We start from the raw sequence: 144,179 nt of genomic DNA on the forward strand, positions 1-144,179 counted from the left end.
GAAAGCCTTTCAGATAGACCACCAGCATGCACGATCCTAAAAAGCCAAACCACAATTTACGTCCAATGTAATAAGGGTCTTCTTCACCAGTGAGTGAGTGAACCATAGGAATAAGTAAGGTAAACAATATTTGCAAATATGACTCAGAAATTACTTGGTCTTCTAGAAATTTTGAATTTCACTCCTCTATATTTACTCAGTTGAAGAGGCATGGAAGGCAGGCCTCTTTTCCTACATAGCACCAGGGTGAGGGAGACTCTCTTTTGCTGGGCAGAGAGGTGGGAAAAGGAGAAAAGGTGGAGAGTTCTTGCTGACTGGCTGCGGCTCAGCTGGAGCATGGAGAGGGACAAGAGAGGGTGGTCACCAGGAAGAACCATCCCATTAATCTGCCTAGATCACATTATGTGCAGCTCCCTGTTGCACGTAAACTGATGATCTCAAAATGTCAGCATTGCTCATTAGCTCACGCCAAACTGATTTTTCCAACTGGGTCAGCTCTGATTTGAGTCTTATCCTGGTAGTATGGGTCTCTGCACCACGCACCCTGAACTTCCATTCTTGGTGAACGGAGGACGCACTGCCTATCTGCCCTTACACTCTTACATGTCAAATATCAACATTTTAAAAAAATACACAAGACAGGCTTTTTCAGAAGGACTGATCTGCAAAGTAGCTGGAAGCCAGTTTAGGAGCCAGTGGTGCTATTCTCCACGGTAGATTAAAACCCTTCTTGCTATGGCTGTTATGGCCATTGCCAGGATTGCTGCTGAAAAGCTCCTATGGCTTGTCAAAGAAAATAACTAACTTTAGCTCATTTAAATACACAGGTCTGAAAACTAAGGCAGTTCAGAGTTGTTTAACATGCAATTCACTAATCACTGTCACAGAAGTGGCAAACTCTGAAAGAGGCCTGAGGGAGGAAAGCCTCACCCATTTCACTTGACTCTCATACCCCAAGTCCCACTTCCAAAGCAATTTAGGCACCTGGGGTGTCCATGTGACTTGAGTCCAGAGCTCCTTATTCATTCCTGAAAACTGTACTCACCTCCTGTATTATCCCCTGCCCTGAAGCCAAAAGGTGCTCACAAAAGGTGATCGGTTCTCAGCACTTTCACTGGTAAGTGCAAGAAGGCATCTGCAGACCAAAGAAAGAAGTAAGTTAAGAGGAATAATAATGGATTTATAATTAACATTTATTTTTTTACTGAATATGTTTCCCCCCCTTCCTTCCAATTGATTTAAACTGAAGGCAAGAAATGGATAATAAAGTTGATCTCGGATATCTAGTAACAAAGGGTCATTCCCTGACATTGTCCAAAAGGGTCCTTCAAGTGAAGTTAAGTACATCTCTTAGCATAAGAGTTTCACTAGCATTCAGAGACCCCCATTCTATGGATATCAAAATGATAGGAAAGTATCTTTAAAAATCTGGCCCCTGAGCCTCAGTTTCTTAGCTGTAAAATTACCGTTACTGTAGTTTCTTAACTCATGGGGACTTTGTAATGAGTAATAGTTTAACATTTGGAATTGTACATATTATACATTGATGAGGGCTTGTGTACTTATCTAGAGACATTGGGTGTCTAAGTAGGTGATAGTAACCAGGCACAAATTTATGCTGCCTAATACTCTGAGCTGGCTAAAAGTCACACAAGCTGCCCTGAACCTGAGCAAGTAATCTTTGGTTAAAGCAAGGGCAGGTTGGCCTGTTTTCATCCCATAGGCTAGGGACATCCCAGTGTCTAGGGACACTCCTGACACAGGTTTCAATGCAAGTACAGTTTCAAACGTACCCTGGAGAGCAGTGGATTACAATGAAGTTACCAAACAGCCCAGCAAGCTCCTGAAGTCCTGAATCCCCACAAGTCCTTCAGAGGCTTGTGGGATTTGTGAAACTAACAAACTTGTTTGCCTTTGAACATCTCAGGCAGGCAGGCAAACATGACACCACTATCAGAAATGCTGAATCAAATCAAAACGCTACCGAAAACTTCATAAAAGTCAGTGAGGAAATCCTTCTTCTTCTGCTTGTTATTGACAGCTGCAAGATAACTTTTATTTATAGAGCCCTGGGGACTTATTCAATAGGATGTAGTGACACTGATGAGGAGGATTATTTATTGTTTACAGTTGCTTAAAGATGTAAGGCACTGCATAAATACTCTGGAAATTATCATTCCATGAAAAAGCTCTTGATCATGCATCAAAATCCTTCCTGCATCAAAGTTATTCTGGACTTACTCTTCGCATCACAAGCTACATTTGCAATGCTCAGAAGGTCTGACTGTATCCATTATTTCACAGTAGCTGATATGCAGTCAGTGTAAGAACATCATAGTTTCTACCTGGTATTCATATAGTACCAATAATCTGCAAGGCATATTGATAATGATCTTCACACATCTAGAAGACAAAAACGCGAAGGAAGCCACAGGCTTATTTGACAGAATTTCAGAAAAATTTTCAAAAATTGCATTAATGGACCATGTGACTTGCATTCAGAAGTGATAAAATGGAACGGTAAGGACTGCATGAGCAACAATAACCTGGTCATTTTGAGTAAGCACTTTAAAATACAGCATGTAATTACTGGGCTGTGTATGAGCTCAGAAATTTCTTAAGTAATAAAAGACACAGTTGTGTCCATAATCTCAGAAACAAATGTAGAAGAAACTTTATGTACCCTAGAAGCAGGTCAGACAGCACAGAATAGAGTGCAAAACCTCTGGTGATCATCATCAGCTCTTTTGCTCTTCCATTACTGCCACTGGCACACCAAGTAAATGTATTGATTACGGGATAGTTTCCACCACTTCCTGTTCCCAGTGAGTAGCTCCTCACTTTACACTAAGATCAGCAACAATATTGATTTAGTGATCAGTTAGACATACAAATTAGTCATATGGCCTATAACAAGAGCAATTCACACCAGTAATTGTTCACACTGGAAGTACCTGCTGTTTGCCCCACAAGCCCCTTTGGCTTGTGTTCTGTGCATTACGCGTCTCTGAAAATTTGGTTTTTTCCATTTTTTATGTCTCCTGAATTTTAATTTTTATATATTTTAAGCCTGTTATATCAAATACAGCTGAAATAATTCTCCATCATGCTCCATCTCTAAGCTCCAGGTCCCAACGTCTAACCTTTCCCAGAGGAAATCTGTAGTCTAAGCTAGCTTGCAGTGAATCAATAACTTCTAATCAATAGAGCAGGAAAGACATCTCTAGAGATTGATTTTGAACATGTACCACAGGGTAAAAGAAATCTTTCTCAGGAGGCACCCATCCTACTGTGTCAACTACAGAGCCGGCCACTCAGACCAGGCACCTGACTTCTGGTGACTAACATCAGGGACACTGAGTGCCACCATCATGGGGCTCAACTGAACAAAGCTACAGCAGAGCTGTACTTAGCCCATAACCTATTAACAGGACACTGTTTGGGAAACTAAAAGTTTGGGAAGCTGAAATGCTGTCTTTCTGAAGCCAGTAATCTAATTTATTTTTTTTTAATGGAGAAGGGGAGGGAGAGAAATAATATCTTTATCCTGTGGGAGAAAAGGGAACAGAACAAAAGGCCTTTCTGGTTTTTACTGCAGTTGCAGAAAGCAATCTTCAGTGATATAACTCCTCAAAAAGATTTTGTATGCCCAAAAAGATTTTCCGTGAAACTCTTCTGGGCAAATTCATCTGGGGTGTATTAAGACAAATCCAGTTATACTGATCTATTACGTCTGTCTGAGCACTTAGTTTTCTTCAATTTAATAACAATGTAAGGGAGTAGGAAAATGTTTAAGCAATGAAACATGACATACTATATGATGCCGTACTGTTGATTAATGTGTATCCCGGGTGGATGGGGAGTAAGACAAGTGCCTATACCATATGTGGCAAGTGCATTAATCAGTATTAACATATATTAACGGGTACAGAGAGAGGGTACTGAAGAAGAGCTGGTTTTGGAGCCCAGTCCTGCTGCAATGGCAATGGGGGACTGAATCCTGTTGACACGAGCAGCCAGTCTGACCTCTGAGGCTGTGACCTTAGAAAAGTACGTGCATTTGATGAACTCCATGCCACAGGATGTTGCAGACGCTAAAAGCTTACATGGATTCAAGGAGAGACAGGGCAAGTTCACAGATCAGAAATACTTTCAGACTATAAATTCAAAGCAAACATCTCCAGTTCAGGAAGCCTCTGAGCTGCAAATGATTGGAAGCAGGGAGAGTATCCAGGGAAGTATCATGTATCGTGCACCCTGGTTTTATACTCTTTCCTAGACATCTCCTTTTAACGGCCATCAGGGACAGGACAGAGAACTAGAGAGCCATGTGGTATGACCCCATTCAGTGCTCTTATAGTCTGTGTTTTTATGTCCTAACTTTACAACATACGACTAGTCCCCATTAATTCTATGCAAGTTGTTCAACACTCGGAGTGGAACACTATATGCAGCTATATGCATACCTCCACTGATAAACTGAACAGCATCAAGACTTAATTTTAGGTAGCTGGCTTACTGCAAACACCAGCAGGGATTTGGCACAATCAGAGTGGGTTCACCAACCACCCGCTCCCGTTGACACAGCAGCTCTCATTTCAAAGCTCTGGCGAGGCACGGTGCCTTGAGAGCTACTGTCTGCCTGAAGGTGAGAAACCAGCCAAGAGACATAACTCAGTGCAGTACGAAGCACTTCAGGAACCCCACAGCACCATTGCTGCAGATGCAGGAGTGGAGTGGGATCCCCCCTTCATACGAGGCAGCAGCTCTCGCTCTCTGCTGAGTTCAGAAACATCCCTGTTTTCTACTCTGCAGGGCAGAGACCTCATAAAGCAACTGCCACGTTAGGGAAACCAAAGAAACAATAACACATTGCCTATTGGAGCATATTAACATGCCCCACAGCAGTCTCATTATGACTGTTAAACATTTACCCAAGATACCAAAATAAATGTCTTTTTTATTCATGGCCTCCTCTCCAGCCCCTCTGTTACTTTCCAGCCCCTCTTACCAGCACAGGAACCAGAGTGGTTCAACAGTCCAACAGCCAAACAATGCTGTCAACTGCCTACTTTCAAATTAAATTAAGCTTCTCTAATGCTTCTAATTTAATGTATTAATTCACACAACAAAAGCAAAGCTTTTGGTTTGGCTTTTCTCTGATTCATGTGGTCCTGTGCTTCAAAATCCTTTTTGAGAGGCTGAGGTGGCTTTTAAAGTATACTTTCAATGGATAAATAAATAAACGGATTTGAATACTGATCATTTTCTGGCACCATGATTTTTTTTTTCTTTTGAATGTAAAGAAATGGCTGTTTTAAAGGTGACTGGCTAAAGGTGAAGAACTCTAAAAACTGGACATGTCAGTAAAACTTCTCGGCTATGTCTCATCCTTTGTCTCCATTTTAGGCAACATGAGGGAGCATCTGTAACTTACATCACGCTATTAGGATCTGGCCCTGTGCAGATCAATAAAGACCACATGACTTTACTCCACACTCCAGTCCAAAGCCTTAGCTACTCACTAGACAGCCTGTAATTTCAGCAAGGAAGGAGAGTGCCTGCAGGTGTTGAATTAATGCACCATGAAAGCAGAACTCTGCTGTGTTGTGATGGAGCTAAAATCAGGCTTCTCTGGTATTGTTGACAGTATTCAGCTCCCAGTGTATTTCTGACTTTGGATACATAGGCTACCTAGTAATTTTGTCACATCTTGAAAATAGAGCAGGGGAAAAAAACCCATTTAGACTCTTACAGCCATAGGTCATATTCACCATTCGCTAACAGACTGTCATGTTGTGAGTAGAGCCTGCTTCTTCAGTCCCACAAGACAGAAAGTTTCTTTTGCATTACTAAAACTATCAGAAAGGAACTCAATAATAAAATAAAGTCACTGATTTCTAAGAAAAAAAATCTAAATTGTGATATTAACCAAAGATATCATCAATAAAAGTCAAACTTTGGAAAAAAAAGTATTTTGAAAGAAAAAGTTTTTAACTATAAAAGTTTATATTTTAAAATCAGAGCTGAAACAATGTACTAAGTAATTTCAATGCCACTGATCCCATTGACTTTGAATGAGAAAAGTGACATAGGCAGTGAAGAAAAGCCATCACCCAGGCATCTGCTTTTTAAGCAGACACCTGTTCAGCTATGTCTCTGTGGGTCACATCTAGTTGCTGTTCCATATGTGTGACATTTCTGAGGCCAGCTTGTGGCTTTATCTCCCAATATCTCAGTAAAGCTGTGAAAATTTAGATTTCTGACTAAGGCCATACTGAAGCCTGTCTCTGCCTCTAACCTGTACCACTGAGTCACCCCGCAGGGAGGAACAGGTAAGCCCTTAGTATTGAGGTGGCGGTGAAGACGTCTGCTCGATATTTTGAGTACAGCTGCTCTGTTCCCTGGAGCAAGTTTGCAAGTCCTGATCAGAGCTATCATCAAGGTGAGGTGATGTAGGCAGCTGCCCCAGGCTGCAAGCTGCCAGGATGGAAATCAGCCATTGCTGTCACTACAGCTGGAAATATGCAGGGCAGCAGCTACTTCTGGGTGAGAGAATGAGGGGTCTCATTCAAGAAGTAACTATCATTCCTCCCCTTCCTCTCAGCAATGGCAAGTCAGGCTCCCCAAGGCTCCCCAAGGCTCTCCCTCTATTTTCTCTGCTGTGGTTTTACCCCTCTTCTTGCTTAGAAATCTTAGATGCAAAGAGACAGACTCTCCCCAAGTAACTGCTAGAGACTTTTGGTGTCCCAGTGAGTGATATAGCTTAAGCTACCTATGACCTTCTGCAAGGCTAAGCCAGGCCAAATGTTCTAGTTAACAAATCTACTCATCGTGTCATTCCCCTACTATGCGCTTAAGTCTGGTTCACAGACTTGTACAGTCACAACAGTGTTGGTTGGAAGGGACGTCTAAGAGGTCACCTTGTCCAACACCCCACTTGAAGCAGGGCCACCACGAGCACTGGATCAGCTCTGCCTAGCCATGTCTTTAAAATACCCAACATTAGAAATGAGACAGTCTTTCTAAGTAACCTGCTTCAGTGCTGCACTTACAGCAAAAACTTCTTCCTGATGACCAACCTGAATGCAGTCTCTGGCTGTTGCTCCTTGTTGTATGATCTGCCACCGCTGTGAAGCGCTGCAGTTGTGTCTTCTTTGTGACTGGCCTTCAAGTTGTTCTAGGTACAACCTCAACTGCATGGACTGGGGAAGAGTAACTGCCCTCAGTCCATGGGCCATCCCCCTCCTAACGTACCCAGCATGCATGTGCCTCCCTTGCGATGAGGGTGCACTGTCAGCTCCTATTCAGTTTGGCATCCACCTGGTCCTTTTCAGCAGTTACCACTCAGGCAGGCAGTTCCCAGGATTATTGGTGTGTGAGTTTATTTTAGGCAGAGGACCAGAGGAAGGGTGAAAAAACCAAAGCACTGCACATCCACAGGAGCTCAAAAATAACGTGTGCAGTTCCCACTATCCCCTTCTGTACTCAGTGTGAGTGCTAGCATCTGCCCCATGTTATTATTAAATTCAGCTGTTGGAACGGCTAGTACAAGAGGATCCACAGATGCTTTTAAAATCAGTCTTAAAATCATTACTTTCTCTAACATAATTAGGACAATTCCTATTGGCTTGGTCAATATTTATGCATGTTGCATACATGGGTGACAGCATACATATGGGGCAGGGGAAGGAGTCCCAAGTACATGTCACCTACTATGTCCACACAAGCAAGCAGTGTAGCCCAAAAAAGGTGGATTTGTGGAGTGAAATAGTTAATGCTGAGGACTCACTATACACTTTATAAGAATTTCAGGGCATTTTAATTCTGACTAGCTCCAGTCTGTTCCTATTGACTTGACCAGCCACAAACAGAGTGAATTAGGCGGAAGCTGGGACCATACCTTTCAGTTTACTGTCATGTACTCCAAAACCTCTCTGCAATGTGGACCAAAGTATCGTAAACTGGAAAGACTAAGATTTGTGCTTCAGAAGTACTCTCCTGATTTGAACTAAAATGCTACTGCAGAGGTACCTGTAGAGTTACTTCTCCGCGCACTTCCTGATTCTACTTCTTGTCTCTCAATAACATATAAGGTGCCTTACTCTGAGACCCTGAGAACCAACATAATCCTGTGATTACAAGTAGATTTCAAGTATTCAGTACCATTTTTCTTTATTTCATACCTACAGTTCAAGAGTCGTTATTGTTTCCTTCTATGCCTCACGTCTCTCACTGCCTCTTTTTTTATGGCATGTGCTAGTGCAAGCCTACATCCTTCCTGAAGCATTTGAAGGTTGCTTAGTTTATTTACATCCAGTAGCACATTAATACTTTCCACCATGGCACATTAATACTTCCCACTATGCAAAATGAGCTCTTAGCTATTCCTTGGACATTAATTTAGTTGAATATGATAGTCAGGACTCTCTGACATTGTTAAAGTTAATGATCTGATACTTTACAAGACAAGAGGCATTTCAAATCCAATTGATCGTATTAATAGTTTTATTGAGCAACATTAACAGAAGTATGTTGTTCCACAATGTCCTCAAGCAAAGCCTTTATTGGCACATTAATGGTGACAGAATGGACAAATCCAAAGTAAGAGACACTTTTTATTTCTGTAACATACAATTGCAGATAGCCTAAAATTCTAGATTAGAAACTGATAACCATATGGCTTTGCTTGAAAGCCCTATCTTCTGTTGAAACATATGGATAACTGCTGCACAAAAATCACCCCACTTTATTGACAAATTCTCTGTGATTCCTGCTGCCTGTTCCAGGGAAGAGGAATACCTGGTGGAAAGGGGATGAATGAATTTGCTCCTGAGGTATGAAAGTATATGGGAGTCCATCTGATGTTAGGAAGAAGGGAACGTACACAACATCTTGAAAACTAAGATTTTTTCTAAGCAGTAAGATATTACAGCATTTCAGGTCCATGTGAGGGATGCTAAAGAGAACCTGATAAGGAAGGCAAGAGGGAAGAGATATGGGAAGAGCGGGTATATTATACCCGAGTTAGGCAAAATAGGCCAGTTTCACAGGTGTGATTTAAAGCTGCTGAGAAACCATTCACACTGCACTTACTATCCCAGTCTAATGGACCTAAAAGGACTTATTCAAGCCAAAGGTTTTCTCAGCCAGAGAAATGCTATGCTGTTCCTCACACAGATGATCAAACAAGCAGTTTTTCACATAGATCACAGGCTCAATTCAACAAACTTTTCTTTTCAAAATGTCCATGCCATGTAGGTCAAGATGAATGCCAAGTATCATTAAAATATTGCAGAACTTTCCATTTTTAAAACTTTCTCCATGCCAGATTGCCAGCTGATCTTTCCAACGGAGATATACAGACACCCTCTCTCAGGCAGCGTATCTATATAAACAACTATGATCAATCAACTACATACCTTGGGGCAGGAGTGATAGGATTATCTGACACAGTTTAAGGTGCTTTGATGAAAAGAGTGCATCTTCTGCTACATTGCTTTGAGCATCCAAAGAACTGAAAGCTGGAGAAATCACAGTTCAACAAAATCTTCCATCTCCGCCCTTCCTTCCCTTATTTGCCTAACATCGCACATCCAGAAAAGAACACTATGTTACCTTAAATGACACGGGTCATATATGATGTAATACAATACAATAATGAGTTGGGCCTGCAAAGTGCTGTGTTCAGACCACCACTGAGAGAGACCTACCTTGGATGCTCTGGCTGTTTCTCTCTACTGATGGCATTAGGCGGTAAATAACCTGAATTGCACATTGCCCCCTCAATGTTAGACACCACAGTAGCCGCAAGGCTTACATTAGGCATATATACTAAGCAGTCTGATTACCAAGCCAAACGGATATTTTGGATAAGCTTGTAGCAGTGGTCAAAACTGTGGCTTGCAAGGGCTTGCAGGTTTCAGCCTGTCTTCTTTTATAGTGTTTTCAACTAAAAGTGCAAGGCAGCCTGTGAGAATTTGCGAGCGTGCCCATAATCCATTGAAGCAAAAGGCTTGGGAGCCATTGCCTTAGAAGAGTGAGATCCTACCAAATCGTCTAAGCAGCCTTTAGTCACATAGAGTTATGGCACCCTGCTAGGTCAACAAATAGAAAAGGCAATAAAAAACATCCCAACTAATAGGGTAAAGAAGTCTACATGGCAAATCCTTCTGCTATTTCTTCTACGCTTTGCTGCTTTCTCCCCAGGTACAAATCATTTTCTGTGCCTACAATTTTCAAGAGAAAGCCTTTGAAACTGTGTATGATGCAACAAAGTTTGACAACAATCCAGCAAGGTCTGCAGCTGAAAAAGGAAACAGCAGCAATCAGGGGAGAACTGCAGACAATTGTTCCACAGCCGCCGCTGCCGAATTGTAAGCCTGCGCTCGTGAACTAAAAAATCTATCTCAGATAATTGACATTTATTTGATTGAAACAGCAGGGTGCCCTCCATCAGAATGGGAGGAGACCATATGGAATAACAGTATGAGTGGAGATAATGTTTGTCTGCTGAGTGTGTCAATGTGTTTAGAGATTATTCATAGGGCTCGAGGGATTCCAGTATGGTAATGTTTCAGCTAAATTAGAATCAGATTAATTGCTCTAATCTAATGGAAAGACAATGTTTATCAAATTATTGCTCCTTCACCACATGATATTGCAGTGTCATTACTCTTTGAGTTTAAAAAAAAAAAATCAAAAGGCTCTCTTGTATCACATCTGCTCAAAAGCTCCGTAACAGTGCTGATTTCTGCACAGGAGAGTTAATGCAGTTTATAACTTTATGAAGGAACTAATGAATTAGGGTGAAAGCTTTGTAGAAGATAAATCCTCCATATTGTAGGTAGGCCTTAAACTATATTAATTTGTGGTGGGTTGACCCTGGCTGGACACCAGGTGCCCACCAAAGCCACTCTGTTATTCCCCTTCCTCAGCTGCACAGGGGAGAGAAAATATAACGAAAGGCTCATGGGTCAAGGTAAGAACAGGGAGATCCCTCACCATTGCTGTCACGGGCAAAACAGACTCGACTTGGGAAAATTAGTTTAATTTATTACAAATCAAAATCAGAGTAGGATAATGAGAAATAAAACCAAATCTTAAAAAACACCTTCCCCCCACCCCTCCCTTCTTCCCGGGCTCAACTTCACTCCCAATTTTCTCTACCTCTTCCCCCCGAGCGGCACAGGGGGACAGGGAATGGGGGTTGCAGTCAGTTCATCATGTGTTGTTTCTGCCACTCCTTCCTCCTCACACTCTTCCCCTGCTCCAGCGTGGGGTCCCTCCCATAGGCAATAGTCCTCCATGAACTTCTCCAGCATGCGTCCTTTCCATGGGGTGCAGTCCTTCAGGAACAGACTGCTCCAGCGTGGGTCCCCCACGGGGTTACAAGTCCTGCCTGTAAACCTGCTCCAGTATGGGCTCCTCTCCCCACGGGTCTACAGGTCCTGCCAGGAGCCTGCTCCAGTGTGGGCTTCCCACGGGGTCACAGCCTCCTTCAGGCATCCACCTGCTCCAGTGTGGGGTCCTCCACGGGCTGCAGGTGGATATCTGCTGCACCATGGACCTCCACGGGCTGCAGGGCACAGCCTGCCTCACCATGGTCTTCACCAGGGGCTGCAGGGGAATCTCTGCTCCGGCGCCTGGAGCACCTCCTCCCCCTCCTTCTTCACTGACCTTGGTGTCTGCAGAGTTGTTTCTCTCACATATTCTCACTCCTCTCTTCTCTGGCTGCTGTTGCGCAGTTGTTTTTCCCCTTCTTAAATATGTTATCCCAGAGGTGCTACCACCATCGCTGAGTGGCTCGGCCTTGGCCAGTGGTGGATCCATCTTGGAGCCGGCTGGCATTGGCTCTATCAGACATAGGGGAAGCTTCTAGTGGCTTCTCACAGAAGCCAACCCTGTAGTCCCCCCTGCTACCAAAACCTTGCCACACAAACCCAATACATAATTAAAATGACTTTGCCTGGTTTTGGGCTTGGGATTTTTTTGGAGTGAGCACTTTTATTTTTGCTCAAATTTTGATACTTCTTTGCTTGTTTTAAATTTTATTTCAGTGGAATGAGGGGTATTTTTCATAGTAAGTAGCACTAAAACTGAACAATATAGTAACAAATTAATGTTTACCTCGTTTGCTCTCACCTTCTTTAATTTTCTTTTCATCTGAAAATTGCGATGAAATGACCAAAAGCTGAATGCGCAGATAAGATGCCTAACACCCTTCAGATATACTTTACATTATTTAATGCTTAGGGTCATTTTAGATCACCTGTCAGATGCCGATGCTGAGGAGACACAGAGCTATTTGGCTCCTTTAAAATGCAGTGGAAATGTGCAGTTCTGGTAGCACTGCACTTGCAAGTGTTGAGTACCTTTGTCACGAAGGATGAGGAAAAGGCTGAGGTACTTAATGCCTTCTTCACCTCAGTCTTTAACAGCCACACCAGGTATCCTCAGGGTATCCGTCCCCCTGAGCTGGATGACAGGGATGGAGGGCAAAATAGGCTCCCCATGATCCAGGAGGAAGCAGTTAACGACCTGCTATGCCACCTGGACACTCATAAGTCTATGGGGCCTGATGGCATCCACCCAAGGGTGCTGAGGGAGCTGGCAGAGGAGCTTGCCAAGCCGCTCTCCATCATTTATCAACAGTCCTGGTCAACGGGGGAGGTCCCGGATGACTGGAGGCTTGCCAACGTGACGCCCATCTACAAGAAGGGTCGGAAGGAGGATCCGGGGAACTACAGGCCTGTCAGCCTGACCTCGGTGCCGGGGAAGGTTATGGAGAGGCTCATCTTGAGGGCGCTCACGGGACACGTGCAGGATAACCAAGGGATCAGGCCAAGCCAGCACGGGTTCATGAAAGGCAGGTCCTGCTTGACCAACCTGATCTCCTTCTATGACCAGGTGACCCGCCTAGTGGATGAGGGAAAGGCTGTGGATGTTGTCTACCTGGACTTCAGCAAAGCCTTTGACACTGTTCCCCACAGTATTCTCCTAGAGAAGCTGGCGGCCCGTGGTTTAGACAGGTACACTCTTCGCTGGGTGAAAAACTGGCTGGATGGCCGAGCCCAGAGAGTTGTAGTGAATGGGGTGAAATCCAGCTGGCGGCCCGTCACAAGCGGAGTCCCCCAGGGCTCAGTTTTGGGACCGGTCTTGTTTAATATCTTTATCGATGATCTGGATGAGGGGATAGAGTGCTCCCTCAGCAAGTTTGCAGATGACACCAAGTTGGGAGGGAGTGTTGATCTGCTTGAGGGTAGGAAGGCTCTGCAGAGGGATCTGGACAGGCTGGATCGATGGGCTGAGGCCAACCGGATGAAGTTCAATAAGGCCAAGTGCCGGGTTCTACACTTTGGCCACAACAACGCCAGGCAACGCTACAGGCTTGGGGACGAGTGGCTGGTAAGCTCCCCCGCAGAAAAGGACCTGGGGGTGTTGATCGACAGCCGGCTGAATATGAGCCAGCAGTGTGCCCAGGTGGCCAAGAAGGCCAACGGCATCCTGGCTTGTATCAGAAATGGTGTGGCCAGCAGGAGCAGGGAGGTGATCATGCCTCTGTACTCGGCGCTGGTGAGGCCGCACCTCGAATCCTGTGTTCAGTTTTGGGCCCCTCACTACAAGAAGGACATTGAGGTGCTGGAGCTTGTCCAGAGAAGGGCGACGAAGCTGGTGAGGGGTCTGGAGCACAAGTCTTATGAGGAGCGGCTGAGGGAACTGGGCTTGTTCAGCCTGGAGAAGAGGCGGCTGAGGGGAGACCTTATCGCTCTCTACAACTACCTGAAGGGGGGTTGCAGAGAGGTGGGTGTTGGTCTCTTCTCCCAAGTGACTAGTGATAGGACTAGAGGAAATGGCCTCAAGTTGCGCCAGGGGAGGTTCAGGCTAGATATTAGGAAAAAGTTCTTTACCGAGAGAGTAGTGAAACATTGGAATAGGCTGCCCAGGGAGGTGGTAGAGTCACCCTCCCTGGAGGTATTCAAGGAGCGTGTGGATGTGGCATTGTGGGATGTAGCTTGATGGACATGGTGCCGTGTGGTGTTGGGTGGGTTGGTTTTTGGTGTGTTGTGCCTTGTTGTTGTTGTGTGGTGGTTGGCTTGTGTGGGTTGTTTTGTTTGTGGGGTTTTTTTTTGGTTTTTTGTTGGTTTTTTTGTGGGTGGTTTTTTTTTTTTTTTTTTTCCCCCCCCAGGTTGGACTTGATGATCTTATAGGTCTTTTCCAACCGTAGTGACTCTGTGATTCTGTGACCTCAGAGAGTCAGATGCTCCTTTAATCATTCAGTGGCTTGAATGGTGCAAGAATGGGCTCCAAAGATGTCTTTTAAAAGCTGATTCAGAGGGTTTTACCCTTGGTATTTTAGAATATTTTCAGTGTATGCTATACATGCTAAAGCACAACATTAAAATATTAGCCCTTTTAAAACAGTATCTAGTAAGCACAATCCTCAAAAGGGGTAGAAGCATGACCTCTTCTCAAAGGTGCTAATAAACCAACCAGGAATACCCCTCCAATCTGATTTTCCACTGTGTTACACTGATGTGATGCTACTGAAAAGCCCTGGAGTTCACAGGACTTGGCTATCAAACTGGAACGATAGAAGACAGTCAGGCACTTTGTCTCTGCTTAATTTATAATGGTGACACTGTGTTTGCGAGGCATTCAGGCTGCATGCTTAAGAGAGCACTGACCAAATATTTTCTAGGCTTCTATAGTAACCAATAGTTGCTCCTGCCTTAAAAGGGTCATATATCCTCTCAAGACATATTTCACTGAAATTCTATTTAAGAAAAGTGAATACCTTTGTTAGTGGAGTGTCCCTAACACATATTAAACCACATAGTTTACAAAAGTGGGCCAAACGCGAATGCAAGAGTGATTCAATGCTGAGCAAAAAGCAGTGCTTACACACTCTGTCCCCAGTAGCTTTCTCTCCCAGGTACAACCCGTCACAAAGATGCCAAGTTTTTAAGGCACAGACCTGTGGTGGCACAGTATTTGTTGAGTATTTTTAGATTCACAGTTTCCATAGCCCATTCCCTCATGCATTTCCCTCAGACACATACAATGAGGTTTTCTGGCACTTCTGGAGAGACAAACCCTCCCTCAAGCTTTTTTATTTGTGAGACATTGAAAGTTCATGGCAACTCTCCCACCCAAGGCTTTGAGTTTTAATCCTTACTTTATAAAAGATAGATCAAAGTTAAAGTGGCATACACATTTCAAGTTGGGCTGCATAAACCAGATGTGATCTGAAGCTGTGATGACCAAGCCCTAGCCGCTTGCTCTTTTCCGAGCTTTATTGCAAAGCTGTTGTTAAACTCTTTTTGGCTACCCAGCTTTTTATATATCTGTTTGAAATTAACAGGAACACCTGCCCTCTTTCCTGGAGTTTTCCACTACTTTTGAAGTGAGTAAGGCTCCAGAAAGAGCCATGGTCTATGGCAGAGAGACACTTGCTCTGTCATCACTCAATGCTTGGATCTAACTTCATACCTTTTGTCCTGAGAACTTCAGCAATAGCTTCCCCGTTGTTTTCCCTGCTGCAGGAGCTGTGAACCGCCAGCCCAGCCACTCCCTGCTGGGCTCCCAAGGTCTATACAGCACAAAGATCCACATTCATGTCGTGCCAGGGACACGAAGACACTTCTCACAGATATGTATATATATATAACTTAAGGATGATGCCACTTTCTGAGGAATACTGTGTTCCAGTGAATAACTTGCATCATGAAAACACTGTTCAGGAAAAATATTCTGGTTTAGTACAAATCTATAAGCTTTGAAATACAGATGGCCAATCTAAATGCTTAATTTAAATAAATGACTTATTCATGATCTTTAAACTATCCACTACTATTATTTGGAAATGATTTAAAGTAGCTGTAGTCTCACACAGGAGAAATGGTAACATGCTGTCGGGGAACCTTTGTTGGTAAAATATAGAGCTTTATCTGTTTTGAAGTAAAAAGTTGCGCACATAGGACACTCCATGAGGCAATGAATTAGAAGATTTGCAAACTAGCAGCAGGGGACAGTGTTTCTGAAGGGAAGTCCTTTACTAGAATCTGCAGGGTACTTCAAAATTGCTATTATTACTATCTATTAAAAATCATAGTGCTAAAAATGCATAGAATGCTCTACAAAAAGATTAATGTTATGGTTTATTCCTTGCTCCAAAGAATTTAAAACACAGTTCTGCCTCCAGAGGCATTGTTGCCATGCTCATGTAAGCCTGAAGGACCCAAGAAAGTCGACAAAAGTTGCAGCATATGATAAAGGGCACAGCTGGGCACTGACTTCATATAGGCAAAGCAAGCAAAGAAATGCAAGAAAAGCAAGATATTCAGGCCTGAGAATTTTGACTCTGACTCCTCTTACAGTCTGGTTTAATTGCACTGCGTGAAATCCCATTCTCATTGGGAGTCAATGGAAGTTTTATCATCTGTTTAAATGCAAATTCAATTGACTTCAAGGAATTTTCCCCAGTTTAGTTGTAAATGATACTTCCAATCATCGTAATTTGGGCCTGTACACATGTAGCACTGCAAAATATATCATCTCAGCTGTTCTTCAGGTTATTTAAGAAGGCAGTATAGCTCTAAATACCACTTTCATTACTTTTGTAAATGTGTGGCATACACATGTATATATGTATCTGTGTGTATACACATATTTGAAAGAAAGTAGGTGACTAAATTTTGGAGAATAAAACTGTTTGCTTTTTTAATTTTGGCAGTACAGTTTTCTGGCACCCAATCATTGTCCAAACTTCTATGCACTAAGAAATGAAACAAAAGGTCTTATATGTCTTTGATTTATATACCCAAGTAATGGGATAAGAGGAAGATTGCCAGATAATTTATTTTGATTACAGTTTTGTTCCAAGTTCTCATTCACGCATGTATACAAAATTCATAAAGATATGTGGTGTCTACAGAAAATCGGAGGCAGCTTTATACCCAGGAACGGCTGCAGTGAGAGGAGAATAAGGAGTGTCATCCTACTTATTTTACTGTAGTATTTCTTCATTATTTTGGAGCTGTACCATCAGAGCAGAAGCCTGTGCTGGCATGACTTGGTAAATATCTTACTGCTTCATTACTCAATCATGACATCTGCAGTGCCATCACAAATTGTTGCATCAATAGGTATGTACATATTTAGTTACATTTTTAATTACATAGAACCTTTCCAATCTCTAATGGAAATATGCAATGCACTAAGGACACAGGCTATATACATGATATACAGGCAGAAGAGTGGTGTTGCAGCACAATGGCAGCTTTCCACTGTTCAATAACTCAATTTTTATCTAATTATCACAAATTATAACATAATTTCTGAGCCAACAACATTGTTGTAACTGATTTTCTGCTTGAGCTGTACAAACACTAAAAACCACCTGAAACTGGCAAGCTCATGTGTGTAATTGAAAAAAAAACAGTTTGTGGTAAACAAAATGCGTCAAGGTTTTTCACCTGGAGCAAATTATTACAGCTGTTAATAAAACCTATTTAAACAGCTTTCATAATACATGAGAAATTGTTCAAATAGCTCTGGATGCGGCTCTTCAGCTTTGTCTCTGAGGAGTAGCCTAGTGGTTGCAGTAGAAATAAAGTGACCACAAAATTCAGTATTGCAGGACTGGTGGCTCCTGTAAAGGGATAAACATATTGCTGTTTTTCACAGTCAGAGGCTTTGAAAGACACACATGTACTTTGCATCCGTGTCTCAAAAAAAAAAAAAAAAAAAAGGAAAAAAAGAGCCTACAACACTTCTTCAATTGATTTGCCCTTTGTCACTGTCACAGATATGTTTTCCCTATTTTGACAGGTAGCTGTAATTCTATTAGCAGCCCATCGACTTCCCTGTGAAATCGATCTGTTGGGCTAGCTGGGTCTTCTTAAACTAGCTGATTTATTGCTTCTGCCTGCTAAAAAAAAAAGAAAAAGAAGAAGAAAAAGAAGGTATTCTGCCTCCACAGCAAAGAAAGTACCTAAAAAATGTCTGAAAATGAGTAATTTTTAGCCTGGCTGCTGGTCATCTCAGTGGCAGATGAGCTGTGACCTTTCACCGGCAGTTTTGCTGAGATGCCTGCTGATGCTGGCATGTATAAACGATTGTCAGTTTCCCTTATTAATTTACCTGTCTGTCTCATGTATAAACTAGAACGTCTCATTCACCCTAAATGTCCTTAGCATCAATCTATCGTGTTTATCTAATTTTGTGATTTCGCACGGGGCTGCCCAACCGCCTGAAACTGGAGAACTGCTTGAAACACATTAAATGCCTATTGGCTCATACAGACAGAAAATGGGGACACACAGGTGAATTTACAGTTGTTGGCATTCTAGTTTAGGTCAGAGAAACAGGTTATCATCATGCTCTTCTTATTCATTGGCATCTGAAGAACTTAAATGATTCACCAGGGTCTAAAATGATGTCTTGGAATTTTAAATGATGTACTGGTATCTGTCTTAGTTGCATTAATTCTTTCTTCTTTCCTCTCAGTCAGAAAAATAAATTACTTTTCTACTGGCCAAAAAGCAAGTGTATGTTGTTGCAAGTTGTTTTGTGGAGCCTTTCTATTATCTGTAAATATGAATTTTTGGCTGTGGATACAAAGAGATAAAGAATATTTTTGTATACTTCATTATCTTAACCAAAAGTCAGTTCCTAGCTGCTTTTTCTATAGGCTGAGGAAAGTAGAGATTTAAAGAGGGATAACTACTGTTTGCAAAACTGAGTACCTCTCCTTTTTATATAATGGTGGGGTCATTCATTTTTTCATTAAGCATATGCAATTGCTAACCAATCCCAATCTTTTCTTATCATGTACTAGAAAGGGTTACAAGAGATTACATTATAGAATCATTTAGGTTGGAAAAGACCTTTAAGATCATCAAGTCCAACCATAAACCTAACACTTAACCATGTCCCTAAGCACCTCATCTACACGTCTTTTAAATACCTCCAGGGATGGTGACTCAACCACCTCCCTGGGCAGCCTGTTCCAATGTCAGACAACCCCTTCAGTGAAGAAATTTTTCCTAATATCCAATCTAAACCTCCTCTGGTGCAACTGGAAGCCATTTCCTCTTGTCCTGTTGCTAGTCACTTGGGAGAAGATACCAGCATCTGCCTCTCTACAACCTCCTTTCAGGTAATTGTAGAGAGCAATAAGGTCTCCCCTCAGCCTCCTCTTCTCCAGACTGAACAACCCCAGTTCCTTCAGCCGCTCCTCATAAGACTTGTGCTCCAGACCCCTCACCAGCTTCGTTGCCCTTCTCTGGACACGCTCCAACACCTCAATGTCCTTCTTGTAGTGAGGGGCCCAAAACTGAACACAGCATTCGAGGTGCGGCCTCACCAGCACCGAGTACAGGGGCACGATCACCTCCCTGCTCCTGCTGGCCACACTCTTTCTGATACAGGCCAGGATGCCATTGGCCTTCTTGGCCACCTGGGCACACTGCTGGCTCATCTTCAGCTGGCCGTTGACCAACACCCCCAGGTCCTTTTCTGCAGGGCAGCTTTCCAGCCACTCGTCCCCAAGCCTGTAGCATTGCATGGGGTTGTTGTGACCCAAGTGCAGGACCCGGCACTTGGCCTTGTTGAATTGCATACAATTGGCCTGGGCCCATCGATCCAGCCTGTCCAGATCCCTCTGCAGAGCCTTCCTACCCTTGAGCAGATCAACACTCCCGCCCAACTTGGCGTCATCTGCAAACTTGCTGAGGGTACACTTGATCCCCTCATCCAGATCATTAATAAAGACATTAAACAAGACCGGTCCCAATACTGAGCCCTCAGGAACACCACTTTTGACCGGCTGCCAACTGGATTTAACTCCATTTACCACAACCCTTTGTGCCCATGCCATCCAGCCAGTTTTTTACCCAGCGAAGACTACACTTGTCCAAGCCATTGGACGTGGGTCATCATGTATTGTAGGTGGTCATCAAGAAGGAAGCTGACCTACCCAAAATGTTGCAGTAGTGAATTATTTTCCTTCCAGTCTCCTTTCCTTCCAACTCAGTTTGAGATCTATTATGAATCTTAAAAAGCACCTTAATGCTGAATCAAAAGGTCCAAGAGCGAAAAGGAAAACAACCAAAGGAAAATAACAGCAGTTGTATGACTTTAAAAAAGGAGGAAGACGCAGAGAAGAAAGTACACGAGCCTTCACTGTAGAAAAAGGAAGAAAATTCAATAATATCCTCTTAAAAATAGAGTTAAATAGTACTGCTGGCGGTGGATATTAAGGTTGATACACTATGCTTAGCGAAGAGAAAAAACACCAAAACAAAGCGAGACTAAGACTAGCAGGGAAAGGAAGAATTATCTCGCAATACCTGCAACAGAAGAAGCATCCAGAAGATCTGGGGCTCTAGTTAGCCCTTTCAAATATGAAAGCCTAAAGAATAACATGTCAGATCACAGCTCAAGCCAACAGCTATTAGGAAGAGATGAATAGTGGCAAGAGTTAGAACAAACTGGCAGAAATTTCTCAGGTTAGATTCCAAAAAAATACCTCAGACCGGAGTGTTACAGGTACATGTAAATAAAAGAAACATTATCAGTGAAAAAGGCACAGCCTGAAAAAAGGCAGTAGGCAAAAAGAAGGGGTGATTTCAGTGCAGCTTTCAGACAGGACCACACCACCAACCTCCGTTTTACAGACAGAGGTCCCTGCTGGCAAGGCATCCTCAAAGACCTTGAACCAGATGGTAAAACAACCCCCTGTGCAGAGATGACAATGCGATCCAGACCAGATGACGTCCCACTTTTCTGGTGTATCCACTTCCAAAACAGTTTTTTTTCATCTTCTCACTTGATTTTTTTGTTGTTAGATGTAACAGCAGTTTTCTTACACAACATGATGACTGGCAGAGAACAGCCAGTGGGATGTTCTGGATAAAACTGAATTGGGTTACTCATTACTACAGAAGGAGCTGTCCTTTTGAGAATCTAAGAAATCCAACATTACTTGCAGAAGAATCTTTTTGTCATTCTGATAAATGACAACCATACATGGGACTCTCCACGGAAAATAAGGACTTGCCAGCCCTGGCAGTTGCCCAGCTACAGCATTTGACACTGACTTCAGCTGAGTATAAATATAGAATAGTGCATAATGGACATTGGCCTCTAACAGCACAGAGACCTTGAGCTGAATTCAGTTATAGAAAAAACAGGTTCTAGGGGAGATTGTGTTGCTGCTGGCCTGTCACACAAAACTGTTGTCCCTTCCCTCTCTTTTCCCAAAGAATGGGACCATAAAGTAAGCCTTGGTATTTGTTGTTCTAGAGGTGTGTGTAAGGATGTGAGACTGGAGAAATGTAGTGAAGAAAACATGAATGTCAAGATAGCAGCAGGGCTTGTCAGTCCTTGTCAGACATCTACTCAGCGATGGACATCCCCACCTTAAATCACACAAAATTAGTGAAGCAGTCCCCTTAAAGAAAGTGCCCAAGTTCTCTGGGTAGTGGAGATATGTCCTCTTAAGGGATTTTAGACTTAATTTAAAAGTCCTAGAGAAAAAAACTTGTTAGGACTGGTAAGGAAACAATGCAGAAAGTGATTAATGGGGAGCTATAATCACAGTGTGCTTGATTTGTTTTGCAACACAGAACAAATCCTCAAGTTAGGACTGCGGTGAAGCTCATCCAGCTTTTGAAGGGAATACAGCCTGTTTGTCTTCATTGAACTGAATCCTCAACATGCAACAGCTAATTAAAGACTCCAAAAGTCTGTAAATACTTTGACAAATATTGATATATCAGTCTGAGATCCTCACTTGGCTAGTTGGCTAAGTCTTGCCTCATTTACTTCAGTGGTGCTGAGAATGACTGTGGTGATTTCATCATCTTCAGCTTGTAATAAAACAGCTAGCCCAAGCAAAAAGATGTATAAAGAGGATCTTTCTGATCTAGAAACCGAAGAAATTATTTCTGAGAAAAGAAGGAAAATGGAATATCTCACTGTACGTGTCTACAGTTGTAAGATATCTGGGAAGAATATTTCCCAAAGTTTTTTTCATTAAAATGAACAATGAAACAAATGATCAAATTCAGAGCTGACCTACAGCAGAGAAAAATTATGAAGATTTTGACTCTGCTGGAGTCAAACTATTTACACCACTTAGGCCAACCTGGCCTAAAATACTTAAAACACGGTCAGTTGGATGCTTAGGGTCTGATTCCTCATACTATCATGGAAGATTTACATGCTGAGGAATATTTTTTCTATCCATTTTCCTAATTCACAGTGCCACTGGCAGCAAAGATCTAGATACCAATCATTTTTCAAATGACAACTAAAGTCTAACCATGGTATCAGGTTTTATTATTTTCCTATCCACCTGATGTTAAACCTACCCAAACATTACAAACATAATACAAGCTAGGAAGCAAAGGTACATAATTAAGATGCATACAAAATACCCCGTGCAGCAAGTACATATTTTCTTTTTAATTATATTATTACCTGGGTTTATGTTACTAAATGGCTACGCAATTTCATATATAATTGATTTTCCAAGAAAAATATTACCAAAGTGATTCTGTAGTTCAAAACAGCATGAACTTAATAATATACAAATAATTTTTATCTCACAACCTATAATGCTGCATGGGATTTACTATGCTGAAAAAAATATTCCTTCATATTAACAGTAATTTTGAATGTAACATAAAAACTCAGTGACTTTTTTTCTATTTATTTGTTAAGAAGAATACTAACAGTGCCTCCTGTGAGGATATATTTTGTAGGTGCTTTTGCAGATTATGAAAATAGTTGTGAGGAAATATTTGGATAAAGGAAGACAAAGCTCCAGGTAGCAATAGGTTTCATACTGAGTTGATAAATGCAATTAGGGATCAGAAGGATGAACAATTACTTCAGGGGAGTTTTGATACCAGAATGTAATATCAGATGATTAGAAAAGTGGAAAAATATCATCTTTTTCCTATTGCAGAAGCACCCAGCAGCCTCAGCACAAGTGAGAAAACCATTGTGCTAGGGCAATGGATATTGCATGCCCTGAAGTGTTCACAGGCTCAGTAATCAAATATGAGAAAGGAATACTTGCCTGATCTTGAGAAACTATAAAGCTACATTACCCCAGCACACTGCGAGGAGTACTGTGAAGAGTTAAAACAAAGGAGATCTGAGGAAGATTATTCTTGGTCCAGACGGTTTGAGATGGGTGGAAAACATTCCCTCCCGCAGGAGAAGAGCGGGGCAAAGCAGAACCCATGCTACAGTTCTGATGAAGAGGTAAAAGCATTTCACAGCCACTTTTAATGAAGGAACTATGAATTTACCAATGTTAATATCTTGCCAAAGCAATTACAGCAATATCACAGGGTTTGTGTTACTAATTGCCAAAATTTCTTGTGTAATTGATTCTCAGAGAACAATATTGCCAGCAGCGTTCCACCGCTGCTGTCAGATGCTGAGCACCTCAACACGCTACTGACTGCACTGAGCTCCTGCCACCTACAGAGGATGCGCAGCCTCCCCCAGACTGCGAGGCACAGAATGGGTCTTTGCAGTCCTTCAGAGGTGAAGCTTTTGTTGAAGAAAAATTAAACTGAACTTGGTAACTTAACCTCTGATTTGGTCTCTTAGAACTTGGAGGAAAAAGCAATGGGATAATAAAACATGTGCTGATTAGCTGAGCAATTCTAACTCAGTTATTGTTTCCATTATGTGGCTAATAGCCTCTTCTGAACAGGCTTGATTTTTGTATCTGTTTGCATTAGAGTCAATTTGTGGTATGAGATTGGTATTATTTATTGAATGCTACACCCAGCTGCAAAGTTAAAAGTATGACAAGCTTCTATGAATTTAATTACACTACTGTGAGACACAGGCTTGTATAGATGCTATAAATTAAGTTTAGCAAATACGACTGGTGTGGTGAATGCTCAAATGGAAGTTACCAGCTCCGTGAAGTTGCTTTAGTCATTTCAAAAGCTTTATGGACTGTTGTTTTGACCTGAGTTGACCAGACTTTCGGGACTTGCTTATTTTGTGCAGGTAAACGTTCAAAATCAAGTCAACTTCACTTAAACATGTAAGGCTAACCTGAGCTTGAATATGTTCAAACTTGGAGGCAAGTTAGGATTCAGTATCACCAAGCAATGTGACTGCACTGGTAATACTTTAATACATTACTAAAAATACTTAGTATTCTGAAAGGCAGAATAAATTTGATAGCAGTAAACATTAGCACTTTTTTCTATTTTGTCTAAACCCTTCTGCTCTAAGTGCTACAGACAGTTTCTCTTTTTTCTTGTTCCAATATGTAATTGACAGCTCTGCCCAATGTCCTTTTCTACCTTTTGATTTTTCCCCTGGCTGCTAATAGCATACACCATTTTATACAGCTTCAGTCTATTAACCAAGTGCCTGACCTTGTGGGATGCTGAACACCTGCTGGAATACACTCAGAGCCTGTAATTCTCATTGATTTCATTAGGAGGAGAGAGAACTTGCTCTCTCCCGGGTCATTTAGGCTGACGAACAAAACCTCACCAGTAAAGACAAAGCTCTTGGTGGACCCTTGCAGTTCCAGAAAGTCAGACCAACATCAGAGGTAGCTGCTTCCACAGCACCCAGCCTGGGACTGATGCCAGACAATATTAATTGTCAAGAAGTAAAAATTAGGAGCACAGCTACTCTTCATTTCTTACACAGACAGTGGAGGGAAACGTTAAGACGTACCCCACTGGGTCTCACCAGTAATCCCTCCAGCCCAGTATCATGCCTCTGACTTGCACAAGAGAGACACTACTAAGGGAGAGCCCACAAGTTAGGCTGCTTTCTACAGCCTCTTCTTCTTGTACCCCCAGCATCCACAGCTGTTTCTGTAGGCATGTCGGAAGGTACATTCCCACCTCTGATATCATCCTTTAGATCCAACAGCACAGGGTTTGGTGAATAGCAGCAGTTCTGCCTTTACCTTATCTAGGTCCTTGGTGACTTTGGAAACCTCAGTCACAGCCCTCCTCAGCCTTCTCCTCACCAGCTGAAGGGTCCCACATCTGTTAACCCCACCTCGTCAGGCAGCTGCCCCACCCTCTTAATTATCCTACTTGCCCTTCTGCATCTCCTCTAGCTCTCCTATGTCCTTCTTGACATAGGGCCAGAACTGTTCACAGTGGTCAAAAATGAGGCACACCAAAAGTGTAACAGCAAAATGGTGCCTTCTGCCTTGTTCTGAGTGATGGAGGATCTGAGCCGTAGAGCTTTGTGTTTATATACCAGCGACCATGGGAGCTGTCACACCTAGAGCAGCCGTGCGCATCCAAGCCGGTCACCCAAACTTCCTTTTAGGGAGAGGCCCCCTTCAAACATGAGTCATCTGATTTTTTTTTTATTTATTTTAAGATGAAATGAACTACATTTTCTAGGCGTGTGCTCCTTCCCGCTGCCTATAAAGGTAGACTACACAGCTAAGACAGGGATAGACACCTGGGCTGCAGCAGTGTACAGCTGACCAGAAGAATCTCTCCCAGCACATCTCTGATTTCCAAATCCGCTCCCTGCCTCCTTGCATTGGGATCTGGGGACAAGCGATCTAAGGTGGGGAGTCCTGAAGCATCATGCAGTGAATTAAAACCTGGTTTGTCCCAGGAAGAGGTTAGAGAAGAAAGGGAGATGTTCTCAGCATAGGTTCATCCAGGCTGCAGGTTTTCTGGGCAGGTGTGGCTTGGGCTAGACTTGGTTAAAAGGGAGTTTCTTTTGCAAAAAAAGGAGCATTTGAAGCATTAAGTTTGCACAGTGATGTGAATGACAATATAAACTAGTGATAAAGGAATATTGAAATATGCTCTAGTGAAGACTGGGGACTAGGAAAGAACAATGAAAGGGTGGTAGACAGATAAATACCACTTTCTTTTGCTATCCCCTTTCCTGGAGAGTATGTTTTTCATTTCAGGAATATGACTAGTTTATACTGAAGTGTGGGAAGTGACAGCTAGAGAGAAGAAACTATTGAGTGCTAACTGCAATCCTACCAATTATTTTGTGCCCCAGTCACTACTGCAAGAGTGACTCATTCTGCTTTAGTTTACGTGCATAAATTTGGCACTACTCAAGAAAACCATTTTCAGGGCTCAATTCAAAAATCCATCCTTGTTTTGAGTATCCTCAAAGCTTGCACAGTGAATTAACCTCCAAAAGACATTTCATGTGTGAATTGTTAGGCCTCTTGCTTTGGTTTTAGTGAACTTTCCTGTGAGGGAGCACGTTATAATCAACTTTGAAACACAGAGTTAGTCACAACATCTAACTATGGAGACACAACCATCTCTCCATAACACTTACTTACTGGCTTATTTATTTGCAATTCTCAGGGTAGTAAACTAATAATAAGCTCCCACTAAGTCACTGCAAGTGATAACATCCTTTCACTGACATCATTAAAACATATAATCATGAACTATGAAAGTTTAAAAACCTGGAAACCACAAAGATCAAAAGTGAAAGCTACAAAGTATATATTAGAAATAACAACAGATGGCCCCAGAAGGAAAACAAATGAACTCATTCCTAGAGCTCTGCTGCCATTCGTAAGCCATTTACACTGGGAGTTTGTAGTTTATGACTTAACTGGGCCCTTCTAGAGAAATAAAATCTCGTATTCACTATGCAGCCACCATTTGTATCAAATTCTTTATATAATTTTTATCAAATTCTAAATGTAACAAGTATTTGCAAATTTATTTTTTTAATTTTAAGATGTATTTACCAGCAACCAGCTCTCATGGTTTTTGTTAGGTACAAATCTGCAGAACAGCGTTCATCTCATAATATGATAACACATGTACCGATATTCAATCACAAATGCAGTGCTGACACTTCTCATAGGCCCCTTTGCTGTACAGTGCTCCTGCTTATCAGGTCTAGCCAAGCCTGCTGCATCCTTCCCAGGAGACGTGAAATAAGCAATGAAGAATGGAGAACAGTATGCCTTATGCCAACTGCTATCCCTTATGCTCTTTTCTCTTCCCATTTGTAACTGAGTAAGTAAAACCAAAGGTCAACATAAGCAGTACAGCTGTCCACACACGCTGTTTACTTTGCTGTTCCTTTGGGTTTATATGTTTTTTGCCCTAACACTAGACAGGGTTAGTTTGGAATGTTACATGACTTGAGAGTTGAGATATAAAGAACTGTATGAAAATGTGTATTACTATAAAAGCCACTAGTATTCCCAATGTATGTTTCCCATTTCTCTTCTATTCCTTATATTCTCTTTCAGACTATTTAGCTAGAGCTGTGGACCTCCTCGACTCTTCCACCTTCTCACCAGAAGGATTCCAGTCTACAAGGGAACGGGAACCAGCAGCACAAATAATCATCAATGGAAAACTCAGACCTGAAATATTTAGACTGCTGAAGCATGTTAGCTTGGTCCTACCAGTCCTGGGCCTTTGTTAAGAAGCATGTTTCCTAACTTCCACTCCTGACACTATCAGTGTACACAAAGTGTTTAATACCTTGCAGGCGCATGCAGTGCCTTCCGGGAACAGTGTGGCGGTAGCATTTAGAAAGCCTTCTAAAAAGTCATTCTAACTGGAGCGTCACACACTTTGTGGCTCCTTAGACCAAGCCCACGGTACACATGGGAGGCTCCTTGCCACCTCCTTTCCCTACTTCTATCAGGAGGTCCTGTATGCCCTCCTCCCAACCACCTTTATTCAAATGCATTTCTGAAAATTCCTGCCATGCCACCATCACTGTTTTTTCCTGTCTTTTTGACTGCTGAATAAATATTTCAGGGAGTTAGCTCTTCAAACTGTTTTGGGAGGATAAGCAAAGCTGACATGGACAGTATAATTATTGTGGAAAAAGTGAGTGATTGCTATCAATCTGTCCTTTGGTCTATAAACAATTAGAGAAGTGAGTGAAACTGCTGAATCTACTAATCATATGCCATGTATTCATATTTTCTCTTCTCTTGTTTTCTTTTCTTTTCTCCAGTTGTTACCTGAAATCAATAGCGTTTGAGAATATTCCCTGAAATGCCCTGAGCTGCTATGCAGAAGTTTGTTGTTATAGAGAAAGGAAATGCCAAGCTCAGTAAAGAAGCTTATTTTGTTCAGACAAGAAACAAAGTGCACTTCTTCCTCCCCTAAACAAAGCTTTTTTAAGAGCAGGATGGAGGATGCTTAAATCAATAACGATTAAGGAGAACAAAGCTGCTAAAAGAATACATCTTTGGAGAAAGAAATTATCAGGCTTGATGTAAAAATTACTGGATGAAATTGTATTTATGCAGGAGGGGTCCAGATTAGATGATCTTAATGGGCCTTTTTGGCATTGCAGTCTGAGAAACTGAAACGCGAGAACAAATAAAATAAATATTGCTCATCCCTGTCACAGCTTTTACAGATCACTTCCCCAGTGACACAAAACTTCACTCATTCACCTTCTGCATTGAATTTATTTTTGTTCTCCATACAGTTTATTAGACAAAGATTTTCATATTGTCAAAATCATGGTTTTGATGACTTAAATTCCAAGTCTTTCTCTTCTTTCCAAAGGGGAATATAGAAGAGGGTAAACACAATAGCCATACCAGCTGACAGCATTGTCAAAGAGGACATAGGGGCAGGAAGGGTAAGTAATGCTCCTGGGGTGGGGGATGCTCAATAGCCATTAGAGTAACCATTAGAGCCTGGAAGCTGCCTCACAGGAAAATAAGAGCCACATTTGACTAAGAGCATCCAAGGAATAGGAGGCAATAACCTGATCCTATGGACACCCATGGGAGTTTTGTCATTCCCTGAGATGAGCTTTATACAATCAAATGCTGAATAACTACTTTATTGCCACAAGAAAAGTGTTATAAATATGGAACTGGATCCTGCTTAGGTCAAATCTAAAGGATATTTAGTCAAGGAAATATACAGTCTCAAACAGCTGCTAATCTCACTCTCCATCCACTAATGACTAGATCTTGGGGAAAATCCCATTTCTCTGCAAAAGATGGAGGGATCATCCCTTGCTATCCCTCCATGGTCAGGTAACACTCCCCTTCCTGCTTGGCTGGTGTGGTCTAGAGCTGCTCCAAGAAAAGCAGCTGTGACACCCTACAGCTTGTCCTGTAGAAGAAGGTCACATATAAATGGCCGGCGTGGTGGCCGTACACCATTCATTCCTTCCCCTGTCCCCACCCTAGTGGGTTACTGTGCACTTGCCCCAAGGGCTAAGCAAATACTTGCACACCTGCCCCAGAAAGGCCATTTCTCTTCCTGCAGACAGTCCTCGGAGGCTGCACAAACACTCCGTGCTGCTACTGGAACAGTTCAGGGGATTTATGTTTTCCAGGAAACGCACTCTGCGCTGTGCTTTTGCATAGCTGACCAAGTATCAGAGAACTTATATAAACGTACACAGCTATCGGGTTTGGCTTCTCTAGGTGCCTCTACATCTTAGGGTTAAGAGCAGTATGACCTATGCCTTGCATTTCTTCTTAAATTCCATAAAGGATATCTAAATACGTGTAATCCCTCTGTAACGTGATGACACAGGAGATACTACTGTGCTCAGGGTGTAAGAATATATTGCTTCTCTTCACTGGTAATATGTCAAAGCCTTTAGAATTAGAAATACCCCCACTTTTTTTTTTTCCATTTTTCCTTCTTATTTTAAGCAACGGATTACTTGCAAGTCAAAAATCATGTATTAGCCATTTGGAAAGGAGGAGTGCACAGTTCTGGACCATAGCATTTTCATGCCATAAATTGCATTCCACAGCAAAATGAAGCTGAGATTTCCTCACAAATAAGAGCACTGTGATATGAATGCATTCATCACAGATGGGGGCTGGTTCAAGATCTTGCAAGCGTAATTTTTAGTGTAAAATCGACTATTGGAATTTCATTAAGCTTAAAATTAACACAATTTATTTCCAAACAGTATTAATCATAATTACTAGAGTTCAGCTTCTGATTACTCTCAGAGTATACATTCATCACACATTTGCATCCTAAATAGAAACTTATCATACTCACCACAGTTTGTTGCCAATTGACAAAGATATTACTGAAACAAAATAAAAATTAAGTTGCAACTCAAGGTGATAAAAACAATATTATACCCAATATTTCACCCATGGTTGAAAAACCTGACTGATTACATAAAGGTACCTTATCAGAGTAGAAAGTAGAGGCAGCAGGAGACAAACAGTACCTAATCCCTCTGTGGAGTAACTTCAATAAACTTCACTGTAGTTCTACCACGGCCAAGATTAGCTCTCCAACTCTGAATTAAAGTATGAACCATGCTCTGACAACACAATTGTAATTTTTTTCATTATTTTAATCCTTGATGAGAGAAAGAAATTGTGCAGACTCCAGGACCAGAAAAATCATTGTTACATTTATGATTCTCCAGTTATGGCTTATGGGGACTGCTTCTCAGCCACCTCTTCACTCCCATGAAGGTTTTGTAACAAGGCTTTTGAATAAAACAAGTGTTTTCAACAGCACCAGCAACGTAATGACATATGTTTGCAAAGGAAGTATTTTCATTTTGCTTTGATTCATGTCTCAATTTATGGAGAAACAGCCTTCTATTTGTTCAGATTGCTTAATCCTCACTTATGTTCTTGGTTTAAGTGTATACAAAGAAAAAACCCTCCTAAGATCGGTCTTTTCTATTTCCACTCCTCCTTCTAGTATTGTTTGAAAGAGGACATACTTTAAAAGGAAAAAAGTGTTAAATGCAGAAGAAAAGCAAATCCTCTGGTACGTTCTGCTCAGCCCGAACTACTCTCATAGGGGTCCAGGCTGAGCAAAAATGTCGTCTTTGCATCTCTATATAGTCTGAGACAGTGTACCCTGAACCCAGCCGCAAGTTATCATATGCCAGCTGACCACTTGGTCAGGCCAGCATGAAGGGTTTCAAGGTTCATTTGCTTTACAGTTGATGTGCACTGCTTTGGAAAAGCAGAAAAATCAGCAGTTCACAATTTTTCCCAGGAAATGTTGCTGACCCTCTCACTGATTTTATAGACTATTGTGCGTGAAGCTTCCATACCCAAGCTTAGGTTAGATAAAAACAGGAATCAAAATGTAGAAATGGCCAAAATGACATAATTGATCCATAAATCACAAGGCTAGATGATATGGTATGGTATGGTATGGTATGGTATGGTATGGTATGGTATGGTATGGTATGGTATGGTATGGTATGGTATGATATTACATGATATGATACGATATTACATGATATGATATGATATGATATGATATGATATGATATGATATGATCAGTTAGCCTGACCTTTCCTTTCCCCACAGAACTTTAACAACTGACTCCTGCATCCAGTCTATAATGTCTCAGTGAGCTATAGCCCATCTTTGAGAAAAATACCCACTATTGATTCGAAGACATCAGGCAATTGAAAAGCCATCATATTCCAAGTTAAATTGTTTTGTGGATTAATCACCATCACCCTCAATACTAAAAACACACATCTTATTTGTCCATCTTATTTTCTGACTATTGGATCCCATTATGGCTTTTCCACTGCATTAAAGACTCATCTCCACAAATATCTTCCTTATGTAAGGGTAAATCATAATCAGTTCACCTCTTAATCTCCTCTTGGAGAATCAAAATACATCAAGCTTCTTACATCTCTAAATTTGTGTTATATTTATAGACCTGAAACTGTCTGTTCTAAATCTTGGTGAAAGATTTTGACAAGGGCAGTAACATTTCCCTGGTTTTCAGTATCCTTCTTGAAGATATTCTGGCCTGATTTATTATTATTCCAGTAAATATCTCCCCAGCATTGAACAATGTGGAACACCAGTCTCCTGTTCGTACTTGATATTCTTTCTTTACACACCTAAACATCACGTTTGTCCTCTGTCCTTAGCACTTCCCAGTGAGTTCCTCGTTCAGTGGCTAAGCATATCATGAACCCTAGCTTTTTTCAGTCACAATGCATTTTAGGATACAACACTTGATTTTTCTGACCATAATTGGCCCACTTTTGCTAACTTTACTCATAGAAAGCTGTGCAAAGCTACATGACTTGTTCTGAATAAGTCAATGAAACTCTGCTATCTAGAGGCACAACTCAAAAAGCCAGGTCCCAACCAGCATCAATGAACAGAGTTCCCCTTGCCAATCCATAGCGTGACACCAGCTGACACCAATGCAAGATTTGGCCTCATGCATTCAGCATAAGCACCGCAAGGTATTTTACAGCTATTCATACAGCCATTTCTCCCTCAATCCTTCACATCCTTTTCTACCAGATAGCACAGCAAGAGGGCAAGAGTTCAACTGAGTTTCCCCCAAACACATCTGGAAAGCAGGTAGATGACCTGCTTGTCACCATCTATGAGACCTGACCTGCCAACTTGAAGGCTCAGCCAAGTGCTAGGTAAGCAGGATACTGCACAGAGCTGATGCCCTTTAACAGTGTAAAACTTACATGCTCCTACTTAACGCTTCATCCCATCATAGCAGAAAAAAACACTAAGAAAAAATCAGCTAACTTATGGCATACTTATCTTTGTCTTTATGCAGCCCAGTGCAACACCACAGGCTTTTCTTTCTTTATCCTGATGGTTACTTTAAGCTCTGACAAAAACACATTTTTGTAACATGCCCTTTTCTAACCTGATAAGCTTTTCAGCTCTGGAAATCCTTCTGGTTAATAAGGGTCATCAGCAGGGACTAAGGAGGGACAAAGAGGGATTTTAATGTGAAATCAGAGACACCAGTGAGAAGCAAGACACTTGAGAAGTCTGTCAATATTCGTGCCATAGAAAATAACAGATCTACCTTTAAAAATTATAGCCCTATTAAAGCATGGAGATATTGCACTAAAGGTGTTAAAATAACCAATTAAACATGCAGTTTTACTCCTGCAAAAATACAGAGCATTTCTGTGGAAAAAAAATACCACTGACAAGAATTCACCATGACCACTAGAAATCAAAATAAATAAATAGCTTTAATTGGAAAAGCGATACTTCAGATCACAGTGCACAGTTTTGTGGGCAAAGCGAATCTGTTAGCCAGTCTTTTAATAAGCCCACATTGTACTGGATTCAATTTAGCTTTTCTGTGAACATGGACACAACCTGTTAATAATTTAACACACCTCTGGTAAAGCAGGAATGCTGTAAATAAAATGTAAACAAATAAAACAAAAGCAGTGCTCTGTTTTTGCAGCTAGATGGCAAATTAATGGAAAAGATTGCTATCACAACACAAAGTCTGAAAATGCTAGACACACAGAAGTAACAAGATCCAAAACTTAAGATTCCAGAAGAGGTATTAGCTTTATCATATTGCATAACACATATGACATGTTTTTCTTCTGGAATGGTTTTTATGTTAAGTGTGTGCTCTCAGTCCTGCTCAGCAACACTGCTGTGGGAATTTCACTTTATGAAATTCTTCACTGCATTTCACTACAATTCATTCTCTACATTTATTTTTTTCTATAGACAAAAGCAATGCATATGTGATGTATGTTCTGAACACATGATCAAGGAACATGAATGCATGATCAAACCAGAGCTTTCATACAAGCAACTGTAGGTATTGCGTGTTAGTGGGGGAAAAAAGTTAATGTATTTATTTAAATGAAGAACTAGCAATAACTCATAATTGCATCGGGATGGAAAAGCACTTTGCATTAGTTAATCTACTTCAGCGTGTTAGAGGCTTTATTTGCTGATTATTCCAAGCTTTGCCCTGAGCGAAGGTGATGGAGGCCACAGAGCATCAGCCCACCCAGGCGTGAACAGCCAGCTGCCGGAGTCACTCACTGCTCTCCTAAATTTCGCTGCCTGAGCGGGCTCCTAAGGCTAACCCAGGCCACAATGCTGGCAATCTGCTCTGAATAAATTTGCTACGTTAGCAAGAGCAGCGTAGCCATGTTAGGCTAACACCAGCTAGAGAGGGGTAAGCGACGTACGCAGTTTGCTAGTCTGGAAGACTCCTCTTCCCACACGTCAGCTCAGGCTGGCTGGGCTGCCGACAGCTTTGTGCACCTTCCCTTCCAAAGGCTCCTGGGGGCTGTCCCTATGGGCAGCAGCTCAGGTTCACCGGGACATCCGACCTTCTCTCTCCCGACGGCCCAGAGGGACCCAGCCCTGCCTGAGCCAGCCCTGCAAGCCCAGCCACTGGGTGACCCCTTTCCCTGGGGTGGGAGAGACTCCCTGGGCTCCTTCTGTACGCAGCGCGGGCATTCAGCGCGCAGCCACCCCAGGTGCCTCCTTCACCTGAAGTTCCCCCCAAATTATTTCCTTTGCTCTTCCATCCCACTCTTCTCTGGCTAGAAGCAGCTTACAGACCCAGGGAGATCTCAGCTGCCAGCACATTTCTGGCTGCATTTGTCACGCTCCTGCAGCACTGCGGGTTTGCAGACCCCTTTTGAACAGCCCTGGAGGCCAGTGCTGCTCCGGCTCTGAGGAAAGCCATCTGAGGAGCACAGGGATCCTCTACGGGATAATTCCCCTATTTGTCAAGCTCTCGTTACCTTCCTTCCATAAATCTTTCCAGTTTCCTTTCCACACCGATGTGGCTCCCTGCCTCAGCCGTTAAACTTCCACGGAAGGTAAAACTTCAAGTTTACTTATATTCTGCCACTTGGAGGAAAGCAAAGATTTGATTACTAAATAGAGCCCCATAATCCATAACCATGTAACTGTGTGTTACGCCAGTGACTTCTGTTAACAACTGAACTCAGGCAGAGGCGCCGGGCTGACACAGAGACAGGGGCTGCTGCTGCTGGGAAAATGGGGGAAAAAAAGACAGCGAGGAGGCGGGAGAAGGGAGGAGAGAGGAGTGGTGCTGAGAAGTATGTGAGACCTGGAAAAGCAGTAATGGAGAGCTGCTGGAAAAGCGAGGGGTGAAGACAGATGGGTGAGGAAGGCTTTGTGGCGGTGCTGTGATGGGAATCCTGGCAGAACCTGCCAGAGTAGGTGGCTAATGTCAAGCCACCCAGAGAGACACAGCAGGGAAATACAAGGACTGGAGCATTGGTTTGGCATGTTGTTCCCCTCAAAAACTCTCACCTACACTAGGAGGGAATCCGGGAAGACGAAAAAAGTCACTCAAGTGTGTCATGTCCTTTTTGTGTGATGCACATCTCTAGCACATGTGGAAGAGTTTTAGACAACCAGCTGTGCAGAGGCACATGGTAGGAGAAAGGCAGATAAATCCTTTGCTGAGGAACTAGAGCAGAGGCAGAAAGAAGCTCCAGAGCTGCTGCCTCCTGACCCGTCTAGTCCTGGAGCACCCACGCAGGGCTGCGATGGGTTCATTTATACCAGGATGGAGGTGCTGTGGGAAGATGGAGGGGCCAGATGTGAAGACCTAGCAGCAAAGGCAGGATTTGAATGCAGTGTTGCGAGCCCTGCCAGACATTTGGGCTTAGCTTTGTTACAGGGTTGAAGATTTTGTGTTCCCTGTATGGTGATAAGCTCACACAAGCAGCAATGAAGGCGCTGGAATATGTCTGCTCTTCTTATTTCCTTTATACTATATGTCCGTTCCCATTAGACATGAGAGGATCCCATTTCCAGCTTAGAATGCATGAGTGAGAACAAGGACAGAAAGATAAGAGAATTGTGCAAAGCCTCATCCCTCTGTTTTTTATTACCCTTGTCATCTATCAAGAGACTGACCGCTTCTCTTGCTTTTGCCTTTTTTTTTTTCCCTCCAGCATATTTGTAAATGTTATTTATTTGTTGTCACTAGCTCCTTTGGGCTGTCTACTTTAATTTTATATCACAAATTGTGACCAGCAGCATTTTGTTGCTGCTGCTTTCTTTATTAATTTGTATCTTACTACTCCAGCAATAATAAACAGTCTTCAGCCCTCCCATAATTTGTGCTCCATTTTGGATCAAAATCTCACAGGAATATTTACAGTATTCCAACCCCAGCAGGGTTGGGAAGGAACTGTGGACATTGCTATGGCATACCCAGACTTTTGATTCACATCCTGGTCCCTTTTACGTGGAGGAAAAAATTATGCAAGAATATCATTATCAGCACTTCCACATTTCTCTTCCCATTACTAAGCATCACCATCAGCCCACTACTAAAAGATACTTAAATTTTGCTAGCCTTTAGTGTTTCCATGGTTCAGTATGTTATATACACCTAAAAATAATGCTTCACCCTTAAAGCACTTCAGACCCAAAATTTTTTCTGAGTCTTGAGCAGTTCAGAAACTCTTTCTTGAGCCAATTTTACATACAGAATTTCTGCCATCAGAATTACTATTCTACTCATGTGAATAGCCTCGCCAAGTTTCTCTAGAGTCAACATGTCAGCATTTTATGTGCCACTGAATTGGCTATTTTTTTATCTGTGAATACTGTAATGGAATTAGAGGCTTGACTCTTTCCCTGTCTATTTAATAGTCCTTTTCTGACAGTCATTATTCTCAATTCTCTTAACTTGGACCATCACACTATCTCCAACAAGACTGCAAACCTGAATGTGATGGTCTGATTATTAAAAATTATTGAAATCATCTTCTCTTTCCACACTTGATCTTCTTTAAATACCCATGTCTCACCACATATAAAATTTGTAAGAACAATTGTTAGTCTAGTCTTCGTGCAATAATGGTTATAAAAGCAACAAAAAGCATTTTTTCTGTCATGACAAACTTGTTTGTGTGTGCAGAGTAGGTATTTAACTATATTATGGGACATTTAATCATGTTTCTTACTAGGGATGATGCAGAAGTTATATCCTATGAAAGGAAGTTCTCCAGACACATTTGGCTACGGGGATCCTCAGAAGGCACATGGTTTTGCAGCAGTTCTGTGTTTCTATTATTTTTCACTAGCATGAATTGAAACTACTGCCTCTACAGTACAATATATTACATTAAAATGTAAAACAGATATAGCTGAGGGGAACAAGAGGAAGAAAGGCAGGCCAGAAATCTGTGATATTAACTAAATGAATTAACTTGTTTTCAAGTGTGTTTAATTCCTGTAGGCTTGAGTTACCATGTTTTAAAGCACCACTCATTTTCTTAAAGATATTAGTTGGGGTGCAGGAGCTGTGAGATAAAAATAAGGTTGGATAAATCTGTGTCTGCAGCTCAGATCAACATCCATTAAGCAAGAAGCTGCCTGTCAATGTGTCTGCTTTGTATGTCATCGCTGTTGATCCCCAAGTGCAAGGATTCATGGCATTATCACAGCTTCCTTCGCTAGACCTAAATGCTGGCTTCAACACTATTTGGTTTTTTATTATTATATAGTAGGAAAATTGAGTGACTCACACTGCCTACACACACTGGCTCATGCATTTGTACACAGCGGTCAGAGCCAAGGGTTGTCTAAATGATACATAGAATGATGCTTTGAAAATTCAGGTTCAAATAAGATCCCCCTCTCATTTCTAAATTACTGTTCTTCCTACTCACAAATGCATATGAAGCATCCACACTAAGAAATAAGCTTTTTTGCTATACCAGGGCTGATTGTTTGAGTGAGGACTTTTTTTCCTCATCAAACCATCAATTTAAAGAGAAATATATCCCTCCCTGTAGGATTTGTTACTCTACAAATATATAGTGAAAACATCATAAAAAGGCTATTAATGACTATTGTTTAATTCTTAGGGGGTTTAGAGTAATTTCTGTAAAACGCTATTACATTTTTATTGAACTTGTTCAGGTTTTTTAATAGATTTCAAGGCTAGAAGGGACTACTGAATCATTTAATCTGACCTCCTGTATTGCTCATAAAATAACATCCAGTTAGTCCTGTCTTGAGCCCATTGCATTTGTTTGACTAACACACATCTTTCAGTTTCAGCTCATTCTAAGGGATCCCTAGGTAGAATTGCCTTTCAAAAAATATGGATGGAAGTCACATTTGAATCAGAAAGAAAGGAGTCCTGGCTCTCCTCTCCCAAAGAGAAAAAAAGAGTAAAGTAGTGAAAAACAGGGGAATATTGATTACCAAGATTCTTCTTAATAATAATAAATAGAGCTAGAAAGAGTCATTTGTTGTTCCCCAAGCCTAAACAGCCTGTCCCCTGGCCTGAACTGATTTTAGTGGCCTAATTAAGTCGCTAATTTTGAAACTTCCAGGTCTCAACACCTCTTGTGTGTTTCAGGTATCTACTTTGGTATAAAACAAATTGCATCCCAGAAGTGCCTAGGTTTCTTTATTAATTAATGAAGGAAGGCGATTAGCTCAGCTACAGACAGCTGTGTTTGGGCAGATGAGTCTCATTCACAATGACTTGATATTTAGCTGTCAAAAGCAACAAAAATTAGAAGACCATTATGTAGCATTTCTCTGCTTCACATAAAGCTCATGGGATCTTCAATATAGCGAGTATCAGATCCTGGGGTAAGCTGCAAACGTAACCTGTTAAAGCGTCTGACAGGTATTGCTGTCCTACCTAGAAGAGAAAGTCATCATGAGGAATAGGCTAAAATAGTTGCTTATTTCAGGGTTAGAATCACCTAACAAGTACTAATGAGAAAAAATGCTTGTCCATCAACAGACTTCTTAAAAACAGAGTCCTGCAAGAAACAATTCTCTCTCAAGGCCTTGTCAGCATCCACGTGCAGCCATGAAATGGTGGGGTCAGATAATACGGACTAAAAATGCCAACAATCCAGCGACGACATGCAGCACTGTGTAGCCTTCATTGTCCCCCACCTCTTCTCAAATCACAGCTGCACATGAGTGATGGCTGACCCCACTGACTGTATCCCCAGACTGGTAATGAGCCACACATCACCATAAAGTATAAAAGATGCCATAAGTGGCCACACCTTTGCTATTGTTAAGGAAAGAGCAGGGGAGAAGGAGAGGGTGAATATACTGGCATCACCACACGAGCCAAAAGTAGCTCGTATTTGAAAAATGGCTGGACAACCGGGAACTTGAGAAACACAGAGGTTATGCTGGAGGCTGTGCAGCACACTCCAAAGTTTGTCATCACTGTGCAATATCCTTTCTTTGACGCTACATGCCCATAGTATTTAATTTAGGTTTAGATTTCTCATTCACACCAGGTTCCCAAGGAGCCATATCCATCGATAATACTTTCTTTTATCTCTGATTGGTTAAAAGACTCCGTCCTAAGCAAGTCCATCTTAGCTATATATGCCAACATTAACTCCCATCTGGATTGTAACAGTGCATTTTATTTGAACATGAAGGAATCAGACCTTCAGAGACACCTACTAGCCGATTACAGTGAACAAATCATATTACTTTCTCCACTGACTCTGCAAAATATTGAATTAAGCTCAGGATTGCAGTGTTTATATTCAAAGTACTCCCTGGACCTCGGAAAGTTCTGTCACAATGAAGCCTTAGAGCGTAAGAAGAAAAGTTATTTGCCTGAGAAAGAACTGCCTTGTGATCTAGTCTGTGGCTCCCCAGTCCCACAGAGCATCCCACCACCTCCTCTGAGGTGTATTTTATGCCTACGTAAAAATTTAAAGATTCCACAAAAACTAAAGCTCATGAGCATTCACTCCTCTTCCCCAGGGGTGAACTGGGAGAACACACCCCAAGTGACAAATATTACTCGTGGCAGTAAATACTTTATGATTTTGATGGCAGTAAAACTGCTACTACAGTGGACACATTCTAGACGTTGCCATCTCTGATAAAAATTATCATGTTCAGATGGATTAATAATCATGGAAATTACAACAATTCTGTCTTTGCTACATATTATTCAGCTATTCTTTTCCTGATTTTTATTGCAGTTCTAGCTAAGGGATGGACCAGAGAAAGTATATGCAAAATAATCCCTTCTTCCCATAACGAAATAAAAAGTTAATATATACTGTGACTAACTTGCTTCTACCAGAAGTCATAATTCTTTAGGCAGACACACGAAGGGCAGATTTTGCCCAGTTTACCTCTGCTCAGGAAGGACTCACTTCTCCCCTTTCTTCACCAGACCACTCCTGAGGTTTGTTACTAACTGAAGGTTGTATCTGTAATAATATTATTTTTCTACAAGGTAGTTCCCACCAGGAATAACAGATTAAATAGTGTTGCAGCTTAGACAATTGTTCACGCACACCACATGGATTCTTTCCTCCCAGCTTCAATGATTCTGCCTGAGTGTTTACAGAACCTGTTTCACAAAAGTACTTACTTGCTTAGCAAGCCTTTTGCATATAGGAAACTGAGCAGAGAAAAAAGAAAGAGAGAGAGAAACAATAATTTGCCCCACACAGAAGGATGAATAAAGACGTAAAAATTTTACTGTCTGTACGGCACTGGTACTAGTTGTGAATAGTAACTTTTGGGAGATGGCAGGGATTTGCAGGATCCTCTCCCTCAAAACAGATTCTATGCTCTCCTCTTGTATTTTGACCACCTGTAGGAGAGTGTTAGCTCTGAAGGCTGGATTCCACATTGGTGAGAGACGAGGGTCAAGGCAGAGCTCTCTGAGCGACTCTCCAATGGGGAGGACTGTGAGAGGGGGGACCCGACACCCCTCAGAGCGCAGCAGCCATTAACAGCGCTTCGCAAGGAGCCATGGCAGGGGAAGAGCAAGCACTGCTCCTGAAACTAAATACATCAATGTCAGTGTCGTCCTTGCTAGCTCAGACGCATAGCTTTCAGCTGGCATATTTATTATTAATTATTATTAAATTTATTTATTTAAGTGTGCTTTGCATAGATAGACACATTGTCAGTCACCAAGGACTTAATATCTAAATTAGTTAGGACAAACAAACACAAGATGAAACAACGAAGAGCGAAGAGCGTGTGAGGGGATTACTAATGAAGTGAGAAAGAGCGAAGTAATTGTTTCAAGTGGTGGGTTATTTAAGTGAGCCTTTAAAGAAGAACCCATGGATTTTAAAACTAGCCAACATGATCATTAGGATAGACTTGGCCAGCCATTTTATACAATGCAAAAAGCAGGCTGTAATGTCAAAATGGACATTCACTGAAATATTTCAACCTAGGTCTTGAACCCACCTCACAGGTGGCATTGAATTCCAAGTCTTACCGGCTATTTCCCTGATTTTTTTGCTTCCTGATGAATGGAAAAAAAACATGAAGAGAATGAGGACAAAGAGGTTTCCCTGATACAGGAGAAGAAGGGATGCAGATAATGAAGCCAGCAAGGAGAAGGGAAAAGGCAAGGGAACAAAAAGAGCAAGAAGGGGATGGCCCAGATGGGCCATTCAGAGGGAATAGGAGTACGCGTACTCAGGTGAGAAACATGCAGGTTGTGCCTAGGGTATATAGCCTTACAAGATATTAGTGAGCTTACTATCAAAAGGGCTGGAGGTAGAAAGCCAGTTGCAGAATTAATAATATATGTTTAGAGTAGCTAAAAAGGATAATAACTGTATCAGCAAAGCACCACTAGATAAAGAGAGGAGGAATGAGTAGGGCATGAAGGCCAAATGAGATCTAAAATGTCTTTGGCTCTTTAATAAAGAAAGGCTTTTATCTGAGGTCTTTTTCATTTCTTTTGTCCAGATAGAACAGACCAGCAATTTATATCATTTATTAGATAAACCAGAATCCATTCTTCAGTTGGTGACTAGAATATATGTTTGAATTTTTCCAAGAAAATGATAAAGCAGTAGAAGAGGGAAGTACACAGACTTCCAAGCTTTGAGGGTCAGGTACTTCACCCTAGAGCATCATCTAGACGTACCTGGCAAAAACAACTGACAAAGAAATTACAGGAGAATAAGAGACTTTGCAAAGGTCATTTTCTTGGATCTATTACTTCTTAAGTGCATTCTGAAAAGATTTCTTATAATCCTGATCCTGCAGTCCCCTTTGGTGGCCACCTCAAATTGGCCGACCCTTAATTTTCTTTCCTTAATACCAAAGCTGTGCTTTAGTAGAGGTTCCCTAAAGCCCAAAATGGCTCATAAAACACTGGGGTTTCTGGTTGCTTTACGTCAGAGTCTGCAGATGTTTCAGAGTGCATGTGAGCTAAGTCTGGCCTGTGAAGGGGTGAGTCCAGCTTAACAGTTTTCTTAGGCTTCAGAGAAGCAGCATGTAGGAACAGAAACCAAAGCTGGAAGCCACAGGGCAAATATGTTCAGTGTCTGCTACTCTTTGTGTAATACTCCTCTGCTTTCAGAAGTACGATTCTTCAAATTGTCTTGTGTGGCTTCAATTCAATCTCTTAAGTGCATTTTTATAACAAAGAAATACTGTTACCGGGATCCAGTGTCACGGGAAACAAGATTCCCAGTTTATAGGGCATATGCACACCTCCTTTTCCTGCCTGTAGCTACGTAGCTCACTTTTCCCCCTGCAAAGATGACTTGTGGCACTGACAGCAAATTCTGACATGGAAAAATGATGTCGGAGAAGCACTTAATCTCTTTTCACCTGTTTTTTATGAACTCTAAGTCCTGGAAACAAGAATCATACCCCTGTTACTAAATACCACTACCAGCGATCCTATCTATGTACTACTGGCAAACCACTTCAGTGTGATTCCTTCAAGCGTATTTCTGCCATCCTGCAGTCTCAAGAGTTTATTCTTCTTTGTTAGCTCTCATTCAAACACATTTGAGACACTGCTCCCAGGTCCAGAACACCTTCTCAGGGCACTGGATAGATTTTTCTCTCATGTAGAATTAATATTCTTAATTATCTCCATGAACAAAAAATGGAAATCTAAAAGAACCCACAGAAGTGTTATTTTAAGCATGCACATTTGCAGGAAAGTACCAGAGTTCAGGGGACTTTTTCATAATGGGGTAAAATAGCAGGAAGAAAGAAGCCTTTATCAACAATAATAGATGGAGATTGTCCAAAAGCAGAGCCAAAAGCTGAAGTGCTGTTAGGTCATTTTCCAGGTAGGGTGAACAGGCATTTAATAGACCATAGCTTTATGCTTTTAGAAGATATAATCATAGAGTAACTCTCTGCTGGGGATCTGAAGCCCAAAGAAAGGGTTCCCATTTGTAGAGCTACAGAATGTCTGAGTAGAAGTGTCTTGTGCAGCTCTTCCTATCCCTCTCTCATGTTACCTCCAGCATAATAATATGACCATAATATTGACAACAGACCCCAGTGACCTGTTTTGCAAACGTTACTTGCCAAGGGACCAGTGGCCCTTCAGCTCTTCTTTTAGCCTCTATCTGCTGTTCCCATGCCTCCCAGTTCCTCACCTCAGTGTTGGGAAGTCACATATTCCTAAAAAGAGAAGTATCTTCTGTCCCGTTTTCACCTCAGCAGGACCAGCTCTATCCTCTGACCTAGAGGCCATGAAGGGTTGGCTGTGGACCTTGGCAAACAAGGTCTGTTAGGCTGCCTATGGACTCAAGGCATTCACTCTGCCTCAATAAAGGATTGTACGGTGCCACATGGATGTACCGCCTTAATTCGGGACCTGCCTGTGGTCTCTATCACTTGCCTGAAGCATGTTGTAGTCCCTGGCCCGCCATGAAGCACAAGAATCTGGAGTGGGATGCTAGTTGAAAGGAAGGTTTGAAAGAGAATAGCCACACTCAGCTCCCAAACGTATTTCTTCCACTCATGAAGAATATACAGAAACCCTATAGAAAACTAAATAACTTACTTATTTTTGAAAAAGTTATCAGGTATCACTAAACAAGGCATAGAACACTGTTTTCTAATATCGTATCTTTTTAAATAACAGTCAAATGTGAGCCTCCAAATGCATTAAAAAGCTTCATTTTATATAACTGGACCCCATTCTGATGTCGTCCCCCCGCTTTTAACCATAAATTGTGCATGACGCTTCATACCTTGTACGACCAGCATCTGTAGAGTAACTGCTTTTTCAAGGTACCTATCTATGGTGTATCCATGTATATTAGGTGAACGGAAACAGACCACACAGAAAAATAATGGCTGCAAATGCTAGATCATAAAAATAGGAGTTCACATTTCTAAAACTGAGCAGCCCCAAACCTGCCTGCGTGCATGCTTAGCGTGGATCACAAGCATGACTCAGTGGGTCCTACTGGCTACGCTGATACTGGTGAATAAAGTGGACCAGGGCCTGTCCTCTGGTCTTGAGACCAATAATTACTGCACGGCACATATCAATATAGCTTAACTCTCTTCCCCGTAAAGCACAGGCTACGGTCAAACCCCAATAATCTCTGTCTAGGGCAGTAATTGCTGTCCTGGGCCAAAGCCCTGCCAAGGACTATGCCAACCATTTAACAGCATGCAGACCCGCAGACTAGTACTCAGGCCTCTACCCTAGCCTTATTCCATTTTCTAAAATAAGCTATAAACTATGGTAGTGTAGTAGTATAGACACGACCACAAAAATTATGCAAGTTCTCAAATGCGATGGGGGGGTGTGCAAACACATGGAGCTGTTCACGACAGATCTTACAGACCTCCGCCAGCAACTGGAAGAACCCCACGTACTGCCGCAGAGGTTGATTTAAGCAATTAATTATGTTTTGTTTCTGTGCTTGATAGTGGTTAGGTCTCTTTTCAGCAGGAAAACTGCATTCTCCTGAATATTTAATATTTTCAATTTATTTTCATTTCTGTAATTAATTGTAGGTGCCTCTTTACTTACATGTAACTGGAGGGGAAAAAAGATAGGAATTTCTGAATAAACTTACAAGAGCTACTGGTTTAGTTTGAAAAACAAAGGAGTCTGAAATAGACTGATTAGATTTTTAAAATGCAATAAAAGGTAAAAAAGTCCAAACAGCATTAATGGAGTTTTTCTGACAATCTCAATTTGCAATAAAATCTATTTTTAATGAGACAAAAAGTTAGGAAAAGAAAGCACACCAAAAAAGTCTTAAGACCATTCCTCTAAGAAATTTGATTCTAACACTGAAACTGTCTTCTTCGCAGACAAAAATCCATCTTTAAAACATCTGCAGAAGGGTTACAGAAATAAATCAACTATAGCCAAAAGAAGAGCTCTATAGTCAGTACCACAGTACCACCTTGTGGGGAAATAAAAATGACCTCAGCATTGACTTCCACTGCACAGTTTCAGGAAATACCCATCATATAAACATAAAATTCTAACTAAGACAAATGAAACAGACTCAGGCACCAGGAACGTATACGACGCATGATTTCTCCCAGTGTCAAATTACTTTCTTTGAAGAATCCATGTTCCAGTCAAAATCTTTCAGAAGTCTAATGTAAAAACTTCCTGGAAGAAAAATGTCTCCTTTTACATTTTTTTTTACATTCCTTTCTTGACTCCCATTTGCTGCAAATTTATTTCTCTAGCTACACTGAATCAAGAGAACAATTGCAGCAGGCATGTCAAATTCCACCCCCACAAAATGCTTCATAAAGTAAAGGCTATGACATAAACAAACTAATGTCAGGATCTTTGAGATTACTTTTTTTATTGCCTTTCTGTAACTGATGTAGAAATTAGAGACAGTAATATTCCTGAGTACATTTGAAGAAATAAGGTTATCAAATCGTCAGATGCCCAAAGGGAACTATCACCTGTTCTTCTCCATTTCTTTCACTATGTGAAAGAAATTTGTATGATTAAGTAATTGCTGGCTGTCAGAAGAAACAGTTGCCCAGTTGTCGTATTTTAAGAGCTCTCTTAAATGTAATTTTCACACTTTCAAATACAACTTCTTAGAGGCATCTCTGAATTTAATGCCCCTAATAAAGCAGAGCAACTAGTTCTTTCTTTCCTCAGTGGTTTGATTGTTGGCCAAACCAACAAGCAGGCTTCCCTCCAAATTTTACCAGTGGGCAACTGGATTGATTGCCTAATTTCTGGTAACTTAAAGTGAGGTGAGAGGAATCCCACTGTCGGGATCTGACACCAGCCCAGCTAGAGCCAGTGTCAGTCTCCCAGTAGAATATAGCTGCAGGTGGATCAGCCCCCAAAATCTAGACATCTAAATTCGCAGCCTAGCTCTGTGTGAAGCAGAAACCTGAATACAATTTTGTTTTGTTTCTTGTGGTTTTGATCCTGCACTGTTTCCATTAACGGGATGTTTTCCAAATCATGAATGCAACCAGGTTTAAACTTTGTCTTTATATTTGAAAAAAGTAAAACCAAACCAAACAAAAATCCCCCAAAAGAATACTTTGCTCTCCCAACTCCCTCCCCTGACAAAGTTATATTAAAGACTATTATAGATATGCTTCCTGGCCCTTCAGTTCATGACCTACATTACATTTGCCAACCCTGTGCGGAGGTCTCAGAAATCTTTGGGGGGCTCTAAAGTCACTAGATGGCTATGGGTAGGAAGATGAATCAAGCCCCAGGTGTCTAAGTGAAGTTTGTCATATAGGCTCCATCTACAGTCAGTAGAGAAAGAGACATCTCCAAACAGTAATTCATCACGTCCTAACATATATGTCTACGACAGAGGGGAAGAAATACCCTCTGAAGATGCCTCTCTCTTCTTACTGACCAAAGAATGCACTTGGAAGCCAGATGTCTAACTTTCAGGTGATCACATTCTGCTGAGATGAATCCGAAACCTAATGGACAACAGATTACAGACTTTCTCCCTATTTTTGCATCCTGATAATACACTCCAGGTTGCATGGTGTACATACGATTCGGATAATGTGATCTGAACTATAATGTATACATTGTACCACAAGCCTCAGAGGAAGGATACTAAACAGTCAGCTCAGGTCCCATCATTAGTGGTGGCAGTGAGTGTGACCTTAATCAGCAGCAGTAGCAGCAACTGCAGTCTGAGTGCCAGGTAGTGCTCATATGCAGGAGCAATGCCTCTGCACCCACCTGCTCTTTTAGGATCCCATACTCTACGGACCCACTCTCCCTGCTATCTTCCCAACGCAGGCAGCACCTCTCTTCTCCAAACAGGCATTTCAGTTGGCAGAAAGACTTCAAAACCAATGCCTGCTGTGTGCCTCCCTCTCCCCATGCTCTCCACCTCCACAAACCAACACCTCAAAGTCATGGCCTCCCCCGAATCCCCCTGGTTCAATCCCCACATCCCCAGTCTCCATCAGGGTGGATCTGTCACACATCTCAGGAGTAGATATCGTTCTACAAAATGCAGAGCTATGGCTGCTGCCATCACCCAGCACACTTACCTTGGAGTGCCTGCTGTGCCACTAGCCATATATGCCCCACAGTCTGGGAGGTCGAGAGACTTTCTCAGAGAAAAAATATGCAAGTCTCAAAGTTACTGCTTCAGGCTGGCTGTGAATCTAGACATCAGCTATGTTTGTATTTAATTTTTTTACAAAAGTTCATATTCCTTCCTCTTCACAAGTAGGGACCAACTGAGACAGGTTTACATTCCCAAGATGGCATAGGCCTCCATGTCTCATCAAAGTAAATGAATTAGATATAAGGAAGAAATTTTTTACAATGAGGGTGGTGGAACACTGGAACAAGTTGCCCAGAGAGGTTGTAAATGCCCCATTCCTGGAAACATTTAAGGTCAGGTTGGATGGGGCTTTGAGCAACCTGATCTAGTTGAAGATGTCCCTGTTCATTGCAGGGAAGTTGGATTAGATGACTTTTAAAGGCCCCTTCCAACCCAAACCATTCTATGATGATTCTATGACGATTCTATGAATTAGATAATGAAATGCCTTTGACAATTTGATCTACCTGACCCTAGAAGGAAGTGATGTGGGCAGCGGTATTTCTTTGCATTTCAGTGCAGATTCAAACTAGATGCAAGAGGAAAACAGCTGCGGAGTGCCATGTAGCCACAGCAGTGGTGAAGGGGCTTTGCAGCTGCGCCTCCACTCCTCCATCACACGACAGGAGGCAGTACAAGCTTCTCAACTTAAAAAATTAGCCACTGATCTGAAACATTTGCATGCTGTGTTATTTTTAGCTTTTCAATTGCTCATCTTTAACATTCTGGTTTAGGACTTCTGCAAGAAAATCAAACCAAATTCTGTGCTGGACTGACCAACAGGAGATGGAAGAGAAGCAAGTATCACTGTTATGAGCCCTTCTTATCTAATAGTTCAGTTGCTGTGCAAGAAACCACCATTCAAATCCTTCCTCTGCCTGAAGGGATTCAAACATTCATCAAACATTCATCTCCCAAATATGTCATTAAATACCATTTTCAGGGCATTATGAATTGAGCATTCTTAGAATCATAGAATCATTTAGGTTGGAAAAGACCTTTAAGATTGTCGAGTCCAGCCGTAAACCTAACACTGCCAAGTTCACCACTAAACCATGTCCCTAAGCACCACATCTACATGTCTTTTAAATACCTCCAGGGATGGTGACTCAGCCACTTCCCTGGGCAGCCTGTTCCAATGCTTGATAACCCTTTCTGTAAAGAAATGTTTCCTAATACCCAATCTAAACCTCCCCTGGCCAACTTGAGGCCATTTCCTCTTGTTCTATTGCTTGTTACTTGGGAGAAGAGACTGACACCCACCTCTCTACAACCTCCTTTCAGGTAGTTGTAGAGAGTGATAAGGTCTCCCCTCAGCCTCCTTTTCTTCAGGGGAAACAACCCCAGCTCCCTCAGCCGCTCCTCATAAGATTTGTGCTCCAGACCCCTCAACAGCTTCATCCGCCTTCTCTGGACACGCTCCAGCACCTCAATGTCCTTCTTGTAGTGAGGGGCCCAAAACTGAACACAGTTCTTCATCCTCTCTTGTTCCACTTTCTATAAAATACTTAAAAATCAATTGAATCAAGGAGTAACAATGCGTTCTTTGGACTCCTTCCCTTGTTCCAACAAACAGCAGATCACACGGGGTCAAAAAGCACCAAGGGGAGTGACTGAGAGCATCTCTCACGTAAAACATTCAGTGTCTTTGGGGATGGATTCTCCATTAGAAGGCGGCATCTATAGGTTAAAATTATCTCAAATTGTAAAGAAATTGAGCCTTGTTGCAGGGAGTAAATTTATGAACTAGTAGGTATAAAAGAGAATAATGAATTTACATTCAGAAGCTTGACCTATGCTGAGAAGAAATTCTCTCAAGTGTCATTAACATCTAATCTACCTGTCTGATACCAAGAGATAGATATATTTATGCTCACTGAAGAATTATATGCTTAGGTACTAGAACTTGTTGAGGTTATGCCAAAAATTAGGCCTTAGCAAGTTAATTGGCTCAGCACTTCTATTACATTGATCTGGCTGTTGAAGTCAACAGCTACAGCAATGGCCTGAAGAACCACTGCCTTTATGAAACACTCAGTTACTGACAGTGGTCAAGTACCACCTGACTGGAAGTTTCTAGGGGGGGACAGGAAAACATCGGGTGATTTGTCACTTCCAGTTTTACTATGACTTTTGCTCCTATCTGATACAATTTAATTGGGAGCATCGTGTGTCTTGTGCCCCCAGTAAATCAGAAGTCAATGCCCATATTTCATTACCAAACAAGTGATACAATGCTATAAACCACTTACTTCCTTCTTCTGTGATTGTATTTGCTTTATTCTTCTACTAGTGAGAATGTGTTATCTTGATTACAGATGATTTTGACTGACCGTTTTTTAAGATACCTTCTAGAAAGATATACCATCCTAATGACGTAAGGCAAAGCACATAGTACCTCTTTAAAAAGAGCCAGATCTTTGTGATTTTTATTGTACATTGCAAAACACTGACTTCCAGCATATTGGTTAGATAACATAGGATTCAGATATCAATTAGAAATATGACTATTTGGTGGTGTCTTTGAGTCTTCCACATGTATACATAGGCTGTTAGCCACACGTCCACAAGCGACCAGAAGGCAGAGCGACGCACAAGGCACTCCTGCACACGGAACCAGGCTGGAGCTGCAGGTCTGTATTTGGCATTCACGCTGTTGGCTATTGCGAATGGCACAAGAATCAGGCTGCCTTCTGTGAAGATGTTTCCAGCCTGCTAGCGTATTTCCTAGAAACACAGAACAGCTCAGGTTGGAACGGCTGTCGAAAGATCATCTGGTCCAACCTTGTGTGGGAAAGGGATGCTAGATGAGATTATCTAGCACCCTGTCCTGTCACATCTTGAAAAACTCCAGTGATGGGGACTCCACCACGCCCCTGGCGAGGTTGTTCCACTCACTGATTGTTCTCACTGTAAAAAATTTCTTTCTTGTATCAAGATGAAACCTCTCCCAGTGCTACTTGTACCCATTGCCCCTTGTCTTCTCCATGTGGCTCTTTATGAAGAGAGAGCCTCTGAACTCTTTGTAGCCACCGTTTAAGTACTAGAATACTGTGATGAAGTCCTCTCCTGAGCCTTCTCCTCTCCAGGGAAAAAAGACCTAACTCCTTCAGACTTTCCTCATAGTGTACGTTCTCCATTTGACTTACAGCTCTACATGTTCCTTGTTTCTGTCAGTTCTGGCTGGTATGAAACCAGAAACTAAGCATACAGAGCATCTATTCCTCTTTCTCATTTAAATAGCAGACTAGATCTTCTAGAATGGAAAGATTTTGAAGACAAGTTCCTCATCTACAGAAGCCTCAGTGTACATGCGCTCAGGCTACATTAGTCTTTACCCTCATTATGTGATGAACATCATGAATAGTCTCCCCTCCTACTTCCAGTCCACTGCTCCAGTGCTTTGTGGTACTCAGTCTGCTTGTGTGTCTTGCATAAAACATACAAGGCTGTCATCTCCCTTTTCTAATATTGCTTAAAAAACATACCTGCAAGAATCCCCTCCTCTTACTCCGATTCATGAGTGTGAAGCTTTAAAAGATGAAAAACAGATTGATATTCCTTCTCTTAGAAAAATAAAAATCCCTCCTCCCTCCAAACTTCACCTCGTACTTCAGAACAAGGCCTTACTCATGTGCTTCTAGCAATATAATTTTTACTTCATCTTAAGAACATAGCAGTTCATTTCAATGCATACTCAGCTAAAGAAAGACCATGATAAGAATTCATTATATTATTTACACTTTTAATAGCACTTGTTTGGCCAACATATGATTGGAAGAGACCTCCTTAGGCAATGAATACAGTACTCTGCTCTCACAAATAGTTATGACAAATAAATTATTTCACTGATCAGGTGCCACCCAGTGAAGCGACTTTTGCCCTGATGGCAAGAAGCCTTTTTCAGATTTCCAATCTGTATGCATTAGCAGAATTCTTGTGCCAAAAGAAGTTTCCTTTTGCTTGAACATCACTTTTCCATCAGTACTGTTTACCTCCCCAATCTTTACCTTTCCAACCTCTTTAAAATAAGGCAACATATATCCTCTCTGTCTTTGTTTTGCAGGATTAAACATGCCAAGTTGTTTTATTTTCCCTTCTGTGGTAAGCCCTCTCTTATCTTGACCATCTTTGTAGCTTTTCTCTGCAACTAGTTAGGTCTCAATTCATTTTTCTTGGAAAGCAGATAACCAACACTGTAGAGTCTTTCAGATGAGGTCTGCATAACCTTGTATAGCTTTATTGGATATATCATACAGGATATATAAGCTTGCACTTTTTTCTAGACGCATTATCTACAAGACTCATAGTCCTCCTAAAACTAGTTAAAACATCCAAGTTGTATTCTTCTTCATCTCTTCCCAATAAGTCTGTTATAAGATAACAGGTTGTTATGTGTTCTCAAATTAATTCATGAACTTGCACTCTAATATTTTAAATATTAGCCACTTTATTTGTCTTGTCCTTGGAGTCGTCTAATTTTTCCCATTTGATATTCTCATCCTCCTCTCCATTAACTATGCTGTCTGTGCTGTCACCAGAATCACTGTCACTCTCCAAATTCTCTTATCAACATCATTAAAGAAATTATTAAGATTCCATTTTGAGAGCAACCTTTTAAAAAAAAAAAATATATTAGTAACTTCATTCCAGTACTTCCCTTTTGATAGTCCCCATTGTCTTCTGACTACTCCCCTACTCTCCTTACCCACTTTCAGTTCTTTTAATGATTCTTATCATGTCCAGCTTAATTAATAATTTCCCACAAGGCAATATATCAAATACAATCAAGACAGAATAGTTCTATCCATTCCCTTTGTCTAAAAATATCACAGAATTTATCAAAAATTATCTTTTGTTAATCTGAGATAATCTACCTTTGATTAAAAAGATGTGATATTTCATTTCATTTACCTCCATGCTCTTTATTAACCTCTCCTTCACATTTTATTTCAAAGCCTACTGAAAGCAGACTAACACACGCTTAGATGCCTGGATCACTTTTTGCACCTTTCTAAAATACCTTTGCTACTTTATAGTTACCTGGTAACATGCCTGCCTTTCTCTAACACGTCTTCTATCAGAAATTTCATGGACCATGTCTGTCAGACCTCTCAGTTGAAGATCGGCCAGTCTATTGCCATCTGTCTCTCCTTCTTCTCTGTGTGCTAAATTTTTTAGCATCTTTTTCCCACTAGCCACTTAGTCAGCCAACCCCAGCTGCTGATAGCTGCAACAGGGGAAAACTCATTAGTTTGTTTTCAGGACTGCATCTACATCATCTCTCACCTTTACTGTGCCCTTACTGCACAGTGGCTGCATTACACCTCTTTCCTAGCTCTCTTGGTGGTTTAGGCTGCTGAAAAACTTTGAGACATCTAACAGATTAGGAGGCAAAATAAGGTTCAGAAACAATTGTGACCATTTGAGTTCCTGTAACTTTCATACAGGAGAACTTCTTTTTCCTTTTACCAAAGCGAATGCAGTTCCTTGCATACAGTTGTGTCTGGTATTTAGCAAAGAAGTTCATGCATTTATTTTGCAAGGCTTTTTTTTTTTTTAATATATGCATTTTATTACAAATGATAAGGCACACCACAATTGAAGGAATTCATAGTGTTTTAGAAGACTTTACATAGAAGTCTTCCCAGGAAGGGGAAGAAGTAATAAGGAAACATGAAGCGAGCTGGGGCTGCTATCTCTGTGTATTTGGCAGAAGACACCCGTGTGCTGCTTTGCAAGAGTTCGCAAACCACTAATGCAAGACAGAATTGGTGAAATCATTGAGATTCATACTGAAATCTGACACACAAGATGCTGTAACCTGCTCTTGGGAAATCTTAACACAAGAGCTGAAGGAGCTACATGAGAAGAGTAGATTAGGCAACAACTCTGCCATGCTGAGCAACAGGAATCACAGAATCATCATGGTGATTTGTCCTTATGAGATATTTTCACTGTACCTGCACTGGAACAAGAAGTGGGCTTCTCCAGGGTCCCTCCCGGTGGGGACCTGAATTCGTATGTCACATGTGTTTCACGGTGTGCTCCATACTACTGATTACCAGGGACCTGCTCTGGCCTCACACTTGCAAGTCAAAGCACAAGACAGTTCATCCACCACTTCTTGTCTCTCAGTCATCCAGGCTAACTCCTCTCCTTTTAACTCCTGCAGGTTTCCTATGAACAGCGTACACCCAGACACTTTCCAACACGCAGGCGAGGCAAGGCTGATGACTCGCAACCAGTTCTACAGCTGGTGTCAAGGTCTTTAATCACACAGGGTCCCCACGAACTGAAATGACATAACTTCTTACTTACAAAACAATATTTAACAAGAAAAAGATAGAGTCAGTCTTGTCAGAAACCTGAACTACTCCTGTGCTTAAAGCTAGAAGGGAACCTTTCTTTTTGTAGGTATGCCACTTGTTGAGACCATCCAACACCTTCCACCACTGCTTTCTAGTATCATTCTTCCATTGCTTAAAATGAGGTATTTTAACTAACTGAAAAAAAATTTGCATATACTGAAAATGTGACACAAGTTGAAATCTTTTGAAAGAAGGAATCACTTAGCTTTTTTCTAAATTAAGTTAGAGAAAAATAATGCTGGTTTGCTCTTCTTAAAAAACTCCTACAAATGTTACACGGAGTAATTATAAAGGAGCTGGACAGAGGACAGCCAGGATAATATACCTGCGCCTTTGTCTGTACTCATGAAAATGTGACCACATTCTAAGCTGTAAGATTCTGTATATGTTGGATAAATTTTAGCTAAGATACGCAGGTGTTAGGGCTAAGTCTCAGGTCTGTTAAGCTGGCCATGTAGACTTATTTTATGTTTTGCATAAGACCTACTGCCTCATATTCTGAAAAAATACAGCTCTGAAACCCACTCTATGACAGGAGCTACAAACAGCTCCACAGCAGTTATCTCAGGTTTGAGCATTTGTGCGCACTCTGACCACGGTATCCTGAGACTTCCAACAATCTTTAAGTGCAGTGTAACCTCCTTCCGATGTTGAGACAGGCAATTGAGACCCAGGATGTGGGCTTCCCAGGTTCTAGTTCCTTCTTCTAAGTTCCTTCTTCTAAACAGAAGAGCAGCTGAGATAAACACAGCCTGTGGCGGATGCAGCTTTTCTCTTCCTTCAAATGTGTTTGTTGAATAAATATTTTAAATATTCTATTTTGGGGGTGTACAAGTTATACCCAGTCCCCAACACAGCTAATTAAGACTGTGTCAGTCAGAAAACAAAAAGCAGTAACATCAAAATTACCACATCCTTAAAACCCCACCTGATCCTCACAACAGTGACATTTTGATAATGATGATGACTCTGCCTTCACAAAGAGAGAGCTCATTATTTTTGATACATATTTCTACATCAATTTCTGAAAGAAAATGAACCTTACAAGCAACTATAATTGGAATGCTCTCCTCTGCGCTCTTAATTCTCATCAACAAAAAAAAAAATAAAGGTAACAGAAAAATCTCACCACTAAAATATAAAAGACTGCAACTGTCACTTGCCTGATATATATCCTCAAGAGAGGTCTGCAAAACATAACAAAATGCCAAATATTCAGTTACTTTTACTAGAGATCACCGACTGCCACCTAAAGTACCACCACCCATCTGGCCATCTTTCCAAAAAGCACTGATGTAGTAGTTCACCTTCCCCAATGCATAACATAAGTTTCAAAAAAAAAATAAGAAAAGTTTTAAGTTCAGAATTCTGCCTGACACCACGGTCAAGATTGCAACTAAGTATCAAGATCAGCAGTGATAGATTTTCACAGATCCTTTTTTTTTCATTCATTCCTGTGCCTTGGCTTCAGTTGACTATGAAGCCAACATATAAATGTTGGCTGCCTTGAATCCCAGTCTTAAAAACATTTAGATAACCAAAGCAATTCATCCAGCACTATGAATCTGAGAGGAGTCTGGTTTTGATCTGATCTGCAGTTTCTCAAGACCTTAGAAATCCATATACTTCATCTTCCAAAAACCAATATATTGCATACTGAGCAGCTGAGACAGTAGCAGCTGCTTATACAAAAGTGATACACTTTCCTTTAAGAAGTTGTCAGGTCCAGGTACAAACCTGGTACTTTGTGACTCCATGTCACAGTATGATCAAGATGTGCACTAACTGTGGCTTTCATGAAAACAAAACTCAAACACACCTCTGAATATAAGCAGGTGCTAGATCCAAATCATCCAGAGACTACATATCTGGAGAGCACCAGGGTCAATATGAACATCCAAACCTATATACAACCTCTGAGAAACTAGAGGCTCTGAATAATCCTATTGCTGGATGAAGCAGGTATTAGCCACATTTTGTGGTACCTGGAACCTTCCCATGTCTAACAGAAGCCTCTTTAGATCCTTCTAGACCAAATCCTATCAGAAAATCAAAAAGCAACAGGAACACAACACATTCAAGATATGAGTCTGCTCCCCACGCACACACAGATTGCTTGCATGAGTGATCGCACCAACCCAACCTGTTCTGGAGACTAGTTTCGTCTTGCATGCAACACAGTCTACTGATAAACACCATGACTGCTTGTCTGGGATTTCTGGACTGCTATGCATCTGAAAATCCTGGACAAATTACTAAAGCTGACAGAAAAAGGCAAGAAGGGAGCAAACAACCCAAAATGACAGTCTGTCCTTGATCTTCTCTCTCCTAGCTAATTGCTTAAGCGGCTTTCCCATGCTAGCTCTGTAAACCAGCTCTGCCTCCCATTTACAAGACTTCACTGTCAGGTACAGACATCCACTAGCATTTTAGTGGAGGAAGATCTAGGAAAGCTTACTAGATCTACTAAAATTACATACTATTAATAGCATTGCACAATAACATAACTTTTTATATATAGCCCTGAGGCTAAACATATCAAAACGAAGCACAGCTGTTTCAGTGAAACACAGCAGCTACATCCACTCCTCCCAGCACTGATTTCAAACCATGGATCAGCCTGAAGCCTCAGCCTGAGTGATTTACCACCAAAACACTAATGCGTTGCTCCGGCCAACAGCCAAAGCCGTCGCTAGCTGTTGGAAGAGCAGGCTGAGAGTCTCATTAGCTGGGGACTGGGGAGGGAGCGATTAAGGTTCACGTTCATTCCTGAGTCCTATTCCCTTATTGCTACATGTTTGCATCTTTCGCTTAATTACCCCCTGCGCCCCAGCTACACTCCTACACACGCTCCCCCTGAGAAAGAGCCGCTCAAGAGCACAGGCCACCCAACTCCGCGCTGTGCTTCTGCCTCCAAAGAAAACGCGTCCCCAGCCGCATGCTCCCCACACGTACACCTCTTCCCCGCGGGAAATACATACATATATGTACACATATATATTAGAAAACGACACATTCAGCACTGGAGGCGTGCTGCCGCACACTCGCACGGAGCTAAGGCGCGGCGAGCGGCTGCCTCGGCCCAGCGGGGCCCCCCGGCCCCGCCAGCCTCCTGCAGAGCAGAGGCACCGTGTGGCCGCGGGGAGCGGGCGGGGCCCCGGCGTGCGCCGTGCCTGGCAACTGCCTGCAGCCCCGGAAGGCCCGCCTGCCTCTGCCCCTCCAGCCCCGGCGGAGACCCGCCGCCGAGACGGCGCGCCCTTCCTGCCTCAGGGGCAGCCGGCGCTGCCCGCCGCTGCCGCGCTGCCCCAGCAACCCCCGACCACCGGCACCCAGCGCGCCCGCGCCGCCGCTAGCGGAGGCGGCAGGAAGAGGAAGCGAGCCCGGAGCCGCGGCTGCTCCCCCTGGCGGAGGCGGGCGGCGGGGGCGGGGTTGCCGCCGCCGCTGCCGCCGCCGCCAGGCCGTGGCCCCGCCGCGGCCGCCTGAGGAGCAGCCGCTGCCGGCGCGTTTCCCCTTCCCGCCCCTTCCCTCGGCGCTCCCTCCCCCGCCTCCCCGGCTCGGGCAGCAGGAAGCGGCTCTGATGTCAGCGGCGGCGGCCGCGGCGCGGCTCTAAGCGGCTCCCCCACCCCCGCCGCAGCCCCCTCGCCCCGCTGCTGCTGCCACCGGGGCTGGCGGAGGCGGCCAGCTTCGGCCCCGGGGGCGCCCCCTCCTCTCCGCCGGGGACGCGCGGCCGAGGCGGCTCCCAGGCTCCGCAGAGGCCGCGGCCTAGGGCAGCCGGCGCGGCGCTCCGCGGGGGTGCGGGAGGGCGCGGGATGCCGAGCGGCGCCGCCGCCGGCGGGGCCTCCGCCCGCCGCCACTGAGGCCCGCGGCCGCCGCGGATGCGGCCTCGCTCCGCGCGGCGGCCCAGGCGGCGCCTCGGCCAGGCCCTCCCCGACCGGTGCCCGCGCGGAGGGCAGGAGCCGCCGCCGCGCCCCGCGTAGCCCCCTCCCAGGCCCTGGGCTGCCCGGCGCCGACCCCTCCGCACCCGGCCTGCCCTGGCCTCCGCTCCCCCAGGTGAAAGAGGAGGGATGTCCGCTGCCGCCTCCGCTGAAATGATTGAAACCCCCCCGGTCCTCAACTTCGAAGAAATCGACTACAAAGAGATCGAGGTTGAAGAGGTGAGTGAGGGCCCCGCCGCCGGGCGGCCCCCCCCCCCCCCCCGGACTCCCGCTGCTCCCCGGGCGCGGCCTGCTGGCGGGCTGGAGGGGCCAGCCCGGCCCCCGCCGTGGCGCCTGCCCCGGCGCAGCAGCCCCCGAGGGCCCCTGGGGTTGCCCCCCGCCCCTCCCCGGCGCCGTCCCCCCGCTGGCGCAAAAGACCGCGGAGGCTCCCTGGGTGCGCGGGGCTGCCGGGACACCCACCCCCCCAGCGCGGTTTCCTTCTCCTCTGGATGCTGCAGAGGTTGGCACCAGAGAACAAAGGCGGTATGGCTGGGAGCGGAGGTGCCAGTTCACTTATACCAACCCTGGTGCTGTACAGTGGGGCTTTATTGAAGCGGGATGGATTTATTCAGAACTTTAAAGTTTCACCGCCCATTTTGCCACCCACTTTAGTATGGGTGGCAAACAGTTGTCAAACGGTGTCACAAGAGGGAACTGTTAATTCTGATGTTTCTTTCGGATCTCTGTTTCTGTATGTCCCTGCTTTCTCCTGCCACCTAGCTGAACCATTGTATGTATAATCATCATACCGGCGTTAATTATTTGCTGAATTTACAGCTCTGTTAGCTGTAAGGATGTACAGATCTTTTTTTATCATTTTTTCTTAACATAGGCTAGTGATGTTGCACTCATGGATCTGTAACATTTCATTTTTGACCTGTGCATGTTACCCAGGAAGTGACATTCAGTTATCGTATAACATAGTTGGAAGCAAGTATTTCTTCTTCTGTAGAAAGTTTTATAGTAAAATTATTGCCTTAAATTCTTTGAGGCTGGAATGGGATGGATGAAGTACAGAATTTCATATGTACCTTTCGTCTGTCTGGATTTCCTGTGAAGGGCTCAGTAGTATGTGTATGCCATAATGTTGTTTAACTGTCAGAATCACACAAAAATATTGCTGCTGTTGGATTTTTTTCTTCCTTCCCTGCTAATGTCTCTACAGGAACGAAGTTGCTTCATGCAGATGCATACTGAATTTGATGAGGCCAGCTTGGACCTAAGAGACACCCAAGACTGCTGAAACAGTCTTTGTGCTTTTATTTATAGTTTAACATCTTCCAGTAATAATTACCCTCTTTTTCTTAAAAAGTTTATGTGGAAGTGAATTTAGTTTTGTGTAGTAGCTTTTACAGATACGACAACCAGCATCTCACATTTTTAAAGTGGTTTAGTAGATACTCGTTTGTTCATAATTACTATGCTGGGCTCGCGTGGCCTGGAAGAGTCCGCAGAACATAAGATCTGCATTATTTTCATAGAACACCAGGGCACTTTCTGCTGTATTCAAGTAGTGTGGTGGTAACTTTGGCTTTCACCATAGCAGCCACTGGAAATTCTCAGAAGATAGTATCTTCAAAAAGATTGCCTTTTCCCCTTTCTATGAATATGGCAATCATGAAGATTTTTGACTCTGTAAGTCTAATCATTCCTCTTCCCTTTATGCATTTAACTGTTCTGAAGTGAGAAAATGTTACGGTGTTTGGGAACTAAAAGTATTTTTGCATTTGATAATATGCTGACTTTTTTGCAACGCTTACTAATGGACAGGGATCAAATCACATGCTTTGGGAGAAATGTCTTTTCTCACCCAAAGAAGAATGTAAAGTTGATAGGCATTTATCCATCATAAAAAGTTGTTCTGTGATGGCTCGTAGAAGTGAGTAGCCCATCTAATATGTTACACATAACACTTTGAACGAATAAAACATGATACAAATCTTTAATCCTCACGACACCCTTGGGAAGGCTGTTAGCAAAGATTATATTGCTATTTTACATGTAGGAAATGTGGAGCTATGTAGTGTGTAATTGGTGTAACTAGAATTTATCATTCTAAGGTTTAGTGTTCGGAGCTTGTCTGTGTCCTGTATACCTGCCTAGCACCCACTGAGACAAGACTGTATGCACAAAAATGTATGTAGAGACTATGCCTAAGCGGTAATTTGTGCTTTATTTAATGTGATTGTTGCATTATCCTCAAAGTAGCATCTCTGTTGGAGGTGAAAAAACTCATGTGATATAAGCAGGGGAGCTCTGATAAAGTGTTCTCTCCATTAGAAAATCTGATGACAGCTGGTGTAGCATTTTGAGTTACGCTCAGTGTACCTGTCCTACCAGAAATTCTTATAGGCAGTGGGGATACCATAGTGCTGAACAGTCTAAACATCATCGCACAGAGGAAGAAATAAGATCTACTTTACAATAAAACAGGTGAATTAGAGACCATATGTAGACCTTGCTTTTCTCTACTGTGGATGTTGACCTCTTACTCATGATGCAGTTTCAGCGCAAATAGTCAACTTTGCAGTGATGGCAAAACATCATTGTTATTGAGGATTTTATGCGCTCTCACTTCAGGCTTGGAAGTTTTCAAGGATTTTTAAATGGCTGTGAGGACTCAGAATGGTCAGATTTTAATATGCTTGGCAAACTTCAGATTTTTCAAAATGGAGTGTCAAGAGATCTACACTGGGAATTCAAATGAATGCTTGTATAATCATAGCTTTGCTGTTGTATTATCAAGGCTGTCTTGTCAGCAGATAGCAGTCCCACTCTGCCACTAGTTTATTAATAGATTTTGAAGTTCTGGAATACTTGCAGGCCCTGAGTCCTTGCTAATAAATGTGAGATCTATAAGTGCACTTTCATTTAGGTTTGCCTGAACTCTACTGGATAATATCAAGAATATACCATATTTTGTTTTAGCTACCATGCACATGACTGACTATACTGTAGTGTTACTTCCCACCAGTCAAACATGTCTCCAACTTCAAGCCGCCTTTTCATGATTTAAAGTGCTTAGATTGAAGTAAAATATGGAGATAATTATTATGAATGAGTTGGAGGCAAATCAAAATTGATGTGACACAGTGGGAGCATCTTCAAATCTAGAAGGGGAAAAACAACGTAAAACTTAGGTTCAACAGAAAAGTTCCCTACTTCTACCATGCAAATTTTTGGCTGTGAGAATGTCCTCTCCTAAGTTTTCAGGTATTAGATACACAAATCATTAGAAACTGAAAAAATAAAACTACAGAATTTGTCTGAAAACTTAATATAACTGAAATCAAGTTAACAATAAAAAGCCTAATAGCCCTATTTTAAAATCTCATATTTAAATCTAGCCTAAATACTGCTGTCTCTTGTTCCCAGAGGAGTTTTCACATCTAAGCAATGAACAGACTTTGGTTTTGAATTGTTCTGGCAACCTGCTCCCTGCCACTCTTGCCTGAAGATCCCACAGCCCTTCCTCCATCATGTAACTCGATAACAGTCCTATACATGACCAAAATGCAGACGTCTTCATCACATGATGTGTGTATGCCTTGGATCACACAGCCAAAAGATGCATGTCTGGTCATGTATGCTGTGGCCCTGCCCAGTCACTGTCTGATGTAGCTGGGTGGAAAACCATTGCCATATTTGCGTGGTTGCAAGTTACTTTTGAACAGTCTGAAAATGTCAATTATTTGAAAACTGTTGTTTAATGCTCTGCTGGTATACAGTAAAATACACTGAAGTTTATTTTCAGTAATCTATTTGGGCAACAACAGTTAATTCTAAGGGCATTTAGGGTAATGTTTTCTTTAAGAGGAACAGATAAGCTTTCTATATATTTATTTTAGAAAATCTACTTAATGTGCCAGCAATTACGGAGATGCAATTTATGTCATGTTCACCTACCTTAGACATTTTTGAAACAGTTGGATAATTTCATTAACTGTCTGAGTAGTGTGCTGTGAACTGCATGTGTTCCTTGCAATTATGGAGCAGAGCAGTTCAGAGACAAGAGAATGAGGAATACAGTGAGACAACTGGGTTTTGCTCCCCTTTATAGTAGTTAACTTTTAAAAAGTTAATGAGATGCGGTGGCTGATTATGTCCATTACACTAGAAGGTAAAGCGGATTTGTGTAAGCTGCTGCTGAACATGGAGTTGTTACTACCTCCATTGTTTTTATGTCCTGGGGGATTGTGTCCAGTTGTAGAATACCAATCTGCAAAATTGGAAGACATTTGGACAAGAACCACAGGTGTGATTTCAGATCTGAACAATATTCTTGGATATCTGACATGAGTACGAAATGCTTGGTTCTCAAGAGCCAAGGGTGGTAGTGAGGAATCTGTTTCAAGTCAGTCGCATCTACAATTTCTCAGCCTTTTTCAGAAAGTAAGCCTTCAAGGTGCAAAGTTGAGCATCCAGAAGCAAAGGCAAAGAATTAGTACATGGTGAAAACGTACACCAGAATTTTCTGTGATTTTACTCAAAATACATTTCTGATTTAATTCAAATCATTATTTAAATTTTGTTTAGTTATACCAGTGGAAGATTTTCTTCATTCATCTACATAAGAAAATAGCTCAAGTGTCAGCTGGAGTGTGAATTTATAGCAGAAGTTACACAACACCAATTTCCTGTGGATGAAATTTAGTGTGCAGTAAGTGTTAGAAGATGGCTAATAAGCTAGTTAAACCTGTTAATGTAAGATTTTACACTTATTTCTACACATGCAGATTTATTCAATAAATCAGTTTGCATCCTGTAAAATAAACTTATATTTTACTCTTACAAAGAATTTGTGGGAAAGAAACCTCACAGGCTCTTCTGTTCCAGTGATGAAACAAGATGCATATTTATGAGATAATAACGAAGTTCCATGTCTAATGCAGCAGCTGAGGTCACAATGGAGTGACAGTGTAACTGCTATCAGAAACTGGGGGGGAAGGCCTTTCCCTAAGAAAAAAGCTGAAACAACAGAACAATCTTCATGTGTCCCTTATTTATTCCACCCAGTGGATTCTAGCAGTATTTTACTGCCTCCAGAATGATTATTTGGTTTTCAAAGACCAGTAATTTTAGACTGTGCCAGCCCAGCAAGCCCAGCTTATATTGGAGTCCTTCACTGTGAGTGCCTCATTACCCAGCATTTGGTGTCTAAAACTAGAATCTCCTGTCTGGGCTGCTGTAACAGGACAAATTGATTCATACTAGAACATCAGACAAGTTTTTTGTTAATGTTTTTAAATTGCTGGTAATTAAAATGACTTCAGTTCTTGAGACAGATGTGTAAAAGGCTATCGGTATGTAAAAAGCTGGAATGAAAGTACAACCCCATAAACTGTTATCTTTGCTTGAGATGCATGCATTTCTTAGAATGACTGAGCTATCGAAATGCAAAGAGGGTTGGTTGTGTGTTTAGAGCAAAGGAAGAATTTCTGGAAACACCCATAATTTTAGGAACATATACGATGGTACTTTGATTCTCCATAAACATGTTCTGAGGAAGTTGAAAAGAGAATGATTTCTTAAAACAGAACTAAATTCAGATAGCCAACTCACTAAATAATAACTGTACAGTGTTGTGCAGCTCTACCAGATGATGCCCTAAACATGGACCAACTGTATTAGTTAGTGGGAAGCAGAAGTTATGTATAGTTATTAAGACTATGTTGGGTTTTTTATAATTTATTTTTTTCATTAAGAAATATTTTTTTCCTACAGTGCTTTGCATAACTTTAAAGTTGAAACTCAGAAACTAAATCTAAACTAAATTACTTAGTTCAGTTAAAATTAGTGGGATTGCTTATGGGGCTTTTTTTGGGGGGCAGGGGGAAGCGGTTTTGGGGTTTGGTTTTTTTTCATTTCTGTATGAATCCCTTAAAGGGAAAGCAACATTTAGAATTGGATTGAGCAGTAGTACAAATAAACTTAACCAGTCAAAGAACATAGCTGTAAGAATTGGCAGATCTGAACTCGTTCCTAAAAGTGCTGCCAGGGTATTGGCCACAGTCATTTGTGGCATGGGGCCGATTTGCTTCAACCTGCTTAATAAAGCATAGCACACACAGAGGAACTAAGGTTGGAATTTGAGGCTGGTTGAACAAATAATAGAAAATGCAGGCATATATTTTTAGGGGCTTTAAACTGTTGCTCATGGCTTCTTTTGGCACCTCTTTTTGTTTTATCTATATGCTTTCTATGTGTCGTACGGGGAGATGCATGAAAAACTGAAAATATTAGTATGCTTTATTGGTACTGCTGGAACTCTGGTAGATAGAATAAAAGCAACTAAATTTAAAAATGTGTTTGTGTGTTTACATTTTTTTACCACCACCACCCCCCCATCTTGCATTGTGTCTGAAGCTTGAGAGATGTAAAAGTTCAGTTTGCATAAACCTTTCATTTTTAAATATACCGGATTCTAAGGGACATAGGTATTAAAGATAATTTAGAGACTGCTGTCTTATTGGAAGCACGGGTTTTGTTGGTTTTGTGTTGTGTTTTTTTAACTGCTTGTCTTGCTTCCCAAAATTGTAAACAAACATGTCATGTAGATACTGCAAATTATGAAGACAATTCTCCAAAGAATACTACATCTGCTAACCAGGGAGCTATTACATTTTATTGCTGTCTTATATATCCAGCAAGGTTTTTTTATAAAGAAGAACCCTAGGTATCCAGCAGGCAGAGCTTACTAACATGGAAACTTCATGGATAGAGATGAAAACTTTGTATCTTTCTGTTTTTTGAGTGAATAGAAAACTTGTGCAGTTGACACAAAGTTGAAATTAATTCTTCCAAAGTTTTGACATTTGAGAGGGGAATAGGGTGCATCTGAATAAGTAGAGATGCATTTTTCTTTTTCTAGTGAGGGGAGGGGGGAATTATTGGTCACATCCCTTAGGACAAAATACATCCTTGAGGGCTTAATGTATCTGCAATGTCTATTTCCTGCATGATTTCTGGTTTACATACTTACAAGTCAGTATCATGTATCTTTGTTTATGTACAGCATTTGATACTATTTGTACACAGAGGCAGAGATAATGTTGGTTCCAGGGATCTTGTATGGTTCATATTCGTTAAATAAGACTCCAAATACATTATCTGGAAAACATGCAAACGGCACTCTCTTTCGCCGTGTCACTTTGTCACACAGTAAAACATAACTTTTTACTGGTATGAATTTTATAGGGAGAGGAATAAATTTGCATGTACTTTTCAATCTTTAAAACTCTTTAACCATTTCTGCCAGTTTAAAATGTGTCTGTGTCATGTACTCACTGACTGGTTCTTGACAAACTTAATTCTATTCTGTGGAAAAGTAGAAGCCCTGGTGTTCCATTTCTAAACGTGTCATCTGCCCTATATTTTCCTTTTTTCTCCTAGAAGATATTTAGAGGGATAAAGTCTTTTACCAAAAGAATGTGTTTATTTTTAGATCATTTTCCAAACATACACAGTGGTACAGATCAACTTCTGTTTATTGATTTGTTGTGTCAATAATTCCATTAACTGTGCTTCATATAATTCAGAATATGCACTACTGCCCAAACATATGGTGTGGCATCAACAGCAGGGGACAAGAAGGAATGAGCGTGAAGAAACTAAAGTTCAGGCAGCGCCTCCCTCCTGTGCTATTAAGTTACTTAGTTCCAGCACACGGTGTTGAAGGAAACTACGTAGTGTTTAAACTGTTCTGACATATTCTAAGACTTACTCCTTTAAAGAATAAGTTCAGCGAAAACTTAAAGGAAGAAAACGAAATGTAAGTGGAATCCACCACAAGGTCCTTGCTGTCAATTGTAAAGGATGTTTTTACAATGAGTAAGATAACTTTCTCTAGATTAAGTAGGAAGGACATACTGGGCTTTCATATATAGTAAACATCAAGTTTGTATCAGATCCGTCATTGCTTCTGACAGTTGCTCCTTTCGTATGCTATCCAGGAGGCTGAGCTGCTTTAATGGAGGATCGGCTCTTCTCTGTTTTCCCTGTATCCTAGGTAAATATTCAGTGCATTCGTGTCCTCTTCTCAAGTTCAACCCTCTGCCTAAGCAGGCACCAAGTCACTGATAAATTGTTATGAAACCTTGACTGCACAGTCATTTATCAAATTCTTTTCACCAACCATAAAATGTATATATCTGATGGTCTCTCACAGCTTTCTATTACGTAATTAAGATTTAGATTGCCTGGTAAGCTCTTCCTGTTGGTGTCTGACACTGATATTTTTTTTTTATTTTTTTTTTTCCCAGTCATCAGCAGGACTTCGTAAAGTGCATCTGATTCTTGGAATTTATTCTACTTTTCAACTAGAGCCCAAGTATTGTGACATTCATGGCACACAGTAAAACATCACATTGAGTGGTACACTTGTTTATCTTAGATTCTTCATTGAATAGAAATGTTGTTTAAAAATACAGCAAAATTGAAAACTAATGGTTTCTCTAGTATGTGAACTGGAAATACATGTACCAATTCTTGGTATTAAACTTGCAGATACTCATGGATTTATTTTCAGGGGAACAGTATGCAATTGTATTGGCTTATGGGCTGAATTTGACCACGTGGAATCAAACAAAAGAACATACTTAGGCTTTCTTTTTTTTTGTTATACATGTAAATTTATTTTTATATACATGTGAAAATAAATATATTTAATATATAAAAATATATGTGGTGTATATTATATAGTCATAATATTTAAAATTATATCCGTAATAGATATAATACATTTGTACATATGGACATATACAAGTATTTTCAGCAAGGAAAGATATGACTAGCCAAAAAAAGTAAGCCTGATCCATCATAAACTGTTGTAAATGATTCAGGCTAAGTGAAAAAAAAAAAAAAAAAAAAAAAAAGACAAATTGCTTCATTAAATTTTATCAGATGTATCTGTGACCACACTTTTAGCTGGTGTATATGCATTGTTTTCAAATAGCAGGTTTTTTCCATGTCACTGAATTAAATGTAACAGAGCTGTAGTCAAAAACAGTGAATGAATGTGAGAAAAGGAGCCTTCTGAAAGGAGTCTCACTCAGCCTTGTGCCATAAGGCCAGTTGTATCCAGCTAGGAGAAATCATTATGCATACACCTCCTTTTCCCTAAGTGGAGGGAAGAGTTCTTCCCAATTACTTGACCAGTTTGGATTCTTCCATATCGTAGGGGAGCAGCAGACCTTGAATTGCTGCTGCCAGTGCAGTTTGTCCTGCCTGAGTTGTTCTGTGGCATCCTACTCTCATTAACTGTCTGTCCTTAGTACTTCTCAGGTGCGAGCAGGCTGCTATCTGAGTTACATGTGCTTGCACAGTGGCCATGTGCTCAGTAAATCAGCACTTCTGTGAAATGCAGACTTGTGTCAGACATGCAGACTGATGAGATTTTTCTTAAACTGTAGGTCTGGTCACGTGCTGTGTGAGGTGTGGACTTTTAGGCCTTCAGGTGACTCACTGTTTCCAATTTATTTATACGTACTGTTTTCATAGGCTGCTTGACTATCATTCAGATGGGTTGGTGTTTCCAATCTCAGTTTTGGGCTGCAAGAAAATAGCTGGTGTGTGTTTTATATCAAGAGAAGAGTCAAGGCCTCATACTTGTAGCCAGGGAAGGAGGTTACAATCAACAGGTCCCTTTTTACATGGGGCAGAATGGGGCATGTTCTGTGGATTTGCTGTGGATGTCTTGTGGTAGACTCGGTCTATGAACCACTGTTGTGGAGGGTGAGAAGCCAGGAGATCCTGGAAGGCTAAGTGTGTGCTGTAATGTAAACGAGAAAAATACTTTTTGTGTGTATATAAGGAAACCAGAAGAGGAGAATGCCATCAATCACCATTCCTGGGCAGCCGTCTCTCATATCCATATGTAACCTTACAAAAATATTGAGCATACTTTCCCTTTTCTCATCTTTCTTAATGCAAAATCTTGATTATTTTTTTCATTTATATTTTTCCCCTCTTCAAATTGGGCCCTGGATTGCAGACTTTCTCATATTCAGCATGAAAGTTTAGCAGGTCATGAGCTATGCACCTGCAGCCTTAACTACCCCGTTCTCAGGGGAAATCAGCTTCACTAATTATTTATTTATTAGGAAAGCATGTAGCGAGAACCTAATCCAAGCATGGTTTGCATACATGATAGTTTGCTTTGACATGGAGCCTTGACAAGTACAGTCTGGTGCTTGTACATTCCTGGCTACCGAGTTACCTTCTCTGGATCAGCACCCTTAACTTATGTTCTGAATTATTACTATATTGGGCGGCATCTCAAAAAAAGAGGTAAAATTATTGAATGTTATTTCCTCAAAGGATGAGCATTCAGACAGCAGGCAGTTTGCATTGTTTGAGCATTGGGAATGTGTAGGTATTCACTGATCTCCTACAAATTACACTTTTCTTTTAAGAAACCATCCTGTTAAGGAGTGAATTCACTAGTGAACCTATAAGAATCAGTGTACTGTTTATAATGTGGATGAATATTACATTTGAACATTTTGTGCGTGCTTTAATTATGTTGCATCTCTATATTTTAATCTTGAATATTCTTCCCTTCCTCCCCCCACCCCCCCCCCCCACAGAATATTCTTCCTTTTTTATTGGATAAATTCATAAATCACTACAACTTTCTAGTGAAGAGCTTTGTAATTTTGGGAAGTGTGTTTTCCCATCCAAAATAATATTTGTGTATGTGCATTACCCATTTAAGGAAGAAAGTAAAATTAAATTTTGTCATAATAAACTGCTGTGGTAATCACATTTGTAAATGCTTCCACTCCACCCGCTCCCTACTCCCCTTCCTTTCCCTTCTTTTCTCGTTCGCCTCCCAAAAAAGTGTTTATTTTATTGGAAGTGTCTGTTTTGTTCCTCAGGATACATATGAAATTACTTGAAATCAAGGACTAGGAACACGAGCACAGAATGCTGTTTAAAACCAACAGTGAAGAAAGGCTGCTAGGGCCAAATACAGAATCCGAGAGCAGCCCACCTAGCCCCTTGTCCATTTCTTCCCCCCCCCATCCTTCTCATCTGCCCTGCCTTGCTTTTTTTTGAGTTGGAGGAGCTCTTACCCCTTAGCTTCTTATGTGCCTTTGTGTGCCTTCCATTTCCTCCTTCTCTCCACCTTTCTTTTGGGCATATGTGTAACAACTTGCTTGTCTGTGCTTTCCTGTAGCAGCTAGAGTCACTGTTTTGGTGACACTCTAGTTTCAACTTTACATTGCATATGCATGTTTTGTTGTTATTTCTGTATGTTGTCATTTTTCCCCTGAAGAACACAATTAAAAGAAGTGAAATTGCAATTTACCATAGTTTGTAACTCACTAGTAACTGAAAGTGACCTCATAGTAAAAGGACACTTCTCTCCATCCTGCTTTCATTTTCGTGCTTGGTTTCAAAGAGCTACTCCAAATAGTGGTGGTGTTAGAGCTTATTCCCAGCAAACGTTAAATGATTCTTGAATAATATAGTATGCAGAAGCTGCTACTATTGCTTCTGTGAAGTTACTGTAAAGAGTTATGACTCTTGTCTGGTTTTATATATTTTTAGGCAATGATAATTCCAAATAAACTAGAAAGCAGACATCAACATAAATAGAGAAAGCATAGTTTATACAGATACTGTGCTTATTTGAAGGACTCTTAGGAGAATTTACTGTTCTTACACTGTTGAGGCATCTGTGAGAAAATGGAAGGATAATTTTGAACATTGAACACCTCATCCAGACTTCAGCATAGTCTTGTGCAATTGTTTGCACATGCATTTAAATTTTAGAATTTTGAATTCCTATTACTAGCAAGCATAAATTAATATGGCAGATAAATATAATTTCACTGGTCAAATTATAAAAATAAATTTGCCATCATTCCCCTAATTTTATTCTGAACAGATCTCTTTTGAAATAATTAAGATCATGTTTTTCTGAAATACTGTTACTGCATGTTAATAATAAAATGTTTTGTATGTGTGTTTTCCTATTTCTTCTGTAAATGATCTCTGGAGGAAGTTTAGCTAAGCTCCAGTTATGCTTTGATGGCATAATATTAAATTGCTGCTGCAAAACACGATTCTGTGTGTCTTCTGTTTTCTAAGATAAATTTCTCTTCTGTTTCTGAAGTCCTGCACAGCAAATGAAACTATTTCAAGTTTTAACTCAAGTGTTTCGTATTATCTTCTCCTAGGTTGTTGGAAGAGGAGCCTTTGGTGTGGTCTGCAAGGCAAAATGGCGAGCTAAAGATGTAGCTATTAAACAAATAGAAAGTGAATCTGAAAGAAAAGCCTTCATTGTAGAGGTACAGTAAGTTTGCTGGAAAACATGGGGTTTGGTAGAGCTTGTTTTCTCAAATTCATGGGTGTAGGTAGTGTACTAAAAGCTATGTCTGTATTACAAGGTAAATGCAGCCTGTGGTACCCAGTACAGGCCTGAACCCATTGTCATGCAGAATAGGACAGCTGTGAGAGCACGTTGCAGCTCCTTTAGTTCGCTTGCCGTAAAAACTGGAAGGCAAGGGGGGACAGAGGAGGGCACACACGTCAGGGAAACACCAGTTCCTGGATTCTGTCCCAGTGCGGAGTCACGGTGCAGCTGAAATACCCACCCAAATCCTGGAGCTGATTAACGCTTCCAGGGGCTGGAGCGTGGGTTCTTCATACAATCAGGTCCATACTTGAAACTGTTTCTTAGTTTTTTCAGCAGTTCTAATAATTTCATTATTTTTTTCTTACATACAAGTTTACTAACACATGTAACTCATTTAAGGGCAATCACTCTTTCCATTCAATGTCTACTTCTTCATAAAGATCTTGAGTAGCTCAGATATACCAATAAACTTCGCAAGATATGTAACATTTTCTAGAATCAAAAGTTAGCCATGTAATTTAAATGAGATATATTGTGATGTGCTGCTTAGTATTTAGTCAGTAAGAATCTAGGATGTTCAAGATACACAAAATATCTTAAAAATAAATCTCTTAATTTTGGAAACTGAAGTGTTAAAGGAAGCATATTTGTAATAGGCCTTTCTGTGTAAATATTTATATGTTGTCATTACCATGGAATTAATGTTATTAATCTGAGTCTAATTTAATACTGAATAGATCAGACCAGTCTCTTAACATTTTTGTGTTCAAAAGAGATCTGAGAAGGTAAGCCCAGAAATACTTCAGTAATTACTGGGATTCAGGAAGCCCTACACAGTGCAAGCATCAGTTGTGATACTCCGTTCTGGTTTATTAGAACTGCTGAAGCGTACAGAAAAAAGTAACATTAGCTCCTTAGACGATGAACAGCATAAGCAGCCCCAGAAGTCTGTGTAAAGGGGAAAAAACCTTCTTTTTTCCTTCTTTTCTACTACCTACTGGTAAAGAAAAATTCAGTGCAGAATAGCCTGATTGTCAATTAGTACAAGCAGCAGTAGGTTCTTGGAACTATGTCACATTAATATTAAACTGGCTGGCTTATTTTATAGGGTTGTGGGTTTGGTTTCTTTTTTTTTTTTTTTTTAATTAGGAACAGTAATTTCCTGTGTTGTCAATAAAGCCAATATGATTTACATCGTCTCACTTCATAAACAATCGCGATTCCAAAATTGGAGGCTCCCGGAAGAGCACCGAACCTACAGAGGTCATAGTTGCACAGTGTTTATGGCTTGAGTGATTTTACCACACCATGGAAAAAGTACTTTCTTTAAATTTAATTTCTTTAAAATTTCTTTTAAATACAGTTCCAGTTAGACACAAACCTAATTACATAAATTAAAATGCAAACAGGGATATTCAGTCTTGTAATTCCTAAAATCACCATGTAGGGTTATGCAGATATATAAAACTGTAATTGCTGTTGTGGTGTATGAATTATAGATGTGAAAATAAAGCATTAGCCTTTTTTTTCCATGGTTTGAAATGAAGTGTGATTTGTATTGCAGCTTCGACAACTGTCACGAGTAAACCATCCCAATATTGTCAAGTTATATGGAGCCTGTCTAAACCCGGTAAGTTATAGCTTTGTCAGTATGACAGAAGGTGACTAGCTTAACATATGCAAGCATCGATGCACAAAATGTGTATTTTATATACAAAACCGTATGGTTTATATATATTTTGTATGGTTTAGCCATAATAAGGAAATACACAGATATGTAGATTGGTTGATATTTTCAGGGTTTTGTTTTTTCTTACCCCTGCTATGAGAAATAAATTATTTCAAGAAAACCCCAAATGCTGTTTCTAAACACCGATTATACTTCAGTTTGTCAGAACCACGTCTGGTGTATTACATATGTAGTGTCATTCATATCTACAGTCCTATTAATTGCAAATCAGCAATACAAAAAAGAAAATACATTAGCAACACGTAATTCATAGCTTGTAAATCAGTTCCTATTCTCATATATGCAATTTTCAGGATTTGCTTGCTTTCTGCCACAGCTGCAAACAGTCCTACAAATTCTTAAAGCAGAAAAGCAAGTACTGTGACAGGACAGATGTATCCTTAGCTAATTCTAGTGTGGGCTATTTAATTGGTTAAAATAATGCTGCATCCCTTTTTCCTTAGTGAAATTCTTGCGACATGGTATTTAAATTTTTTTGTAAGCAACCAAAAAAAAAGTGAAGGCAAATGACTTGCAGTTTGAAGACAGCATTTCCTTTTCAAGATTGGGGGGTGGGGGTGGGGGTGTGGGGGGGGGTGTCATTCTCTTCTTTCCTAACTTATAGCAGGAACTAAGCGTATAACTGATTTGTTTCTTATACGTAAATATGTACGATTAAAACTGACTCTTTACCTCATAGATAAATTTTCCATTAGCTTAGGTATGGAGACTTTGCAGTTCCTCTCAAAGAACTTGACTTTCAGTTTACAAAAGCTGTTTTCCACCCCTACATTTAAAACTTCCCTATTTTTTGTCTCCTCCCCCTCCAAAGGTGTGTCTTGTTATGGAGTATGCTGAAGGAGGTTCTCTGTACAATGGTGAGTATCATTTCAACATAGTGTCTTCCTGGAGCTGAAGTGCTAGCATTAGGGCAAACATGATCTAAAATATAAAGTTGTTTCATACATATGTCTCCATCCTTGGAGATACTCAGAAGCCACCTGAACACAGTCCTGGGCCTCTGGGTAGCCTGCTTGACCCTGCTTGGTGGACTTCCAGAGGTCCCTTCCAACCCCAGCTATTCTGTGGTTCTTTGAAATTCTTAAAATAATTTTAAGGAGAAAGGAGTGTGCTTTTAAAAAATACTTTTCAGTCCTCTGGTTTGTTTCTTTGTATCAGTTTGTTATATTTTATACAAGTCATTTAAGGTTTTCCAGGGGAATCTGGAAAGATTCTTCCTTAACCTGTAAATTCCCTGAGCATTTGTTTAACGTAGACTACCAGGGATAGCTGAGAACAAGCAACACCTTTCATATTGACTTTTAACATAAAAAATTATGAAAAACATACTAAAAAATGGAAAATATTTTTACATTTCCATTATTTTAGCAGTCTGCAGAAGGACATTTTCAGTTGCATTGATAATTGCTTAGATTCCATAGAGCTTTCTGACTGGTATGTTGTTAACCCTGTTGTATCTGTTGTAATATGCAATAAAGTTCTTTTTAGTTTGTGCCTTTGTTTTGCAGTGCTGCATGGTGCTGAACCTCTGCCTCATTATACTGCTGCACATGCCATGAGTTGGTGTTTACAGTGTTCCCAAGGAGTGGCGTATCTCCACAGTATGAAACCAAAGGCTTTAATCCACAGAGACCTGAAACCACCGAAGTAGGTTTATGGCTCGTATTTTGTACTTTCTTACAATTGGAAGTTAAAATCATTTATAATAATCATTTATAATATAAAATTGCATTTGAAAGAAATACCTTTAACTGATACTAACTTCATTGGATGTGCTATATTCTAAATGAAAGCTGTGCATTTGAAACTTCAGTTACAGAATGATGGTGCACGGTACAGGAAATGAACTGTACTCAGTTACTTTCTGTTAAACTGTAAAAACATCCTGCTCCAGCCCTGCATCATGGAAGAGGATTTTGATAGGGATAGGGCTCCTAATCATAGGCATTTAAAATGGCCCAGTTTTACAGTGGGTTGTGGTGTTCAACAAGAGAATGTTAGCTGGGGGGGTTGTTTGGTTGCTTGTTTTTAACGTCATGTTTAATCTGATATATTAGAGCTCTCTCCCCACATGGCTATCCTCCTTTATCCCCTCCTTCTGCCTGTTCAGCTACCCCTGCCAGAATCTCCTATCACTTTCCACTGAAGCAAAAATTAATAGTTCTATGCCCAGTCAGTTTGTTGATCTGACTAATTTTACAGCTTCAGATCTGGCTCCACAGATCAGGTGGAAACAGAGATTTGGGGATCAGCAGGATCTCACCCCCTTTTGGTGGTAGCCTGCAGTTATTGCCGGATAAAATTAAAACGTGAAGCCACACTTTAAATCTTGAATTCTTTCTTGTATCCTCAGTTTTGATTTAGAGAGCTGTTAAGATGTAACTTGGAGTGCTTTCATTTAAATAAATAGCTACGTTGACTGACATTAATGGAAGTCTTGATTGTTCTTTTGGTAAAATTGTTACAGCACTTGTTTTTCAGCCTCTGGCATCTGAAAGACTAATTTTGTCAATATATGCTTAGTGGTTTACTATGGCTAAAGATATTTATTTAAAATCTAGCATGTAGAAATATTAATAAATTACAATATATATTTGATTGTTTTAAAATATTTCCTATGTTCAGATTAGGCACAAGTGACCTTGCTTATTTCTCAAAATATAAATATAAAGCACTGAGAAGCAAAGCCTTAGACATTCAACTATATTAGAATGATAGTTGTTGGGATAAAAAACTCAGTGGTTTATTACCAGACTATTTCATCCTACAATGTGAATTTGTGGTTTCTTCTTTGACAGTTTGCTCTTGGTAGCTGGGGGAACAGTTCTAAAAATCTGTGATTTTGGTACAGCCTGTGATATTCAAACACATATGACCAACAATAAGGGAAGTGCTGCTTGGATGGCACCTGAAGTTTTTGAAGGTAACAATAATTTACAGTGTCAATATGATGTGTTCTTTCTAGGGGTGCAACTGTGAATGAATTTCGTATAGGAAAAATAGCATCATATAATCTCACTTTATTTCAATCAGTGTATTAAAGTTTGAGGTGACAACTGAAAGAGTCTTGGCAGAAGTCTAACGTTTATTTAAAAATCTGTGTGATTGTATATTGCCAAATAATTATGCAGAGTTTCGAAGAGCAGCACTGAGTTGATTCTCATGTTAGTATTAGTTAATTACATGAAGATGTGGAACCATTATTTGTGTCATTGCTGAGATTTAGATAAGAAGTACCTTTAGACAGCTGCTGTTTTATAAGCAAGTAAAACACAGCCAGAGGGCTATTTCCCCAGGAGTGTGCTGTTTCTGAGATTCTTAAGTCATTTCAAACTCTTCTGACATTTAAATACATTGTCATTACTTTCACTCCCTATTCCGATCAGCTTTTATCTTTAGAATTTCCCTGTTAGTGTCTCTAAATTGAACATAATTGCCTTCATTTTCAATCCCCCGCTTTCTTGTAACTCCATCTTCGTCTGTTTTTTGTTTAATCTAGAGATTTGATACACTTCCTCTTCCCTACACACTGAGGAACTTGTTATTAACAGTTAATTTAGTTAAGTAGGAAAACAAGCCATTTCTTGCTAAGTGTAGCTAGGGAAGACTGATGACACTTGATAATTAGGTAGGTATAATTGCTGCATGATTATCAGAGAAATAATCCAGTCAATATTACATTGCAAATTAAACACCTTTCAGCCAGTCAGTATCTTAAATTATCGTTGCGATTAGCAGAGTGGTCTGGAGAAGTCATCTTCCTGCTTTAGCAAGCGAACTGGTTTTGATGTATTTGGCAAGTGCCTCTGTGCAGCAGTGTTTCCCAGATCCTGGATCCAAGTGGCCTCTTTTCTTTTACTGTCCTTATTCCACAGAGAAGCAGCAAATTATATATGTCCATATATGTTTTTAGGAAGTGTTTCCTCCTGAACACCACCTTCAAAGCTTTTGTTTTGAAAGTACCTTTTTCTCCCGCATATTGCTTAGAGTACCCACCCAAGGGTGATCTGTTTCATTCTGGAGCCTAAAAATTTTCCATTATGTCACTTTATGTTGAGACAGCTACTCTACTTCTTTAACTCTAGCTAGGAATGCTTCTTTTCTTAACCTTTGTTTACTATTAAATGAAATTGTATAAACGAGATATTTTTTCTTTTAGAAATAATCAATCAGACAATCTGTGTTAAAGCTAGATTTTTTTGAGTGAAAAATCTTAATCTAAACCAGATTTTGAAATAAGTATATTGTAGTAGGATTTTACAGTGCATTTCTTAATTCCTCTGGTATATGAATTCAGCAAGGCAGAACAAAGAAATCTTGTATTGCAAATTTATTGTTGGACAGCAGGAAAAGCCTTCAGTTTACAGTTGGTTTTATGTGCTTTTATCTGAAAGCATTTACTGATAATGACACAAACCTTTATACAAGTATCAAGGAAAGAAAGCAGTAGCTTCTATGATGCAGCATATCAAGTTACTCTTGAAACAGTCATTAAACTACTAAAATTATCACATCAAAATTGTTAAAAAATTGTTTGCTTATGCTACTGCATCAGAATTCAACAATGGAATAAATGCTAGTATTATTTTAGTACTGTTCTAGTACTAATGTTTTTAGATGAGAACAGTAAAGGCATAGGAAATATCTGTTGTAGATGGCAGAGTGCTCACTGAAGTAATTGCCCTAATAGTAAGATTTTCCCCCCATTTTAAATATGGGCACCTAAAGCCTTGTACAGATCAAACAATCTAAATGAAAACAATATCATTTAGACCAGGATAAAGTGAAAGAGAGCAAGTGCTCTAATCTCAGAACTCCCTTTAGAAGAAACTATTTAAAAATTGCTTTGGGATAATTGGATAAATCAAGGAATGACTGTGTCTATATCCTACCTTGGTGAGTTGAAGAAGAATATTTAGAGGAAGCAAGCATGGTCAGTTAAATCCTGAATGCAAGAGATCTTTGAAACTTAATAAATTGTGGTTTATATTATATAAGAAAACTGACGTGTTTTATCATTTCAGGATGACTCCAAGTGAAAAGGATTGATTTCCAGAGAGAGGCATTCTTAACAATCCTACTGTCAAATGATTTCAGACTTAAGTTAGTGTGAATCAGCTAGCTTTAGAAAACTGTTCTTTCTCAGCAAAACAAATGTGAAGTGAAAGGAAGCATGTAGAGCTATTTATCAGCTCAAACTGTACTTCTTTTTAATGTGTTATATAGAAAAGAGACAAATTATATTGATGGCTTTCTTCCAGGTAGCAATTACAGTGAAAAATGTGATGTTTTCAGTTGGGGTATTATTCTCTGGGAGGTAATCACCCGTAGGAAACCTTTTGATGAGATTGGTGGTCCAGCTTTCCGCATAATGTGGGCAGTTCACAATGGTGAGTTGAAAATACTTCATTGCATTTGAAGTTGTGTATTTGACCTACAAATTTGCTAAACACTCTTAACTGCGCAGCTTTAAATTGCTAGTTTTTCCATTTTATACTTCATTAAATATGCATTTTTGTCATAAAGACTTAATAGTTAGACACTGCCACTTTTGTGTCAGTGTGGGTTTTGTGTTATTTTGTTGTTACAGTGCTTGCATTTCCTGCTATATGTAACTAGCGTGTGAACAAACAAGGGAAACGAGCCATGTTCTTTTTGTTACGACACTCCATTTTAAAACTGATCTGAATCTTGTGCCACAAAAAACCCCGCAACCCTCTGTCTGGATGAATGCCGATTTTACTAGACAAATTGGTTTGGTTTTGTTTGTGGGGGTTTTGGGTGTTTTGTTTGTTTTTTTTTTAATTGGGCATCTACAGTAAACGTGTGAGTTTAAGTAACTTGACCTGTCTTTAGAAATGCTAGAAACTGTCAAACTCCTGCAGGACCATTAGGCATTAAAAATGTTACTTTGTTTTTCATTTAGTTTAGTTTTTTTTGTTTTGTTTTTTTGTTCTGCTGTTTGAATTGTTTTACCTTTATATCTAGGTACCTGTAGTCATGGAGCAGGACTCTACTGTGCTAGGTACTATACAGAAGGGTTCTCAGGAGCTTAGAATATAAACAGGAGACAATGGCTGAATTCAAATGGACAAAAGAAAGCAGTGGTACAACATTGGTCGGAATAATAGACTGTAGTATCTTCATGCTAGTGGTGTAACTCTTTTAACAGTGTGTTTTTAGGTACCATGGCAAAGCAGAATTTTAAGAAGAATAAAGTAATGATAGTGAAGTAGTTCAGTGAATGTCTGCAAACAGTTTCTGCCGTTTGTGAAAGACAACATCAAAGAAAGCACGAACTTGTTTGGAAGATGTAATTAACAAACAAGCAATGAAGGCCGGTACTCTGCCTGAGTGTCATTGCTTCAGTACTAAATGATAGAAGCTTAAGGTGAGCACAGGCATCCTATCTGATGAAGAAGAGAAAGGGGCAGACAGTGATAGGATGGATGAGCATTATAGTCATAATAATGCACAAAGATAGATGTTTGCAAATGGCATTTTTGAATAAAGAAAGAGATTCTCCATTTCAGTTTTTCAAGAACATGAGTCATTGAGATTAGGAGTGATGACTGCCTTGCATAAAAGCATTAACTGTAAAAGTAAGTGTAAATGTAATAGTCATAAATCAGAAAGTCTCGGTAAAGTACGGGAGTGTCCTTTAGGGGAAGACAAATTCCCTATCTGTCCCTACTTTTGCTTTAAAAACTTATGGTTTTTTCTTTTTCTATGGTATTTTTTTCCTTCTTTTCCTTCTTAGGAAGGGTTAGTGCACATCTCACTTGAAACCATTGCAGCACTCTTACTTCATGTATTACTTGTTACAGTTAATACTTTTTTAAATACTTGCTGTTTTCTATGCAAAATGTCACTACATCTCATGTATTAAACACAACTGGATGTCCATTAATTGTACTCATTGTTGAAAGAGTAAAAAGAGTAGAAACTCGAACCAAAAACTAGCTGAATAGTTATACAGCACTTGAAGTAAAATATGTAATTGAAAATGTGTATAGGCCATGAAAAAGTCACCTGAAATTGGTACTTCCAGGGCTTAATAATTTTTCAGGAAATTCTTAAGAATAAAATCAGCCCCCCAAAATACTTTTTTCCTTTTTTTTTCTTTTTTTTTCTTGTGAGTACAGCATTAGGAACTAAAGACTGTTACTGCTTGCTTCCTAGTTTGGTCTAGAGCTTAATTCTTCAGAAAGTGGTAACATACTCATTAGCCATTGCAACATGTTGTATTTGGTCAGTCAGTGAATTTATTCAAACCACTACTGAAGGAAAAGTTTAATTTTCTTTCTACTTGTTTGTATGTAATTGTAACTTGGATGTAGTGCAAAGGAACTTTTTAGGTCAGTTTTTTGTTTGTAAGAGAGAAAATTAGGTATAGGGCAGTTCTTTCAGACGACAATTAACTATAAGTTTTCCTGTATTTATTTAGCAAAATACGGGAGAGAGATCAGTCGCTGTCAGTCATCTTATAGACTGTTTAACAAATTAAGGGGTTTTTCTAATTTCAATTATAGGTACTCGACCACCACTGATCAAAAACTTACCTAAACCAATTGAGAGTTTAATGACCCGTTGTTGGTCCAAGGATCCCTCACAACGACCATCCATGGAGGAGATTGTTAAAATAATGACACATTTGATGCGGGTATAAAAATTTATTTTAGTATCTTAATCATTTCCTAACCTATTAAGTTGGGTAATTGAGTTATAAAAGGTATGCCTTTTATCACGCTCTAAAGGTGGGCTTGCATGTTTTCTCTCTCCTTCTCTCTCATTTTGATAAAAAGTATCATTATTACAGTAGAGAAGGGAAATCATTCCTCTCCTTATAGGAGAGGTATACTAACTCGTAACAGATTTGGGGACATTAATAAAAATAGTCATAGATGTATTTTAATGTATTACTAAAAACAATTGCATTTATTTATCTTCTAAATAAATTATTATAAACATAATATATAATTTATAAATATAAATTTTAAATTTATTTATAAATACAAATGTAAATTATTTTATGAGGTACTATTTATTATTTTATGAGGTACTATTTAAATTATTTTTAAACAATTGTTAATTTTTATCAAATCATCAATTGTTAATGTTTTTATCAAATCATTGCTGTTTTTTCACAGTACTTTCCAGGAGCTGATGAACCTCTGCAGTATCCTTGCCAGTATTCAGATGAAGGCCAAAGCAACTCTGCCACTAGTACAGGTACACTTGTATCAATAAGAGAAAAGAACAGCAATGTGAAATTATGCAGATGGATTATAAACGACATTCTTATATTGATTTTGAACTCAAATTGGGAAAGGTAACTTTTCCAACATCTTAAGCATTGGCAGGAATCTATTTTTTTTTGTTAAGACCTCATACCACATCATATTTAGTGTTCTCAGCCAAATGGTTTTTCTGAAGTGTAACTTTAATGGAAAACAAGCATATAATAAAAGCTGTCTCCGAATATCCAGATTTAAGGTCTCCTCCTTTATTCTCTTTCACTTATATGTAATGCTTAGGATTTGGCATTTTTAAATTTTTGACTGTTCTTGAAAGCTACACCTGTTTTCAGTTATGATCTCCACAATTTAAACTTGCAGTTGCTTTATGTTAAGATGCAGTAAATACAGTAATATAAATTAAGTGCAAGGAAATCACTAGAAAGGTGAATGGAACAAAATGTGGGCTAGGCTTTCAGATAATCTTGCACTCAGAGAAATCCTTCTAATAATAGAAAATAAGGATCATTTGGTCTTCTCATTTTTTAGAGTACAGTTTTCCCACTTCAGTTGTTTTTAATCTTAGGTGTCTTCACCTTCCACTGCTTGGTTGGTTTGTTTTCTATCTCCAAGCAAATTGCTGTTATTTTGGACAAAGTTTCCTTGGCTACTTTGCAACTTAGTGACCTGTTTATTATAAAATCTTTTCAGCTGCAGCATTGTACTGACTTTACTAACTGTTCTCCACCCCTCAGCACATGGTTTTAAGATATGATTTATCACTTTAAACTTAGAATATATATCGTCTGTTATTTTTTAGGTATTTGTGCTCCTGTATGGTTAGTGATGGACTTTGTCATTAATTGTGAATGAGGTTGCTGTTTGTGTTGTTAATGTAACATCTACCCCAACAATTTCAGAGCAAGCAAAAGATTGACTACAGAATGTCATCATAGTATTTAGTCATGTATTCTGTCTTTTTCACTCCTTTTACTTTTTACATTAATGGATCTGTTGCAATCTTGCAGCTGTCTTTCATTAAAAGTTTTCAAAAGCATTGCTTTAAAGCAAAGTTAGGCTTCTGAGAACGCTCAAGTGAAGAGATGCACTTTAGCATTTTTAATGGAAATTCTCAAATGTTCTTCCTTCTTACTGATTTCTAGGTTCATTCATGGACATTACTTCTACAAACACAAGTAACAAGAGTGATGCTAACATGGAACCAAGTGAATTCCAAGGAGCTTCTACCAATGACACTATTAAACGTTTAGAGTCAAAATTGGCGCAGCAAATGAAAAATACAGCCAAGCAGGCGGTAAGCCAATGTGTGCAATTTTGAACCGTAATAATGAAATGGACAAAGATGGACAAAAGTGTTCTGACTGCTACGAAACATTAGTGTCTTCTTTCAAAAATAGTACAAAATTGGAGCCAGTTAGTTATAGGAAAAGAACATGAAAGGGGATGGAAAAATACTAAATGATTCCAAAAAGGTAAACTGTGGAAGGCTCTAATATCAAAAAATAGTTCATTTTATTTAAAGGGATTCATTAGGTTAAAAAAAATTTGTATTTGAAAATTGCTGCCTTAATTTAGAACAAAAATATTAGTATGACATGAAAAGATCAAACGTTTATGTGAATTTTGAAAAGACTATGTTTTATTTCAAGTAGGATGAAAAAATACAGATTCTCTTGTGACAGTATTGGCCTAATTCTGCTCAATTTTTATCTGCATAAAGTTAGATTCTTTTGAAAGTTGCAGATACTTGGTTCATGTATGCTAATAATAGCTAAATTATTACCATTTATTGAATTATAAATTTTAAAAGTTGGCACTTGTGAAACACATTTTATAGAAATATATTTTAACCTACATACTGTGCATATCATGGAGGGACTTCTGCAGAATTTTTTTTCTTTTAAAAATGTGACTGTTGAAACAGGGTGATCCTGGCCGTTTGAGCTTACCCCCATCTCGTGGGAGCAGCGTGGAGAGCTTGTCAGATGTTCGTGCACGACCACAGTCAGCCCTTGTTTCAGGAGAAGCCAAAAGGATGAGTGCTGACATGTCTGAAATAGAAGCAAGAATAGCTTCCATCACAGGTAAAATTAAAGGATGTTTGGGGGATAGACTAAGGAATTGGAAGGAAGGAAAGGAGGAAGGAAGATGTACGACATGCATAGTTTTACAGAAGGTTAACACCATCAGCTGTATGAAAATACCTTAATTTTTCATATAATCTTTATTGTCCTTTATTAATCATGGGGGAAAATGGCTTCATTCGCAGTTGTACACTCAACATGGTTGAGTATTTTAATTGGGTACTTTTAAGGTTGTGGAAGAGACTACTTTTGTGGAATTAGACTTTTACCTTTTTAAAAAATCATTATGAGACTTCTAAATATCAGTCCTATTTCAAATGCACAACTTTCTCCTTTGCATCTGAAATAATGTTATTCCATCTCTGCTAGCATAATTACTTCCAAAATAACATTTCTTTCAAGGTTATTCCTATAGTATCTTGAAATTAAGAGGTGGATTTGAAGTTCAGCAGGTTCCTAAGTAAGTTTTAAAATCTACTTTGACAGAATTCAGGAAGAGAAACATAGTTAGATTTTATTCATCAGATTAACAAAGCATTGGTATCTTTTGGTTTTTTTTAAAAAAAAAACAAACTACAGGTGTTTTGCCAGGTTTGCTTCAGGTAACTATAAACTGTTGTGTCTAAACATTGAATCCTTGAGTGAATTGGAATTTATGTGTAAGTATAAATATATAATTTTATGGTGAAGGTAATCTTTATTCTTCCCAGAAGAGTGAACTAATAAAAATGTGTATACTTGGCAAACACTTTCTTGTCTCTTTTCTTCATCAAAGATATTGTTTGTTAATCTATGCAGACTTCAGGTTTTAAGTTTCATATGTGAAACTTCTTTTTTGTTATGGTATATAACCATAGACTTAAATAATTAAAAAATTACTTTGGTTAGTTCAGGGTTATTTAGCTGTTCTAGTATTTTTCTACCAATCTGAAAATTAGGGTAATTGAGTAGCTGTAATTAATAAGGAAATCATATTCTGTCTGGCTTTCTTGTGAACCATGACTATTTCATTTTTGTTCTTCATTGTATTATGATTACTCCAGGATCTTGTTTTACTAAATACTGAAGTTACTCATGTAATAATATTTATCTTGCCCTAAACACTTTTTACTTTTATGTTCTTATTGTAAAGCCTTATTCCAAGATCTGTCTTTTGTATTGTCAGTCTTTGACTGGATAATTGTGTAGCACATCTCACCCTGAATATCTCTAAAGGTTTCCTAACACAGAAGACAGCTGTGTACTTACCTGATAATAATAACATGCTGGTTTTATTTTAAAATATGTCAGGGCTCACTTTGGTCACTGACACTCTAAAGTCAATGTAAGTTTTTGACATTAGTGGAGATAACCTGGCCCTCCTTTGTGTGAGTTTTAAATTTTCCTGGTTTATCTTCCTTAAGAACATTGCTCTGAGTAGCAATTACTATTTCAGAATATTCTTAGGATTTTCCTTTTTTTATGACTGTAGGGTTTCTTCTTGAAACAAAAGTATATTTTGAACATACTAGTTTGGATTTTTTATTAAATCACTTCAGGCAATAGTGGACTACTAGAAATGAGGTCAAACCCATCTGACACTTAACTTTTTCAAAAAGAGCTGAAACAGCCCTGTATTGGTTTTGCTTTGTTTTTTAATCTTGTTAACTGTGTGACAGAAATAATATGCTATGAACCTGAAAAAAATTGTGTGGCTGGGTGAGAATTGGGCTGTTGTTAAAAGTAAATCAGGTCAAGAATTATTTAATCTTCTTGTTCCATCTATTGCTAGATTAAGTGTGAGAGTGTGCACATAATGTACATCACCATTACTTACTAAGTTTGAGATGGATATACTGCAATGTTCTACCGTTGGGAGATGTATTCAGACTTTTCTCTAAATGGGAACTATTTATCTTAAACTACACAAGTAGTAAAATAAAACTAAAAAATGTATGATCAGATTTTATTCCAAAGTATATAATGTTTCTTGAACATCGTTCAAAAATTAAAAAGTTGGTAGTGATATCCAGTTTGCAAAACAAAAAATCTTTGCTAATAGGACGAAGGAATGGAAGGCAGGAATGATTGTCAAATGTAGTAAGAGTAAGCATTGTTTCAGAGACGGATGAGATTTGATTTCCTTTAAAAGGACGTGATTTAAAGAAATAGAAGTACCCAACTATTAATCTCATTTACAAAATGGTTTGTACCTAACACTAAAGAGAAAATCTTACATAAGTTCAGGCAATCAAGAATTTATTCTGAATATACAGGTGATCTGAAATAATATTATTTATTCTCTGTTTGGATAATTACATTTGATTTTCCCCTCCTTGTTGCCATGCTGCTTTCTGTGTTTGACTTTTGTGTTGCTAACTATAACTAATTACACACTGTTGTAATGACGGCTAGTTCTGCATTTTTTGCTTTTTAACAGTTGCTTTACTATGTGTAAGCATGAGTGGAAGGCAATGCAGTTTATTCTGCATGACACATTTTTGCATGAACTATAGTTTAACCAAGTTTATGAAAAAATGCAATATTAGGAATTTAATAATTTTGCTATTGCCATTTTAGTGTTTTGCATGTGTATTGTATATGTGTATTTTTTCAGCCTATTCCAAGCCTAAACGAGGCCATCGTAAAACTGCTTCATTTGGCAACATTCTGGATGTCCCTGAGATCATCATACCAGGTATCGCAGACCAGGTGAACGGGTCAATTGGTTAAGATGCCGGAATAATGATCAGACTGCTAAAAATACTTCTTGCTCCAGTTGCTCTTTAGGACAGAACTAGAAATTATTCCAGTTTTTTTTCATAATGTCTCTGTAAAGAGGAGTATGATATTTTTGTACAAACTTATCAGTAAAGGATTCAATCTTCTGGTTCAAATTTACTTTTATTGATAAAGGATCTTGATGTTAAGAGTCTTCTTATAGAGCAAAATGATATATGCAGTCTTTTATTACAATACCTCATTTGGTAAAAATGGACTTAAGTTGAAAAATTCCTGCCTAGGTAATTATCTTACCCTGATCTTTGTTGTGTTTGAGCACCCATTTTTAATCTAATCAAATATGAGTAGAGCAAAAAACTTATATACATTACGTACAGAACTTCAAATCCACGTGATACTCATGATTAAAAAAATTAACACTTAATCTATGTAATTCCTATATTTGACTACACTTTCCTAGAGCTAAAATGTGTCTGCATGAGGTATTTCTATTGTGTTTAAGTTAATGTAAACTAAAATTATTAGGAGAGGCTTCTGACAGGAAGAAAATCAGTATGTCACACACCATAGCTGGTAATTTCAGTTGGGACTTCAATGAATAAGTCTCATTTATCCCAAGTCTACGTTTAGTTAGCAGCATATCGTTTTCCTTTCCCATTCCTTTTTTTGCGATCAAAATGGGTTTCTTTCTTTCATTTCATACTTCTCAAAGCCTAAAAATAAGTATAATCAATCCCAAACTGTGATAGGTACACCATTAGTGGTATGCAAGTCACTTTAAAATGGTTTGTCAGAGGCAGAAGATGCAAGTAATAGTATATACTGCTAATCTAGAGATCTATTAAAAACTGTGGACCCCTTACTCTAAATTTGTGTCATCTGAGGAAGTTTCCTTGTAACTCTTGACATTGTTTGGTATTGTAAAGTTGAATGCAAAAGATAATTTTGTACAGAAGTTTCTTTCAAATAACTTTATTGAAGTTTACATATAAAAATACAGAATGTCAAAAAGTAGATTCCAAAGAACAATAGCACTACCCATGAAAACAAAACCTATTTGGCATTGAGGCTAACAAAATCAGCAAGAAAGTTTACTAGTGTAGCTTTCCACTGTAATTTTCAAACAGTCCTGGCCTGCCATGACATAAATGAAATCCTGAGAGTGCAAGGAAAGAGAAAGTGAACTGTCAAGTTTTGCAGCATCAACACATGATGAGAGCCTGGTAAATAAACTCTAGAAGATAACTGAGTGCCTCTTGTCTGTGCACAGTGTCTGCACATAACAGCATTGGGGCTTCCAAGAAAATTTGAAACTTTTAGAGAATAATTAAAAAGTCAGTGAAATAAAATGCCGTGTCATTTTCACAAAATAGGTTGTACCAGTCTATTGGTTTTACTACTTTAGGCAGAGGAAGTCAATTAGATATTCTTCACCTGGACTATTTTAATTGAACTTGACAGGATGGGAATTCCAAGGTGAATTTCGCATGGATAGGAGAGAAATAGCAACCTGTAGAAATGAAAGAAGGTATAGGATTGGAGCAAGCATATTAATGAATTTTCTCAACATTTACTCTTAAGGTATTTAAGTCTTAAATAAGCGATAATGAAATTCACTGTTAATGCTTTATCAGAAGCAACAATTCATAAAGAGGAGGATTAGAGTATCACATAGGGTGAATTTTGTTGTGACTGGGGGAAGAAAAAATAGAAACAGGGTAAAATCCAGGGTCACGCACTGTGGGTGATACACTAGCAACAATTTCTTTTAATAAGATGACATGGGACCATAGCAGATGCATGCAGCTTAAACCCAGGTAGTAAAAGCCAGTAATGTAATGCAGTTGTGAAAAACTGAAATCTTAGGGTTCGTTTCCAGAAAAGCTAAGGAAGCACTAACACTATTTAAAGGCCCTTGCTGAGGTTTAATGAGGAATTCAACATGCTGTTCTGAGCAGCCACGTAGAAGAAACATACGTGCGCTCTGAAATAACAGCAGGAAAAGCTACTAGGATGGTATGGAGATTTTAAAGAAGAATCTGAAAGCATGGCTTTTTTAGCGCACAAAATGGAAGCTGCAAAATGAATAATTATTTTCTATAGATGAATCTGCAGCTAAAGGCTAGGAAGAGAGAACTACTTAAGCTAAAAGACAGTACTGGCATTACGAAAAAACGATGTAAATTGTCTACAAGTAAGTCTGGGCTGTATATTAGAAGTTTTCTGGTTGTCAGAACAGCTTTCCTGTAAGAATCCCAAGGCCAGAAAAAAAAGGATTAATCGTTATGTGACAGGGATGTGATCACCTGCCCAGTAAACTAATTACATTTATCTGTATACTTAAAGCAGTTACTCAGTAGTGCCATGCTCAGTTATTCTTTTAGAGACAACGTAACATGGCCTATTTCTTGCCTCTTTTCTTTCCTTACTCTTTCAGCACAAGGCCACTTAACATGCTTTTCCCCTTCTAGTTATACTTCCAAGACCCCCAAACTGGCACCCCCATCTCGATCCCACCCTGTTACGTTCCTTAGCACTTCTGCCACATACCCAGCTCCTCTGAACTTCCGTGGGCATGTCCGTCAGTGGGGCGAGCAGCCCGTCTCCATCCTCGGGGCAGCCAGAGTGCTGACCCAGTCTGTGCTGTGCCTGAAGTTCTGCTGAGCACATGGTAAAGCAGGTGCTTCCTGGAGAGGGGAGGCACCACACAGGCATCTTACCATGAGTCAGCTGCTTTGGGGCAGGGCTATTTTAGAAGTATGAGTACTACATCTGCTATCATTGGAGCTTTTCGTAATGTGTTGCCTCAGCTGCTTTTCATCATGAACTGATTACGCTACCGAGGTTGTAAAGTACAAATTTTTATCAGTTGAAGGTAAAATGTTGGCAGAAGTGGAAGTTTTTAATATATATTTGCTCTTCTTTCTAAATAGGTTTAAATAAGGGTGAATAGAACTTTCTATTCACAGGTCTTTTCCAACCTTAGTGATTCTGTGATTCTTTCATTTAAGATGCTATTTTGTATTACTAGCTTACAAAACTTAGAAACTGAAAAATGGATCAACTAATTCCTTTTTTTGTGTAACAACTTGGCAAATGAGTTTTCAGTGGCGGTATCCTGCAACCAGATAGCCAAGTGAAGTATCAATATTTTTTTTTTCAATTTATAGTATATATAATATATAGTATAGATAATAAGCACCAACATTTTATTTTTGTATATATAAGAACCCTAGTATGTACAAAAGGCTTAAGTAGCTATATGTTTAAAGAAACAAAAAAATCTAAGTATAGTTTGTAATATGATCAAGAAAAATAATGAGAACAGCTTTTTGATACAAACCAATCGAGCAGCATCTAGCAAATATACCTTCAAGTACAGCCTTTTCTTCACCGGCGAAGTTAGACGTGTCGTGCATATACCATGCATGCATTTGGCTTTGTAACTTTGTCATCCAAAACTGCCACAGCGTTAAGATTTTTATAGCATTGACACTGCATAAATGATTACTCAGGATAGACACATTTTGTTGAGTGTCTTTAAAGTGGATAGGAATTACAGATGCTTTAGGTCTGTAATCTTTCAATCTACTTTCAAAGTCAATATAAGCCAGGAATCCCACCCTTGTCTCCCCAGATCACTTCATTCTTCTCAATTCAGATCAATGTTTTAAGCTTTTTAAAATGTCTTCTAGCACTGTTACGTTCACTGATCATCGTGCACTGTGAGAGAGGTTTGGGTCTTGTGGTGTGTAAGGAAGAGAGAGTACTGTGCGCAAATAAGAAAGTGTAAAAGGAGACGCAAGTATCTGCTAAAGGGCAGGGAGAAGAGTTCATAGCTGGTCTGGATATTTGGTGGGGGGCGGGGGGGTTGATCAAAAGCCTTAGTAAGTTGTAGAATTTGGTTTTGCTGGAGTATGTGGGGTAGCACACAACGGAAGTTTCCTATTCCTTTTGAACTTCATTTTAGAAAATAAACAACAGTGTGTGAAATGGTTTTTTTGAGGCCAGGAAGTGTGTTTGTGATGTTTGATTTTTAATCTTAAAATCCTGTAAACCGCTGAAATCCTGACATAGTGCATCAAGCTACTGTATATTAACTTCTGTGCATTTACAAATCTCTTAGTTTTTATAATGAGAAAAAATTAGTTTTAAACAGACGTAGAGGTAAGAACAAGATCAAAATTGTGAGAGGAAAGCATAAAGAAGTAGCAGTGATCATTTCAAATAAAGATTATGGGTTGTATAGTATATTTTCAATTGAAATTTGTCTTGAATCTGGAGCAATAAGTATTTGTTGATTCGTAGTCTGTTTCTGCTTTGTCTAAGCTATTTGCCAGATGTCTGCAGTAGTTATACTAATTAAAATGGCATTGCCTAGTAGAGCTTGCTCTTCCCTCATGCTACTAACTTGAAGATACTTCATTTAAAGGTGTTCATTTATTACAACACAGTAGTTTTGGCCCCTCTTTCTCCTGCCAAGGCATTTTCTTTTCTTTCTTGCACCCCACCCTGATTATTTTAACATTTTGGCAGCCGTGTTCTAATATTTCAGCAACACATGTGTCGGGTTCTTTAAATTCACAAACGTTGCTAATCTGAAATGAGAATTTCAGGTATTTTTGCAAGCCTATTTCAGCTGAGCTAATTTTGTAACGGTGTTGTTGAATGAAACGTGCACATAATTTTGTATCAGTCATGGGTGGATCACCCATATCTTGAATATTGAGACGAGCTGTGGCAGCCAGATGAAATATCCACAGCACAGAATTATATTAAATGTATAATTTTGTTTGTAAAATGATTAGGTAGTGAAAAAGTTCACTGCAAATGGACAAGTTCAGAAATTTTGACATAGATTTGTCATTCGCACAATCTGATATCAAAGTATTAAATGTAATATAGCCATTGTTGCTTAGGTAAGTATATACTTTCCCTGAATTTCAGAAGCAAAAGGTCAAGACCACAGAAAAGTTGCAATTTAAATTCATTTGTAGTCAGAGCAAAGAATGCATTCCCATTCTAGAATCCTTCATGATTTTCTTACATGCTTGTTTCTCATAGTACTTTCTATAAATTTTAGACTATAAAACATCACAACAAATTGGTAAAGTGACACTGAGAATTTTGTGTATTGCTCTTTTGTGGTAGTGTGTTCCTACATGTAATAGTGCCTATATTTAAAAATGTAAGGTATGATGCCATTAAACGTATTGACCAATATTAAATAGTCTTAGATTTTTGTAGTAACTGTTGCAAATCAAAACACCTGTCAAGATAGGCTGTGGAGTCATATGGAAATGATGCTGAATAAGAAGTATCTAAAAGGTTAAAAATGTGATGCCTGTTGAGTGAGCTGGGTTGGCTGTTGCGTGCAGGGTCGCTGGGCGAGGGGCTGCCACGGCTGCAGGACATGTTTCAGATGCTCCCCTCCAGTAGAAAAGTTACGTAATGCAGAGCTAAGAGCAAGAATTTTGAGCATTGTCAGCTGTTACTCAGGACATTTTGGTGTTTCCTTTTGGACAGCTGACCTGCTCTCAAGAAGCAATATAAACAATCACCGTAATAAAAATCAAAGTAGCCAGGGAGATTCCGTTGCATAATTTCCTTTTATTTTTAAGGAGACTTTGTTTCCTGGAAATGCCTTTGATTGCGTGTCAGTGTTAAAATTCAAACTGTTTTATGTAGCTGTCACTGGTGGATAATTGCTAACAGGTGGAAGGAGAAGAGGAAAAGATTACAGCATTGTGCTCAGTAGGTTGATGATGGGATGTGATTTAGCTGAACAGTCCCCTTTTCACACTTCTCAGAGCATGAGAATAGGACATAGTTTCATTCATCTGAAGGAAACAAAGACCAGAAGGAAGCACTTTCACTTCTTAATTGTCGTGAGGGGAGCGGCACACAGGCAGAAGTCCTTGCTGTGTTCCTTGAGCACGCCAAAGAGCAACAGGTTAAAGCTGGCAGCCTGTTATCTTCGCAGTCTAGCTTTTAGAAATCCCCATAACGTAACGCACTTGAAATAGATGTCGTCATCAGCTCCTGCCCCGAGTACTAAGCCTGACCAAATACATGTGACAGAAGATGGTGGAGTAGAGTGCAGCAGCTATTCATGTGGTAGGAGTGGTTATTGTATTAGGGTATACTTTTTGTTGACAGGCCAGCATGTTTTGAGTTAAAATTCTGCAGCTGTCTCTCTCTCCCCCTCTCTCACTTTCTCTCTGTGGATTTGTACAAATTCCAAGCTCCTCTGCAACAGTCGCACCCTTCTTATTTTGTTCTGAATAGATTTCACTGGTTTGTTTTTGTTTTGTTTTTTTCCCAGCAGGAAACGGACAGCAGAGGCGCAGATCCATTCAAGATCTTAGTGTTGCTGGAACAGAGTCCAGTCAGGTAACATCTTTCTCATCTCTTCTTTATCTTTCAGTAAAGTCAACACTGAATCTGTACAGGGAAACTGATCTGGAAATCTTCACCTTTGATGCTTTCATAGAAATGATGTGGAAGCTTGGCAGACTGTACTGTCATTTGTATTGCATTTAAATGAGATTCCATGATGGTAATCTATGACTGAGCTCTAGATGAGAAGTATTTTCTGCATAGCTCATGCAGCATTTATCGTTTTTATGTACACAGAGTTTTTGCGTACCACTTACTTTGGCTGAGGGCAGATGTTATGCAGGAAAGCCTTTTCACCTCTCTATATGAGGAAAACAATTGTAATTACTACTTATGATTGTCTGAAGCAGTTATACATACATTAGACTCACTTTTTGCATAAAAATAAAAAGCATGTGCCATCAGTATTATAAATGTATTTATTATCAGTCTCTGAACCCTGAATAGTAACTTATCATAGTATCACTCCATTTCTTGTGAAAGGTTTACAGGAGGGTGCTGTCACAAAGTTTTGTCTGAAAAAGGACTATCTTAATAAGATATTTGATAATAATGTAGCTTAGACAAATTAAACTAAGAACATGTTAAATGAGAACAGTACAGCTAATGCTTCATTCAGATGTGTTTATTTTGTGTTTTTAATTGCTTCATTGTCAGTAATTCACAGAGGCTATTTGGTCATTAGTGTGAATTGGCAATTTTGAGATCCCTACTATTATTTGGATGTGGAAACTGGATCTTAGTGTATTCATCAGGTTAAGCAGGTTTCCGTATTAAACAACCTACTACAATAATCTAAAATAGGTGGTAATTTTGGGGGTGTGTAGTTAACAGGGAGATCAGTATTTGATCCTTCTTTAATTCCTTGGAGTGTGATAGCCACAGAAATGTCATCAATCCCCCAGGTATTATTAGTAGAATTTACTATGTACATCTATCAGAAAATAACAAATGAGTCTTAAGTACATTTTAATATCTTCAGAGAAGATAGGTTTGTTAGAAAGAAATGAATCTGCAAAATTTAGTAAAGAAATAGATTAGCCTATTCAGTTAATTGTAGAACTAAAATTATGCAAGACTTGGGAAAACAATTAAGTGACAGTACATCAGTTACACCAAATTGCACTGATAGATGTATGAATATATTTAATTATATTCTTTTTTTAATTTAAAATTTTTCAATCTGTTCATTTTAATGAATGGTTAATATTTAAAAATACAGAATCTCATCATTTACTTCATATCTTTATTATAATAATCTTTCTTTGAAAGCTGTTGTACTGCTTGTATAGATGTTCTAGCTAAATTGTCCTTGTGACAAGGAGGATACAAAAAAGGGGGGTTTTTTTTGTTAACCTAGTCAATTTTTGATGAGGGTCTATAGAAGTACCAGAATCACATTTTACTTTCTTGCTTCTGATAGTGTACATATTGGAAATCTAAGTGGAAGGGTTACAATTATCTGCTTCTACCTTGCAGTTTTTGGAAATATTGTCATAAAATCTGGAAAACACAGTATTTTAACAGGCATGAAAAATGCACTTTGGAAGAAATTTTTGCGCTGTCCATATAAACGAATAATGAATTTTCATCCCCTTTTTGGTGTGAGAAGAGATGGAAAAGTCTGATGAAACTAATGCTAACATACGTATGTTTGTATATTTTTTAAAAAAATAAATCGGGAATACAATGAAGAAAGCAAGCACAATGTAATTATGGCAAAAGACTTAAGATTACTCATTAGGGGTTTCTATAGCTCTGGACCTCACTGCCTTGAATTTTTATTAAAAATCTTGAACTGCTGTCCATATAAGCAATCTACTAGCCAAAGCAGAAAATACATCTGTGACTAGCGTAGCTCTGGTCAGTTTATCAAATCTCCCCATATGCACCATACCATATAGAGGTTATCCTTTCTGATGTGAAAATCCCCTTCCCCCTCCCTCCCTTCATTGCAAACATCCTTCTTCCCTGCATTCCATTCTCCTTTACACCCACTCTGCAGTGCAGCCTTCTCCACCAAGCCGCCATGGCACTGCGTGCCTCCGCTCCCGCACCCAGCCCTTGTAAGCCCCTGTCCCACTCTAAATTGAAGGATTGGCATGGTGCTGCTTTTCTTTTTTTTTTTAATTATTTGACTGACACACTAAAGCTGATCAGAAATCCTTTTATTAAACGTGTTTTTCCTGAAAATTGCCGCTGTGTCAATAGAAAGTTATTCTGTTGTAACTACTTTTTTTAATCAGGAAGGTTTTTCCAATTCAGAATGGAATTTTTGCTAAGGTGGAGGAAAACACTGGTCTGGATAATAGTAAATATACCAAAGTTTGGGGTGCTTATCTGAAAGGGTAGGCCAAGACTCTTGTCTCCCTGCTTAACTGCTGGTCTGTTTTAATCTGATCTTCTTGTATGTTTTATGATTGTATATATGTTTTATTTGTGTACTGTTAGAAGAATTTTTTGTGAGGTTTGTATGGCTGATGATTACTATTTTTATGTTATTGAGACACTTAAGGCATTTTCCAGTGTTGCTCTTACTGATGTTATCAACAGCGGACAGTAACTAACAGTGCTTTGCAGGTGATTTTACTACTCAACTGACCCTTTTGCATCAAAGTTTAAATAGGAAAATACGCTAAGCCAAAGGTTTTCCATCATTGGATTAGCTGTTGGAGTGGTTCAGTGCTGAGAACGTGTGTTTTAAGTCCAATTTTTCACAGATTTCTCTAGTGCTTGGTGACCTTAGACTGGACCTTACTCCAAGTGACATGAGCAGCACTGATGCAGTCCTCTCTGTACAGTCAAATGCTACATTTCCATTTATTTCCATCCATATACTGTGATGCTCTATTCATTTTTCCACATAATTTTTTTTTGCACTGAATTGTTTCTTCTGCCTTTCCATTTCCCTGTACATGCATTTTAAAACATTGTATTGTGCCATCTGTCCAGCACTACTGCTTTTCCCTAAATACTTTGTAACACAGAAACAGATGTGCAGACTCTGAACTGCGGCCATAAAAACTTTTGGGGGCTTGAAGGAACACAGCGAAGCTGCTATTTACACTGGATAGAGTCTTTACAGAATTTTCTATTTTATACAGATACTGAGAAACATATTTGGCATAATCACTCAAGAACTGCAGGTTGTGGTCAGATGCCTAGTAAGGTATCCATGACCTCGCCTTTTATTGGGTTGGTTGTTTTGGTACATCATCCTTCACAGTGCTATCGTAATATCAAAACTACTTCTCTTAAACCTTTTTTTTTTTTTTTTTAATAACTGTTGCTGGTCTTTCATAACTCTTACAGAATCTAATATATTATAGAAAACCGTGTACTGTATTGAACAGTTGAGAAGCAAGGTCAGAATGTACGTGCTCACATGCATGCAAGCTAAGTGTGATAATTTGTGATATTATACAGATGAATCATTCTGTCCGTGAGATTGTGAAATAGGTCACAGATACAGTGTCGCCCCCCCCCCCCCTTTCACAGCAAAATACAATTCACAGATGAGGAGACAGGGCTAGTAACAATGATTTCTTTAAATTGGGTTGCCCATTTAAATTAAACTTGAAGGGGGGATTATTCCTCAGAGCATACCAGCTTTTCAAGGCTGCAAGTCTTTTGAGAAATGGAAGCTAAGAAGCTAACAATGCCATGAGGGTTTGGCCACCTGGCAAAGATGATTTGAGAATAACCTGATAAGAAGTCTGTTGAGCGCACTGAGATACCTGGAGGAAGCAAGGATGAAAGGATACTCATGAAAGGGTAGCAGAAACTGATTGCTAAAGAACAGTCACTGGCTTGTCTGTCAAAGGGGCTGGCGTCCAGGAGGCCTAAAGCATCTCACTCAACATAGGCTCAAACGCTGCAATCTAACAGGTGTTCAGTTTTGGGAAATTCCCTTGGACTTTGCAATGCTTTTTAGATATGCTTCAGATACGAATCTTTCATTTCTATCTCTAGTAATTTTGTCTAAATAATGTTACCAAGAAAATGGTTTTTTTTCTGTTGATGGATCAAAACAATCTGGTACAGCAAGCAATCTAGTACAGCATTGAGAAGTTACTGTAACTAGCGTACTTCTCAGGGGCCCTTTGCTGTCACCTGTAGATACTCAACAAATCTCTTTCTGCTTGAAGGACTTACACGCTGTTAAAAGTGCTTGCTCTGTCTTCTGACCGTTCACATCAGCCCGGTGTGTTTATCATTCATGTCTGAGGACAGTGACAGTAAGCAGTAAGCTTGGCAACTTAAACCTTGCTTAATGTCAACAAAGACTCCAACACAAAAGCTTTTTCAAAATGTCTGATGCCGTCATCCTGATAATGTCATCCATCGGTTTGTTTCTACAATAGTTTATTGTTTCTGGCTACTAACGAAACACTAAATGGTTAATAAAAATTACAGGAGAAATGTAATGCAGTTGAAATAATGGATATTTGAGTGTATAGAATCTTGTTACTCTTTGGATTGTTACTTGACTGAAATCCTGGCTTTTAAAAATTAAATTAAGATAGGATATTTGGAAATTAGAGTCATAAAGAAATACAGTTTCCAGGTGATGTATATTTGAGTGCTGCTTTTGAAAAATAGGGACATTGAATTAATCATTTCATGATAAATACACCATATTGAAAATGGTTGTATTTTAATAGCATCTTTTCTTTTTACTTCATTTTTTTCCTGCAAAACTCGCTGGGGTTTATAGTCTTCAGTCCTTTACTGTGTTAATTTTATGTCAGTGAGGGGGTATATGAAATACAAGAGAATATGTATTGTAAATAATAAATCTGAAAAAGAAGCTCAGTAGAATAATGAAGTCTGTATTACGTTTTTGCGCTTTGGTAAACAAAAAGATTGGAGGAGTCAAGCTGTATATAAAGGAACTTCCTGCAGAATTTTGTTTTAGTTCTTAATTTGCTTTGTGAGAGAGAACGTACTCATTTTCTAATTGCTTTGCTTTAATTGACTGATCCTTTTTGATTAAACACTTTTTTCATGTCTTCTGAAGATGAATCACATATAACCTCTGAGTAAGAGGTAAGAACCGTAAGAAAACTGTAGGTTAACACACTGCAGTCTAGTGCAGTTACTAAGCTGCTTTGCTTTAGTTGAATGTAGTTCCATTCATTGATTAAACATTGGAAACAAACTTTATTTCTTTCTTATGTTACGGAGCTGCTAGATTTCACTGAATGGTGGGGTGAAAATCACTAGACATAGCGTCGCACTTTTATATAAAAGATCTTGAACACATTGTTCAGCACTGCTTTTTATTATGCTGAATAACCAAATTACATCCATTTCTTTTTATACAGTAAAGATGGAGTAACAGTTGGGATGAAGTCATCCCTGCAATGCATGTAAAGTTTATCAAACTATCTGGAGAGCTTTCAGGGTAAAAGCTTGGGGAGAAGGGTATTTGGGAGGATTATAGGTTCAGGTTTCTTCACATTTATTTTTCTTTTTAATAATGTTTTTTTAAATGAACCCTTCAAAAAAACTTCTGTTAACTTTTCTTGTAATTTTATTTTGTTTTCTTTTATCATTTTAGGAGAGTAGAAACAGCAGTAGATCATCTAGTCCTAGTGTGAGAATGATCACTACCTCGGGACCAACCTCTGAAAAGCCAACTCGTAATCCATGGACACCTGATGATGCAGGTAATCCTTTGTTTGTTAGTTAACTTTTACCTGTAAAAAGTATAAAACATTTATTTGATTATGTTGTGGGGTGTGTGCCTAGGCATTAACAAAATTAAGCGGTGAAAGTCACAGTACATTTTAGTTCTGCTTAAATTAAATCATTACATTACTGCTTTGTTTTGCATGCTGGCTTTAAGAACTTTTTTATATAGATGGTATTAAGTTACATAAACTTGTAAGCATTTAGCTTGTAAGAAAGTACTGTACATATGCAGTGATAGTATTTAATGCAGATCTTTTAGCACCAGTTTTTGACTGTAGTGTGGTTTGGTGGAATTAGGTGAATAGACATCTTAGAGCATTTTAATCTTACGCATTTGTATTATGAATGCACAGTTAAAGCTAATGCACAGTTAAAGCTTTCATTGCTCTGAGTTCTGGTGAAATGCTATGTAGGTGAGTATCAGCTGGAATACGTTTTTTATCTGTGTTGTAATTTTGCTTATGCAGAATGTACATGTGCACACGATCTTATTGTTTTTAAATGAACTAACATAAGTGTGTCTGCAGAAATGTTGTAAATACTTCTACTGTAGCACCACTGTTCTTTTGTTATGAAATAGGATTAAGAATGAACGTAATTTAATAGCTGAATTCAATTTTGAAAGTCATAATGCACTCCATTATGAAAAGAACCAGTACTGGACTGCATGAAAACAATGGAACCCCACAAATTCCTTTTTAGAATATGAATAAGAATTACATTTTTGTTACCAAAACGTAAATGTTTAATCTTAAGTGTAGTCTCAAGCTGGTACATCATAGTGACTCAAATTCTGAAATCTTTTTCTTGTGATCTGTTTCATCTTTGGCTGATCAGAATCTTTCATTCTTTTCCTGTAACCAGCTGCAAAATGGAAACTCACATGTGGACTGACTATTGCACAAGCATATATATATATACACATATATGTGTGTATACATATGCACACTTGTATTTTACCAAATATAAGGTGATTCTGTATGGAAGATGTGTACTCCCCCCCCCCCCCCCCCCCCCCCCCCCCCCAGTTTTAGTGGGAGAAGGGCAACATACTCTTGTATTTTGTTTCTGTGCTTTCTTCTTTCTGTCCATTGTTACTTTGCCTAATGACACTCTATGCCTTGTCACTCATAATTTCCAGAAGTTCTTGCCCACTGCCACAGCCCATCCTGTGCCCTCTTTTGTGTAGCATGGGTCCTGAGTTGCTTTAGGCAGTGAGCACTTATGGGAATTGGCTGCCTCCCATGGAAGCAAGCTCGTACCCAGTCAATAGTTCATTGGGAAATGAAAGTTGCTGATCGTATGCCAGTGCAAAGGCAGTTTGTCCCAAGTCTTTGGCCTTAAATGCAGCACAGCACTAGAGCTAAAGTCAGGTCCATTTTCTGGCCCACAGAAATCCTTCACCTTATACTCAGGTAAATACAGAATGTACCACATGTATATTTTTTCTTGTTAGGTTTATGCAGTCCATGAGCAAGGAATTGTTTGAATTTCTAAAGAGAGAAATAATTCTAGTTTTTTGTAAAAGAGGGTATGTTTTTAAGTTAATGAGGCAAAATGATAAAATGAGGATGCAGACGAATTTGGTCAATCACAGGAAAAGTTACAGTTCTGTGACACAGTGCTGAAATGCTCAGGAATGTAATCTGAAGTATTTTGCATGTATTGATGTATTTGAAACATTGCAATAATTCCTTTGATGTAGCAGTATTCCATATATGGCAAGTCTAATGTAGGGAAGGACTTCTTATATTGTTCTCATTTAAGATACTGTGGTGATTAAGTCTCTGGTTTTAGGGTTGTTTTCTTTTTCTTTTTGTTTTTTTACCACCTTCCAGTTTCCTTACAAGCATACACTTAACCACTTTTTCTCCATTCCCACCCTCTTATTTCTGTTTCCTTTTGAAGCTGCTCTTGGAGATAGCATAGTCTTTGAGGGCAACACCTTAGTTTCTCTACCACGACTACTCTGTGGCAGGTGCTTTTGGGGTATGGGTAAGCAGCCCCTTTTTTTTCCCACCTACCCTCCTCCATATAATCCTCTAGTAGCAATAATGCAGCTATAAAATCAGTAGTTTCTCCATGTGTCTTTACTCCTGTGTCTCTTAAAGATTAACAGTAACCTTGTGATCCCCAGATTGTGGGATACCAAAAGATAGGATCTGTAAGAATTCAGAAACATGTTAAATCTGGAATGAAAGCACTAGAGAAATCCTGAGTAACTGCAGTGTAAGAAGAGAGCAGCCAAGCCCAGGAGGTAGATTGGTTATTGGGTTCCTTGCTACCCACAAAGTATCTCTACAGAGCAGAGAAGATGCCCTAGAGCATGTTGTGAGGAAGATACTTACAGACCTCACTGGAGCAGGTTTCAAAACTGAGCAGGAGGTTGTGCTTATTTTATTTTGGCAGAGTTGGTTTGCACAGCTTCTAATTTTAAAATCATTAGATGCATGGGCTGGCTGGCTGATCCTTCATAAACAAGAATGAAATGGCAATTTTTTTATAAATAGAGAACATGATTGCAAACTGTACGAAAATAGTATTGTTAAAAGCTGTATGCTGTTACATGGCTTCTAGAAGTGTAGGATGATAACCTTAATCTTTATTTCTTCTTGGTGTGATAGACCATACTTTTGAAGTTCTTAACTTTGTCAGAAAAACAAAATGATTCATCTGCCTTGGGATTGGAACGCTGCTATTTCCATTTGCCTTTCCACATTCAGATTGTGTATTGTGAAATGATTTAGAATTCTTGTTTTTGCCCTATAAGAATAGAATTAACTCTTAAAATACATTAAAACTTTCTTGGTATTGTTACAGAGACCAATGGGTCAGATAACTCCATCCCAATGGCATATCTTACATTAGATCATCAGTTACAGGTAAAAAATATATGCTTTATTAGATTCTTTGTCTTGTATTTCATTCTAATGTGTGAATTTTGGGCTGCAAAATCTAGTGCCACATATTTACCTGTGTTTATATTCTGTCTAACTTTTTACCAAGGCTATAAAAATGTATTATGTAATCTGAGATTGGTTGACTCAGATTTGATCAAGCTATTAAAAACAAGCCCTGGGAAACATGATCCCTAAAACTAAATGTAAGCTGAGTTTGACTGTCAAAATAAGACAGTATTTGCTTGAGTGTTACTGGATTAAATTGTTGTATTCACTTCATTTGTTGTGTGTGGGATTAAACACTACTTTGATTTTTGTGGCAGAGAGAGTATCGTATTAATAACTGCAGATTTGAGTTTCGAGTCAACCTTGACATCAGTGCAGTAACATTTTCCAGGGCATGGTTTAACACTTATTTTTAAAAGCTTACAGGTTTTTAAAAGACGTTATAAATACACTGCAGAGACATTCTAACACACTATATACTAAGATATCAGTTCATTAGCTTTTAACTTGTCTGATTTATTTTCAGCCTCTAGCACCATGCCCAAACTCCAAAGAATCTATGGCTGTCTTTGAACAGCACTGCAAAATGGCACAAGAATATATGAAAGTTCAGACAGAAATTGCATTGCTGTTGCAGAGGAAGTAAGTGAAATGTGTTTAACCTTTTCTGTTCTTCCGTATGTTTCTTTTACATGAAGTCTGTTATCTGTGACTATTATTTCTGGCTTTATGAAGTAACATTTCATAGGGCATAATTGTTTTCCAGCCTTAATCTCAGAAATACTGAGCTGCTCAGTACACGCGAGATATTTAGAGCAGGCAATTGGAAATTTTAATTAATATCAAGAATCTTCTTCTGGACAAGTCCTACTTTAAAGTGTGTGTGGCACATCTGTGTATGTAACATACTAGTAATGTTTGTTTGTATCATCTCAAATGATGACCTGGACTGTTGAGGAACCTTGGAATTTTATTTCCAACACTGTCCAGTGAAAGATCTTCAATTGTAATTTGTAATCACATGGATAATGGATTATAGAATTTTGAGTAATATGTCAATGTTACTCATTTTGCAGTTAGTTTTTATCTTATATCTGACTTTTGTCAATCACCACATTTACAACAGTATTATCAACATACATCTTGTGTTTTTCTGCCAGGGGTTTAGGACCTGGTACTTTAAAGCCGTTATGTACCTTCTTATCCTTCTGCACTAGAAATAAACTCTTTCTTCTTACATTGTGTACACATATAGCAAAGCAACTGCATGTATTGTTGGATTAGGGCCAAAGTTATTGCTGATTCAGAACTCCAGTTTGCAATACATTCTGTTGTGTTCTGCTTCTCAGCATTTCTGTTTCCTGACTGGGGAGCAGTTCTGAGAGGTCATATATACTGCCATGCTAGACCAAGTAACAAGCTTGTTACCTACCAGTAGGTAGGTAGGCAAGTGGTTGTTAATGGGGAGCTTGCCTTGGTGTTTGTGAAATAGCTAATGAGAAAAATGTGTGTATAAACCTCTTTGTACATTTGAAATAGCATACAGAACAGGGAAAACAGCTACTGTTAGATCGACCTCGTATCATCTATTCACTTTTGGCTTAGCATCCTGAGAACAATTTTTTTTCAAGTGCAAATAGAATTTTTAGACTTCATGAGGAGATACTGAAGCTAGCGTGAAGATCTTCATTTTGGTTTTTATTTCTGTTGTCCCTGAGGGTCAATGAATTATATAAAAATGTGTTTCTGTTTCAAAACTGTTAGTTCTGTACCTTTAGATTCCACTTCACTTTTTTTTCTAGGAAATCTGCATACACATTTCTCCCAAACTGTTTTCTTTGTAGTCAGAACATAATTGCCCATAGGTGTTCAGACAAAAAATAGTATTGTGATTGATGAATTTAATGCTCGGTAAGGTAGTTATTAGTTCAACCTTGATAGAATGATTAAGTTTTCTTTAATTATAATTACAAACCATATGGCAACAATTAATTAACATGAACTTTCTCCTGTACTATTTTGTTGCTAAAATATTGCTGGCAGCTTGCCGCCTTGTCACCTCATAAACAAATAGTAAAACAAACTGCTACATCAGTTTTGCAGGATAATTTACAGCAAGTTTATCAGTGTGTTTGTTTCTCTAAAATTGTTGCTAAAAAACATATTGAACACTTATGGCATCCATTAAATGAAATCACAGTTACAAAAATAATTTGCTTGATTCTGCGTTTCCACTGCTTTAAAAAGTTCAAGTCCAAATAGAAAACAGCACTTCACTTAAAAAGTTACCAAAATTAATGCAATTTTGTCTTTTAAGTTGCCTTTTGAGTTTTTAAATGTACATATAGTTAAGCAAAATTAGAGTTGAATATATTTGTGAAATTCTGTGTGGATCCTTAGATGTTTTACTGTGTCCTGTAGAACTATGGCTGAAAGACATTATATAAAGGACAATTTTAGAGCTTGAGTTATTGCAGCTATTTTAAAGTTTAAATGTGAATTTGATTTGAAAGAGAACTTTTCCCCAGACTACAATAAAGAATAAGATTTTTTTGCCAACTTTTTTTGCACAAAGTATCACCAGCCATGAGTTCAGACTGGCAATCAAATACTGATTTGAAACATATGAAGTCATCTACACACAAATAGAAGTAGATTACAAATTACAATTACTTTTTTTTTTAATTTTAGACAAGAACTAATAGCAGAACTGGACCAGGATGAAAAAGACCAGCAAAACACATCCCGTCTGGTACAGGAACATAAAAAGCTCTTAGATGAAAACAAAAGTCTCTCAACTTACTATCAGCAATGCAAAAAACAATTAGAGGTCATCAGAAATCAGCAACAGAAACGGCCAGGCACATCATGATTTCCTGGGACCTTTCAAATGAAAAATATGCACAGAAAAGACTGATATTTTTTTTTAATTGTTATTATTATCCCTTATTATGACAACTCATGAGTGTTAGCTTCTTGGTGTGATCTGTATTTGTCTGCTACACTTAACATCATTTAATTTTCTTTTTCCTATCGTGGACATCCAGTTCAACAGGTTAATTGAATAAGGTGAGAAAACAGTGACTTGAATTAACCAACAGCCCTCAATATAAAGCAAGAGCAGTGGCTGTATGCATGTTCCATGTGTGAAGGCTAGCCAAACAAGTGTTAAAAGTGGCTGCTAAATTGTAAGATCTTGGGTTTAGTTTTTGGTCTTACCTCAATAAGAGCAAAACAAAAACTTTCCTGTTTAAGAATGGTTTTGTTCCAGTGTCTCATCTCAAACTATTAATATGACTATTATTTTCAGGACTTAAACATGCACCAGGCTGCAGAGGTGATGTTGACTGACCAGAGTAATTCATGATTCATTAGTGATGCCATTTACCTGTAGACATAGTGTATTTTTTCGTACGTGCAAAATGGTAGGCAAACTGATGCCTTGGTTCAGCATCCTTGGTTCAGTGCTTGATAGCCCTGCATTTTGACTAATATATTTCTTGTAATCTTGCATTCATAAAATCTTTGAAGTAAAAGGCTGTATTTTCTTTACTTTCTTGGGGGGAATGACATGCAGTTTCATTTAGTTACTGGGCAAAATTTATGAGGGTGATTCACTGGGCAAAGTTGGTCCCTTGTATAACAGAGAGAAAGAATCAAAAATGTGTGAAAGTGTGTTTTAAACCTTTAAAGCTTTTGTCCCTATAGCATCTTTGGAAGGAAATTCAGAAAGCAAATTAATACAAAACTTTAAATACTTGCTCCCTTTATACGACTTCTTGGATTATTTTTTTTCTTACTACTTATTTCTTATTTGCTGAAAAGCGTTTACCATAAATGTAAATAAGTTTGGTTTAGATAGGGAGAGAAGGGTTTGGGAAAATGAATTTATTTTAAATAGGAAATTTATGAAATGGAGTTGAGTATGGAAATAGCGGAAGCTATTAAGAAATTGAGGGAAATGGCTTAGATCTCCATCAGGAATCTCAGTTATTCCACTCATTTGAACATAGTTCAAAGGAAGTCCGTTAGAGAATGCCTGCTGCCTTTGTGACTGAAGAATTGCATTTAATGAACTCAAGCAGAATATGTAATGATCAGTGTTGTTATTTACCATTATTACATGAGAGAAAATAACTACTTGTTTACATTGCAGATTGATTATTTGGATTATGAACTTTTAACTGGTACAAAAATGAGGCACTTCTAAATATAACGAGAAATTACTCCTTACGTAAGCCTTTGGTGTACTCAGTTGTGGGCAGGGTTTTAATAACACTCCTTTGCAAAAGGAAAATAGAAAATTGAAGTTTAGCTGCTGAGCCCTCAAAATATAAGATAAGTAGTCTGAAATTTGACTTACGCTTATTTCAAATGAATAATTATTCAGAAGAGCCCATGAGCAGAACTTGGAAAAACATTAAGGGTAAAAACCTCATAGTATTTTCTTTTCCCCTTCCTGCCTCCCTGATAAAAAACATTAATACTGTTTTGCTTATCTGTGAATAACAAAGATGACGAAAAGTTTACTGAACAGTGTCATCCTGTCTTGAAAATAAATCTGTTGTTGGCAAACCTTTGGGAGTTGGAAACCCTTCCCTCATTTTATTTAAATAAAGGAAGGGTTACCATTCCCAAAACCTTAGCAGATAATTTGATTAGTTAGCTGAAACTGATATTGGGATCAACTTAAGGGCACACATATTTATAGCAAAATGTAATTGGCAGAGAAAATAACTGTAGTATTAGGAATAGCACAAGTTATCCAAAGCATTGCTGTTCACATACATCTGTCCATCTACCAAAATGGACACACTTGCTGATCAGCAGCTACTTAACATACGCTGAAGCGTGAAGTAGAGCAGTGTAAATACTAATGCTCAACTTCAGATGCATGGTTGATAATTACAGGCACAAAATCATTTCCCAGGACAGTTTTTACGGTTTGCCGTGTCATAAAACAGATACACTTAAGGTAAATGAGTATTGTATGTGAAAAGTCACTTTATGGCAAAGTTTGAATAATGAAAGTGAATGCAATGCTAACTTAATGGTACATAATACAAAAGTCTGTTCTAACAGTTGCTTATGACTTTTCAGGGTTTACATTAAACAGGGTCTCAGATTGTAAAATAAGTACTGTGCTACCATGCACTGTTGAACTTGGCTCCATGCAATAGTTAGGTTATATTGCTCTTGTAGTTTTCAGAGGGAATTTGGAGTTTGACCTTTTGCCTTCAAATTGTCCCTTTCTTAATTCCAGCCAAAATTTTAAAAGTATTTGCCCATATTTCTCAGTGAAGTGTTCTGTGTAGCAAAATCTGTGTATCATAAAAAAAAAAAGCCTATAAGGGTAGAATATAGCAGTTTGGGCTAAGAAGACTTTAACAGCTTAACTTTCAGTGACCTTTATTATTTTCATAAGGCTCTTGTTTTAAAGTTGTTTACAAATGTACTTTTATTTTTCTGTTAAACTATCTGGAGTGTTCAGGAATTTTTTTGTGTACTCTTTTGTCCAGTTAAAGCTGTTCCTCTAATAATGGAGGTGAAACATCTAGTTTTGTCTGGGCACTGCCTTCTCAGAAAAGGTAACAGGCTCTGCTTTTTGTTACAGTATGTGTTCTGTAAGATGTTGTGTAATTGCAAGTATGCTTCTGTACACTGTGCAGTTCTGCCAGAAATACTTTTTTTTTTAGGGTTTTGGGGTTTTCTTCCTGAGGAGAAGTTGAAGATTGTAATTCAAAACTTGTACATAAAATGGTGAATGATTTCATATGATTCAGGAATGAGCAGTGTGGCTTTCTGCTACAGGGTTTTATTGCGCTGTCAGGAATCTAATTAATAAAAGCTGAGAGACTTCCACAAACATGTAGTAATGCCCCAACGCTTGCCAGGGCATCCTTGATCTCCAATGGAATCCCACACGGGGTGGGGGATAATCATCATGCAGTTGTTCCCACCGCCGCAAGAAAAATTCTTCTGCTATTAGCTCTTCCCTTCCTGTTTGTAGAAGTAGGGTGTAGGATGAATAGTCCTACTTATGACTGAGTATCAAGATATTGTAAGATTTCCACATCTTTCATACGGATGTTCCGCAAAAAGATAAGCACTCATCTTTTGTTGTTCGGTTCAGACAAATTCCATTCCCTGGAACTTCTCTATTTTGTTCATAATGGATTTTACTGCTTGAGATTTTCCATTGCCATACCACAGACGGAGACAACCCCTTAACTGTCTCCTTGCCTATAAAGAACACAAAATCATGCTTCAGATCTGTTCTGAGCTGCTTTGAACAACTCGGCCGTTTCAGGTGCCCTGCTCAAACCTGCGAGAAAGTTTGAAAGGATAAGGGGGAAAAAAAAAAAAAAAGGTGCGGCACAGTCAACCCCTCAAAAATACAGATTTTCCTGTGGTGAACTGATTGAAGAGGAGGATCTTATGAAAGTAAGCATGTGTACATGCATACGCACACCTGTACACACTGTTATGTACTTATGTGTATAGGTCCAGAGAGTTACATATATCAAATCAGAATTGATAGATATCTTTTTATTTCCAAAATCTGAGCTTTCTGTAGTTAGCTTTTATTTACTTTAGTAATGTCACTGGATGAGTCGTGCTCTAAGCCTGTGAGGATCAAGTTCTATAGGGACAGATAAATACAGGTGTGTGTATGTGAGGGTATGTCGGTTATTTTCTGTGCCCATGTAACCATTTTCTACTTCTCGCAGGGACAATTAAGATCTCCCACAGCACTTGGACAGATTTGCTACAAATGTTTTGACTTTGAACCTGCATCCTGACTCTGGCCATGGAAGGGCACTTAAAGAAAGAGCAAAGCTGAATTTAGACCAAATACTTTAAGTTTTTAATTATTAATAAAATACTCTCTTAAAATACTGTCTTAAAATACTTAAAGAGCACTGCTAATCCTAGGGTTTTAACCTAAACAAGCATTAATGGAAAGAAAAGGTTTTTATTCATAGCTGTGTGCTTTACACTAAGGAGCTAAAAATTTGAGATGCTCCAAAGGATAAAATAGGCTTGTGTTCACATAATTACACATGCTTTATTGATACCCCTTCTAACTTGGATAAAGGCAGCCCAGCTACTCTTACACTTGGGAACTGTTGGCTTTTACGGATGGAAAGAGAGGAGCAGATCATTACATTATAGGAAGTTAAAAGCGTATCCAGCCTTGTGAAGCAAAAGACACTGGGAGAGGCAGACCTGGAAGCGGGTGGAGTGGAGCCCCTGCCTCTGTGGTGTGAGACCACAGCTCTTTGCCAGTGCTGGGGGAGATGGGGGGTGACACAGTGCAGCGCGCAGACAGCAGCTGCGAGTTTTGGCTTCCCTTGGACCTCTTCTTGTCCTCAAGCAGTGGGGTGCTCCGTGCGTAAATACGAATTCGCTAACGCTGACATGCAGACTGGTGGAAATGCAGTGGTCTTCCCTTTCCTCAGCCACGCTTTTCCCTTCCACGGGTGTTGAACGGGAGAGGCTGTGGAGCAGCTGCACATAGGCTGTCCTTCTGTGGTATTTAGGCAGGAGGACCAAGGAGTGACTTGCATTCATATAACCTATGGGCTCAGCACGTGGGATGGGACACGATTTTAGCTTATAGCAGAAAATTAGTTGTAGGAGACTTGAAGATCATATGATGAGGAGGATATGCCTAAGAGCTCTGTTTGGGTCTGTTCCTCTCGTTTTTCATGAGGAGCAGCAAGGTGGACTTCACCTGTTGGGCCACCTTTGAGCGACGTGCAAAGCCACCATGACTGTCCTGGTAGCTCCTGCGGTGTGAAAAGAGGGGTGGCCAAAAAGCTGCTGAAGAAAAGGAGGAGGGCTGTTTGCACTGAGCCTTTTATGCAGCATTGCTGGTGTCAGTACAATACATGTTTAAGACTACTCAGACTCCCTTCCAAAAACGGGCAAAGTTACAAAGATTAGGCTAAGAGAGGGAATAAATTGTCCCATCATCTGAGGATGTCCGTATTTGCGAAGCCACCGCTGCAGCAGTGTTCCTGTGAACGTCTTTGTTCTCCAAGGCCCCAGAAGAGCCTGTCTGTGCCCGGCACCGGAGGACTCCTCGAACAGCTGTCTCCAAAAAGTTAAACCTGGTACGTGCAAATCAGACTCTTATTAAAGTTTCTTACATCATCATTAGCAACGTGGCTAGAGCATAGCCGGGAATTGTTCGTGAGGTAGGAGGTGAAGCTAATTTAGCTCGTCCTCTCAGGGCTGCCTGGGGTCTGCGGGGCTGCCGGGCACAAACTGCTTCTGTCAGTAAAGTGCTCGGGTAGGACCTAAGAGACAGAGAGGGCGCAAGGAGACATTTTGGTCGGTGCAGCTGTGCTTTACATCAGAGCACAGTGCCATGGCTGAATGTTGGCAGGCCTGCTGGCGAGCACCGTGCTGCTTTTTTTTCATTAGAGGTCTTTAGCCACCTCTCCAGGTGTCCTTGAGTGCTGGCAGACACCGAAGCTGTAGCAAAGTGTGAGGATTAGGTGAGGTGATCTTTTTATGCTCATCAAAAACACTAGGCACCAAGAGATGGCCACGGAGCGGCTTGTTTTATTTGTTTTGGGAAAACAAAACAGGAGGGTGAGGGTCATTGAGCGCACTGTATCCCACATCTCTGGATCAGGCAAACACACCCTGTGCCTTGGCACAAACCCTCCTCTGAGTGCATTACCAAAGGAACCACGTAGTGAAACAAGTGGTGTGGTGGAGGCTTTCATGGTTGCTTTCCTGAGCGCTCTGACTTCTCAGACCTGAAAGGAAAAAGAGGAAAAAGCCTTACCAACACAGCTGGGGATCTGAGTGTGGCTGGCTTATTGTTTATTTTGCGTATTATGGCATGCCCCCCAAAAAAGTGCTGTGGGTCAGACTGAGTTTTCAACCTCAGCTGCTTTAATTCTATGGTTTTAGGACCATGTAACCTGCACCTCCTGGGCAAACCTCAGCCTTCGCTGGCTTTGAACAGGTACAGCTGAAAGGGCTATTCCTTTCCAAGAGTGGCAGGAGCCGGTGTACTCATGTGAGAGCTACCAGCAGCAGCAACTTCTTTTCTCCAAGTCAGTGACTTGAGCAAGGTGGAGGGGCAGGTGAATTTGCCTCTCCATAAAGCGTAACTTTTTATCTAATTCTGGAGCAGGACCTCAGGCTAAGAACTTGATCTCTTTTTAGTATAATCCTATTGTGATAAATCATGAAAGGTGCGACAAGGGATTAACATTAAGAATCTAACTCGGTTTTAATTGTCCGAGAGCTCAGATTTTGGGGATTTCTTTTCCTTCTCTGGTGCCCAGTCTCAGAACTAGAAGAGGAGCTAGCCGATACAACCAATTGCACACAGCTCTTCTGTATTCTGTTCAGCTCATACAAATTTAGTCTCTGCCAATGAGGCTCACGTACAGAGATTAGACAGTTGCTAAAGAAAGTAATAAAATCTAATTACAAAGAAGATGGCTCTAGAGAACTTTAGCCTTTACTTGATTTATTTGGGAGCAGATTTTGTAATAGTGAAGTGAGTCATTTTCAGGATATCTTTAGTATCAGTCTAATGGCAGGTGTTGATGTTACAAGTTTTTAAGCGGCACTTTGGCTTCATTTGCCTGAGTGGTTACTTCTAGTCTGCGTATTGAAGTTGCTGGGGAAAAGCAGAGCTTTGGGTTCACAGAAAGTGAGCCTGCAAAGTCCCTTTCTGAAATCCAATAAAATGCTGAAATCTCAAAAATTTGCAGGAAAAATGAAGGAGAATGCCAGTGAGGAAAATGAATTTGTGGTGAATTTGGCCTGTTACTCTAGATGTCTAAAACTGGCTGGGCTGGGAAGAAAATGGTGTATTACCCTCACACCTGCAGGAGGGAGATGGTGTTCCAAAAAATTTGCTTGTTCCAACTCTGCCAGTTGGTAGGAGAGGTTGCTACTCTTCCAGCAAACCATGCCTGGCTGAGACCCTTTCGCTGTCACAACTATGGACAGTATTGCACTCTTTGCTCTTTAGCAAACATAGGGCTCCCAAGACAGTACCGTCCTTGATCGGTAACAGCACGTGCAAGGGTAGGAAAAGGGTATGTTCTACCACATTTCCCAGGAAAGTCTCACTAATATCACAGCAGCAGCTGCAATGGCCAAGTTTCTTATGAATGGTTTATAGTGATAAGCAACTTGCTGCTTAAGGTTTCTTCATTTGAACTGGCTTCTTGCACCAAAAGACAGCATTTCTCCTAATTACTTATTCCCTGTCCCCAAAGAAAACATATTAGAATCAATTAAAAGGTAATCTATAAATTAATATTTGAGAAATCTGAGGTTTAGATCACTTAAAACAGCTGTCCATGCTGGCAGTGCAATATAAAATTATCTGTAGTAGCCCTCTGTCAGCCGGTGCTGCGAGGTCCCAAGAGCCCTTTTTGCTTTCAGGATGAAGGAGTTGAATGTTTTAAAAAGTGCTTAAAAGAAGTTTGAAAGTGCTGACTGATTATGTTCTGGTTCAGTGTCCCTCCTGCTGTGCAATGGACAAGTGTGTGGTAGCTCTAAAATACGCCTTAAATACAGAAGCTTTCAGGCGAGGCATTTATTCATCTGTATTCAAGCCACCGGAGCAGCACTCTACATTGTGAAGATTTTTGCAAGATCATCGCAGCAGATTTCTCAAATCTCAGTGCTATCAACTCCATCGTCTGCCCTGCCGTCCAGCCTGAGCATGGCAAGTGAAGAAAAGGGGTTGCCTCCACAAGCCAGACAAAAATTGAATGCAACATCAGTGTTATTGCAGTCAGTTGCATAAAAATACTGCTGTACAGTATGGCAATGAATCACAGGCTATGCTGTTCACTTATTAACTTGGCATAAACACAAATCCCTTAAGAATCAGATGATGAACACTAAGCACTCTGAGCTCTCCTGAACCTTTATGATCCAGTGTCTGGTATTTACTTGGACTAATGTTCCCCACGGTATCTGCTCAGACCTAATCGTTGCTGTGTGAGTGATGATAATGCACTAATGCCTGCTCCCCTTTCTTTCAGGCACAGCAGAGTTCAAAAATTTTCAACATGATTAGAAGCAAGCCATGACTCTGGGGATCTTTTTTGTTTTGTTCTGAAGAGATGAGGAAAAGAAAACTACAGGGTTTTCTTTGTTTTCAAGAGCTTAGTGTGCTTGTCAGGCTTGGAAAGCCTACTCCTCTGTATCTAGGACAGCAGCAAATGGAAGAAGTTCCTGTTGCTGTGAGCTTGAAGATACGCAGCCTTCTCTGTAGGAAGGACCAGGGTTGTAGAGGGATGATGCTGTCTCTACTCAGTATTTGGCTATTCCTCCCGTGCTCACCATTTTCTCAGAGCTCGGCCTCGGAGCAGGTAACTGGAGGGGTGGTAGAAGTATTCACAAAGATGCTTTTTCCCACTTGCTTTACAGGCAAGGGAGAGATGTGCTCCTCCACAGTAATTCAAGCTGTGAGCTTGAATTTAGGCTCCTGAAGTGGATGATGCAGAACATACATCTCTGCCTTGCAAGTCAGCATCCCCATCGACTACATAGGTGGATCTGGGAGAGAGTACCCTCAGATGCCTGAAGTTTAGCATCTGCGAATACCCCAAGAACTCCCCGTTTGTCAGCGTCTGCTGATGGGGAAAACCAGCGATGATACCTACACCCATTTTGACCCATCTGTTGCGTTTGTGCTGCTGAACATGTTGTGGACCTTAAAATAATTTAATAGCCAAATATATAATTGACCTGCAGTTTTCACAGTAAGAGTGCGCAGCATAACTTGCCCTGTTATTTGGACCAAGGCTAATGTTTGGCATATAATAGCCAGCTTTATCTAATTATCCCTGGAATTAGTAGTATCAAGGGCAGCACAGGCCATGTGTACCCTTGGTGTGTCTGCAGGCAGGCTGCAGGAGGACCTGCGATACAAGAAGTCTTGTAGCCACCACAACTATTCGCCTCAAAGAGCAGCAGGGCTGTTAAGTTGTGGCAGTGGTTTTGCAAGGTGAACGCCTATAATCTAGGCTAATGTCGCCGATTAGCTCTGTGTTTGCCACCCAGCAGACAAATTAATGGCGTGAGTCATTGTCAACTCCTACTAAATAAACCAGCGACCTAGAGATGAAAGGCTCTGTATCCAAATTGTTTTCATTAATTGCACTGTGGGGCAAGGATAGATTTAATTTCAAGGATAGGAATATTAACCTCAATTCCTTTCCTTAATTGAGTGTGGAGAAACAAGAGGCGTAAGCAAGGGAAGCAGAGAACAAGGACATGGGTCATTAGCACTGTCATCTGGTCTCACAGGCAGCAGCGTCTTGTAAAAAATGTCATTGCAGCAACCAGGAGGCAAAAGCTTATTTGGCAGTGTACAGAGCATAGGTAATAAGAAAATTTATAGCAGTGGTTGGATTTTCACCAGTATTTAGATGCACAAGTCTCAGCACAGGCTTGTAATGATAAATTGGTAACTGGAGCCCATATTCCAACAATTCATAGGGCAAAAACACCAGCAAGATGCTTCGGAACAGTCTCCATGGGTGATGCTGGCCCCATGGGAAGCCTTTAAGGGAAAAAGATGTGGTCATTAGGCCTACTTTTATTACTGATATGTAACACTTGCAGAGTATTTTTCACCTGAAGGCTTCAAATAGCTTTCCAAAAAGCAAGATTACAGGGAAATAGAGGTCCAAGGGAATGTAGCTGACCTTCCAGAAGGTCCATACCTAATTTGGGAATAAGATTCAAGTTTCCTGCCTGTCCATCCAGTAATTTATGTAATGGGCTCCGAAGATTCTGTCCCTGGTTAAATATCAGTTAAGCAGCACAATTCAGGATAGGTTTCCTGGATCTAGCTCGGCTAGAGAGTGCGTCCTTTTAGTCAGCAAGGATTGGGTACTTTTTTTTTTCAATATTTTTAACTGCTGTTTGCAGTTAAGTTGACTAGACTGATACAAATGGAAGTGAACCAATTACAAACCAGGTCAGCTGTTGTTGCAAAAGTGGGATAGCAATGAATGGGTACATCTTTTGGATACGCGTAACAGGGTGATGAAATTACTTCTTAATGTGAGATAATATGTCTCCTACATATAAAAGGCTTTAATAAAAGACCATGGGTTTTGGGCTTGCTATAAACTAACTGACTTTGCTTAATCTTGCTCGGGGTCATAACTATTAATGAAATAAAACAATCCAAGAGACAACTTTCTGGTAATGCTCTAAAGAACTTTATAATTCAGGGAGAGAGTAAAATATTCTAAACCAAACACATCGTTACTTGTTAGCAATTCTGTAAAAGCATTTAAAAGTTATTATACCGTTTTTTGTTGAAATAAGAGGTTGACAGAGGTCTGTTTACATTATACGCTTCAAGATCTTGCTTACAAGTGACTGTGCTTAATTACATTAAAATGCTGTGCAGTTACTAAAGAATGTGCCTAAAGCTGTATCTCCACATGCAATGCTCATAAGAAGAAAGAATTTCTCACCAAGCTCAAATTCTTTCTTTTCCGCTATTTAGAATACAGGAAATGCAAGATCATCTTCCTTTTACAAATCCAGCAGTGACTGCAACATCGTAAATAAAAATGCATTACTTTCTTGTGACACCTGTGAAAGAGCAAGCAAAAATTAAATAAATGTATGTTTCACTTATATCTGGACAAAATTTTTAATGTTCTACAGAATAATAAATTTTGCTAGTCTCTTGACTTAGCTCAGTTACTCTTGGCTCCCTGGAGGCCCATCATTTTGAGACTGTGGCCTACTTGGCTTGAGAAACCGGGCCAAACTCTCTGCAAAAATAAAAAATTAATGCCAGAATTTCTTGCAATGATCCAGAAAATACAGCTGAATTCAGAAGGGTACAACCAAAACCCAGCACACTACAGAATGGCATTTTGTTCGGTGTTTGCTCCCAGCATACCATTGCTGCGTTAGTGAAGATCTGATTTGTTATCCCTTGCTGGGAGAGTCACCTTTTTGAGTTTTGTAGTAATTTCTTAGCTTGGGGTGCTGTTCCCCACCTAGGCACTCTCGCCCAGCCCCAGCCAGGGAGCCGGCCAAGGCCAACACCTGTCCAGTGGAGCGCGCTCAAAATCTGTGCCACTAATACCCTGAATTATGATTGAAATGATCAGTTGATTTTTTGATCAATGGCTTCTTCATGCCCAGCTCAGGTTTCTTTTTCCCATATTCTTCGTCACTGAAGTTTAGGCAAGTACAGAGGTCTTACACACTCATCTTCTACTTGTAATCTCGGTTGTAAGACTGGGCATGTGCACAAATCGATTTTTAACTACCTAACTATTGACCTTATTTGCCAATATATAGAAATAAATACAATGATAGACACAAATTAGCCTCTAAATTCAAGCAAAGAGACAAAGAAAAATGTGTTATTACTCTCTTTATTGTGCATACTAGTAGACAAAAGCAATATATTTTCACTGTGTAAGTGGTAATAAATACAGGTAGTTTTTCTGCAAAATTTCTGTGTCAGCTTTGCAGTAGCCAAGACACTGCATTTATGCTGGATCTGCAAGAAATCACAATAAATTTGAAAAAGTTAATTAAACAATACTGAGGCTGCCAGCAGGGGCTAAATCACATCATGCTATAACCTGGGTTTCCTGCAGGTGAGAGAGACTTCTGCTGAAGGAGGGCTGAGCAGCAGGAGAAAGCTCTTTTTTGAGCTATATTGCTCACAAGCCCTTCAAACCATGACGCTCTGCTCCGTAACTGTGATGAGACCCTGAATAAAGACCAGGCAACAGAAAAATGCTGCCAAATAGCCCTCATAATCTCTTTCGTGCAAGGCAATTTTTCCCTTGCATTAACATGTCAGAGCACTGAGGACTTTGCACTTACTAAGACTTTTTGTTTTGCAATTTCCCACAGAGCAGTGAATTTTGTACTACTGAAAGCTGTGATTATGCAAAAATACGGCTTTTTTTTTTTTTCCCCTTGCCCCCGGAGGAATATCACTGCTTTTGAAGAAGCGGCTCAGCTCTGCAGAGAGAACTCGGCAGGCCTGGTAACTTAAAATTTGATTGCCAGTGAGCGAGTCTTCAGTTGTGGGAACATTCCTGAGCTAATTAAAATGCACTAAGTAGTCAGCTGGTGATGCTGAAAGCTGCCTTACAGTTTGGAAATGGGAATTGCAGTGGTTTCCTCCTTCTGGTCCAGAATTGTTGTGAAGAAATGTCACGTGGAGCCTGTTCAATGCACAAAGCCTCTCTAATGCGTGCAAAATGGTTTTGTGTCTGAAATTAGACATTGTTAATAATTTAAGAGCAAAGAAAATGTGCACTTGGGTAGAGGCTGGGGTCTGCAGCTACTACAAAGAGCCTGCTTAAACCCAGGCTGACCTTGATGACAGCTGGCCAGGCTTGGGCACAAAAAAGAAGTTGGATTATAGCAGTTAACAAGAAGTAATCTTAGAAGTATCTGAAATCAGCCTTTATTTACTTTTAATAAACACCTTGGTCGTTACTTTTGCTTTAGGATTTTCCACATTTAAAAAAACAAACAACAAAACAACACAGTACCTAAGTCACCCTGCTTAATTACTAGAGTAGCCTTTGAAATGACTCAAAGGGCCAAAGGATGCTTGCAGTATTTGCAGCTGCCACCAAAGAGCGGAAGGACAAGTGCAGAGCTCTCCTGCTCCGGGTGGTGACTGCCATAGGTAAGCCCTGGCGTAAGCCTCGTACCCATAGTGGCTTCTTATCTTTAACCCTGAAAGGATTCAAAAAGTGCTTGCTGGAGTCCAACTTCTGCTTCAGCAGCGGGCAGGGCTCTTTTCAAGGCAGAAATGGAGCATTTGCACTACTCTCGCCCTCCTGCCTGCCATAAAAGATACAGACAAATCACTCAGAGATGAGGCATTTCTGCGTTTAACTACATGCTCCCTCTGACTATGTATTTTTTGCAGCAGTGCAACCTTTCTAAACTTACCAGTGATTTACCTGAGTGTGACAGAAAGGAAAACGAGGTGTGTTTTTGCACTTCCTTCTGCCAAATAAGCATGTAGTCTCACAGTCACCTACAGAAACTGGAGAGGTGGAAAAGTGAATTTTCCTCTTCTCATTGCAATTTAAAGAAAGTTTATGGAAACTATTTTGGTGGATCTGCAGTCTGTATCTTATTTAAAATTAAAATTGTCCATTGAGTAGATTTCCACTTACTCTGGCAGAGCTCTGGTGATTTACATCAGTTAAGAATGAGCTCATCATTTCCTTTAAAGCTACTTATATCGTTCTGTGGTTATGAGCACTCTACATAGCATTTAAGATGCATTTTTGAAGAGAAGAAACCCTCAACAAGCTTTCTGATGCAAATACAAGGTTGAAGTGATATTTCACAGTGATAACATAGTTAATTTTCCTCTTCCAGAGATTTTAGTGAGGTTCAGCACTATTTCAGATGTAATAATCTGTTTAATAAAATGGAAATGTTTCCTCTTGTTGGTCTCTGTGTCAATATTTGGTTTTTATATTATGTTTTACAAAAAGTCATTATCACAAGCCATTTTATTTAAACTCAGCATGTTAAACAGGGCTTTCCTGAAGCTCTGATGTAGTATCAATTATTTAATAAGTATGAAGTTTACAACTTAGCTAAAGGTTATCATCTATAATAGATACATCTGCTTGTGTTTTCCCGAAAGCCATGCATTTTGACGTCTTTGCTGTACAAAAGAGTAAACTGTTTGTGTGTCTGTACAAACTATGATGAGACTGTGGTTTTCCTCTTGATTTTGCACTGCTTGCTTTACATGATCTTGAATAAAAAAAAATGTGAAGTTGCAGCAGGTTTATGCCGGAAAATAAATACAAACATTGCTGTACTCTCTTGAACACTGTCATTACCATATGGTATAAAGCTTCATATTAAAACCAATTTTGGGCACTGCCAGACCGGAACACAGAACACACTCCTGAGGACAACGCTCCTTTCGGGACCAATTCCATTTTTTTTGCAAACAAGGCCATTTCTAGTGCAATAACACTTTCTCAAAAGAGCCAGATGACTTGGGTATCTGAGCTGCATGCTCAGAAGGGTGTTTGGCACCTTGAAACCCAGGTTTCCACTGAAGTCGATGGGACTTAGTTTTCTAAAAGCTCGAGTTGCTTTTGAAGATGGGTGCTAGTTGCCCAAATCCTTTTGATCTGGCATCATAGTTCTGTAAAAAGAACATCAGCTCTTTTAGCATATATCAGCAAGGCCAAGGCCACCTTATTTTTACTCCCTCTGTAGTCACTGGCACCCCTGAAGCTGAAGCCCCTGAACTTGGGGTGACACAGACCACAAAAATCTGGCACCTAACCTTCCAGATACAAAAGCAGGCATTGCTGAAGAGTGGTCCAACAATCCCACAGCCAGGCATTAGGGAATGGGTCCAAGTCACCATCACTGGCTGAAGGGATCAGTCTTCCAAGTGCATTTATTCATTTTAAATGGGACATAGGCTCTTAAGTCATTGAGTATATGTAAAATCTTTAGCCTGGCCCTACCAGAATTGCAATTTCAAAGGCACCTGGGGTTTGTAATGAAACCCCAGAGCTGCTGCATTTTAGTATTTGGGGGTATTTTTGCTCCCCCCCCCGCATCGTTCATGACACGAGGAGGAACCTCCCCATTAGGAAGGAAATTTTCTGCACTGCCTCTCAGTGCTGTGGTACCTTGGAGTTAGGTTTTGGATGTGGTTGGTTGAGATGTTGTTTCTTCGGTTCACTCCTAAAGGAAGATGTAGCTGAGGCTTTGTGGGAGAACTCTCTTTGTTCTTTCCATGCACCTGTCCTGAAGCAGGTAGGAGACATTAAGCAATCCATTATTTTAAAAGAAAGATTGTTTCAACCAGAATGCCTGGAAGCACCTTAACTCTAGACAACTGGAAATCATTTTCTAAAACCTCTTATTCAGTAAGAATCATTTAATTCTTTGAAATGTAGGCCATTTTCAAGTCATTTTCTACAACAAATGGGACCAGCTCAATCTGTTCTTCACATTTTCGTAATTTAAAAGGACATAACTGAATTTTATTTTAATGGTAATTGCAAACTCATGCAGAAAATGTAAATGCACACTTCCCGATTAGCTTGCAGCATAAACCATGGCTTCTATTAATGTATTCCAATTTGTAATTCTTTGCACAGTATGAGATTTGAAAGCTGTGATTAAAATTAATTAGGTTAAGTAAAGTTTATCCCCCCTGAGCACTGCTATTTGAAGAAAGAAATAGTAAAACACTAGCTACATCTGGCACCACAGGAGGCTAAAGCATCACAAGGAGTAGCAGCATTGCTTTTTCAGAAGAGTTGCATGCTGGTTTTTTGGCACACCTTAAGCACCATGTATTCTTTTCTACAAGCTAATTGGGAGCTGTTAAGTTACTCTTTGCTTTTTGTAAATGCTCTGGAGCTACAACATCTGTATGAGCATCTGATGAACGAAGCTTCGTAATACAGTGGATGACACTAATTTGCAAGTGGCATCATAGCTAGGTAGGCATCAGAGTGCTGCCCCACCGCCCTGGGAAATAAGTCTCCCAAGTTCAAGAGGCAACAGAAATGTCCTGAGGGAGCTCCTGGAATTCTTGCTTGATAGTTTATTTTGGTTGTTGTTGGTTGGGTTTTGTCCAAATCCTTTTTAAAGGATTTTTTTCCAAAGAGGGAGTATTTGAATAAAAAGGAGTAGAAGTGTTGGGAACGTTGAGCTTGCTGGGATGGAAAGGCCTTTTTGAAAGAAAAGACAGTCATGCTCTGACCCTCCCCTCTGGTCCAGAGACCAGGACGCTAGCTGGAAACACCACACAATTTGCCTGTGTGCTGCGTTTTACGCTCTCCAATTTCTGTCACTCCAGAGATGGCAGCCAATCCCCCAAAATCTGGTCTTTTGCCTTTCTCTGTTCCTTCAGAGCAACTAATTGACTAGTTGAGCAATTCTTTATCAGGTGAAGCCTTTTGCAATCAGCATCTGTCACAGCCAAACTCTTGTATTAGTTACCAGGTATTGAACATGCTTGACCCAATAACCAGCTTTGTGCTAGAAGCAGGAAGGTTTTTTTGGAGACTGATGCCATTTGGTGACCCAAGATGAAACCTTCATGCCTTTCTGATGAACACGGGTTGTGCCCATCAGGGGACGGTAAAGGCACTGTGCCAGATGATAGCTCCTGAAAATGTTTTGCACTGCTGGTGAGCGCTCCCTTTGCCTTCTCTTCCAGACAGATCTCACCATGAGCTGCGCCCAGTGGAGCCCTCCCTGCTCCTGTGAGCCAGGTTGCCATGCCTGGAGCCCCTCTGGGCTTGCATGGTTACCAGGAGGCACCTCAGAAACTCAGTCAGATGGGAGAGTGAGGAATGACAGGAGACGTACTCCAGACAGGTAGAACGAAGCATCCTTGCAGAGAGCAAAGCACGATGGGCTTAGCCCACAGCACTCGTCAGACACTCCACGAGATAGCAGAAGGGCACATTGATACAGGGATGGCCCCCAAGTTAAGCCAGTTCAAAACTGGATGAAACTTTTAGACAAATTAAAAAACAGAAATCTAAAGCACACTCTGGTCAACAGTGAAGGTGGTGAGGAAGTTTTCACACAACTGTCTCTGACACTGCCATGACATCTGATTAGGAAAGAAACAGAAATGAATTTTGCTGTTGTTACCCTTGCTCTGGTCCATTATTAACAAGCACAGCAATACATGAGTTGTGGTGCCTTTCTCACCCGAACAGCTGCACTCTCTCACCTCATTTTTTCATTGCCTGAAGTCAGGCACTGTGCAGAAAGCTCAGTCCCGGTGGAAGCGTGAGGCTGAGCTGCCGCACGTGGTAGAGGAGCCACCACAGGCTGGCACCCAAGGCAAAACTGCTCATTCCTATTTCTTCGGCGTAACAGTTGAAAAAGAAGAAATGGGAAATCCCATTAAAATGAAAATGTTTTACATTTCCTCCTGACTGTAATTTCTGAACAAGAATTTCTTACTATCTATCTATGGTATTTCTGGATTAGAAGAAAAGACCAGAAAATACACAGTCATATGATCCTTTAGTGATGCAGCTGCAAAAGCCAGTAAAAACACTGCCATTGGGGTAGTAAACAAAAGGGGTTGAAAAAAGAAGACTCTGTAGTACTGTGCAAAGCCACGGGCTTCACAAGGCGATTCATGGTTTCTCAGGCTCAGGAGGAAGCTCTGCAGCCCCCAGGTCTATCATCCTTTTAACTCAGGCCAGGGAGTTACACCCAGTAATTTCTGTTGCAGGCCTGTAATTTACCTGAGCTACGGCCATGTGCTTTAGCAAAATCACAGAATCACAGAATCACTAAGGTTGGAAAAGACCTGTAAGATCATCAAGTATGGCAGGGAGAATGGAGGGAGTATTGTTAGACTTGACACGACAGTAAATCCTTGCTGAGACGTCAGCAGGAGGCTATGGAGCCCAGCGGACGCAGTGCCTCCGAGCCCCGTGTGACGGGAGGGCTGGTGAGGCAGCGGCAGGAGGGCTGCGGCTGGCGGGGGACTGCCGGGCCCGGGTTGAAGGGCACCCATCCCACTGGGCTTTGAGGGTCTCACTGCACCCTCCTGTCCTTGGGGCTGCTGTCACAAGACCAGAGAAGGTCTGAGTCTTGCATTCAGTCAACAGCAAGGAAGAGACCCTACCTAAACCAGACATCACTTAACTTGCTAGGTACAAAGATCTCCTTGTATTTTTAAATATCACAGTCAATCCCACTACTTCCAGCTGTCCCTCTTCCTCCCTCACCTCTCTCCTTGGCGCAGCACTGATACCACAACTGCTCTCCTCTCCCTGCCCTTCTGTGCTCCTCACTCCCTCTGCAGCACAGGTAAGCCGAGCAGCATGGGTTCGCTTGTTTATTGAAGAAGCCAGAGAGCAGGGGGAGGAAAAGACATGATAATTAAAGAAAAAGTAGACAAATGGGGCACGCTGGCTGGCAGTACTGGCAGTACGTAGGTAACTGGGAGTGGGAGCAGCGTGTGATGATGGATAACGATGGGAAAAGGAGAAGCGGCACATTTACATGGGGCTTTGGCAGGTGTGAAACATTCATAGGAGTGCAAAAAGTGAAGGCCAGCATGGGACTTCAGTAAGAGGAGTGTCCACTCCTGAGCACTCATTTACCCATTCATACCGCATTTCAGGGAGCATGAGAACAGTCAGTCTGAGCCATTACAAAGGTCTCCCAGACCTTCCAGCCTGTCTTTGATGGATGCTTAGAGAAACACGGCATAGATGCTGAGGTCTTTCTGCTGGCAAAGTGTCCTGGGCTTGGGAGAGCAGCTTGGGTTTTCCTTGAGCTGGAGATTGCAACATAAATCATCGTGTTTCATGAGCCTTCATAGCTGTTGAAGTACAAAATGAAACCAACTGTGAAGCACCTTGAAAACTGAGATCTTCCTAAACAACACTTACCCTAGAGGGCTCCCTTTTGCCATGAACCTAAGGAAGATGGCATGTCGTCAAGAATTAGGTAGAAAGGGCTTGTGAGATTAATTTTCCTATTTCTCCAGAGTGCAATATTGTTTCAACAATTACATCTCTTCAGAGGTTTGCCCAACCTACTTCAAATAAGCTTCCTCTCCTTTGCTATAGAGGTGACAACAATCTAGTGGACCACTCTGCAATCAATATTTATCAAGTTAGGATGTCCTAAGTCTGGCCACTTGCCCTTTGAGTTTGGGACAAGCAGCCCCTTCTCCCCATAGCTCATGCAAGGGAGCTTGGCGTGAACTGATCGGGCTCCTGGAAAGTCATTTTGCTGACTACTGAAGTGGAAAAGGGACAGTGGTAGAACTGGCCTAGAATTACCAGCGGAAGTACATAGAAGAGGTGAGAGGAGCTCTGCCTCACAGATTCTGGCAGGAGATTGTTGTTGTAAGAGACAGGTTGCCAACTAGGAGAGCCCGTTCATGCCCTCCCGGTGCAGAGCGAGCGTTACAGAGCTAGCTCACAAGTTGCTGAGATGACTGCTAACCTGCTGCCTTGTCCAGTGCTCTTACACAGGCTTTGGCTGCGAGCACTTTAAAATTAAAATTCGTTTTCTTTTTTTTTTTTTTTTTTTGCTTTATGCCTGAATGCCCTGTTTTGGGGGAAAGATGATCCTCCAGATAACAGATCTGAAGAAAGGACGTGATCAGCCGCCATACGGTAGCGGTATAAAGTCTCACTGACCTGCATGGTGGCATGGTCCCAAAGCACTGGGTTAGTGAGGTTACTCTGCACATGGGACTTTGCATAAGGAGAGGCTAATATGTTTCTGCTGGCCTGGCAAAAATTCATAACAAATCTGCAATGCTGCTTCAAAGATCACCATAAACAATACAGCGCTCTCCTTAGTGTCTACACCCTGCAAATGTTTAAACCACAAGAAACCACAAACCACAAGAAACCTGCGAACTGAATAAACATCTGCTGCTCCAAACTCAAAATCAAATTTACAAGATTCTGCTAATAGACAGGCATTTGCATTGCAAAAGCAGATTTCATATTACGAATATCTATGTCACAATTAGACTATAGCTAAGCTTTTAGGTGTTTAAATGAATTCATGATAATATACTCAAGAAAATGATTGCTTCCATAAAAAAAAAAATAGTTCTCAAATGTCAAAAGATAAAGTGGTACAGGATGTGGATGTATTAACATCTCAGGTAAATGGGACTCATTAGCTACAATATTTCGTACATTACAATACAAGGTATGCACATAAGGAAAAAACTCCCTTGGGTCTTTGTAGTGCTTGAGCTCTCGAAGTCTTCCCCCGTGTTGTTGCCTGAATTGTTTTAACACAGCAATTCAGTATGTAAATCTAGCTGTCCTCACACTGAAGAAAACACCACCCTTAGAGCTCTGGCCCTTGAACTTGCTTTTGTTACTGCCTACAGGGCAAGCAGGGAGGAACAGCCACCGAGGGCACATCCAGCCCGGCCCTGAGAGCGGCTGGTGGGGGATGCTTAGGGAGCCAAGTCAGAAGCAGAGCAGGTACGAGGTGATCCTTCTCTCCCCATCCCTCCTCTCACCTTGTAGTTAGCTGGTCTTGGGGATTTCTGAAGAAAGCATGAAGAGTCTGAAGCTCCTTGGTGGGTCCTTCTGCCATGACTTTATCCCAGTCCTTCCCCAAATCTGTTGCACCTTTCCGATAGGCATGGCAGGGAGGGGCAGGTCTCGCGGGAGGTGCACTGTGAGCAGCTGGGGCTCATCCCTCGCTTGCTGAGAGGGAAGGACCAGAGTGCTGTTCAGTGAGGACTTCTGGCCGATGAGTCATTCTTCATAACAGTTTTGATCACACTGATTACAGCTAACTTCTTTCTTAGTAAATCCAGTGGGTCTGAGACCACTTTTTAGGTCTGACACCTACCCGCTCACACCATCGTTCAGCTGCTGCAGCCTGTTAGGAGTAGTCCTGGACTATGTCTCAGCATTGGTGAGAGAATGGCAGTGTGCCAGGACCTTGCTAATTAACTGTGTGGGCAATGACATACAGTTAATACATACATACACTGCTCAGGCCCTTTCCCTTGGCCTGCTGAATTTTGTAGCAGAAGCATGGCTGTTGTGTCTGAACTTCACAGAAGGCGAGGCCGTAACCCCCAGAATAACGTTGTTAGTCAAAGCTGTGCTTGTGACTAAAGGAAAGAGTGGGTCAAACGGAAGAGATGATAGGTCACGGCAGAGCTCACTGTTTTTCTTAGCAAAACCTGCTGGGCTCTGCAGAAAGGGGCAGCAGGGAATGCAGTGGAGGAAGAGATAGGCAAAGGCAGAAATGGGTGAAAAGGAGCTGAAATTCCTCGCGTAGGACTCAGTGGAGGTGGAGAAACCAGCTAGCGCAATGGCAGATGAAAGGAGAGGAGGAGTCTGCACTAGAAAAACTCAGCGTCACGCTAAGGTTTCCATCAGTAGTGTCCACAGCACGGGAAGGGGAGAGACACGGCTGGAGAGCAGGGAGCAAAGAGATGCTAGAAGCTGTGAGCGGTGAGGAACTGTGCTGGAGCGTATCACGGGGAGCCGGTGGTGTGCGGGCATTGAAGGACTGGAGGTCTGAGGAGAGCTGGGGTGGTGGACGCAGGGGAGTTGGGGTCGCTGGTGAAGTCATGAGAAGGGGATGGGGAAGCCTGCGCCAGAGGCAAGGCCAGCAGACAGCTAAGAGGAGCGCCAGGAGTGTTTCCCCTCCGTGTCAGGTGGCTGTGGGTGAATGAAAGGAGCAGGAGGCAGGCAGCGGGGTCACTCTTTCTCTGGCACAGCTTGGCAGCTGCCATCAGCACTGACCTCCCTCTTCTTTCCTGCTGTTTTGTGGGAAAGCGCTCCTCTGCCAGTTCAGTCTCTTGAGAGGAAGAGCACTTACTGAGTCATTTTATCAGCAATCTGGCTGTCAGCATCCCCCATTAGGGAAATCGCTGGCAGGAGAAGGCATGGCCCATCTCTCAGCAAATCCCCTGACTCTGTCCCACCAGGTGGGCACCAGCCAGCATGAAGGGAGGCACTGCCAGAGCCTGGCTCGCTTGCTCTTTGGTCAACCTGTACCTGTGCACTTCCCATTTGCTGAAATGTTGAAAGGTCACATGAAATGGTAACTTGGGTCTGAGCTACCTCCAGCTTTTGTCAATCTGAACCACCCTGAATTTTTGCCTTTTCAAATTCATTTTCTATAATTCTGAAATAAAATTAAGACCTGAGTCCAGAACTTCACCTATTTATAAGGTGCTTTAACCCAACATTCATCCTAAAGTCTGGGACTCCGCCAACTTCAATGTTGATCTTTGCATTGATCCATTAGACAATACGCTAAGAAAAAAAAGTATGCATAAGAAAAATGCTACTGGAAAGTCAATCTTGGACAAAAAAGGCGAACAACTGATGTTGCAAACGTCTCCTGCTCCTGCACTTGCAGCCGTGTTGGGGAGGAGAGCTCCATAAACACAATAGCCACTAGATGCCACTGTAAGCATGGCCTTATATTTAGAAATAAAATTTTTAAAAAACTAAGTGAATGGTCAAGGTTTGCTATTTTGAAAATAGTCCTTTCAGTTATAGTGCGGGTTTTTTTGTATGGGCCTGTCGTGCATTAGAATTGCATTTTTCCTGGGAAACTTCCTGTTACCTGTTTCCATTCATGATCACCATCCTCACATACGACATATAAAAAGGTACTTGTGTGGAAATGTAAGTATCCCTTTGTGTTTTGCCTTTCCTGGACCACCCTCCTCAGGAAGAGCTAAAGTAGAAATTATCTTTGGAGTTCTCGCATATGCCTTTCAAAAGCACTCTCTTGCCTCCATCAGGGAGACATTCACACGTCACCTCAGAAGTGTATTGCAATATCAGCAATGTACCCTGCTGCACAGCATCATCAGCCACGTGCTCCTGTGCATCCTGACCCCATTTCCTACACGGCAGGGAAGGACCATGGCTTAATATGCTTTCACCCTATGGCCCAAAGCAGCTCCGCCCATTGCAAAATTAGGAATGGCCCAGGGTCCTTTAGGTGAAGGACCCTTTATGCCATGAAGCAGCTCAGCTGCAGAGAGGTCCGGAGGAGAGGTGGGATGGGGCAGCACACAGGTACTGCAGCAAACCCCCATCACGTCCCAGCCATTCCCCAGTGTCCCCAGCACTCTGCAGTCCTGTAGGAGGGGAGCAGCCCCATCCCAGGGCTCAGCTGTGCCTCTCTCCACAAAAAGGGGACTATTCTGCACCCCAGGGGCCTCATGCTACCAAGGCACCGTCCACGTGTCCTCTCCAGGCTTCAGCAGCCTCTCACCCACCGCAGAGGCCGGACCCCCGCCCTCAACCGCAGCGTGCTGAGCAGTCACATCCGATGCCGCCGCAAGCAGGACACACGCGTGCCGTTTGATTAACCTCCTTCCTCCCCCATCTCTCCCAGGCAGTCAGTGAAAATAACACTGGTTGTGAAGGAGAGAGCCTTACCCCCACCCACACATGACTCAACCCAAAACCCTCTAAGCCTGCAGCAGCGGTCAGTGTGCTAATCTTCAGCATGGCTCAGCCGGCTTGGTGCCTATATGGGTCATGACTGTCGCAGGCCAATCTACCACTTAAAGTGACTGTGGGGAAAGTAGGTTTTTCTTCCTGGCTGCCAGTGTTGCAAACTGGGGTCTGAAAATAAAGCAATGATTTTTCAGCCTCAATTAGCCATTTAATAGATGTCTAAGAGACATCTATTTTAAGACGAGACGAATCTCATCACAGATGTGGAGGTCTCCACCATAATTACCCACACATGGATAAATGAATATAGGTCTTGGGCAAAATGCTTCATTTTTGAAATGCCAGCACAGTTTCAGATGTTGACTATTTACAACTGAAAAGCCAAATGGAAACTGCTGCTACTCACTGACAACCCACATTGTGTATCCGCACTATTTGGTCAAGAACTAGTGGTAAATACTAAAGATTTTGGTGGTTTTCACACTCAATAACAATTTCAGTTGAACACAGTGGAGGTCTGTGGGATCTGGGTGGCAATTTGAGTTAGACGAATGAAATGTAGCATCATTGCTGGTGTTGTACCTCCAGTTTGTTACTACGTCAGAGTTAACATAAAAAGCATGTTTTTCTCCTCATCACCTTCCAGTTATTTTTACAATGGGAAGCAGAGTCTTATAAGAGACACTTGAAAAAGTTTCTCTTCTGTTTTTACCTGCATAATTGAATACTCTAAATCCAGAGCTCTTTCCCAAAGGACATTAAAAAAACCTGATAAATTCACAAATGGATGGGAAGAAAATTGGAGCTGAGCACTTGTTGGGCTGCTGTCTAGAAAAAATGAGAAAACGAATCAATTCTCAGGTGAGTCCTGTCCCTTGGGGTGGCGCAGACACAGGCGATCCTCATCTCATTTGCAGTAAGGTTGGTTGCCTGCGTCACCCTCTAGAGCTCTGCTAGCAAGAAGTCCCAAACCTTCCCAAACCATTTACAAATGCTCCTAAGTGGAACAGCTATCTTTATTAAGGCAATGAAAACTAAGTCTCTTTCCCATGCACTCCTGGGATACTCTCTATTTTGGCCCATATTCAGGAAGGCAATTAAATATGTGCTAACTCTATGCTCATGAATAGTCACATTGAAATTTAAGGAATTACACATGCCTAAGTGCTTTCTTGAATGAAGCCCAAAGTTTGTATCCCAAAGAGAGCTAGAAACACTGTGGCTGAAAGCCATACACTGCTCTGAGGGCCATGTCAAGGGAGCTACAATACAGCAGAAGCTCCCAGGAGGGTGTGGGGAGTAAGGGAAGGGAGTCCAGATTTACGCATGTTGCAAAAGAAAACCCACTATTTTCCATTCGTAGGCACTGCCCTACCCCTCTGGGGAAAAGTATATAGTGTTTTTCTTTCATTCTGTTTCCTCTTCCCAAACCTGGTAGAATTCAAATAATCCCTGATGCTCACTATTTTGCAAAGTTCACCTGTAGCTTCTGTCCAATCCCCAGCCTTGATGCTGTGGAGTATGTGTGAGGATGATACAAAGAGACCGGGGGATCTCTGCAAACAACGTGCAGGGATTTGGTTGGAGTGGTACCTACCTCCATGGTCTTATCAAACACAAGTAACTCTCCATCTCATTTTCCCCGCCTAATGATAACAACTGCCCAGGAACAGTTATGCTTATAAGCCTTCTGAACTTGGTAAAACTCCTTTAGGGCTATTTACTTGTTGTAGTCCATGCTTACATCAAGATTCATAATGTCCCCTCTTGGTAGCAGAGCTGCCTTCAAAATAGAGAATCCTTCCTATCAACTACAACAAGATACGGTAATTTACAGTATTGTCTGCCAAATGACTGCCACCATGAAGACTAAGTTGTCTACCATGTTAAACGCCAATCATGCACATGCTGGTGCAGTCCAGCAGCTTGTGTGTGCCTGGTTTGGGCTGAATTAATCAATAATCTGAGAGAAATGGGTTTGGCTAGGTCTCAAATGTAGCCTGATTGGTAATACTAGGTGACTTCCCGTTGCTTCACTTTTTCTTAGATGTTCTGATACCTCCTGCTTTGTGCAAAATATAGCAGAATGTCATTTAGCACAGAAGATCATTTTTCCCCTGCTGAATCACTTGTGGACATGCTCTACCAGGAGCTGATGAATGATAATGTCACTGTGAAGGGACACTTGGGTGACAGTTGATAATCCACATATCATTGCCTTGGCAGCTGCTCAGGGAAGAGGCACTGAAATCAGCACAAACCCTCCACAGGTGCTGGTGGCTGGTTCACCTGCCTGCCACAAATTTCTTGCGTGGCCTTGGACAATGCACCCAGCCTCCCAGCACCTCATGAACCCTTCCTTTTCTCCATTCCTGGTCCTTTTTCTCCTTTCCGTCTGCACTCTCTGCTACATCTTGTACATAGGGAGAAGACCTAGTGCCATCAGGCCCTGCTTTTGGGTGGAGACCAGCCACTCTGCCCAGCAAAAGAGGTCATGCAGAGGAGTAAGAGACTTCAGACAAACCTTTCTCTGCAGCTCTGGCAATTGCTGCCCTTGATTTGCCAGTTTGATAATGGTGACTTTCAAGTCAAGCTGCAAAGTCACAGGAAAAAAGAGGAAACTATCTTAACTCTTAAGATTGGTTTGAAACATCATGTATTGCATTATCAATATTTTTTCTGTTGGGTATTTACCCTTTTTAAATGCAAAGACTTTTGCTTTCTGTTATGCAGGAAAGCTTTTCATGTAGCGACTTTTGGTTTCAATTTAGCTAACGGGTGTGAAAAGAGCACTTTCTTCATTTGGACTCGTTCATTCACAGTTAAGAAATCAGTCGGGAGTGGAAGAAGCAGCAAAGCTCATTTCCTCTTCCAGCCTGTGACTAGAAACAGGTGGGCAAGGTCAAGACACACTCGTTTTAGAAATATGTAGGATGTGGGTGAGATTTTCCAAACTGCAACTCAAGCAGGTAGCATTCCCACTTCACACAACTGTCACTGATTTCCAGGGAGATGCTTTGGGAAATGACACAGAGCGCTCATCTGTATCTTTAAGAACTTATATGTCTTTGAGTATCTAGTTCCCGGTGACCAGAAACAGCCTGTCCATTCATTAACTGCAGTTACTACTTCCCTTACTTAATACGTCCGTTAGATATAAGTACAAAACTTGTTTTGATGTCTCATCTATTCAACTTTCCCCACAAAACACCGAGCACATTTGAAGCAGTTGGGTTTTTTCCTTATTAATAGCAAATGATGGTAAAAGATCTGATTTGTGTACTTTTAATTGACTTTCCACTTCCACCCATCAACTGCTTGACACAAATCATGGAAAAATTAGTTCTCACACAGTGAGTAAGAAATGTTGTAATTTACCATTTGCTGATATGACACTTGTGTGTCTATACGTACAGTCTTGCTCATGATCAGAGAAGTTAGATGGTTCCCCTGCTCAACCAACTGTTCCTGTGCCTGAGCATCAGAAAGGGGACTCTGGTTACCTGCCACCCGCTGCACCAAGCAGATCTTCATCCCCTTTATGACCTGCCTCTCCAACATGGATCGCCCACCTTCCAAAGTTGTTTTGCCAGGGCACCAGCAAGAGTAAAATTCGTTTCCTGGACCCCTCTCAAAAGCAGACCGAACTGGGGTTTCTCTACCAAATCAAAAGCATCACTGCAAATGTTTTCTGGAGGCTTTGCGGAGCTATGATCTGTCCTTTGCTGAAGTTCTCAAGTTATTACCTGATCTGTAACCTAAAACCAGTTTCTGTGAGAAATATTTTCAGTTTGTTTGCTCATCGAGGTCAGAAGATAGTGGTCTGGCACAAACGTCCTGTACATTTTACCAACCTCAATTTTTATATATAGCAAGCACTCCTGTGAAATTGATTGATTACGGTTGGCTGATGAGCGTTATTTCTACCAGACAGTGAGATCACCTTGCTAGTGTGGAGACTGTTTTGGAGGAGGCTGCTGTTTTAAGCTTGCTTGAGGTGTGCCCACAGGTCTGTTTATTCTCATGTATCTTATGTGGTCAGGGTGGTGGTGCTGGAGTTTTTCATTGCTGAGCAATTTCTTCTAGTTTATTAAATGAATTTAGTTTCAAATGGAGTACTGGGTTTTCGTTTGTGGTGCTGCTTTTCCTGTTACTGTTGTTGTGGTTTACCGTCCACATCAGGGTGTTCAAAAACTGCTCTTCAAACTTCACCGAGCTTGTTTTGTGATTTGTGTTTTTACAGTTCTGAGCATTTCTTAATCTTGGAGTGCTGAGCATGGGCCGGGACTCCCTCCAAGAGGAATTACGATATATACAGTGCTGGGGCAGCGCTGGAGCCTTGTGACTTCAGCCAGACACATTTCAAGTCCACATTGGGCCAGGAACTGCAAGGATGTAAGAATCAGTCCAGGCTGGGCTTACGATAGCAGTAAGGCCTTCTTTAATGTACAGATACTGTTAAGCAGTAGCATTTCCAGCATTTCCAGGCTTCTTCCCTATATCTAGCAGTGCATTTAAATCACTAGAGCAACTCACTGGGGGGAAAAAAAAAAAAAAAAGACAAATAGCATACTCTTTTCCAGGCTCAAGCAATGATTTAGAGGATGATGTTGAACAAGTTTTGGTACTGATTTTCCTATTTGTAAGATAGAGATACTAAGATCAATTACAGCGGGCCAGTCCCTCAAGGATATCACAAAGGTTAACTTCTATTAGAAAGTATTCTGAGCTCATCAAAGAAAAGGTGCTACCCACACGTACATAGTGGGAGGCCTGGCATTTCTCTACTCAGCTAACGTGACAACATTTGAGATCGTGACTCTAGTTTCCAAACATGAGCAATAAGGGATTTCGGTCGGGGCGGTAGGAGTTACACAATGCAAGGACACATCCTCAGGCTCTCAGGAAAGAGATAACTGAGGGCACCATCCACACAGCCCCTCAATGGCCAGCAGAGCAAAGCCTCCCCGTTTTCACATGCATATTTACATCAGTGCACTTTTCCTTAGACTTCAGACAGGTGCAGTTTAAACAGCACAAGAAGCAGAGAAAACAGAAAGATGCCCCCTTTCCTTTGTCAGCAGCTCTGCATCACTTTTTGCCTGGCAAGGGCAATATATCTGACAAAGGCTGCTCAGTAGGTATTTGCAGTCAAAAAAAGGCCTGCTCGAGTACCGTTGCCTCGAGACTGGGTCTGAGCCTCCCTTGGAGGTGCACGGCCGCTTCTGTTGGGGGTTGCCCCAGCGAGGTGTAGCATCGTGGGGTCACTGCAGCTGTGGAGGAAGGGAGAAGGAAAAGTCACTGCAACCCAGCAGCAAACACCCCCGGCTGTGCCCTCCACCTTACTATCACATCCCTCGCGTTGGTCCCCTCTGCTCCCAACCCTGTGTCATGCCAGTAACCCCATGACCACCCACAAGTGTCCTTAGTTCCCCCTCATCTCCACTCATCCCAAACCCCAGTTATTTCTTGCTTGCTTTAAGACTGATTCATCGCAGCTGTCTGCAGTGACTCCTCTTGCGCAGCCTCCCAACCTCTACCACCGTATCAGGTCCCACGCACCCGAGTCATGTCCCAGCCAGTTTTCCAGTACCCTCCCACTCTTAAAGACCGTTACGAAAGGTGGCTAACTCCCAAGCTGACTTTTCATTTGGTTTTAATAGAGCTGGTGCATTCCCTGTGCGATGTCTTTTGCGTGTGTCATCATCATCACCATCGTTATTTCCAGTATTCAAAAGCCTGTAAGGCTTTTTGTTTTAAGACAAAACAATTTTGCCATTTAACAATGGGAGGTAGAACCCTGCCAGTTTTCTCAGGTTGAGGTTTGTTGCAAAATAAAGATTGGAAACCACTGGCCTAACCAGTTCTTAATCCTATGGTAATCTGCAATATGTTCCAGTGCTCAGTGGTCCTTATCATTAGAAAATGTTTCTGATGGCTGTAAACCTTCCTTGCTGCAAGTTAAGCTTGTTGCTTGTTGTGCTATTGCCAGAAGATACGGACAACACTTTATTACAGTCTCCGTTGGAGCTACCTTTTATGTATTTGAAGGCTGTTGTCTTGTCTTCGCTTTCCCAGACTAGACACAGTCTCATCTTTCAATTTTTCCCCCGAGTTCACATTTACTAGACCTCTGATCACTCTTGTTGCTTTTGTCTGAGCTTTCTCCAGCATGTTAGTAGGGCAGTTAAATATATCGCTGCTCTTCTTTGAGATTCAAATCAGCCTTTACGCTATGAATTATCCCAAGAGCTCCCATAGACTTGGTTATCAGCCTATTCACCTAAATCCTCTGCTAAACCACCACTTTCTAGAATAAAGCCCCCATTCCTGTAGGTAAGCTGCCTTTATTTATCCCCAGCTTCATGGTCTTTCATTTGGCTGTCAAAATGTACGCTGTTTAACTGACCTTCCTTTAACAAGTAATCCAGATCAATTTTTCTAGCTGACCTACCCCTAATGCTTCTTCACCATTTTTTTGTAATCTCCAGATCTTCTACTGAGACCAGAAAGGAAACCCGTGGGACCCTGCACAGAACATTCCCCAGGGTGACAAATTCCCATTTACAGGCAACACTTAATCAGTTCAGTATGGGCTCTTTTGACCTGCACTTCTCATTTATTTTCAGTGTCATGCGCAGTGAAGTCACGTGTCTTACAAAATCCTAAATGTGTTGTGTCATCACATGTACCCTTACCAAACCTGAGATCTGCTCAGGAAGCAATAGCAAATTTGCTATCTGGAAGGAACCTCTAGCTTTTGTAGGGGTTCAAGAAACCGAAAGTGGTGTGTTGCTTGGGAAAAAAGAAAAAAAGAGAGGCAGGAAATCTGTTAGACATAAGAGGAGTGTATCTGTACTCATTTCATAAAGATATGAATTAAGGACTGGAACTGACTATTACTCTAAATTGATTGCATCTGGTAAGCATTAACTGAGTACACATTTCTGAACTGTTTGCTGCTTTTTTGATCCCACTGGGTAGTCAGCTTCTGATACTTCCACTGAACCGTGTTTAATCATGTTTAGCAATATTTTAGTGATAAGAGTTGGTGGTATTATAGCTCCACTTCCAGTCTTTGATGCATATGATTGTATTACCTCCTTCTTCAGTGAATGCAAAAATCCTCTGGTAACTTGTACTATTGACGTCTGAGGAAGTCAGGGCTGTTATTGTTTCAGTGTTCAGCATGCTGCCGCTGCATCGCTTTGATCCATGGCCTTACGTGGCTTTTTAAAGCGGAGGAGGGTGGAGGGAGAAGGGTTACTGGGCTTGTAAACATTTCTATTACATCAGATTAGTTTCCCTGCCATGTACAATCTGCTGGTGTGACTCAGACTTTCACATTTTATAAAGTCAGCTATGTCTACAGGGACTACAACCATTCTGAGAAATTCTAGATAAATGTGAATTAGTTTTATTCTTATCTTATTACACAATGTACAATTGTACAAAAAATGCCCTTTTGTTGACTTTTAGTGCAGATGTGAAACCACTGGCAGATAATGAGAACAACGTGTTCCCTGCCTCACCAGCTCCTTTATTCTTTGGCTGTGAGTCTTAACCCAGGTTTAGGACTAACCCATGCTCATTCACAGTGTTCTCAGCTGCTCTCCACCTACCTCTCAATTTATTTATCTTTTTTATTGAGGCTGCACTGCAGTGATCTGAGATGGCTGCCACTAAATAGTTGGAGTCATGTTTCTAGGAGTAGATGATTCAAACACTTTTACTCTGGGGAATAGGGTGTGCTTTTAGACAGTTATAAGAGCTGGGCAAGACAATTTAATTTTGCCCTTGTATTGGTTTAGGGCACTGTCAGTAGAATGGGAAAAGCGATAGTCATTACCAGCAAAAATGTTAACGTCTCATAAGAAATAGTCTGGGGCACCACACATAACATTTTCCCTTCAGGACTTTCTGGGCAGGATTTTCAAACACTCCGCTTCGTGGCAGCCAAAGGTTGCAATTGCTTTGTTATCTCCCACATGTTTTCTTGCCAAATGTTTCCACAGTTGTCTGCTATTCAAATAATGTCTTACTAATGCGATGGTCATTTTGAATGTGCTAGGGAACGAGCAGGGCTCACGGGCTGTTTGCAGAGATCCTGAACAATAGCTGTAATTTCTTCAGCATTGGGACACACCAAAGAGTGTTTTTCTTTTCGGATGCCCTACCTCACATAGGCACATCACCATTTCTTGTGTTCCTGGCAATGGTAAATAGGACCCACTCACTAGCCCTAGTCAGAGGAAGCAACTGCACCAGATTCTTGAAGAAAACATGATGGTGATTCTGCAGGAGGCCCCAGATACTCCCCCAGGGCGCTGCAATGCATCAATGCTGCTCTGCAGCATGGACTCAGAGTCAAAAGAAATGTTTTTGGAATTTGCAAGGTAGGACTCACAGACAAATAAAGGCAGTGAGTGAGAAAAAAATATTCAGGAGATAGTGAATGATCCTTACTAGTCCCTCACATAGTGGACTGGGTGTCATTCTGTAATTGCTAGTCCAACCACTAAAAACTGTGTGTAGACAAGAAACTATTCAAGACGTTTGCTAGAACAGCCATCATGATGGGCTGAAGCCCGGAGACTTCTGCTAGCATCGCGCATGAAAAGCCATTGCCACACATGTCAGGGTTGAGGCTGGTCTCATGTGGGAATGGAATACAGGACTCGAGTGCAAATCAAGCAAGAAGCTGCATGGCTCAAGGGCGACAAGGACCTAGTCTTCTTTCATTGCCTGACCTCTCTGAGTGAGTTTTCAGGTCTGTCTTTCTTCACCTGTATTTAATCACGCACTCGGGGCCAGATTTGAAGGTGGAAGCCTCTTGCAGCACAACCCAGTCCACAGTCCACCCCTTTCTTCAGACGAAGGGGGACCTCGGCGGTTGGTCTGAGGTGAGTCGAGTGCTGCTCGTCCTTCAGCTGGTGAAGCCCTTTCACCAGGGTGCAGTGAGCTGGGGGCTGTCAGTCCAGGATGTGAGCCTAAATAAGCTCTACTTGTGGAAAAGCATTTTCTTATTAACCAACCTGTATTTGACAACAGCCTCCCCCAGGGCAGGTAAATGTGACTGTGGCAGCAGTTCGTGTTCCCCAGGGCCTTCCTGCATCTAGGAGACAATTAGATACATTTGTCTGCAAATGCTTTAAATATTTCAGCTGGTATGCCATTAAGGAATAAGAAAGGGTTTTATGTTAAGAGAGACTCAGAGCAAGGCAGCCAATATCACAGACAAGGCAGAAGAATGATTTGGGATAGATAATGGTTGTGAGTAATGTTATAAATGATCTCATAGACTTCTTTTTTTCCTGTGAAGTAAATGACCTTCCTTCTTCCACTTAGGGAGCCATGTGGCCATTACAGTGTGAAAAATGCCTCTCTCTCAGCCAGGACTGTAGGTTTTTTCTGAGGTCCACTGGAAAATTTTAATGACGTTTGCTCATTTTCACTCATCTCTTTCATGTGGTCTTACCAGGTCCCCCTCCCCTCCAAGACATGGGGAGGACGGCAAGGGACAAGGGCTCTCGCGCAGGGATGCAGTAGGCTTCATACATCTAGGTCTCTTCTGATGTCTGAAACATCATTTATGCAGCCCACATCTCACCTTTACCTTTTTGACCCCAGACTCAGTGCTAGCACTCTCATCGACAGCAGCAGGAAGATTTACTCGTATTGCGACTGGATTTGTAAGCACTAATGAGAACCACGGCATAACATGACAAGACACTACACCTCTGTAACAGAAAAAAAGTCATCCCTCTTTCAAAGATCTGATGGGCAATGAGATGTGAATACAACACGCACGCGAGGACGCAGGCAGTGGCAGTCTCTATGAGCAGGAGGCCCCAAGCAAGAATGCAGGACCCGGAGCACTGACGTGATGCTACCAGTTGGGTTATCGGTGGGCATTGCACAGCGTTAGCAGTTGGCTGAGACTTTCTCTTCACCTCTCCAGGCCAAGTCTTTGCAGGTGCCACATCTTCCACCCCTGCCACTGTACGCATAGCTGCAAAGCTATAATGTGGCAGTTCTAATTTGAGATGTGCCTAGAGGCAGGGTTGTCCCGACATCCCACCTTTGCTCTCTTTTTTTCTGTGTTAATGCAGTGACAAATAAGCTCCATTTGGAAAAGAAACCCACTTGGGACCCACTTAAAAGCTTTCCTTTTCTCCTTATTTGGTAAAATTTTCCTCCTTTCCATCTCTGTGGCATGTGCCAGTGATGTGAAGAGAAAATAATAGTACCTTCATTATGCCTTTGTTTTCATAAGATATTTGTGCAGGAAATCTTATGAAAGGAGGCCTTAAGCCCTGATCAGCTTTTGTTATTCTGGATGTCTAGTAATGGGTGAATAGCATGAAAAAGTATTACATACTTGTTATAAGTTTAAGCATTTGTAATCATGTATTCAAAATTGTTAGACATTGTGGCTAGAAGTCCAACTGAGACATCTGTAGGAAGTGCAAAACCCCCACAAAAAATATTTCAGTGATATAAGTTATTCAAATCATTATTAATCTCACCCACTCTACTAGTCAAAGTCTACCTGAAGGATTCCTGCATGGGATAAGATTCAGCACACAAGGCAACAATTCCACAACTTCTTTTGAATCTCACATTGCTATATTTACCACAAAAACTTTCTTAAAGTCAGAGTCTCCTTGCAAATGTGCTTTAACTTAAAATGTCAGTTAAAACGCTCCATCAAAACCTGAAGCCCTGCCTCCTTTTTCATTCAGGATTTACTCTGGCAAAGTTCCCCTCAAGTCAAGTAGAGACACCACCACTCTGAACAAAAGCTTCACAGTTTGACTCAATAAACTTGTCATCTTCACATAAAGAAATGGATAAAAATGCAAACGAGCCACTGTCCTGACATGTCACATAGCTTATAGGAAGGATGCTTCATTCAGCCTTTAAGTGGGCCACCGGACCAACGCTGGCAGTGATCAGTGCTGCTGAGTTTAAACCTTTAGTCATGGCAGTCCTACAGCGATCCTCAGATTGCTCTGCCTTAACCATCTGTGGTGGCCACGCAGGGGCAGATGACAACCAGCTCAAGCGTGCAAGTCCTGATGCATTTCTGGTGCTCACACCGATGCCCCGGTCTCCCACCCTGCCCCATCTCGTGGCGTGGTGGGAGCATACCTAGGTATGTCCGCCCTGGGTGCTGGAAACCTGCCAGCAACAATCCCACAAGTCCCCATCACTGTTTTCTGGCCTTTCTGCCAGAACATAACAATTACTTTCCACCACTTCCTCTCCTTTCTATAGATAAGGTCTGACAGCACTAGAAAATGGGCTGCTTACTGACGCATGGTGAGGGTGGCTCTGGTGCCAGACTATAAGATGTAATTAAGATATGGGCAGTGACTCCCATATGGTGCAGGCTGACCGGTTATGTGAAGAGACTTTATGCTAGACTAGTAAATTATCACGTCATATTTCTGGGGAGAGTAGATGGTGTGTTTATGCCATATCAGTGTACACTCTGTGCTGCATTTGGTAGAATATTCCTTTCAATTTTATCAGTGTTTTTCAGAACCTGTAGACCAAAATACCTAATGTAACTCTTTTATGCTCTTCTCAACATCATCAAATATTAGTGTCTAAAATTCACAAGCATTCAGGGTGAAAGATTGCCTGGATTTGAGGTAGATGTCTTTGTGCAATAAAATGTTCATGTTTGGAGTTGAAAAAGACAATGATTTAGTGCACTATTGATTTTTTAAGGAGAAGGAGAATTGCAATTGGTGATTGGAGTTAGTCCAGCTAGAGAAGAGGCAAAGCAAATGAGAAGATTCATCTACTTACATTAGGTACTTAGTTTCCCTTACTTAGATAATTAATTATCTGCCAGTGTAGAAAACCTTACAAACACAAATGCAATTTCTCTGTAAGGTAGAGAAGCACTGTTATCTTCCATTATGCTCACAGCAGAGGCCCCAGGAGTTTGAGGCAGTGCCCACACGGTTTGGTGAGGTCACTCCTGAAGGCCACCACCACAGTGGCCTTAGGACACCCCAGCTGCCATCAGACAAGGGGTATGGTTGACGAAACAACCCACCTCAAAGGGTCATTCTCACACTTGCCCCACGTTTGACATGCCTGCCCTTCTCACACCCTGTGATCCCAACCCCTTGAAGTACAGACACGTCAGATGTCCAACCCCCTGCAGTCCTCAGCTTCCCCCTGAACATGTGCTACGGAAGACTGATATGGTTGAGCAGAAAGGAGATGATAACACTACCCATGTTGTGATCAAACACAGAGGGCCACAGGCAGACTGCTCTCCCCTGTACCAGGAGCTCTGAAAACCTCTACAGGCTGCTTCCACCAAGTTCAGATCTGTTAAATTCAGGGCACTTATCATGAACCCCACTTGCTTTTTGTACAGATGAGATGTAAGACAGTGAGTGAACTAAGAGTTTGCCCAAGGCCCTAAATCAAAATAACAAGCAGATGTTGTAAATTGCAAAAATATTTTGCAATTGTCAAATGCAAAAACTTCTGTTCTCGAATGCAAGAAAATTGTAATGGTTTCCTGCAAGAGAGGCTACTGGCGAGGAGTAAACCTGAAAATCAGTCCACACTTAATAGTTTCGTGCCATTAATGACTAAAAATAAAATAAAACTTTTACAAAAGTTCCAGACTTCCTCACTGGGGAATCCACAGATATAGAGGTATTTTCATATCGCTTTTTTATTTGGGCCAGCTCAGATTAAGCACAGACCACACACTGAAAGACTGGTCACTCTCTATTACAACAGCCATCTGGAATCCCCTCAAATTAAATGTGCCCAGACCATCGCTGGTTTATGGCTGGAATAGGTTACTGCAGAAAAACAGAAAGCATAAAAATGTAATGTGGCCAAAACCTTAAAAATAAGTAAGAAATATAGTCTGCCCTTTTAGCACTTACTTGGGGTCTGCAGAAGTGCAATAAATAAAAAATTAGAGCCACTAGCCCTTTCTGAATTACCATGCAAGGTCTCAAATCCAGATTATGAGCTACCTGTCCATCTTCTGGTAAAGTGGGTCTTTTCCCATCATCTATAAAAGAACAGAGACAGGACAGTTTACCCTACCAAAAGAAAATAAAAGGGGTGGAAAATCCAAAAAATAGCCTGACGGTCTTCCCTTCGGTCCTGTTCTTATTTTTCGTGCTCTCCTTTACACACCTGGCAAACCACTGCCAGCTCACTTGCCTGGCTCTGAGGCCAACGTCCCACAGACAGGACTACCTAGACAGAGCCCTCAGGCTCACAACTAAGGTTGGAAAAGACCTGTAAGATCATCAAGTCCAACCATTAAAAAAAAAAAAACCAAAACAAACCAAAAAAACCACACAAAAAACCACCCACACCACACAGCACCATGCCCATCAAGCCACGTCCCACAATGCCACGTCCACACACTCCTTGAATACCTCCAGGGATGGTGACTCCACCACCTCCATGGGCAGCCTGTTCCAATGTTTCACTACTCTCTCAGTAAAGAAATTTTTCCTAATATCCAGCCTGAACCTCCCCTGGCGCAGCTTGAGGCCATTTCCTCTAGTCCTGTCACTAGTCACTTGGGAGAAGAGACCAACACCCACCTCTCTGCAACCCCCTTTCAGGTAGTTGTAGAGAGTGATAAGGTCTCCCCTCAGCCTCCTCTTCTCCCGACTGAACAACCCCAGTTCCCTCAGCCGCTCCTCATCAGACTTGTGCTCCAGATCCCTCACCAGCTTCGTCGCCCTTCTCTGGACACGCTCCAGCACCTCAACAGCCTGTATAACCCCTCTCTGATGCAGTGAGGAAGTGTGAGGGGCAATTGTGGCTATCCAATCATGGTCTTGCAAAAGGTGGTGCAGGGCTAAGATCTGGCAGTCAAGTTCTTGCTGCCAAGTGTCCTCAGGATTGCCTGAGTTGCTACTCCTCAGGGACTTCCTGAGGACTTTAATGGTCCAGATGCAGCCCATTGCTTAAGTATTTGACTTTCAGGAGATGTCCTGCAAATGAAACTCTTTCCAGACCTTCTCAGTAACAACCAGGATATCATTTACTCTGTGTGGTCTACATGACCTTTGCAAGACAGTCAGAAGCCTTCTTCCTCCTGACAAGTGGGCAACTAAGCCAAGGTGGAGGCTTGGCTCCAGCTGCTTGAGGTCTCTGCTGGGGTATTGGTGTGGCTGTGTCAGAAGAAGGGCTACAACCCTGCAGATGTGCCAGCTGGGATGCTCACCCATCCCAAGGCTATCTGCAGAGTCAGGCCTAGGTGTTGTGCGAAGCTCCTCACACCTGAGGCAGAATTGCCTCCCCACATGCTTACCTCATTCCTGGGGCTGTTCACATCCCTAGCTTGGTAGTAGGCTTTCTTCAGTTCTTCCCCTTTTCTGTGGCACTGGCTGTGGCATGATTACTCATTAACTTAATTTGCCATTCAGCGTCAATCTCCGTGCAGTGGTGGTTGTTGCAGGTGGCTTTTCCAAAGCAGCAATCCTATACTTGTTCTTTCAGTACGGAAAGGAGGACATAGGACTCCAGCCAGGCCATACACCAGGATATATCTTCTGTCCGTGCCTTGGTGGTTTTGTGGAGGCAAACTGCAAGAGGGTGCATGAGGATGTGATCGATCTTGTCACACAGTTTTCTCATGGCTATGGCTTCATGGCTGCATGCAGGAGGACTCAGAACAAACTCCAGAGAGGCTAGTGCAGATCACTATCCATCTTCCCAAGACTGGAAGCTGTGGAGGGCAACATAAGGCCAGGTTTCTTGCAGGTTTCACCCCCAGATCCTAGCTGAAGTGCACACTTCTTCGACAGCTGGGCACCTGAGCAATGAAGAAAACTGGCCTTGAATTTCACAGCAGGAACACTGTTTGTTAGACAGTGTTTTACCTGAAGACTATGTTGAAGATAGCTCAGGAAACGAGCGACAGAGGAGGGCATTGGAACTCAGGTCTCTAAACGCAGGCCATCAATCTCCTCAACAAGCCATCTTCATCACTGCTGTATCCCCTTATGCAGATGCCTATGCACAAAAAAAACCCTATCTAAAACAAAGCAAAGCAAACTTTTTCTTTTCTTATCACCTACTGGGCTTTGTAACACACCATATTATTTTCCTTCCAAGCGTAACAAAACTCCGTGGCAGGATTTATTGGTGCACCGATAACACTCTTTATTCAGCGCAGGTGAGAGAACAAAGCGGTGCCTCCCTGCCCGCCCTCGAGGACCTTACGCAGTGCCTACACAAACATTAGCGATATGTGTAGCTGTTGCACTGTGCACTTACACGGTGGAAGTGTCAGTCTGATCTCCTGAAAGGGTATTTTTCATGATGCCTCATGACATAATAGTCTTGTAGCATCTTTAATTTAAAACAAAAGCTCCTGCAGAGGATTGCTCTTACAGTCTTACCGACCTGAAGAAATCAAGCAGGGAGACGGCATGCAGACAGCAATACCTTAGAGGATGCCGCTCATGGCTCTTTCATTGTTTGTTTGATGGTAATGCAAAAAAGGCACAATCAAGATCAGCATCAGTAGTGCTGTGTGTCTCCCAAATACACAGAGAGATAGGTTGGGGGTCTGAAAATCTGTAGGCATATTTAACTAGCTGCTTTTGATCTGTAGAGCCTCTTAAGGTAACAGCAACTCTCACTTGACAGATAAAGCTGAGGCTGAAGAAGCCAGAGGCCAGGTCTGCACAGTGTTATCTGCACACAAGTGCACTACTGACACTATTGAAACAAGGTGTTGTCAAAGAAAAACTTGATCTGATTCACCAAATCGTAGGTCTCTCCATGCGCTGCACCCATGCTGGGAGTACTTTTAGCTGAATTTTGGCTGTTTTCCCAAGCTGATTCTCAAAATCCTTAGTCCACTCTTTGCACATATATACATGTAATGAGTCGGCACATGGCCACCACAACCATTTATGCTGTGGAGGCATCTGAGCCATGAGCCAGCTACCGAGGAATGTTCAAGCCTGTTTCCCCCCTGAGTCTGAGTTCTCTACACCTGTCATGCAGGAATGGACTCAGGCTACGGTGTAGCAATATTGGCACAAGGCAACCCTACCCATTTCGCACCCTCACGCCGCAGCAAACCCTCTCCTCATCTGTATCAACGCAACTATTTGTGGATCGTGTCTCCTTCTAGACCTAGGAACCCAAAAAATATACATTTGCTTCTTTCTTTCAAACAGAAAAGATGCCTGATGTAATTTACAGCATGGATCCACAAGCTGTTCTGTCAGGGGAAAAGAGTGGGTGAAGGGTGGGTGGAGGCTCCTGAAGTTGGCATTGACATCAGCACTGGGATGTTGGCAAAGCTCAGCCTCAACAGCATCAGGTATGGGCACCTCCGCTGCTGTCAGGTAACATATGCCCATTCACAGCTGTGCCTGCGAGAGTACCAGGGTGGAGAGAAGGAGAATTGGAGCATACGAAGAGAGGAAAAAGACCATTAGCTGCACAAGAACACTGTTTTTAGGTGCTGACTGCCATTGCTTTTCCTCCCTTTCTTCTATTTCTCTGATATGAATAATTTAGAAAATTAATAGATTAAAAATTAATACGTGCCATTGCAGAATGTGCATCCTTTTTCCATTCATACTGCAGGCCCAAAGCTGACCCTACCCCACTAGACTCAAATATTTTTATTTTATCTTTGTGCATTTTAGATCCAATAGCTTAAGGGGAACTGAACAAAGCTGGGAAATGAAATTACCAGCATACAAACAAGACAGATCATGACTATGACATTTTTACACTAAAAACTGAAAAATAAAAGCATAGAGAAAAGAAGGATTGACTGAAAAGGTACATGAAGCATTCACCCTTGAGAACCTGTTTCTGTCTTTTGGGATTAATTTAGTCAAGGAGGGGACTGTGGATATATTACAAATGCCTGCTGTTTCAACTGCAGTCTATTCTAAGCAACACAATATCTTAAAAATACACAAAATCTTAAAAATACACAAAGCAAAAGCATAAGCCCAAGAGAGATGGCCATGAAGTAGTACGTCTGATGTTCAACATCCTATATCTGGTAGAAAAGTTTCTATTCAGCACAGTTTATGGCAGTTTAAAAAATGTACTTTTATCAGAAAAAGGGAAAAGAAAATATTTCGTCGTAAGCCACAAGTTAATGACCATTTGCAAGGAAGAGCTGTGCACTCGCCAGGGAGGCAAGTTTTGTGATCCAGCCTTTGGGTTTGAGACAAGTTCAAATTTTGGTAGAATCAATGCAACACTTAATTTTTCCAAGGTAAACGAGTGAATACCCATCAGTGCTCTGTCTATTTTTACACTCTTACTATTCACACCACTGTATTTTCCAAGCCGCTACTGTGTGTGAACTTTTATAGGAACTTTCATTATTATCTGCCTGATATGGACATGGAACGTTTTGGTCAGGGTGAGGCTAAAGTCTGATATGGTGCACTCAAAATTTTCCACAGTACAGGCTGGATTTTTCTCTGCCCTGGGTTGATCATCTCTTTGTTTGAAATCTATGTAAATTGCTTGTGATCTCTTAATGCCGGGATCACTCTTTGCTTTTCTCCTCATCTGTTTCTTCCCTTTTCTTGTTCCTTACCCCTTCCTCCCGCCATCTTTTATTTCCACTTGGATTGTGCCTTCCTAACTAGAGATACAACCCTACAATGAATGACCCCAAAACCCAAAACCAAAACACGAATCACATAAGAAGCATGCAGTTAGTCTCGTATTTGCTGCCATCACATTATTTGCTGTGCTTGAACATTACACCTTATTCTGCCTGGGTCCAGAGCTAGGTGAAGACATTTTGGCAACTGACATCACCCTACTCTCCCTTTTTTTGAAAAAATTGCTTTGTGTCCCCTCTCCTCCCCTGCCATACACAGCGAGCACACAGGCTGGAGAGACAAGGGGTGATGGGGCACCCCTTGGGCTGGGGGGCAGGTCTTCTCCTCCCCATAGCTCTCCAGCAGCACCACTGCCCCAGCAAGTTTCTCCCTTCCTGTTGCAGCAGCAGCAGCTAAATTGGGGAAGGTGAAGGCTCTATAGGGAAGGGAAGGCCACTGTCCCACAGCAGGGGACTGCTTCTCCCTGCATTTCTCTATCACAGGTCTTCCCTACATGCCTTTTAAGGGGCCTGGACCCCTCAACATGGAGAGGCTTGGGCTCTGCAATGGTGTTACATGGGGCAAGAAACTGGAACTTTATCCCCGCTCAGCTCATTCTGAAAAAACAGGATGCCAGGAACATGCCCTCGCATTCAGGGCTCATCCCAGGACATTTGTTCCCCTCATCCTGACACCGAGGAGGCTACAGTCCCACAGGAACCCTCAGTCACTACCACCACCAGTTGCCAGGCAGCATCAGGAGCCAGAAGGGCTGCAGCATATTCACCTCCTCCTGGCATCCCTCTTCTGAGTGGCATCAAGGGCAAGGTCTCCAGCCTACTCCTTGCTAAGGCCTAGCTTTGTCTGTCTGTCTGTCTTTTCAGCAAGAACCAGCTGCTGGTTTTGCAGTGTCTGGCACACTCGGGTTCCAGTTCTGCTGGCCCTTTAATGGTTGCT

At 40.8% G+C, this 144,179-nt stretch overlaps 1 protein-coding gene across 10 annotated transcripts; it reads left to right on the forward strand.

Annotated features, from left to right (window-relative positions):
- The first annotated feature begins 57,493 nt into the window (after positions 1-57,493).
- MAP3K7 (mitogen-activated protein kinase kinase kinase 7) lies at positions 57,494-103,954 on the forward strand. Of its 10 annotated transcripts, none has more exons than XM_059830518.1 (18): positions 57,494-57,641; positions 69,647-69,757; positions 71,390-71,455; positions 72,387-72,432; positions 73,084-73,222; positions 74,374-74,498; positions 76,837-76,965; positions 79,108-79,238; positions 79,726-79,807; positions 80,976-81,127; positions 81,758-81,917; positions 84,514-84,594; positions 90,964-91,031; positions 96,601-96,709; positions 98,643-98,729; positions 99,555-99,616; positions 100,167-100,282; positions 102,332-103,954. In XM_059830518.1, exons 1-18 carry the CDS (start codon positions 57,552-57,554, stop codon positions 102,510-102,512), a joined length of 1,935 nt encoding a protein of 644 aa, XP_059686501.1. In that variant the 5' UTR covers positions 57,494-57,551; the 3' UTR covers positions 102,513-103,954. The 10 variants fall into 10 exon arrangements, with proteins under 10 accessions (XP_059686501.1, XP_059686523.1, XP_059686551.1 ...); XM_059830540.1 differs by lacking the exon at positions 98,643-98,729 and having other exon boundaries at positions 81,758-81,824; positions 81,855-81,917; positions 90,967-91,031; positions 96,604-96,709; XM_059830568.1 differs by lacking the exons at positions 84,514-84,594; positions 98,643-98,729 and adding an exon at positions 92,896-92,904 and having other exon boundaries at positions 81,758-81,824; positions 81,855-81,917; positions 90,967-91,021; positions 96,609-96,709.
- The last annotated feature ends 40,225 nt before the right edge of the window (positions 103,955-144,179 follow it).

The sequence above is a fragment of the Gavia stellata genome, chromosome 2 (genome assembly GCF_030936135.1).
Source record: "Gavia stellata isolate bGavSte3 chromosome 2, bGavSte3.hap2, whole genome shotgun sequence".
NCBI lineage: Eukaryota > Metazoa > Chordata > Aves > Gaviiformes > Gaviidae > Gavia > Gavia stellata.

What these genes read in the sequence shown, in the direction of transcription:
- MAP3K7 (XM_059830518.1), top strand. Translation starts at nt 57,552, where the DNA reads ATGTCCGCTGCCGCCTCCGCTGAAATGATTGAAACCCCCCCGGTCCTC. An exon ending in GGCACCTGAAGTTTTTGAAG is followed by an intron (nt 74,499 to 76,836) that starts GTAACAATAATT and finishes GCTTTCTTCCAG; the next exon opens with GTAGCAATTACAGTGAAAAA. An exon ending in CATTAGATCATCAGTTACAG is followed by an intron (nt 99,617 to 100,166) that starts GTAAAAAATATA and finishes ATTTATTTTCAG; the next exon opens with CCTCTAGCACCATGCCCAAA.